The sequence below is a fragment of the Pinus tabuliformis genome, chromosome 3_2 (genome assembly GCF_031772625.1).
Source record: "Pinus tabuliformis cultivar Carrire ecotype Pingquan chromosome 3_2, CPIR1, whole genome shotgun sequence".
NCBI classification, from domain to species: domain Eukaryota; kingdom Viridiplantae; phylum Streptophyta; class Pinopsida; order Pinales; family Pinaceae; genus Pinus; species Pinus tabuliformis.
This window is the reverse complement of record NC_142302.1, coordinates 336,507,828-336,652,006: the sequence shown is the minus strand read 5'-3', so window position 1 is coordinate 336,652,006 and position 144,179 is coordinate 336,507,828. Positions and strand designations below refer to the sequence as shown.

At 39.0% G+C, this 144,179-nt stretch overlaps 1 protein-coding gene and 1 pseudogene across 1 annotated transcript; one reads left to right on the top strand and one right to left on the bottom strand.

Moving 5' to 3' along the window:
• Positions 1-55,435: 55,435 nt before the first annotated feature.
• Positions 55,436-142,042, bottom strand: LOC149180863 (extradiol ring-cleavage dioxygenase-like). Its single transcript, XM_089416340.1, has 3 exons — positions 141,417-142,042; positions 86,099-86,469; positions 55,436-55,931 (listed from the first exon to the last, which is right to left on the bottom strand). Exons 1-3 carry the CDS (start codon positions 141,738-141,740, stop codon positions 55,739-55,741), a joined length of 888 nt encoding a protein of 295 aa, XP_089272466.1. The 5' UTR covers positions 141,741-142,042; the 3' UTR covers positions 55,436-55,738.
• LOC149180864 (peroxisomal fatty acid beta-oxidation multifunctional protein MFP2 pseudogene) lies at positions 78,255-82,398 on the top strand (annotated as a pseudogene).
• Positions 142,043-144,179: the final 2,137 nt, after the last annotated feature.

The following is a 144,179-nucleotide window of genomic DNA, read 5'->3' as shown; positions in this document are numbered from 1 at the left end:
TATAGTCAAAAAATAATATTCACACCATCTCATATATATTAATTATTCATATTGTGCAATTGGTAAAATAAATATATATCATATGTTATGTATTTTCTTTTACAAATTAGATTTTCTACTGCAGACACAAAATTACAAAATTCTTGAAATGTTATTTGTCTCTAGTCTACCACTGGGGAAACTAGACCAGAAATAGAGTAATTGTTTGTCAAATAGCATCCAAAAATGAGTTGAGAGTAGAAACATCAAACTAAGAAGGATAATCATCATTCTGATAGTGGGAAAACCAACTGAGAACATGAAAGCTAGTCTAGAGTATGACAATAATGTAGCTAAAAGAAGATAGTTGTCCCAGATGTGGGGAAAACTAGCCAAGAAAGAAATAACTAGAGCTCTAAACATTATAGAGATAACAACAAATAAAAAAATCATTTAATTCATGATGATAATCAAGTTTCTAGGCCGATGGGATGGTTTGCATCCTTATAGTGGGGCATTGTTGTTGGGCTTTTGAGGTGATCAAGTCATCCCTCAACATCAAAACAACTTTAGTTCATCCAGCCTATACAATATAATGATTCTTAGCATCTAATATGTCGATCAACATTTTTCGAGGAGTAGCTTGACATGTCAATATAATTCCATAGTATACAAATAATGATTATATCTTCCACTGGTATTCCTCACATCAAGGATTCAAGTTGTGACACAATTAAACACCTCATAATCCAAAATACCCTCGCACTCATATTGAACGTTGTCCTCAATTACATGTATTTCTAATTGAATTTCAATTGGGTTTGGGCCTAATAATGATGTGTGGAAGCCTCAACAAGAACCGAGCTCATGAATCCCCCACATTATTGCATCCTCTACCACCTAAATAAATTTTGGCTCTTTGGTAGATATGGTGTCTAAAGGAAGAAATAAGAGGGTTGGACGGAGATTCTAATAGCTAGAGCATGAATGAAGTATCAACTAAAGAAGAGGTTGATGCTCTCTAGGGGAGCAAAGGTCGAGTTAGAGATCGATGTATTGTGCTAGTTTCCAAATTTAAACTTAGATGAGGGTGAGAGGAAATCCAAAGAAAGGAAACCAAAAAAGAACCAAATTAGGGAGGAATTGCATCCTAAATTCATGGTGAACACTTGAAACAACCAGAAGATGGTTGCCATAATGAAAAAGGAAAGAATAACAATTAGCCAAGAGATTGATATTTCCTCAAAAGTTATGGAGGTTCATTCCACATGAATGTAATGAATGCATGGTGGCAACTAGGTTGGTGGGAATCTCATCCAGGACTTGATTAATTATTGCAGCAAGCTAAGCAGTGCATTAGAGGGGGTTGTTTCCCAAAGCCAAGGCCTTTTGTTTGATGTCTATGTTGATCTCATCGATAGTCACCCTCATCATAGAATATATCATATAATATATTAATAAGTATATATTATTATTATATTTATATTATATACATTAATATATATAATATTTTCAAAAAATGTTCAGAAGATGTTCAGAAGATTAGAAGTTTCAAGATTAAAAAAAATTGAAATAACTTTTTTATTTCAATTTTTTTTCTTTTTTAGATTAAGGTTTATTACTTTTTAATTTTGATTTTTCCAACCTTTTTTTACATTGTTTTATCTTATTTTCAATTTCAATTTTGCAATAAGATTTCAATTCTTTTTATCAAAATACTACAAAAATAAAATTTTAATATATCACCCAAAAAAAAGTATTTATCTAATGTTACACATGAATAAATAGGTAAATATGTATAGTCATAATTGTGTCTTTTAGAAACAACTAATAACAATTTATAAAATATACTTTATTTTATATATCTATATATATATATATATATATATATATATATATATATATATATATATATATATATATATATATATATATATATATATATATATATAAGGATCCTTATCTTTATTTATAATTAATATACATATAAATATTATTTTTTATAATTAATAAAAAAAATATTTAAATTTCAAAAAAAACCAAAATTCCCACAGGGTGTAGAATAGACAGCGATGGGGTGTACTATTAAGTCACTCTGTGTTGTGAAGGTCACTAGTTTGAAACTCCATGGGAAAAAATCCAATCATGTTTAGGGTTGGTGTAGCCCATGTTGGGTGCGATCCCAGGGCGATTTTGATGACTTAGATGCCCTTGGGTCATGGTTTCTCAAGCCACAGGTCAAGCCTATTGTAATCTCTGATGAACTCAGGCCACTTGATAAAAAAATGAAAATAAAAGGAAATACATATATATTACCCCGGATCAGGGTGTAATACACCTGGCTACGGTGCCTAGGAAGGGTGCCCGCCACCTCGTCACCTTCCACTACAATTAAGAGGGGCCAACGTCTCCCATGCATGAAATGTGTGAGTCCTTATTATCTTTGGCATTATGGTGAAATTCTCTCAGACCCCTCAACTTACTATTCTCATGTGGAAAGGTTGGATTTTATCCCTAGTTGTGCTACGTTCCCACTGTTGGTGGGATTTTATATCCATCTATGTTGTATGTTTTGATTTAGATGCAGAGCATGTTGATTGGTTCAATGGATTGAGACCTATATTATTTTATTGCTAAGGTCACATGTCGAAGGGACTACTACAATTGTGACTCATAGAGGCCTCCCTTTATGTCTGCTTCTTGTGGCTACAACTAGTGGGTATCATATTGGGGGTGGAGGAGACGATGTTGCTCATGAGCTAAAAGGAGACACAACTCAATGAGGTGAGACTCTGAGAGGTTGGATTCATTGCATAGAAGAGGTTGTTGGCACCATTATTCAGTTTCAAAGGATGAGTTTTTGGATGGTCCTGGGACTCTTGGACTACATTTTCTAGCTAATTACTCATTATTTTTCAATGTATTATATCTTTTGGCTTGTGCCTGGTGTTTTCTTCATGTCAATGGTCTTCATGATTTTATATCGGTGTATTATGGTGTATGGAGCCGTAATGTCTTAGGGGATTTGGTGAATTTGGTGTCATTCTCTCCCACTGGTCTAGTCGTCTTACTATTGAGATTTTTATTCCTCAATCTCTCTAGTGCTTTGTTTGTTGGGTTGGCTCAGCCTTGCGCTCCTTGATCCTAGAATTCCCAAACATTTAATGGCCAGGATGGTTGGAGTTTTTGGGTTCTCGTTATATTTTGGTTGTTTTTTGTTTCAGGGGGGAGTTATTATTGGTTCTCCCTTCTGTTGTTGGCATGAAACTAAGGGGGCTCTGATTGGTAGGTTTCATCGGTGTCATAGGTGACTGGCATCTTGGCCCTGAATTGGGTTACTTTTCCATATGTCCTCAACGTTTCGAAAATGAATGCACATTTGTTGAGGGGCATGTGGTCGCAGCCAATAAGGTCGATCACGAGTCCAGAACCAAACCCAAGAAGTGATTATCATTTACCATTCTTCGACCTCTCCTAGCATTTAGAAGGAGATTCCTCAGTAGAGAATTATTCTACTCATTACTGTCAGGGCTACTTGGACTCAAAAATATTGGAAGGGGTTTCTCATTTGTTTTTGAACCCTAGTCATACAAGGGGAAGAAGGAATCAATGCATGCATTCCATCACTTAACACTAGCAGTTGATGACCTTACTAGGCCAAGTGCTAAAAGAGAAACCTGAAGAGAGAAATGAGACAGTATCCTTTTTTAATGACATCTAGAGGGTCCAGTGGCAACAAAATTCCTTTCTAGAGAGATTGGATGCTCACTTGAAGCACCTAAAAAGACACATTGAATGTGAGTTCAAGCCACCTGTGTCAGTTGGTACAAATGCATAGGACCCTGCTCTAGTGACATATTCATATTCATGAATATATTGTATGTCATTCTTCTACTTTATTGTGCAATCTCATTGTCATAGGGCATCACCATGATAAGTTGTTGTTTCTTATGGTTTTTTTGAAACTCCATATATCCTTATATTGGCCAAAAAATCTAGTTTCCCTTGTGGTGGATTGAGGTCGGTATATTTTTTTACAATTGGTCTGACAGTGATGTATCTTGATTTTTGAAAGTAATACAAATCTAACTTTTAAAAAATAATAATAAAAAATAAAAAATCTTTAAATATTATGTAATAAAAATGTTATATTTTATACTAATATTAAATATTATGTAATAAAAATGTTATATTTTATACTAATATTTAATATTATGTAATAAAAATGTTATATTTTATACTCAATATTATCATATACTTTGCAAACTTTTCATTAAGATATAATATCATTTTTTATTTCAATTGAAATAGTTAATTACAAATATAATCAATAAGGCTCATTTTCCCATCTATCTACTTAACATTATTCAAGATGTTCTCTTTGATATTATTTTTTATCATTAAAACTATAAAATTCGCGTAAAAAATATTTCATTTAAGGTTTTGGTTTTTATTTTGGGTATTGTGCGATTATTTATGTATTGGATTTAACAATATTTAAACATTTACTATATTTAATTTAGCGAACTTATTATATTTACTTTAGCAAATTTATTATAAGGGTGGATTATTTTTTATTTGGTTTTGGCACTTTTTTTTTCCTTTAAAAAAATCTATAATTTTTTTTTAATTTAGAAAGGAATAAAATTACATTTTGTAGATGTTAGAAGCATTCAATATGAGCAAGATTGTAGTATTGTGAGAGCATATTAACAGCCTCTCAGCTCTAAAATAAAAATAAAAATAAAAGAGAAATTAATTGTTATAATAGTCACTTAACTTATCTTTCTTTCATTTCTTTATTTGGACCTTTTTCCATCCCCCTAAAGGTGTATTAATAGGAAAAACTGCCAACTCGGCCACAGACACCATAGGAGAGTGTTCTTTATCGTAATATGAACTTTTCAAAACACGGACTTTCTTCGAACGCACCAACCCATCCTCTTTGCATGCCACAACTATTGAATGATTAGATTCAAGGATCGTTTCTATTTCCATATAAATTTGCATGGGTTTTGTAGGTTCATCAGGATTATGAGTGTTCATATCATCATGTTTGGAGGGTCCCCCTTCATTTCCTCTTCTTCATCCTCTAAAAAAGGGATCAAAATGTTTCCATCCTTTTGTTTTACGAACCTGCCCCTTTTTTTTGGGTGGGGAGGGACTTTTAGCATGTGGAAGATAATCCAATAAGTGACATGTTTGGAAACATGTATGGCATTTTAATTTCATGTTTTCATAATCCAAGGTTTGGATCCATTGATAGGATATATGTTTCAACAATATATGGTCAATTTGACCTTTGCTTAGGTCTTTTCTTTACACATATATAAGCAGGTAAATAAACCTTTCTTTGTTCTTTGAATATCCATTTTTTTAAACTGCCCAAGGTATTGCCAATGTCCTCTAGTACCTTGTGATACCAAAAAGGAAGAGGAAAATTTGGCACCCTTACCCAGATTAGCATATTTTTTACTACCATTGTTGAATAAACAACCTTCAAAAACCAAGGAGAGAAAGAGAGCCTTTCTCTTCCCAAAAACCAAGGATTTTCCTTCAAGACTTTCTCTATATATTCCTAGGAGTCAAATTGTACAATAAAAAATCCTTTTGAACAAAGATAAATTTCATAGTTTTTGGTCTAGTGTGTAAAAACCCACTAATGTAGTGCTTCAGATCTTGGCCATAATCCATTAAATATGAAAATGAAAACCTTTAAATGGAGAAAAAAGAAGAGATGATTAACCTCTTTATTATTGACATCCATAATTGGCATTTGATCCAATTTTTCAACAATATATGGTCCTAGAAGGGATTAAGGTTGATACATTTAAATAGGCCCCTTACCCTGTGTCGCATCATTATATAAAGTTGAAGAAGCTGGATTTTTGGGTCGTATTGCACCACCATGTAACCTTAGCAGCATGAAAATGGTGGAGTTCCTAGAATATTATGAAAATGTAACAAATCTTGCATCTGGTTCCATTAACAAATTAGGAATTTCATGATTACAGAAATTTCCGAGTGGTTCTCCGAGATTTAGAAATGCCACTTTATCAAATGCAGTGACCTAGATCTGGATCAAGTCCCCTATGAGTGTCTTAAAAAAAACCTAAAAATATTCCACAAGGTTCAGGTCTTCTAAACTACCCATCAACCCCATCAGATAAGAAAGAGGGGTTCTTTATTTCATATGTACTCCAATATAAGGGGAATGGTGCAAATTGATGAGGAAACGTATCATGGGGGGAAGCTAAAACATGAATATGAATAATGAAAAACTCCCTAGCAATGCTCGTCTTAGCTAATTCACTAAGGGATCCACCGCCCAACTCCATATATGCAACAAAAATAAGGAAACCCTCCCAAATCCAATGAAACCACAAATAAAACCGCATAAAAACCTTGGAAATCCAATAAAAAGCTGCCCCATTCTTCCAGTAAAGAGCATGATTGAACAAAGAGGGGAAAAGATGGCCCTCACCAAATCAAATATGTACAAAAACACTGCAATGAGCCCCCTCATCATGGCATGTAAGAATAAAGCATCCAATTATGCCCCACTAAGAAAAAAAATGAAAGTTTATCTCCCCTACTTTGTAGAAAAAACTTTTCAACAATAGTAGATCCTTAGTAGAGAGCCTCTACATGCACAAATCCAAATCCACAAACCTTCAATAACTGCATCTCTCCTCCACCCCTAGTTTTGGCACACTTATTATAAGATTAGAGTTTTTTAGTTGGTTTGATGAATGTGATTTTTTACTTTCTATTATATTAATTACTAATTTTAATAAATACACTAATATTCACAAATCTTAATTAGTAAATTAGTATTTCAAAATAAAATCTTAATAGTACTTTAGTATTCACAAATATTAATAGTAGATTAGTATTCCACTAAGAAAACAAGTATGAGTGAGGAATTGCATCTCACTCATTTATATCTGGTTTGACTTTTGAATTAATGGTTATAGACGTGGTGTTTAACTCAAATGAAAAAATGCAACAGTTCTAATGGTCAGAAAAGATAAAAGAAAATTTAGAAATGTTTCAATCAAAATTATTTTGTTCGTTAATTTTAAATCTATTAAAAATATGAGTCAACAATTAAAATTGACATTAAGATTATTTATGGAAACTAAAATGATGACTACTATCACTCTATGTTTCATTTTAAAGTTACAATTTCTACAAAATTCCATTATATGTTACAATGTATAATCACAATCTTAGTTAAGATATAAGTTGCAATAAAAAAATAACAATATAGTTGATGTAGGAGTATCTTTGGCCAAAATCAATCTACATTGATTAATTTTAGTTAGTAGTTTAGAGGATCAAATGAAATTGTTTCAACACTACCCTATTATTAGAAAATTGTGACATCGTTGCTATTATAGTTTTATGACTCCACCATTGTTGGAACATTGCCCTTTTGTTACAGTGTTATGATATCATTGTTGTTACAGTGCCGCGACTTCATTGTTGTTGTGACATTTCTCTATTGTTACAGTGCTACGACATTGTTCATTTTGCAATGCTACAACTTCATCATTGTTGCAAAACTACACTATGATTACATTGCTAAAGTTTGTTACAACACTATAGATCATGGCGTATAGTGATTCCATATGTCTCAAGGGACTTTGTGGTGAATTGGTGTGCCACTTGTGCGAGGAAATAATGATTAGTTGGGGAATCAAACAAGGAAATAATGACTAGTTGGGGAGTCAAACCAATGTGACTATTCAATATGCGAAGGAATCATGACTAGATTGTGAAATGGTTGAGGAAGTTGAATCATTGTGATTGTACAATGTCCCAATTGTCGTTGAAAAAAAAAAGCAGCTATAAAAAGGAAAGGTCTAAAGAAGTTGGAAGCTAAAGAAAAGGAGATCTCATGAAACTGGGAAAGGATGTTTGGAAGAGAAGAGGAACAAGTGGGTTGTATGGTAACAAAACAAACAATGTGTATGTATATGCATGGCGCAAAGTAGGACCATACATAGATTGTATAACAAATATGATGTGTATGTGTATAATAACTAATTATGTTGTTGTCTCTTACCTTGTTTTTCATAAATTTCTCAATTCCTCATTGTAAGTGTTAGTCTTTAATTTTTGTAATGCTAGCATACAAGTAGTTGTGTGCTTTGGGGGTAGAGACTAGTTTCCTATAGTGGTTGTGTCTAAGATTATATGGTTCCCTAAGTTAAGTGGTATAAGAGCACATTTAATCTCTTGATGTTGGTTCTTTGTTAGTGCTTTTGTAGTGTGTGTTTGTGGTTGGAACATGAGGGGTTATTTAGCACAATTTTTGGAGGGAAATTTATAAAAAGCCAAGCCCAAATAGGGCTTGTGCACATTAGTCATGTTGAGGGTCATTAGACAACTTGGAGGAATACCGCCATGTAGAGGTCATGAAGAGGTGCTACAAAATGGGAATTGGAGGAAATGAGAAGGAGAATAGAAGATATAAAAAACATAAGACTAGGAGGTGCCAAAGTATACTTGGAGTCAAAAAATGATATTGAAGAAGAGCGACATGTTAAGGAATTGTACCCAATAATATGTTTGATATCATTTATAAAATACAAGGTTAGTGCAGAGTTGGAGGTTTCATTCTATGATGGTAGTGTAATGGTTTAGACCCTCATTGATTGGATAGGGGAGGTCAAAATGTACTTTGAGTACGAGAATATTTAGGACTTCAATCCCATTCAATTCTCCATGACAAAGATAAAGGGACATAATACACTTTGGTGGGATATGTTACAAAATGATAGGGTAGACAAAGAATAGGAGAATATTAGAACCTAGAGGAAGATGGTGAGAAAAATCAAGGAGAAATCCCTACATGTTGATTACCAATTGCATTTTGTGTAAGAAATTACATAACTTAATGTAGAAAGAGTTGACTATTCGGGACTACATTGAAAAAAAAAATCAAATTGTCACTTAGTTCAAGGATTAAAGAACCAAAATATTAAAGAGTGGTGAGATATGTGAATGGGTTAAAATATCATATTCAAGATTAGATGAGCACACATTTCTTTCTGAATGTGGGTGAAGCCTATTAAGTCGCGTTGAAGGTGGAAGCCAATATTGGTAAAAAAGAACAATAGAAATTCAAGGAAAAGGACCTAGAGGTAGAGGTAGAGAAAGTACTGCTAGAGGTAATGAAAATGAAAATGAATCCACCAGTAGTAAATGAAATAGAGTAGGAAATGGAAATAGAAGAGGTAGAGGATTCAGAAGAGGAAAAGGTAAGTATGATATTACTTGACACATATGTGGAGTAGATGAACATAAGACATCTAAATGTCCAAAAAAGCATAATGCATGAAGAAGAGGTGAATCTTGAACACAAATATCATAGGTAGGTCAAGAAACCACTATTGGTGAAAATATAATGGTTTTTTAGTAGGAATAAGGTGATAATTTAATGTTTCAGAGGGTGTTTCTTAAACCTAAAAAGGAGATAGTAGAAGCACTTGAACAAAGGGGGAAAGTCTTTAAGACTAAATGTAAAATTCAAGGAAAATGTTGTAATCTGATCATAGATGATGGAAGTAGAAGAAAATTTGGTATCCATGAAATTCATAAAGAAACTAGCATTAACATGCATTCCCCATCCCAATCCATAACATATTTTGAAGTTATAAAATGGAGAGCAAGTGACCATGACAGATGATTGTTTGTTAAACTTTCATATTGGAAGCTTCAATGGACAAGTCTTATGTGACATTGTAGAGATGGATGAATGCCATTTATCGCTCGAAACACCATGGTTATTTAATAGGAATGTATTCCACAATGGCAGGAAGCATACTTATGAACTCACAAAGGCTTGACAACGATATAATTTGTAACCCATGCTAGAAAGAATCACGATAGCAACAAGAAGCAATAGCAACCAACATGTGAGTAGTAGTGCCAATAGAATTATGTTGTGTTAACCTAAGGAGTTTTTGAGGGAAGATAAAAAGGTTTGTTTTCGTTTGGCCATAATGTCGAAATGTGTCCAAGAAGGTGGGAATAGGAACTCTAAACCACTGAAGGTTCAACCTTTATCTACAGAATTTGAGGAGATTGTTGTAGATGATTTGATATTAGGATTACCCCCATGAGGCATATATGACATCATATTGACATGATAATAGGGTCAGTTTTGCATAATAAAGATCTGTATCAAATGAATCCAATGGAAACTAAAGAAGTTAATAGGCAGGTACAAGAATTGCTTGAAAAAAAGCTAATCAAAGAGAGTTTAAATCCCCATGTTGTGCCAACAATATTGACACCTAATAAGGGAGGTGAAGGGAAAATGTATATAAATTCACAAGCTATTAATAAGATCATTATCAAGTATAGATTTCGCTTACCTAGGATGGATTACCTCATGGATTGTTTAATTGGAGCAAGTACTTTTCAAATATTGATTTGAAGGGTGGATATCATCATATTTATATAAGGGAAGGTGATGAATGGAAGACAATGTTTAAGACTAAGGATGTATTTTTTGAATGGCTAGTCATATTGTTTGGGTTAATCAATGCTCCTATCACATTCATGAGACTAATGAATGAAGTGTTAAAACCATTTTTGGGAAATTTTGTTGTTTTGTACCTATATTACATTTTGATCTTCAATAAGACCAAGGAAGAAAACCTAGAGCATGGCAGAAAGGTGTTACAGTGGTTCAGGGAAGGGAAACTGTTGAAAATTTTGAAAAAATGTTTGTTCCTGAAGGACGAGTTAGTGTATTTGGGATTTATAATTTCCCATGAAGGATTGAAGATGGATTCTGAAAAGGTAAAGGCCATTTTGGATTGGCCAACACCTAATTTTACCTTTAATGTGAGAATATTTCATGGTTTAGCAAAATCAACAGGTAATTTATTTAAAACTTTAATGAGATTTGTGCAACACTTAGAAAATGAATGAAGAAAGGGATTTTTCAATGGATAATAGGATCCATGGAATCATTTGAAAAATTGAAGAAGAAGGTAATTGAATAACCAAACTTGGTGCTTCTAGATTTAAATTTGGTGTTTCAAGTGGACTGTGATGCTAGCGGTTTAATGGTTGGAGTAGTTTTGAGTCAAGAAGGAAGAACATTTGCATTCTTTAGCAAGGAACTAAATGATTCTGAGAAGAAATACTCTCTTTATGATCAAGAGTTATTTATAAGTGTAGAGCCTTTGAAGAAATGGTCACTTTACTTGCTACCAAAGGAGTTTTTGTTATTTACTGATTATAAGGTGCTACTAACATCGACAATCAAGGTAACCTTAATCAGAAGCATTCCAAATGGTTAGAATTTTACAAATTTACACATTTATTTTGAAACCACGTTTAGAAAATCGAATAAGGTAGTACATGCATTAATTCAAATGATAATTATGTTCAATAACTTGTCAATTAATGTTGTGAGTAGGAATGTATGAATGAGTTGTTTGAAGAGGATCCATATTTGCAAAATCCCAGAAGGCATGCAATGCACCTTGGAGTATTGATAAAAAAATTGTATTTGGATTTCCACACCCAAGAAGGAATCTTATGTAAGAATTGAAATTTGCGCATTCCTCAAAGCTTGTTGTAGATGAATCTTATTAAAGAGATTAATATTAGAGGTTTGGGTGGGCATTTCAGTATTGGAAAACCCACAATGTTAGTAGAGGAAAGATACTTTTAGCCTAGTATAAACAAGGATGTTAAATTTGTTGAGTGTTGTAGGATTTTCCAGTTAGTGAAAGGGAGTTAAGATATAGGGTTGTAGACACCACTACCAATAATTGAGAGGCCATGGGAAGAAGTAAGTATGTACTATATTTTGGTATTGCTTAAAATACGGAGAGGTCAAATTTCTGTGATGGTTGTAGTAGATAGGTTTTTGAACATGGCATAGTCCATACCATGCAAGAAAACTAATGGTTTTATTGAACTAGTTGTTTTATTCTTTCGGGAAATTATGATATTACATCAACTACCAAAGAGTATCACTTCCTATAGGGATACCACAGTCAGAATTTTTTGGAGGGTGCTTTGGAATAAAATTGGATCCAATTTGTTGTACAATTTGGCATACTAAGGTGTTCAACTAGAGACTTGAGAATTTGTTGAGAAGTATGAGTGGAGAAAAACCAAGACAATGGGGTTTGGTTTTGGCCTCGGTTGAATTCACTTAAAACTATCCAATCAATAGGTATGTTGGAAAGAGTCCATTTCAAATTGTTTATGGTAGTTCACTCAAGGAGGTTGTAGATTTGGTTAAGTTTAAAAATAAAGATAAAAGGAGTTTTAATGCAAGTGAGTTTGCAGAGGACATGCAGGAAATGCATGGGAAGGTCAATCTAAAGATACAATAAGGAAATTCCATATATAAGCAAGTGGGAATATCTAAGAAGAAGGTAAATGGATTATGAAGGTGACCTGTTGATGATGCATTTAAACAAAGAGAGATTTCCTATAGGTATATCTAGTAAACTCAAGTACAAGAAAATCAAACCATGTTGAGTCTTTAAGAAGATTTTTGATAACATATAATATTGGAGTTATCGAAGAATTTTGACATTTCCCTGGTATTGAATGTTGCTAACTTATACAAGTTTCACGAGGGAAAGGGGTGATGAAGAAGGTATCCTGGGTGAGTGAAAGAAACAATTTCTCATCAATTTAGTAAATGAAGAGGGTCAACATAAGTAGTTGAAATAAGGAGTATTATGAGTATTTTTTCAAGTGGAGAAATGCAGGTTTCAAGGATGCATCATGGGCTTCTGAAGGAGATTTAGAACACCTACAAGGGCCTTATTCCTTTATGATATCTACAATTTCAACTGCATGAGCTGGAAACTCATGCTTTTCTTACCAAGGATGTAATGCAAGAGCATCTCTGACCAAAAGAAATATGCATCAAACAGTTCAATTTTGTATCTTAGAGGATGAAATAAGAGTGTTGCGACACCATCCTGCATTACAATGTTACCACACCATTATTTTTATAGTGTTGCAACTTCACCATTTGTGTGAGACCGCCCTATTGTTATAGTTCTTTGACATTGGTGTTGTTACAATGTTGGAACATCATTGTTGTTACAATGTTGTGACTTCATCCTTATTTTATTGTGATGTGACTTCATGATTGTTGCGACATACCCTTGTTGTTATAATGTTGCAACACCATTGTTGTTACAATGTCACAACTTCATTGTTGTTGCAACACCTCCCTACCATTATAGTGCTACAAAATCATTATTGTTATGGTGTTGTGAATTCACCATTTCTAAGACACCACCTTATTTTTACAATGCTACAACTCCACTACAAGACTATAAACCATGAATTGCAACAACGTCACGTGTCTCCAAATTCAATTTTCCAATACCACCAATGAAGAAAACCAAAATAGTTGAATCACTTAAATTTGACAACCATAGAACAAAAACAAATACAAAGCTAATATTTGACAATAAAGAATGTTAGGTATGATGAAAAAATATATGTTTGATAGCTTTTTAGATAGTCTTGGATTAATAGAGGATGAATACATGCATGTTATCCAATGTACATTAAACTGCGCAACTATATTACTCCGAGTAGAACTAATTGACATGTAGACAAATAGCTTCACACAACACATTCTAGCAATTTGGATTGCAACCATTGACTGACAATTTGTACTAAACTCATATACAATTTGATGCAGGAGCATCCGGCACTCTTAATCAAATTCAGAATCCAAAGCAGAGCAAGGAGGACGCGGACCATTGGAGCAAAACAGGGGACAAATTCTGTTAAAATAGAGTTAGTTTGATGGAAGCGATAAGTCTCTAGAAGACTTAATTAAATGTTATCTGCCATATGTATGCATATAGAGAGATTAGTTGAGAGATTTGAGGAAAGGATATGATCGGATCCTTCACAACGATCTGATCCAATGTTTCCATATATATATATATATATATATATTATATATATATATATATATATATATATATATATATATATATATATGATGTATATATATGTATGTATATATGATGTATATATATATATATATATGATGATGATGAACCTACATGTTCAATAGGGAAAGACGAGACAGAGTGATAGGAAAAGATTTGTAAACCAGAGTGTTCAAAATGTAATCGAGAGGGAGCTTGTTTCTAAGGCTAAAATGCCTTAGCTTGTAATCGTTTTGTATAATAGAAAAGTGTGTGTTCAGTGTTGAATTATGTGTTTGTTTTTTACTGTATAGATAGCCTGTGTGTATTGCATATATAGAGTTAGCCCTGCGTTGTGAGATTGTAATCGACCATCGATCACTGTATGGATCGATGGCAATCTAAAATGTTAATTATATGAATGTCGTGTGTTTTCAGAGTGTGGCAGATCTGTGCTAAGTGCAGAGATCCATCAATATGCAGAGGATCAATGGCATAGGCAACAAAAACAAGAACCTTCAATCTCATAAATCAATGTTCATCGCATGGTGGAAGAGCGCGTAAGTTAATTTGTGAGAAGAGGTGGTTTCTTGAACCATAAGTGGATTTCGGGGGGAAGAAAGGCCATAAGCGGTATTTTCTGGTTGGCTCTGATTCCATACACATCGTAACACGTAGCAGCGAAGAGGAGAGAGGAAACTGCTTTTCGGGCGGGTAATCCTCGTGCTACTTGTCCAACCGAAATCATCGTGGACCGTTGGATCCACGAAGTGTAGATCAACGGCGGAGGATCTGTCGAGCAAGTTTGTTGATCGGTTGAATCAAAAATTGTCGGATCGAGATTCAGATCGATGGTCAAGATTTAGTCGCCAATCGCATTAGACAGAGGTCAAGGGACGGCGTGGTGGAATGCCAATATGCGATGGGCCGATGTGCCGATAGCAAGTAAGACCGATCGGAGATCGGTGAATGGAGAGCACAGCGAAAAGGTGATGGACCAGGAGAGCGAACTCGATGATTTATGAACGCGAATGTATAATTTTAAAGATCCAGCTAAGTGTTTGGGTCAAGGTTTTTCGTGTATTTCCCGTGTATCCTGTGTATCCCAATAGAGTTGAAGTCCACGGGTTTTTTAAGGCTAAGGCCATGAATAACGCTTCCAATAGGTTTGTGGTCCCTAACCCACAGGCCTTAGAATCAAAATTTATAAAGAAAGGGTAAATTGGTATACCCCAAAATCTCCTTTCATCACAATTGCAATGTATTGCAGTTGAGAAAAGAAGATAAGAAACTTGCATTGACATTTAAAAACATACAAAAAAATTATATAAAAACAAAATATGATATCATGAATACCATTAATAGTCTAAGAAAGGCTTATTGAACATGGAACAAATGTCTACACAACAGTTCATGCATATTGTGCTACCACTTCCCTTTAATGCTAGTTCATGAAAGTATATTTTCATTAATACATATCTTATGGACCAATGTGCATGTGTTCTTTAAAAAAGGAGGACTTGCAATGTGAAGCAGATGAATCTCAAGATATAATGTGCCCATCAATCATTGACTATTATATTTTGTGACTTGTAGCTGGTGATGCTATATGCTTAGTATATTTTGCATCTAATTATACAAAGAAGGGGTAAAAACACAAAAAAGTGAATAACATATATGTCATTTGATAAGTAAAGTATAAGATACACAACGACAATGAAAATTATTATAGAGAACAATTAATTTTATATTATCCATATCGAGTCAACAAGAATACATTCAAACAACTCTACCCAACTTAGGACGCAAAATGAAAAAATAAATAAATAAATAAATAAATAAAAAAAAATATATATATATATATATATATATATATATATATATATATTACATTTGCTACAACATTTACATGGGGTGACATTGATCATGCAATAAAAGTAGTGGAAACACAAACCAAACAATTATTTAACATATATAGCCTCGAAACAACTAGAACAAAGAGTATAAAAATTAATAAATCAATAGATGAGAAATACGAAAAATATGATTTTCAAATTGATTTACAACATTTTCAACATACAAATAATCTGACTCTATGATCTATGAGACCATATGAAGTTGCTCAGCAACCACATATATTAGAAAACATAATAAGATTTACATCTAAAGCAAATTTCCAATCCTTACTATGCATACACAATGATACAATGTCACATGACCCATCACAACTAAAAGTTCTAATCACTACATATACAAAACAAAACAAAAAAACATTAAATGCTTGTAGTGTCACATTGCACTTTGCATCCTATATGCCCTTTAACAAGATAGATCACCTTTAACCAAACAATGAAAATATAGATATGTTGTCAAAGCACTTCCGACAACTTCATGTAGTTCTTATTGATGAAGCATCACTTGTGGGTGAAACTCTTTATCAATTCTATAAAAAACTTTGTCAAATCCAACACGTTCCAACCTCATATTTTGGCAATGTCAATGTGATATTCTCCAGAGATTTATGCTAAGCACAACCTATTAGGGACTATTATATTTGAAAACCAAAGAATCAACAAAAACAAACTTCCATATGAATTTTGGAGGGAGAATATAAAATGCTATAAATTACATTCAACAATGCCAAAAAGGCCCATCCTAAGTTAATGTATTAAATAGGATGAGATTAAAATACCACATTGATAAATATATTGTCTACATAAATGACCATTTCCATAGAGCTCTACCTTTAAATCCACTTTTCGCATACACATTTGATTGAAACAAAAATGTCCATAATCGTAATGCAAAAATGATGTTTCAACACATGATCAATAAATAACAATAAGCATTATTGATGAATATGAAACTATTGGATCCAATTATTTCGCCTTTGAAAAGACAATAGCATTACCATCAACAATACTAGTCAAATAGAACATTTTAGTTGAGATATATGCAAGAAACTATAATATTGATAATGGATTAGTCAAGGGTGCTAAAGGCATCTTCAAAATGTATTCAAGTAATAATAATGGGTCTGAAATTGTTTGGATAGAATTCCTTACCCTATACATTAGAAAAAAACAAAGAAACAAATTCATGAAGCTATATGAAATAAATATCGTGCCAAGTTGGACACCAATTTTTAGAATTGGAAAACCATTAGCAATATCTCACAACAAGATGCAAGTCACAATATGAAAGAAATTCCCAATACAATTATCTTGTATACTAAAAATACATCTGACACAAAGACTAACATTATATGGACTCACATTTGATGCAATTGGTGTGACACAAAATGTGCTAGTCTATATTGCACTATCGCGTGTTAAAACTATTAAATCATTATACTTGATTTAAAAACTAATTAAAAAAAGATTTCATGTAAAGAAAAAGATATCAAATGATATGACACAACTAAAAACAATTGTTCCATATATATATATATATATATATATATAGTAACACAAATTTCTTATCAATTTCAACCATAAACAAACACATTCTACATGCACATATTAATGATATTCTGCATGATGCAAACTTTATGAACAATATGGTACTATGTTTCAAGAAAATCACTTGCATGTTCCACTAAAAAATAAACAATTCATGTTGTTCAAATTTTCCATAGCACTTTCCACATATAACATCCTTATTCGTAAAAAAAAATGCCAAAAGCAACAAAAACATTTTGCAATAGTAAATTGAACTAGCAAAGGTCATTGACGTGTACTTTCAACAACCAATTTGCTTAATCAACATTTATGTAGCACCATTTGAACAACTATCTCCAATAATAGAAATGATCAAAAAGGAAAAATCACAAACTACACTCATTGATTTTTGTTTTATTCCCTTTATCCAAGGGACCATCAATAGGATTGCTCAGATCCATAAGATGTTAAAAATATGAAACTACGTTCAAATTCCACTTTGGACTACTCATTTTATGTAGATGATGATGGCATTGAGTTCCTCTTTTCTAGAGGACCAAAATCGACCCAAAGATCACCTCGTTCGGACGAGCAAAAGTTGATTTTTTATTTTGTGCACCCACTCATCGATATTGGATCAGGTCGGGTTCACTCTCATGCACACTTGGACAGGTCGGCCTCAACATCAAATGGAAATTTTTGGACACCCCTAAAAGCCTATAAATACAAGTTACCTAGAAGCTCATTTGGACATCATCACATCAAAAATATTCTTCTCTTCTATCTAATTTTGTTTGACACATTGGCGAAGGAAAAGTTCGTACGGATGTCCAAAGTCTCAGATCTGAAGCTCGCAAAAAAATAGGGTTTATGTTCCGGATGTTGGCACAAAACTGGGAAATTTTGTCCCTAGACACACGCATTTTATGGTCAAGACAACTTCCAAGAAGCTACAGATGCATTCACGCTAACCTGAAGGGATAGTCCATGGGTTTTACTACAGTTGACCATCATCCAAAGTTTTTTGAAGTTGTCTGAACTCTGAATCAAGTTTTCTCTTATATATTTTGTCACTTTAAACTGGTTTATGAAGTTTTTGGGTTGTGTTACAGATCATATTGTATTGGGCTCATTATATTATCTGCTAAACATTTTATGACAATCGAATAAAAGAAGAATTTCTAAGGGTTTTCCCCCTAGTGGGGTTTTTCCCTAGTCTTTGACTTTATTGGTGTCTCTTGTTGATGTGCTGATTGTCTTCTTTGTCATTGCATATATTTTTCTATATTCAATTACTTTTGATGAATAGAAAGACTAATTATAATTAGAAATATTGCTAATTGAAGTTTGGAATTGGGTTAAAGTAATTGATACAGCATAGAAAAATCAGAAAAATTAACATAGTATCAGAGATAAGGTGAAGGATAAGCCTAAAAGGAGACAAGTCTTGAAGCACTCATCTTTGGAAAGTTGAAAGAACCGATCTATTCAAAGTCAAGCTAAGTTCCTACTTCAAGAGTGATGAGAAGATGGGTGTCTCATCTAATTTTGCTGCATGGAAAGTTAGGTTGGAGATCATAGTTGATAACAATTATTTTTTGGACTACATTCAAGGAAATGTACTTGAGCCTCTAGAGAATGCATCCGTTGCTGCCAAGAAAAAGAACAAGAAAGTTTAGTTGAAAGCAAAACAAATTATAATTTATGGTTTACAAGATAATCTACTTGCATATGTTGGGAACTTGAGAAGGTCTAAAGACATGTATGATAAGGTATTCGGCATGTATGAGGTCAACAATTTGAATGAAATCCTCATCTTGAAATATCAACTCAAAGACACCAAGATGAAAAAAGGAGAGTCCATAAAATCCTACATAATGAGGATCTCTCATATTAGAGATCAATTGCAAAGAGTTGGAGAAGTTGTGCCTGACAGGGAACTAGTGGTTGTGACTCTAAGAGGTTTCCCTCCTATTTGGGAAACATTAATCACTACTATAAGCAACACAAATGTCTTCCCTTCATTAGATGAAATTGTTGGAAATATCACTCAAGAATATTCAAGGATGATGACAAGAGGAAGGATTCAAAAGCACAAAGAAGGAGAACCCGTTGCATACATCGCTTATGACAAGAAGAAGAAGAAAGGGAAAGGAGGCCCATCAAATTCAAGAAAGCCTCCTCCTCGAAATTCTGGTGGAAGACAGGAATATGTGAACATTGAATGCTACAATTATCATAAGAAAGGGCACTATGCTCGATATTTCCCCGAGAAGAACAATGGACCACGTTATAATACTATAAGAAACAAAAATAGGTTCAATGATCAAAGAAGGAGATATAATTGAAGGAATGATCCAATGGAATAAATGTTGTAGGGGAGAAAAGATGCTCGAAGTGACCATGAAGAAGATCGTCATTCACAAAAGAAGTCAAAATTCTCCACGTATGAAAGTAATGTTGCGAATCAATCTGAATATGTTCTTATTTCCTCTCTTACTAATTCATCTCCTCCGGATTCGTGGGATAGTTGGTTGGTTGATAGTGGGGCCACTCATCACTTCTCTAGTTACAAATAAGTTCTCTCTAACTTGGTAGAGAGGCAGTCAAATTTGAAAATCATTCTTGGAGACAACTCCACTCATCCTGTTAAAGGTTTTGGATCCGTCAAATTTCATTTAAATTATGGGGAATGTATTGTACTACATGATGTAATGTATGTGACTGAGTTAAATAATAATTTAGTATCAATATCCACTTTGGAAGACAAAGGGATGAGGGTTGCTTTATGTTAGAACTTGAAATTTCACCTCAGGCTGAAAAGGCAAATCTCAAAGCTACATCAAACCATTCAGCCTCGTAGCTAGCCCTACGGGGCAGGAGAAGGCTCTCTCCGGTCAATCTCGGTAAATTTTCAATAGGAAGAGATGACCAATCAAGGTAACACTGATATTAGGCTAGTAAACTGATTTGAAGGTTGATTTGGGGGTTTTTTGGGTTTTTGGTGGCAATTTGAGGAACTGCAATTTAGGGTGCGGGGATTGGACACAGTTTATGCAGGGGGGTCTTTGGGGCAAGGTAGGAACCTGTATTGATGTCTTTAGCTGAAGTGGATGATTAGGAAGAAAGAAAAGAAGGCTAAAGAGAGCAAACAATGGATTTGAATTCTCTTTAGACAACAGAAAACATAGAAATTAAACAAATTTAAAAGTAGAGCATGCAAGCATGAATTCTGACTTTATCACTTCATTTGTTTAATATGCAGCAGTATAGAAAGGAAATGAATCACATAACAAAGCTTACAATAACATGAAGAAACACACCATCAACACCTGAGTCCACATGAATCCCAAAGATGACTGCAAAACCCTGGTCTTCCTTAGCCAAAAATTGCAGAGATGCAAGCAAAATATACAATGATAGTTCCTCCCTCAAGAGTCCAACCATGAAAATGAGCATGAAAATACATAATATAGATGATCTAACCTCTTTCCCTGCCTCCATGGGTCGAGCTCACTATCCTAGGAGCTGTTTGAACAACTTCTAAACTAAGCACTACAAAATAGGCAGTCAAAACAACTTGCCTCTATAAACTTGGAAACCAGTTCATACAGTCAATTTTACCCTTTTACATGAGAGAAACTTCTAGAAGAGTAAAACAAGAGTAAAAGCATCCAAAAAGTGCCACAAGTATAGTCAAAAGGACCACCATCGACCTCAGCAAGTCAAACTGGAGCTAAACTGCAAATTCTGGGCTGAACTGGTCAAATCTGGCACAAATTCCTCAACGGGTCGCGCACATCATCCTCAACGGGTCGCGCACTTTGGAGCCCTGTTTGGAGGCCTTCCCGATGTCAGAATGAGGTGCAGGATAGCTCGTTGGAAAGGTCTCTGAGTCTACTTTCCAACCCAACTAGAATTTTTGGATTTGGAGGTCATTTTCCCAATCAAAAGTTAATTCTCCCAAGACTACTTCTGCAGCTCAAAAAAGGGGCAGAAAGTCAAAATTTGGCTGTATTTTGACCTTTTGGAGGCCCAAAACTCCATGAAAACTCAAGGTAATGCATGGGCATATGTAACTTTGCATGAAAAATCCAAAAATGCTGAGTTTTTGCAAAACGGAGCTACGATGACAAAGGGTCTCACCGGGGGTGAGACCCGTTGAGAAGCCAAAACCTGTAAATTTCCCAAAAATGCCAAAAATGAGCCAAAACTTCCAAAAAATTTTGTGCTTGGTGCTGTGAAGAGGCTAGTGGGTGTCATGATGAATGAGAGAAGCCTCGGCCAAGATGCGGAGTGGGTTGGTCTTCTTCTTCCTCTTAAGAGCCTCGGTCAACCTTCTTTGGAACATTTTCATCTTTGCTTTACAAACGTGCATCCTAGCCCAATAGTGGTTTTTCATATTCCTCAGCAGCCTCTTGTCTTGGTTGACCTTCGCCAACAGCTTCTCCAAGTGTGCATTCACCCGGATGAGCAATGACTCCCGGTCAACAGGCAATGGGTCACCGGGCCTCCTACGGTTTAGGACTCGGTCACTACGAATCCTCCAAAGCTCATCAAGTTCCTTTTCCTCCTCTAATTGCTTGTTGCACTGCTCAAGATAGTTGATAGTCCATTGAGCCATGTCAAGCTTCTGCTGCAACAAGCGGTTCTCCGCCTCTCTCTGCCTGATAATCTCATGAAGATCTGAATGTATATATGCAGGGATATGGGAAATAAGGGAAATACATGTGTGGACAAAGGGAAAATCATGGGGATTGTTTTGGGAAGTTTGTCCACAATTTCCTTTGCAATTTCATCAACTTTTCTTGTTTACAATATGCTTATAGTGAGGCCAGCTAGGGTTTACAGTTTTGCTATTTTAGGAGGGGGTAGGGTTTTCGATTTTTTGGTGGCTAGGGACAAGGGATGGCCTGCACTTTTATTTTCAACATGGCATGGGAAAATAGGGGCAAATGAACATGTGAGTGATAAGGGAAGGGAAAAACAATGTGCAAAGGGAAATTTCTTGAAACCACATAAAACCCTAGCAAATTTCAAACATCAACAAGCAGCCACTGAATGATTTTTTCACTTGCATCTTTGGAGGCTTTAAAACAAGTATGGAGGTCAATCATTCATCATCAACCAACAAAACAATTTGTAGAGAGCCTACCTCAACCCAATTTTCAAATTTGAAGAAGATTTGAGTGAGTTTGAAGTGAATTTGTAGCTTACAGCTCAACGGGTCGCGCCAGTTCAAAATTTGAACTGCAGAAGGGTTCTCAACGGGTCGCGCACCTCTCAACGGGTCGCGCTTTTGCAGGAGGCTTTTGGAGGCCTTCCCGGTGTCAGAATCGGGCGCAAGATAGCTCGTTGGAAAGGTATTTGAGTCTAATTTCCAACCCAAGTGGAATTTTTCAATTTGGAGTTGATTTGACCTGTCAAAAATCAAATCTCCCAAGACTGGTCAAAAAGTGCCAAATGAGGCTGCCTGAAAGAAGAGTGTTGTTGCAGTCAACTTTTGAATGCCTTTCTCAACCCCAAATTGAGCTCATGATAGCTCATTGGAAAGATATTTGTGTCTAGTTATCATTTTACGTATCAAGAAAATCATTTGGCCAACCCAGCTAGGAGAAAACTTGATTTTCCCAAGGTCACTTCAGAGGTGTCTTTGATTCTCCTGAGGTAGCGATATTCTTGACATTTCTCTCAAACCATGACACCTGTGTAAAAAGTGAAGGAGGTTTTTCTTCCTTGGCATGTTTTGAGAAAAAAACTCTCTCAGTTTTCCAAAATTAATCTTTGATTTCTCTAGAACAGCTTTTGAGTGAAACTTATCCCGATGTGTGAAACAAGGAATTTTGTCGAAATGGAGCGAAATAAAGGGGATAGGGGGCTTCTAAATTCTTGGGGAAATTTGTGGGAGTGGGGAGGGATGTTAGGAAGCAGGGGAAAGTGGAATCTCAGTGATTGAGTGAGGGGAAGGGGTCCAAAAGGGCAAAACACAGGCCCAACCTAGAAAATTGCCAGGTTGTAGCTAGAAACTAGGGTTTGTGGAAAAATGAGGAATTTGGCGGATCTAAGGGATGGGAAGTGTTTTATAAGGTACTTTAAGGATAGGGGAAGGTGTATGAACATCAGGATATGAGTCTTGCTGATTATTTAGCCGCCCAAGAGAAATTGGCTTCAAAACCCTAGGAGAGGGAAATGAACTTGCCAAAGCACAACTGAAGCATGAACAAGATGTAAAATGACTCATTAGACACTAACATGATAATGACAACCCTCTGAATGATGATAGGCTCAGCTGAATGATGACATGGACTGACATTTGGGCAAAGCCTAGACCTAATGCCTAGTGACCAAATTTTTCTTGAAGACTCACTGAAATGACAAAATTTGACCTTGACACTTTGAGACCACTTTGTAAGAGCACATTTGATCACTGGAGGAAGGCTGGAAAGACTGACACTAACATTGGCTCCAATGGGGATGGTAGCTCCTTGGAGGTGCCAAGAACCTTAGACCTCTGGGAGAGCAGACCAGTGCTTTCAGCCATTGGGCAATGGAGTCAAAAACTCAAGCTGAATTGCATGACTGAAAAATGATGACTTGATAACACAAATTGACTCTCACTCAACTAAAAACTGACTCAACACTTAAACACAACCGACAAACTAAAAATGATGCTCAAAGGGGAGCTTATTCATCACAACCTACTCTAACAGTTTCATACATCACCGGGTCAAGTGAAATGAAACAACCAATGTAACCAAGTAAATATCTCATCTGCTGTTTGAAATCTCCGCAAGTTCTCACTTATGACCAATAAGAAAGAACTACTGAAAGGCAACTCCCATGACAACTTAGAAACAGATCCATTGAATGATATGGCTTCTCTATCCGCCTCCAAAAACACTGCATAAGGATCATGAAATTCAAGCACACTGGAACTTAGCTCATGCAATGGATTACTTCTCGTTTCCTCATACCATGAATGCAAACTTTGATTTGAGCCTTGTGATGAGACTTCTGCTGAAAATGACAAAGAAACTGACTGCCGGATCAAATTCATATCAGCACATGTTTCAAGCTCACATGTAGTCAATGGAGAAAGACTTTGACTGCAAACCTCATCCAAAACATCAGCTATTGGATCATGAAAAACTTGAAAAGACTGCTGCAATGTATCCATTGAAAATGTATGACATCCTTCTAGCTGTTCATCTTTTTCTTGAGAGATTTTACGAGAATTCTACCTTATAAACTGAAATGCTTCGAAACAAAAGGGTATAGAATCTTCCTGCATCATCAAATCATGTAATTCGGCTGCCATACCTTCATCTGTAATCTGCCCTTCAAGTTCATTTGGTGGCTGCAAATCTGATGCTACAGACTGCTCAAGAATTTTGTTATCTGTCTCATCCTCAACATTAAAACTGAAAAATTGTCGATTTGTTATAGGCTGTCCATTTAAAGATTTACTATACAACCTACCCTTCAAAAACTGAAATGATTCGAAACAAAAAGGTAGGGAACCTTCTTGTATCATTTGATCAAATATGTCAACTTCCATGCCTTCATCTGCAACTTGACAACCAATGGCATTTGGGGGCTGCAAATCTGAATATGAGAAGTCTTGAACAAGGTTTTTATTGCCTTCAAGATGGTCTAGATCAAGACTTGTTGACAGCTGATTTCTAATTTCATGGAAGTTGTCTTTAATGAACTGACATGAATCAAAACAAAGAGGCAAATATCCTTCACTTACTTCCCAATTTTCTGCACTTTCCTCATCGATGTCATAGCTGATATGTGATGGCTGAACATTGTATTCAAGCTGCTGAAAATGAACTTTTTCCTCCCACAAACTAGCTGCTGGTTCGTCTGCAAGATTAGCGTTTGTTTGGAGAACATAATCATCATCATACTCATCAAAATGAGGCAAATCATCATCAAACATACACATCATATCAACAGCTCTCTCTTCTTCACAATGATCTATAAAACAATCACTACGACAACTAGGGTAAGAAACAAAATGTTTTGGATCAGCAACTTGTTCTTCTTCAATCAGCGCGCCATGAACATCATAATCATTCCTTGAGTTGATCTTGTCCATCATCTTTTCCACGGCACTTACCAAAATGTCAAGCTTCACCTCTAGAGATGTTGATTCAGCCGGATCTATGTTTTTCACCTCTGCTTCCTTCATCCTTGCCCTTCGGATCAGCAGATGTGCCTCTACATTCACTGCACTGTTTTGCATCTCGTGGTGTTGCAATATCCCTTTCTCTCAACTGAAACTCCATCTCCGGATCAAAGGCACCCAGATAGTGCAAGAGAGCAGATCTAGGAGAAGGTCTTATATCAACTGGCATCGAATAATAAACTTGATTAAATCTGGCCGAAAACTGTTGTACTGTCTCACCTGGCAGTCTTTTCAGCTAGTTATACTCTTCTACAATCAATAGAAGGTTCTGTCCTATCATCCACCTGTTGAGAAAAACTTTGACAAACTGCTGGAAATCTGAGATGCTTGCATCAGGCAGGGCTTTGAACCAACTCTTCACTTTGGCTTGCAAAGAAAGAGCAAAAAGCCTTATACTAACATCTTCTTCATCAACTTCAAAAATATCTAGAAAATTCTCAACATTCTGCACATGTTGCTCGGCGTTGACATTCGTACTTTCACCATCGAACCTCGGCAAGTATAGATCATAGTTTTTGGGGAAAGCATGAAGAACAGAAGGTAAAACAAGAGGTTTATACCGATCTGGAATTTTACAAGGTATAGGGGTATGTACAGCAGGTATAGAATTAGTTTTGGTCACTTGAGGTTCATCAACTTGAAGATAGCCATCACAAAATTCGGAAAAAGGATCTTGATCAAGCTCAAAGGCATGCAAATCTTTGGTATTCACAATCTTCAAAGGGAAAGAATCAACTGCAGGCCGAGGATCTCTTCTCAAATACAATATACTTTGCAAAGCCTTCTTGACATTCTTGGGAAAAGAGAAGAAATAATTTATGACAAAGAACAAAATGTCTTGGATGAAATTCCAACTTGAGTACCTGATCTGTCCATGTTGTCCTTTCATGTTTTTGCTGGTCGGGATCATCCTCCAGTGGAGTCTTTGGATCTGATCTCAAAACTGATTTAGAGTCGCCAAGTGAATGATTTCAGCCTTTCAAGTGTCTGATCGTTGTCCACCATCAACAATCAGATCTGAACTTGATACATGTACTGGGGTGAAAAGCAAATGAAGTGTTATATTCACAAGCTCACGGAGATTGACTGAAGCAGCGTTTATCTACTAACGCTGATGTAAAACAAAAGCGTTTTCGAAGGCTACCTGGCGTAACTTCAGGCTCCGTCTAAGACTTATGAAACAAACACATCAACCCACAAACAAGTTTGTTCTCCCCAGTATGGTCGCCAGTATGTTAGCACTTGAAATTTCACCTCAGGCTGAAAAGGCAAATCTCAAAGCTACATCAAACCATTCAGCCTCGTAGCTAGCCCTACGGGGCAGGAGAAGGCTCTCTCCGGTCAATCTCGGTAAATTTTCAATAGGAAGAGATGACCAATCAAGGTAACACTGATATTAGGCTAGTAAACTGATTTGAAGGTTGATTTGGGGGTTTTTTGGGTTTTTGGTGGCAATTTGAGGAACTGCAATTTAGGGTGCGGGGATTGGACACAGTTTCTGCAAGGGGGTCTTTGGGGCAAGGTAGGAACCTGTATTGATGTCTTTAGCTGAAGTGGATGATTAGGAAGAAAGAAAAGAAGGCTAAAGAGAGCAAACAATGGATTTGAATTCTCTTTAGACAGCAGAAAACATAGAAATTAAACAAATTTAAAAGTAGAGCATGGCAAGCATGAATTCTGACTTTATCACTTCATTTGTTTAATATGCAGCAGTATAGAAAGGAAATGAATCACATAAAAAAGCTTACAATAACATGAAGAAACACACCATCAACACCTGAGTCCACATGAATCCCAAAGATGACTGCAAAACCCTGGTCTTCCTTAGCCAAAAATTGCAGAGATACAAGCAAAATATACAATGATAGTTCCTCCCTCAAGAGTCCAACCATGAAAATGAGCATGAAAGTACATAATATAGATGATCTAACCTCTTTCCCTGCCTCCATGGGTCGAGCTCACTATCCTAGGAGCTGTTTGAACAACTTCTAAACTAAGCACTACAAAATAGGCAGTCAAAACAACTTGCCTCTATAAACTTGGAAACCAGTTCATACAGTCAATTTTACCCTTTTACATGAGAGAAACTTCTAGAAGAGTAAAACAAGAGTAAAAGAATCCAAAAAGTGCCACAATTACAGTCAAAAGGACCACCATCGACCTCAGCAAGTCAAACTGGAGCTAAACTGCAAATTCTGGGCTGAACTGGTCAAATCTGGCACAAATTCCTCAACGGGTCGCGCACTTTGGAGCCCTGTTTGGAGGCCTTCCCGGTGTTAGAATGAGGTGCAGGATAGCTCGTTAGAAAGGTCTCTGAGTCTACTTTCCAACCCAACTGGAATTTTTGGATTTGGAGGTCATTTGCCCAGAAAAAAGTCAATTCTCCCAAGACTACTTCTGCAGCTCAAAAAAGGGGCAGAAAGTCAAAATTTGGCTGTATTTTGACCTTTTGGAGACCCAAAACTCCATGAAAACTCAAGGTAATGCATGGGCATATGTAACTTTGCATGAAAAATCCAAAAATACTGAGTTTTTGCAAAACGGAGCTACGATTGCAAAGGGTCTCACCGGGGGTGAGACCCGTTGAGAAGCCAAAACCTGTAAATTTCCCAAAAATGCCAAAAATGAGCCAAAACTTCCAAAAAAATTTGTGCTTGGTGCTGTGAAGAGGCTAGTGGGTGTCATGATGAATGAGAGAAGCCTCAGCCAAGATGCGGAGTGGGTTGGTCTTCTTCTTCCTCTTAAGAGCCTCGGTCAACCTTCTTTGGAACATTTTCATCTTTGCTTTACAAACGTGCATCCTAGCCCAATAGTGGTTTTTCATATTCCTCAGCAGCCTCTTATCTTGGTTGACCTTCGCCAACAGCTTCTCCAAGTGTGCATTCACCCGGATGAGCAATGACTCCTGGTCAACAGGCAATGGGTCACCGGGCCTCCTACGGTTTAGGACTCGGTCACTACGAATCCTCCAAAGCTCATCAAGTTCCTTTTCCTCCTCTAATTGCTTGTTGCGCTGCTCAAGATAGTTGATAGTCCATTGAGCCATGTCAAGCTTCTGCTGCAACAAGCAGTTCTCCGCCTCTCTCTGCCTGATAATCTCATGAAGATCTGAATGTATATATGCAGGGATATGGGAAATAAGGGAAATACATGTGTGGACAAAGGGAAAATCATGGGGATTGTTTTGGGAAGTTTGTCCACAATTTCCTTTGCAATTTCATCAACTTTTCTTGTTTACAATATGCTTATAGTGAGGCCAGCTAGGGTTTACAGTTTTGCTGTTTTAGGAGGGGGTAGGGTTTTTTATTTTTTGGTGGCTAGGGACAAGGGATGGCCTGCACTTTTATTTTCAACATGGCATGGGAAAATAGGGGCAAATGAACATGTGAGTGATAAGGGAAGGGAAAAAAAATGTGCAAAGGGAAATTTCTTGAAACCACATAAAACCCTAGCAAATTTCAAACATCAACAAGCAGCCACTGAATGATTTTTTCACTTGCATCTTTGGAGGCTTTAAAACAAGTATGGAGGTCAATCATTCATCATCAACCAACAAAACAATTTGTAGAGAGCCTACCTCAACCCAATTTGAAAATTTGAAGAAGATTTGAGTGAGTTTGAAGTGAATTTGTAGCTTACAGCTCAACGGGTCGCGCCCCTCCCAACGGGTCGCGCCAGTTCAAAATTTGAACTGCAGGAGGGTTCTCAACGGGTCGCGCACCTCTCAACGGGTCGCGCTTTTGCAGGAGGCTTTTGGAGGCCTTCCCGGTGTCGGAATCGGGCGCAAGATAGCTTGTTGGAAAGGTATTTGAGTCTACTTTCCAACCCAAGTGGAATTTTTCAATTTGGAGTTGATTTGACCTATTAAAAATCAAATCTCCCAAGACTGGTCAAAAAGTACCAAATGAGGCTGCCTGAAAGAAGAGTGTTGTTGCAGTCAACTTTTGAATGCCTTTCTCAACCCCAAATTGAGATCATGATAGCTCATTGGAAAGATATTTGTGTCTAGTTATCATTTTACCTATCAAGAAAATCATTTGGCCAACCCAGCTAGGAGCAAACTTGATTTTCCCAAGGTCACTTCAGAGGTGTCTTTGATTCTCCTGAGGCAGCGATATTCTTGACATTTCTCTCAAACCATGACACCTGTGTAAAAAGTGAAGGATTTTTTTCTTCCTTGGCATGTTGTGAGCAAAAACCTCTCTCAGTTTTCCAAAATTAATCTTTGATTGCTCTGGAACAGCTTTTGAGTGAAACTTATCCCGATGTGTGAAACAAGGAATTTTGTCGAAATGGAGCAAAATGAAGGGGATAGGGGGCTTCTAAATTCTTGGGGAAATTTGTGGGAGTGGGGAGGGATGTTAGGAAGCAGGGGAAAGTGGAATCTCAGTGATTGAGTGAGGGGAAGGGGTCCAAAAGGGCAAAACACAGGCCCAACCTAGAAAATTGCCAGGTTGTAGCTAGAAACTAGGGTTTGTGGAAAAATGAGGAATTTGGCGGATCTAAGGGATGGGAAGTGTTTTATAAGGTACTTTAAGGATAGGGGAAGGTGTATGAACATCAGGATATGAGTCTTGCTGATTATTTAGCCGCCCAAGAGAAATTGGCTTCAAAACCCTAGGAGAGGGAAATGAACTTGCCAAAGCACAACTGAAGCATGAACAAGATGTAAAATGACTCATTAGACACTGACATGATAATGAAAACCCTTTGAATAATGATAGGCTCAGCTGAATGATGACATGGACTGACATTTGGGCAAAGCCTAGACCTAATGCCTAGTGACCAAATTTTGCTTGAAGACTCACTGAAATGACAAAATTTGACCTTGACACTCTGAGACCACTTTGTAAGAGCACATTTGATCACTGGAGGAAGGCTGGAAAGACTGACACTAACACTTTAATCAAAGGAAATGTTATTAATTGGCCTGTTGGATCACTTATGAGAGATGCATTCACTTTGGGAACAAGATATGAAGGACTCTACAGGGTCATTATAAGACCACTACTATCATTGGTTCATAATACAAATCATCTAAGCGAATTATGGCATCGAAGGCTACCTCGTCTTCATTATGACGCTCTTCCGAAATTGGAGAACTTGGCCTCGAGGATTCCAAAGGTTCAAGCTCAACATGATGGAGTATGTATGGGATGTGCTAGTGGGAAAATGACAAGGGGACCATTCCCCTCTATTTAATACAAGACCACCGACATCCTCCATTTGATTCATTCTGACATGTGTAGACCAATGCTTGTGCACTCTATTAGTGGATATCTCAACTACATCACATTCATTGATGACTTTTCAAGGAAGACATTGATATACTATTTAAACCATAAGGATGAAGTCTTTGAAACATTTAAGAAGTTCTAATCATTAATTTAAAATCAAACAGGGAAGAAGATCAAAATATTCAAGTTTGATAATGGTGGAGAATACATGTCAAATGAATTCATTGACTTTTGAAAAAAGGAAGGTGTCAATAAGGAAAAAATTGTGCCATATACTCCCAAACAAAATTGTCTAGCTAAAAGGAAGAAAAGTTCTATAGTAGAATCCACTCCAGCGATGCTCCATGATCGAAATTTGCCTAAATTTATATGCGCCAAAGCTTCACATGTTTTCGTATATGTTCAAAACAGGGTGCCTCATCAAGCTTTAGAAAAAAAAAACTGTTGAAGAAGTATTTACAGGTGTGAAGCCCAACATTAGTCATCTCTACATATTTGGATGTCTCATATATTTCCATGTGCCAAAGGACAAAAGGAACAAATTGGAAGCTACAGGAAGAAAAGGTATGTTTGTTGGGTATTGTGAAAATTATAAAGCATTTATAATATATATTCTTGGTCAAAGGAAGGTTGAAATTAGCAGGGATGTTACATTCAATGAAGATGTCACTCTTGGAAAAGCAAGAGACCTTCCTCTGCCTCCTCCTCCCAAGAAGAATGGTGATATGGATATCTTAGATGGCCTGTTTGTGCCTAAATCTGAGACTGATATTGTTGATGATCCCATGGAGCCCATGGATCCCTTAGATTCTCCTCCTAGTAATCCTCCTACTAGGAAGAGACCACTTTGGCTCCGTGAAACTCTTCAGGATGTTGATAGTCATGTGCACGTCCGAAGATCGTTTAGAGAAAGGAAGAAGCCATGGAGGTACCAGGGATATGTTGTAGCCATGTGCATTATTATTCAAGTTGAACCTTCCACATTCAAAGAATTCATAAACGAACAAGTTTAGAAAGATGGTATGGTCGAGGAATATGAATCTATTATGAATAATTATGTATGGGATATTATGTCGAGACCGAAGGGGAAATCCATGGTAACTTCGAAGTGGATATTCAAGATCAAGCATGGAATTGATGGAAGCTTTGAAAAATACAAGGCAATGTTTGTGGCTCGAGGATTCTCCCAGAAAGAGGGAGAATATTATGATGATATATTTTCACATGTAGCTCAATATACAACCATTCGTTCGATAATTTCCCTTGCTATAAGTCAAGGATGGACCCTTCATCAGATGGACGTAAATACCACATTCCTCCATGGAATGTTACAAGAAGAAGTATACGTTGAGCAACCATAGGGATTTGAAGTAGAAGATCGAAAGACACACTTTTGTAGATTGAAGAAGGCATTGTATGGTTTGAATCAAGCACCAAGAGCATGGTATTCCCACATAGACAGTTATTTGGTGAAGTTGGGATTCACAAGAAGCAATGTCGATCCCAAACTCTACTTCAAGGTAGTCCAAGGTATGCCGTTCATTTTGGTTTTATATGTTAACGATCTATTCTTGAGAGGTAGTGAGCCTGTAATGATCAAGTGTAATAAGGAGTTATCCTTTGAATTCAAGATGAAGGACTTTGGACTCATGCACTATTTTCTAGGCCTTTAGGTGTGGCAAAGACCCGGCGAAATTTTCCTTTCACAAGGAAAATATGTTGTGAAGTTGTTGGAAAGATTTGGAATGATAGAATGCAAGTCCCTACCCACACCAATGGAAATTAACTTCAAGAAGTTATGCAAAGAAGTTGCAGGACCCGATTTGGTGAATCCATCTTAATATAGACAGTTGATTGGGGCTTTGATGTTCCTTGTGAAAATCCATCTGAGCATATGTTATGTAGTGAACACGTTGAGTCAATTCATGATCGGGACTCTCCATGAACATTAGACCGCTTCCAAACACATTTTGATATATTTATAGGGAATGATTACACTTGGTCTAAGATACTCTTCCGAAGATGTTCAACTTCATGGATACACTGATGTTGACTGGGCGGGAAATGTTATCGATTGGAAAAGTATGTCAGGATGTTGTTTTAGTCTTGTATCTTCCATGATATATTGGATGAGCAGGAAGTAGAAGTTCGTAGCATTAAGTACCGTCGAGGCAAAGTATTGCCGCTAGTGTTTGGCAATTTAACTGATCTTAAATTACTTGCATAAATTATTGACCAAGGCTAGTAAGATGATGAAGTGTAATCGTATTGTATGTACTAGAAGTCTTTGGTTTTTTCACACAAATTCTAAATTAAATTGAGTTATCAAAATATAAATTCTAAATTAAATTAAGTTATTGAAATGCACATGAGCAAAGTAGTTATTCCTAGAAAATGAAATGATCACACTCTTTTACTGAAAACTACTTATGGAAAATCTCACACTCTGCTTTGAAAGAAAATCTCACAACTCTACATATAAGTAAATCAATCCCACACTTGTTGTAAATGAAAATTAATTACACTCTTCACACCAATTATATACACACTCGATTTCAAAAGGAAAGGCTACTATTATTCTCAACGCACATCTGTAAAAATAGCATTCATAATTGTTTGAAATCAATCTCTTCATAAATGCATCCACACTTTCTTGAATAATAAATCACACATGCTTGAAATGTAACATCTAATTTTGCAAATAAATCCTTTGTTCTATAAGGAAAATAAATTTTTGTCTAAGTATAAAATCATATCGTTGCTATCACTGCTGCTAAGCTTAATTCATGTGCATCCAGAATCTATAAACAGAAGAAATGATTAGTAAAACAATCCTAATTCGAATCTGAAAGAAATTAAAAATGCAACTACTCAATCGAACAGGCAGAAAGCTTATGAAATTATATGGAAATTCTATCTACTGGAAAAACAAACAAGAATCCTTACTGCTCGAGGGGGCCTCCACAAGAAGCAGGTAATCATGCTATCGATCAAACAATCAACCATGCATGGAAATGAAAAGGTTCTTTCATAAACTAGATATTAAAAACGGAGTTTAAATCTTTACTGTCACGTACTTATTTTTCAACCTTTCATTTCTACCAAGAGATTTATTTATAAATCTCATAGAATTAATTGTTTAGAGCTCTACACCTAATCCTTGTCAAAAGAATACTAATTTTAACTTGAAAATATAATATAGCATAATTCACTCATGATTTTTTATTATCAAAGCAAATCATGAGGCATATATCTTGTTCTAGCTCACATGTTGTCGATTACAGGGGTTGACTCTATCTTTGATTGCATCACTGAGACCTGCTTCCATCGATCTGGTTCATGAGAATAGGAGGAAATCGTTGAGTGAATCAATTACCACCTATCCATGTATTTCGCTTCCCATATGGCACCTTGGAACCCATCAAACCACGAACTCGGCTGCAGAATCATATGTTAGTTGCAAGATCATTGCAATTCAGTAGTTGAAGCAAACATTAGACTAAATAATAAAGAAAATTGTGAAATTGTGAAATACAAGACAATTATATACCTACCATGTCATAATCCTCCATTTTGATGCCCATTGTGTGATTATGGAGGTCAAAAATAAATAAAGAGAGTGAAAAAGGGTGTCAAAAAGAAGCAATTTCCCCACAAAGAAGTCATTGTGTGTCCTCATGTAAAAATTTCAAAACTGATGAACCTTGCCTATTATTGAATCCCTTCAAAAACTTGAGCTAAAACATCCAGATTTGTCTTCTTTGCCTTTCTCTTAGTGACTGCCATCCTTTGTTTCTTCATTAGAATCTTATACTTTAGACTTATGACTTTTCTCTTAAAGGATTTGTTTTTTTCCTTTAGATTTTTATTATTATTTTACCACAAAGTCCTCTATATTTCATTCTGCACTTTCAATGTTTCATTTTCCTGTTTTAAGTGTTTGTTTAGTATCTCCAATTAAAAAAATTCTTGTTTGATAGTATTTACAATTGGAGGTTCTTGTGGACTATCAGACTCCTTTTTCTTGATTTGAGGAGGATGCAGTGGCCTTTTCTGTAGCTTTCTTCTCCAAAGACTCTATATAATCATATATCTCTTGTTGAACTGGGTCAATTTCAAGTGTTCTTCTTACTGTATTAGCAATTGGTGATGAAACTGGTGATGGAATTATAGGTGATGGAATCTTCAATTCTTCATCTTCCTCCATATTAACAAACTCTACAGATTGTTGAGATGATTCCTTTGTTGATTTGTTGAGTCTTGCACTTCTCCTGATAGTAGATGAGGCTTTAGTAAGAGGAGTTTGCTTTTGAAATTTTGTTTGTTCAGTCTTTGCCTGTTCTATTTCCTCTGATTTCTTTCTAGACATATTTTCTTCCTTATCACTGGTTTTTCTTCTTCTAATATTCTTTTTCTTAAGATTTTCTAATACATCAGCAAGAGGAGTTTCATCTTTTGAGGGTTGCTCTAATTGTAGAGGTAGGTCATATTTAGGGTTTAGATATAGCTTTCTTCTACTTTTTTTTATTTTGTTGCTAGGTTCTTCTTGTTCTATCTCTTTAAAATGATTTGTGACTATAAAAATTTCCCAATCATCTCATATGCTCTCGAGGTGGGCTTCAATTAACATTTTTATTAAACCATGATGATACATAGTATTCTTGATAGACTATATTTTCCTTTGAGTATTACCAGTCATTTTCTTTAGACTGTTGAGTAAGAAATAAGGCAAATTAATTTCATTACCCTCAAGAAAATGCATCATCAAATGTATATGATAGAAAAACATACAGCTGAACCTACCTTCACAAGTAATGAATTTTTGGATAACCAACAGTAAATTTCTCCATTTTCTTTTAAGAGTTTTACTTGAGATGCCTTTCTTAAAAATTGAAGTATCCATACTTGGGTTTTTAAGAGATGTATTACATTCATTTCTCTTAATTCCTCTATTTTTTAACCATCTCTCACCAACCCTAGGTAATCTAGTTACTTCTTCCATGAAAGATTTTGTCACCACTATTTTAATATCCCCAATTTCTGCTTCCACTCCATCAAACACTCGAGCAAAAGACTTGGTCACCTCTCTGTCATAGTCGTCGAATCTTTCTACAAATTCCAACCATTGTGCTTGTTGCAACATTTGTTTGACTTGTGGATATCCTTCCATGAATTTCTTCCCATTTGGATATGTCCTCACAATAGCCCCCATGTTGGCAAAATTTTAACCTGCAATTGCTTCCTTTAACGGGGTTATGGAGTGCAAATGGTTTCAGCAGTCTGAGTATGGATGAGACTGAAATCGTTTAATGGAAATGAGTGAAAAGGCCTTCGGAAAAATGGAATATGAATGAGAGTGGAATTATCAATGAAATAGGTTTTATGGAGTGGAGTATCTACGTAATGATGAATGATGAATGGGCTTACAACCAACTTTATTGATAAGATATAGTATTATAACTCAGTTCGAAGTTGGAATGGTAATGATTATTTTGAATGGTGGTAGCAACGTCTATCTTATTTCATAACCGATTTTTTTATCTTTATTATTTAATCTAATATTTACATGCATTTAAATTAATTCTTTGATTAACCTTTGTGAATTGTCCTTGGATGCCGTCAGTTGCAAGCTTGATCATTCTTTCTACTAAAATATTCAAGTATCCTAGTTGATGATCCTTGTCAATATCAACTACAAAATTTTGTTAAAGCTGCAGATTCTGAACAATTTTGTAGCTACTTATTTGAAAAAGAAAAAGAGGGTTTCAAAGAAAATGGGATTAGAATAGGGTTGAAGAAAATCTAGAGTGCCAAGAATACTTGGTTTTCATCCTAAATTTTCTGTATAAACATGCCAACATTTTTGGTTTTCATGTTTATACAATTTTATTTATTTATTTATTTTATTTTTAAAAAGAAAAAGAAAGCTTTTCAAATCAAGTTGGGGAGGAAGGGAAATTCTTCCTAACCATCTTCAAATCAATATTGTCTTACATATTTTTAACAAATTTCTCATTTTTCAATGGCTTGTGATAAATTCTCAATCGATGACCATTTACAAGGAAGGTCACTCTTTCTTCATCAATAGTTCTAATCCTAATTACACCATTATCAAAGACAGTTTCAATCTCATAAAGCCCAAGCCAATGAGTTTGAAATTTTCCTTGAAAATATTTAAAATTTGAATCGATAAGTAATGCCCAATCTCATGGCTGAAATTTCTTTTCTTTTATGTACTTGTCATGCCACCTGGATCTTTGTTGTTGAACTATGTTGGTTCTTTGAATAACATCCTATCTTATCTCATCTAGTTCATTCAGCTGCTTTATTCTTTGTTTCTATGCTTCAGATAGATCAAGACCTAATTTAATTGTTGTCTTGAAGGTCTTTACCTGGAACTCAATAGGAAATAAGACTTGCTTCCCATAAACAAGTTCATAGAGAGTATGTCATGTGGTATTTCTCCATGTGGTACGGTATGCCCATAAATTTTCTAGAAGCTTTTATTCCCAATCTCTTCTATGCAGACGCACAATTTTGGTAAGAATTGCTTCAATTGTTTTATTGGTGGATTCGACCTGTCCATTTGCCTGTGGATGATATGGAGTGGAATTTCGATGTTTGATTTTGTATCCCTCCATTATCTTCTGTACCAAATTGGATGTAAATTAAGTACCTTGATCTGTCACAATTTCCCTTGGAACACCAAAACGAGTAAAAATATCTTCAAAAAGAAATGAAACTACAACATTTTCAGTAGCAAAAGAAAGTGATTTAGCTTCCACCCATTTTGTAACATAATCAGTGCAAACATGAATGTACCTTTTTTGTCTTGATGGTGGATTCCATTTATCAAAAGGTTCAATGAGTACCTGAGGTTGTAGATACATTTCATTTGAAAGAACATGTTTCCCCATTCTTTGACAACTATCACATCTCTTAACATATTCTTTGGCATCCTTAAAAATGGAAGGCCAATAATATCCTAAGAGAATGAATTTTATCAGTGAAGTGTCCTCCACATGGTTCATATTGACAAGATTTTAATATCTTTGGTACTTCATCTTCTCTGACACATCTTAGAATGATCAGATCTAGCCTTGTTTCATATAATTCTCCATTTATCCATGAGTAAGATGCACTAATTTGAATTGCCTTTCTTTTCTCTCGAGGAGACAAATATAATGGTAATTTCCATGTAGACAAATGATCTGATTAAGAATATTAGTTGCGCTAAGATCCTCCTCATATTAGAAACAAAATTTTATTCATGTGCTTAAGGATTCATGAGTTTTTCAAGTGAAAAAATGAGTTTTATGTTAATTTTATGAGCAATTTTAACATAAATAAAAGACTGAACAATAACATAAAAATGTACATAACATCACCAAAAACACATCACAATAGGAACATGATGAAGGAGTTAACTCCTAGTCTATATCTTCTTGGTCCAACTTCCAATGGCTTGGGCCTCTCTATTATGCTCAAATGTGTAAAATGATGTGTTTACAATGCTCAAATGCTTCTAAAACTTGCTCCAATGAGTCTGAAATGTCGAAAAATGGCTACCTAGCCTCTTTCTTCCCCCAATTTGGTTGAAAACTGGAGAAGTTATGACCTCTCCTAGATTCCCCACTATTCGCTCCAAAATTTACACAATTTTCGGCACCAAATCACCAATTTGGCTTGAAAATCCGCTAACTAGCCCACAAATCCTCCGGAATCTGGCGGATTTTTCGGGTGGTTGAAAAGTCCACCAAGGCCCAAAAAGTGTGGAGAAAATGGTCATATGGGACCATATAGCCCGAGGCTAAGGCCTTAGGTCTGCCCCCGTGGGCTTGGCCATGTTATCCTCGGCGCGTGGTCACATTGGTCCAAGTGACCTGGGGCCAGTCCCCGATTCAAATCCCCATAGCTGAAACTGCTAGTGGTTATTCGAACAGTCACATGTCAATCTTTACGTGTTGCGGTTAGGCTGGCGGTTAGCTGGCCTAATCACTTACCTCTTAACTCCGGCAGTTAGTAAACTTTCAGCATGCGTTCACATGATTCAAACATGGTGGTTAACGTTCATCCAGTGGTTACATTTTATATGCACGTTTACATTTTCACATGAAATGGTTTTGGGGACCGTCGGGCAAAGGCCTGACGATTAGCCCCACCCGAGGTCCCAATGAACTATAACATTAACGCGTTCACCATATGGTTAAGACCCATGGTGTAGACGGTGTGGTAAGACGTTGTGTTGTGCGTTGGAAGGTTCTGGTTTTGAATCCTGTGACCTCCGCTCGGTCGTTGAACCAACTTTTAGTGGCCTCCCAGGCTGCCACGTGGTGGCCTCCAGTTGGGCCACGTGTTAGCCCGTGGTTGGCCACTATTCCAACCAATAAAAACCATAAATTTCTGACCAATCGGAGTGTGCCACTTGGCACGATCTAAATCGCCATCAATAAAATTAGTCAACACAACGTCATAATGCCCTATCAACGCCACTTAGATAGCTCAGTCAGCACCACGTCAATAGTATGGATTGCTCACTGGGTTGTCCTTTTTTTTTAATTTGTATGTTTGAGAAAGTGAACAAAACTCGTTTTTGGAGTCATACAGAGTCTGTTTCACATGAAATTAGTTGTGTCAGATTCAAGATGAAGAGCACTATGTTGGCGTTCAAGTTCCACACCATTCTGATGACTTTGACTTTTTAGCACAATTATGAGCACCTGATCATTCCTCCCCACTCAAAGCCTTTTGGACCACAAAAGATCACTTTCAGTTGTCCAGCAAGTGAGGGTATAGTTCCCTCACCTTTCCAATCTCTATCCATTTGAATTTTGAAGGATTTTCTCCCTTGAGCCCCACTCGAAGATAGTCGACACTTCCTCTTTTTGATGTCCTTATTCTTCTGTCGAGTATAGTGTCTTGTTGAATCTCATCAAGGAATCTTGGAGAAAAGTCTTCAATAGATGGAATTTGAACATTCTCTCCTTGATCTTCAACCAAAGGAAGCTCATACAACCTTAAGTTCTCAACATTAACAACAGCGTAAATTTGCATATATGAAGGTAAATCCAACCTGAAGGTATTGTTACCAATCTTTTCCAAAATTTTGATTGGACCATATATAATTGGTTTTAGCTTTTTACCTTCTCCTTGGAGCCTCTCCTTGCTAATGTGAAGCCAAACTTCATCACCAACTTGGAACTTGTGATCTACATGATGCTTGTCGTGCCTTGCTTTGTACTTGCCTTGGCTCTTTTCAAGTTTTTCTTGAACTCTTTGGTGTACCAATTGGATTTGTTCAATGAACTTTCTTGATTTGTCTATGTCGCTATGACCATCAATAGCAACATCTTTGCCAAAAATTAAATCCAAAGGAGATTTACACAAGTATCACAAAACACGCTTCAAATTGTGATGTTTGAGTTTAAGAGTGCATGGCCTAGTTGTAAGCATGTTGAAATAGTGCAAATGTTCATCCCACAACTTAGGATGCTTGCTGCAATACCCACGAAGAAGATGTATCATTGTTATGTTCACCACCTCTGTTTGACCATATGTTTATGGATGAAAAGGTATACTCTTTTTCAACTTGGTGTCCATGAATCCCCACAATATTGACCAAAAATTCCCAACAAAGCGAGAATCTCGATCACTAAAAATGGATGTGGGCAATCCAAAATTCACCCATACATTCTGAAAGAATAACTAAGCAGTTTGTTCAGCTGTAACTTTCTTTTTACATGGGATCAAAATACACATTTTGTTGAACCTATCCACAACTACATACAAATAATCATGACCTCTTTTTGACAATGGAAGACCTCCTACAAAATCGATAGAAACACTCTCCCTCATTCGTGAAGGAACCGGAAGTGGTGTGTACAATCCTAACTTCCTATTGCTAGGCTGACTGATTTCACATAATGAACATCCTTTAATAAAACGTGACACCCTTTCAAGCATATGAAGCCAATAGCAATACCTTTGTAGATGTGCCACCATCTTACTTACACCAAAATGACCAACAATAAGAGAAGTATGTGCCTCTCTTATGATGTTATCTCTTTCTCCGCGTGGAATACAAATCTTTCCAAGATGGAACAAAAAATTATCATGCAAATGATAATCCAATTCCTCTACTTGGTTACCTTGACTCAATCTTGCCAAATGTAATTATGCTCGAGTAAAGTAGATGCACTAACAATAGGCCTAAAATATCATATCAACAACTTTATTGTAGATACCTTTCTTATACTTGAATGTTGTCTTCCAAATGTCTCCTTCATCTATTCTAATTTGATGGTAGCCACTCCTTAAGTCCAACTTAGTAAAATATTTTTCATCTTTCAATTGATCAATTAAATCATCTATTCTAGGCAGTGGGTAGCGGTTCTTTACCGTAATTTTGTTCAATGCACGGAAGTCCACACACATGCGCCATGTTCCATCCTTATTTGACACCAAGACAATAGGTGAACCACATGGCGAGGAAGATGGCTTGATGATCCCTTTATCCAACAACTCTTGAATTTGCTTCTTAATTTCTGAACTTTCCATCACTGACATCCTGTACATGCCAATGCTAGGAAGAGGATAATCCTACTGCAACTGTATCTCATGTTGGATTCCTCTCTTGGAAGGTAATCCCTTTAGTTCCTGAAACATGTCATCATATTGGTTAACTACATCAACCAATTCAGATTTCAATTTTGAATCACAACCTTTAAAATCTTCATTGTCAACATCATTCTTGGGTTTGATCATTAGAAGCACCAAATTCTTTCTTGAATTCACTAGTCTTTTCATTTTCCCTGCATTAACAAGTGAAAGATTTAGTTTCTTGCTATGATCTCTCACAATATATTATACTTCGTCTTTGAACAAATGGTATTTGTTTTCATGTATATGGAAGATAGTTTTTATGTCATAGAAGTACGGGTTGCCCAAAACTATGCCACATATGTCTAATGGCACAACATCAAGCTCCCCTTCATCTATGAAATTTGCAGTAATGGCGAATTTCAGTTTACACTTTCTAGTAACCTGCAATTGTGCATTTTCACACACCCATCCAAGTGGATATGGTTTATGATGTGGAATGGTTTCCAAGTTTAAAATTTTGACAATGTTTTCAAAGATAAGATTGGCTTGAGAGCCACTGTCGAAAATTGTATCAATCTTGCTATGTTTTGAGATCACCATTAATTGAAAAAATTATATCCTCTTATTTTCATTTGGAGTTTCATTTTGTTAATTTGAACTACTAGTGCTAGCAATGGATTCTTTTCCTTTTATACCCATGGCTGTAATTTTAGTTTCATCACTCGAATCGAATCCCAAATCCTGTTGAGTGGTTGTAGTTGTCTTTTGTTTTCCCTTATTGTTGAATTTTTTTGGTTTCATTTCGAGATGAAGCTTCCAACAATGAGCTTCATTGTGGCCCTCTTTGGAACAATGTTTTCATGTTAATTTATCTCCTTCTTTCTTGATAGATGCATTTTTCTTTCCCTTCCCTTTGAAACCCTTTTCTTTTCCTTTCCTCTTAAATGGGTTTTGACTACCTTCTTTTGGAATGTTTTTCCCTCTTGCCTCAAGATGAGTGGTTTGCACACACACATCATCTAGATTATTGGGATTAAACATTAACATAGTATGCCTAAGGTAACTGTGTAATCACCCTATGTACTTCAGCAACGTGTCTTGTGATTGCAAATCTACACTTAACATTAGAGACTTTTTTCTGAATTCTTTGGTGTAATATTGCACGTTTTGACCTTTAAGTTGTCTAAAGTTCTGCCAATTCATGATGCCTTTCTGCATATAAGCTAGAGAGTATAATTGTCTTTTAATTGCAACAATGAAATCAAACCAAGAAATTGAGATCTTATCGTGTTTTTTTATCTCCTCTTGTGTCTTTGATTCCCACCATACTAGTGTTGGACCCTCCATTCTCAAGGAAGCTAATTGAATCTTTATGCCATCCTCTTGAAGGTTTTTAATTTTGCAATAGACCTCCAACTGATGAATCCAATTATCAAGCTTATCTACATTCAGTTCACCATTATACATGTGCAGCTCAAATTTAACATCAAGTTTTAGTAAGGGTGATTTATCAGTTCCTTTTGAGGTATGTTGATGAGTATGAGTAAGGGTTATGTTAGTGGAAGAGGGTGAAGATTCCTATGAAGAAGAAGATGAAGAAGATGGTGGAGAGAATGGAGGTTTATCTCCATTTCCATTACCTCCTCTTCACTCTGCAGCGTGATATTCCTTTCTTCATAGAGGACTTTCATCATCTCTGTCATATCAAAGAAATCCTTCTTGAAGACCTTCTCATCTTCTGTCATGTTTGTAGGTTCTCCTTCATGAGACATGCTCTCTGGAGTCTCAATTGCAACTTGAGGATGAAGTAATGTTGGATATTGTGGCAATATTTCCCTCCTTCCCCTTGCCCCAAATTTAGGGCTTCCAACCAACTTCCCTTCTCCTCTTTTGAGTTTTAACCTTCTAAGCATGACATAAACTTGCAAACAGTTAAATCCTTCTTGCACAAAGAAAACCTGGCTCTGATACCAAAATGATTTGATTAAGAATATTAGTTTTTTGTTCTAATATCCTCCTTAGATTAGAAACAAAATGTTATTCATGTGCTAAAGGATTCATGAGTTTTGCAAGTGAAAAAATGAGTTTTTATGTTAATTTTATGAGCAATTTTACATAAATAAGAGACTGAACAGCAGTATAAAAATGTACAGAACATCACCAAAAACACATCACAACATGAACATGATGAGGGAGTTCACCCCTCCTGGGTTACGTCTTCTTAGTCCAGCTTCCAATGGCTTGGGTCTCTCTATGATGCTCAAATGTGTAAAAATATGTGTTTACAATGCTCAAATGCTTCTGAAACTTGTTCTAATGATTCGAAGATGTTCAAAAATGGTTACCTAGCCTCTTTCTACCCCCAATTTGGTCGAAAACTAGAGAAGTTATGACCTCTCGTAGTTTCCCCACTATTTGCTCCACAATTTGCACAATTTTTGGGATCGAACCACCAATTTGGCCCGAAAATCCACTCACTGGCCCACAAATCCGTCGGAATCCTGGTGAATTTTTGGGGCAGTTGAAAAGTCCGCCAATGCCCAAAAAGCACGGAGAAACTGGTCATATGGGGCCATATGCCTAAGGGCTAAGGCCTTAGGCTTGCCCCCGCGGGCTTAGACCTTTCATCCTCAACGCACAGTCACATTGGTCCAAGTGACCTGGAGCTGGTCCCCAATTCAAATCCCCGCTGCCAAAACTGCTAGTGGTTAGCCCAGCGGTCACATGTCAATCTTTACGTGTTGCGATTAGGTTGGTAGTTAGCTGGCCTAACCACTTACCTCTTAACTTCGAGAGTTAGTAAACTTTCGATGCGCGTTCACATGCTTCAAACCTGGCGGTTAACGTTCATCAGGCAGTTACATTTTATATGCTCGTCTGCATGTTCACATGAAATTGTTTTGGGGACCGTCGGGTGAAGGCCTGGCAGTTAGCCCCACTCGTGGTCCCAATGAACTAGAAAATTAACTCGTTCACCATATGGTTAAGACCCATGGTGTAGGCAATGTGGTAAGACATTGTGTTGTGCGTTGGAAGGTTCCGTTTCAAACCCTGTGGCCTTCACTCGATCGTTGAACCAACTTTTAGTGGCCTCCCGGGCTGCCACGTGGTGGCCTCTAGCTAGGCCACATGTCAACCCGTGGTTGGCCACTATTTCAACCAATAAAAACCATAAATTTCCGACCAATCGGAGTGTGCCACTTGGCATGATCTAACTTGCCATCAATAAACCCAGTCAGCGCCACATCACAATGTCGTGTCAGAGCCACATAGGCAGTTCAATCAGCATCGCGTCAATAGTATGGACTGTTGACTGGGCTGTCTCTTTTTTTTTTTAATTTCCCTGTTTGAGAAAGTGAACAGAACTCGTTCTGGAGTCATACGGAGTTCGTTTCGCGCAAAACAAGTCGTGTCGGATTTAAGATGACAAACACTACGTAGCCATTCAGGTTCCACACCATTCTTATGACTTTGATTTTTGAGCATAATTCTAAGCACCTGATCACCAAATAATTAGCGATATCTGCAAACCAAAGAGATTTAACAGATATTGCAAAAAGATATTGGTGAGGAGAATTATCTTCTACAAGTACATCATTATTATCATTTTGAATCCTAGATAGAAAGTCAGCAACTGTATTTTGTTTTCCAGGTCAATCCAAAATAGTAATATTGAATTCTTCTAACAAAAATAACCATCTTGTAATTCTGCCATTAGTGATTGGTTTATTCATTAAGTACCTAATTGCATAATGATCTGTATGTACAAAGGTTTCATAACCAGTGATGTAATGTCTGAATTTATTAATGGCATGGACAATAGCGAAAAACTCATTTTCTGTTACAGTATAATTGAACTCTACAGGAGTCAAATTTTTTCTGGTATATTAAATGGCATAAGGAATTAAACGCTTTTGTCCTAATACAGCGCCTAATGTTCTATCTGAAGCATCGGTTGAAATGTGAAAAGGTAATTTCCAATTTGGTCCTCTTAGAATGGGTACTTCAGAAATCTTTTCTTTCAATGTTTCAAAACCTTTTTGGCAATTAGAATTCCAAATGAATTCACAATAGTTTATGAGCAATTTGAAAAGTGGATAACCAATTTTTGTAAAGTTTTCTATGAATCTTCTATAGTAACCAGTAAAACCAAGAAAACTTTTGACATCTCTTTGACAAGTTGGAATTGATAATTTAAAAATAACTTCTACTTTAGATGTATCCACTCTAATTCTATTTTCTGAAATATGGTGTCCTAAAACAATCCCCTCAGTAAACATCATAAAACATTTTTCATGGCTTAATGAGAGATTTTCTTCCTTACATCTAATGAGAAATTTTTCCAAATTTTTAAGAGCTTCTTCAAAGGAATTTCCATAGACAGTAAAAGCATACATATAAACTTCCACACTATCATGAATTAGATCAGAGAAAAATCCTAAAACTGCATTTTGGAATGTCTTAGATGCATTACATAACCCAAAAGGAAGTACTTGGTAGGCATAGTTTCCCCATGGATAGGTAAAAGTGGTTTTATCTTGATCTTCTAGAGCTACTTAGATCTAGCTATATCCACTAAAACGATCCAAGAATGGGAAATGTGTTTTTCCTGCCAATGTATCTAAAACTTGGTCTATGAAAGGAAGTGGAAATGATCTTTTAAAGTGGGTTTATTCAATTTCCTATAGTGAATGCATACTCTCCATTTTCCATTTTTTTAAGGAAAGATTACAAATGATGAAACCCACTGGCTATCTGATATTGAATAAATGAAATTCACATTTAACCATTTTTGTAATTCCTCTTTAACAATCTCTCTCAAATTTGGATTCATTCTTCTTTGAGGTTGTTGGAATTGGTTTAGCATTTTCTTCTAAGTAAATATGATGTATAAGAGTATTGGGATCAATTCCTTTCATGTCAGTGTATTCCCATGCATAAACAGAGGAATGTTCTTGTAACATTTTTAAGTTTTTCTTTTGAAATTCTTCCAGATTATTATTGATATTCAAGGTTTTCTATGGGAAGATTTATATTGGCGAATTTCCAAATTTTTCCATAGAATGTAAAGATAATTGATGAAATTACAAATATTCAATATTACATTGTTCTTCAAAACTTTGATTAGATTCACAATATGAATAAGACTCGTTATTTTCCATTAAATTCAAAATCTAATCTTTTTCATCTATTTGTGAAGTAACAAAGATTGGTTGTATATCAATATCAGCTTCTATCCATTCTTCACTTTCTACTTCTATTGTTGTTTTTGCAAGAAGAAATAATGTGAATTTCTTTGTTGAACTTCCATCAAAAATAAACATATCACCAGATCTACAACTTATAAAAGCATTAGTTGTAGCTAACAATGGTCTTCCTAGAATCAATGGATATCCTCCTAAATTACTCTTTGGTGTTAGAATAATAAAATCAACAAGATACTCCCAAGAATCTAAGGATACAAATATGTCTTCTAATACACCATCGAGTTTAATAACATATATGCTTGCTAAATGTAACAATGTAGGTGTATATTGAATATTAGAGAGTTTCAATTGATTCATAGTTTGTTTACTCATGATGTTTATAGCTTCTCCTAAATCAATCAATGTGTTTGGAATTTCAATACCATTGATATGTGTTTTCACAACGGGACTTCCTGAATCAAGATATTTCTGAATTGTTGTTTTTCCCATCATGATATCTGCAATTTTTTCAACTAACTGAATTCTTTTGATTTCTTTTCTCTTTCTCCCTAACCTTTTAATACTCAACTCCCTGATTGTCTTTACAAATATTGGTATTTCTTCGATAGCTTGTAACAAAGGAATTTTTATACAAATGTTCTTCAATTCATCTATCATATCATAATTAGACAATAAAATATGTTTTTCTACCCCTTTATCCATTTTAATCTCACGGGAAAAGGTGTCGTTTTGAAAAAGACTAGAGGTTGTTCTATGATGGGAGTTGAGTTTATTGGAATATTATCAAAATGTACAAGGGTGCTTTGTTTTTGAGATTTTTCTTCTTGATTAAAAGATTTTTCTTTTTCTGAGAGATTCTCTTTTTCAGATTGCTGAATAACAATTGATGGGGGCTTCTTTTCCAATACTGTACCAAATCTAAGTTAGACATTGTTTAGATCTAATGGAATTATCATGTAAGTTTGAAATTTTGTCCTTCCATATTGTAATCAAGTTGTGACTTTTTATTATTATTTGGATTTGGAAGTGGTTGAGCAGGCAATTGATTTGGTCTTTGAGGGAATGGTAATGAAAGTCGTGGATTTGGAATCTGAGGTTGAGTTGGTTGAACATGTTGAGGAAAATATTGTGGTGGAAAAATAAGGTATAGTTGTTGATATTGAAGATATTTTCCATAAGAATTTTGTCATCCTTGTGCCCAAGGTTGAGGCCAAAATTGTCAAGGCATGGGTGCAGTCCAATTGTTTTGTGATGGTTGTGCAAATGCTTGAGTTTTAAAACCCGAAGTCATATTTGGTTGTGAATTTTGACATGGTCTCTTAGCAATAAAAATAAGGTGATCTACTTGATTTGGTATTATTTCCTCTTGATAAACAGCTTTAAGACTAGGTATTGAAGGACATTCTTTTGTATCATGATTTTATGAACATATAACACAAATTTCTACACTTTTTAAGTCAAGAGAGCATTCTCTTAGAGCATGATTTTTTCTACATTTGGAATAAAAGATTGATAATGCAGCGTTTTCAACATTTTGCTTATTTTGTACTTTAAGGGTATCTATTTGCTCACTAAGACTTCCCAAAACGTTTGTTTTAAAGTTGTCAAGCAAATTTCCTAATTCAGCCCTACTTACTGTCCCAGCTGCAGATTTATTAATCCTAGACATGAGAGGATCTCTTGGAATTTTCTAAGTTCTTGCCTTACCTCTTAAAATGTGTATGCATAACTCACAAATTTCTCAAAATGATAACTAAGAAATATCTCCCTTACCCATCAAATTGAGAAGATCAATCCACTCATCTCTAATGGATTTTAATAAGAGATCTTTCAAAGTTTCTTCATCTAGTTCATGCATTTTAGCCCTTTTAACATTATAAGCAAATCTTTCAATGAAATCTTCAATATTTTCATCTTCTTTTTGCATCATTTTAAAGACTTCATCCTTAAGATTATGGGGCATACAGTTATCCTTATATTTCTCTAAGAATGTATTTTTCATTTCTTCCCATGTTCTTATAGAATGTACTCCTAAGCCCATGAACCATTTTAATGTTGCATCCTTAAGAGTTGTTGGAAACAATTTCAACTTTTGAGTGTCAAGCAAGTAATCATAAGATCTACACAAAACTTCAAACTCAAAGAGAAATGTTTCAAGATCCTCACTTAATCTATGAAAATTTGGAAGGATGAAGGGTGAGATATTTTTCATTGTAGTTATTGTATCTTCATCAAAGATAGGAAATCCAAAGGGTTTTGGATCTCTTCTACCTCCTCCTCTCCCTGTTCCTAGTCTTCCACCTCTTCCTCCTCTATTTCCTCCTCTTCCTCCTCCAATCCTAGGTTGTTCACCATTAACATTATGTGCCTCTCCTTCCCCTTCTCCATCCATTGTAGATTCTTCAAAACTAATATAGGGTTCCAAGTTTGGGTTTTCTAATTCCTCTTCTAGCTCTTCTGGTTCTGGTTCTTCTATCAATGCTAAGTTAAAATAAGTTTCTTCCTCTTCTTCTTCACTAGGGATCTCTAGTGCTTGTCCTAGAAGTCTTTCTCTAGTTGAAGATAGGAAAAATACTTCTTTTGTTGGGGATGTAGGATTTTCTTCTTCTATTACTACTTCAGTTGATGAGGTAGGTGAATCTCTATGTTGGATTTCGGATCTGAGTAACTCATGAAGTTTATGTTTGCCTGCAAATGATGGAATATGAGTTTGAGTGGGTGGTGTAGCACTACAAGGTCGTGGTGGGGTTAGCCCAAAACAACTAGCAACTCACAGTGGGTTAGCCCCTTCCAAACCACTGTACATTTAGCCCTCACACAATTTTCCTAACACTCCTTAGTAGGACAGACTTCAAAAACCACCTCAACAATTGATATCCAACAACAAAACAACCCTAACCATTGTCTAGCTGACCTTGTCAGACTGCCTGAAGATATCAGCTACCTCTATCCAATTCTGAGGCTAATTCGACCTCTTATAAGGTCGGCCTAAACCACAAAACCCAAGCGTATCTCCCTGGGGAACTCAGTCCTCCACAGCAAATGGAACCTAGGATTAATATGTCTCTTTCAGGGTCTCGACCCTCCTCCTTTAGCATAGAACAAAGCTCGGAAGTTAGATAGACTTGCAATGGCTTCTTCCTCCCAAACCTAGCCTGGAAAAAGTTCTTTTAGGGCATAGAATTACCACAGAACCTCGGCCTTCACACCTGAGCAGACTCAGCCTCCTTTAGACACCAAAATAGACCATAACTCACTCCTCCTTACTACGGCTTCTACTGAGGTTCACGAGTTCTTCTAGGCTTGATTTGCTACTTAAGATCACTCGCTATGTTGTTTTGAGACCTCACTAGGTCTCCTTTATTTATACTCTCTAATTGATTGACATAAGAGCCCTTAATCTCCATTCAAGGTGCCCTCTTACATCAATTAGAATAAACAATAATTTCTTTTGTGTCTTTAGCCCACCAATTGGGTACATTGCCCACAAAACTTGATTTTCGTGGGTCAACTCTACACAACCTAGTACCCCAAGGGTTGCGGGAGTACCTCCCAAGCTACAATTTCAACATTGAGCCCTATAAAATCTAAGTATCGATTTGTTTTTATTCTCTTATGAATCTCTCATTATCATCTTTGTAGTTGAGCACCTCCATTTTGAGGCTCATCATGGTTTCCTCTAGGTCTCTATCCTCTAGACTATCATTTCCATGCCCATTTGACTTTGTTCTGGCACTACCCATGCTAATTTTCATAGCCATGATCTCTTCCTCATGGTTGTAGGACCCTTGAGCATCCCCCATATTCACAGTCCTCATGTTGATCCTCCCTTATAGGCCACCTATAGCCTTCTTTTAAAATTTTTAGATGTTTTGCTACAATGAACCAAAATTATGGGGTGATAGACGTATTCGTCTTTTCAATAGTTTTCTAGTAACTATCTGTTTTTCCAAATCTGATTACTCCCTTGGACGAATTAGATCTTCTTGTAACTTTGCTCTGTAACTTTTTTCAGACATACAAACACTCTTTGTGTGCTCCCATTTCATTGGAAATAATTTCTTGTATATCTTTGGCTTTTAGTTCCCATTGCACATGAACTAGTCTGAATGGCCTTCCTTACACCTAGCATACATGCAGCCTTTTGAATGTTTGTTCCCACCTACGCCCCATTGTTGACGTGGGACCTTCCACATGGCAGTCAATAACTAGATACAACTACATGAAGGGTCCATTCTCCACTTCTCCACACAACAGGAGACTTTCCCTGTGATGGTTTTCAACCCATATGGCCTGAGTGTTGTAAACTTTGGCTCTGATACCACTTGTAACATTCCCCGTCCACCTATTAGTGCCTACAGCCATTCGCAGGGTATACACATATCCCTGTGACTTTGTGTCATGACCGTGCGTTGACTAACTTATCATATATCTAGTTCAAGTTCTTTCCTTGCTTGTTAGATCCTAATATGACAATGTACGAAGACTAAAGTCTCAAGACCCAAAGCTTTTAGGTGCTAACGTTTAGCACCTCACAATGGGGGTTGTGACTTGGAGATGGACCCTATTGGATATCAAAGCAACCATCACACTATTCAAGAACCCCAATAGCCCGCAATTCGATATGGCCCACATTGCCACATCACTTGCCATATCACCCGCCCAATCAAAACTACATCATGCGTGAGTTACACAAGGTCCCATGACTCTTTCTACTTGACACATATTTCCCCATTCCATATCCCTCTGCATACTCCTTTCTCCGCACATCCACACTTAACCATTCTCAAGGACGTGCAAAAGGTTTTGCATACCACATCCTCTGCATAATCCAATCCTCCACACAACTTCCATACATAACCATTCTTAAGGATGTATGGAAGGTTTTGCATATCACATCCTCTCCACGACCCAATTCTCTGCACAACATCCATACTTAACAATTCTTGAGGGTGTGTGGAAGGTTTTGCATATTACATCCTTTGCACTAACCTATTAACTCTTTTTAATACCATTAATGCCTACAACTGCCAATTGGGGCATATCTATGTGCCTGATAGCACTTGTAACCTACTTTTTGTGAAATTCCCTCTTATCATTTCATTCCCATATAGCATTATGCATGTCTAGATGTATGTTAAATGCAAAATCTCATGCATAGATGTATATTTGCACAATTTTCAACTTTAAATTATGATTCTTACGTAGTTCACAAGAGGACACGAATTATTGCAACAGAAAATGAATAATAACATAAAATAAACACTTATGTCTTATTTTCACCAATTGTCTGCATACCTCCAACATTCCTCCCAGTTGTAGACCACATTGTTCATTTTCTCTCAACAATGGGTCACCCTCAAGTTGGGGCTTCGACTCAATGGGGCAATAGTTCACCCAAATCTAGGTACATGTCCAGTAACAAAAATCAACCTGCCAAGGTACCAAACACCAACAACCTCCAATCTATAGGCTCATATCCCCTATCAACCCACACCCAAGTAGTGCACCCAATTCTCTACACTTGCAATCCCTCATGTTATGCCACTACCTCTAGGGAGTCTAACTCGGTCGGCTAGAGATATTCTCAGAGTCTTGCGGCTCCAAGAGTTCTTGTTGCTCTTCAAGGTCTCCAAGTACCCTCCAAGCCCTCATATCAAACCCTAGTGGCCGCCAACCTCCACACTCATATCCCCCATTAGCCCACACCCAAGTAATGCACACCCTTCTTTACACTTGCAGTCCCTCGAGCTATCCCACTACCTCCAGGGCACCTAACTCAGTCGGTCAGGGATGTCTAGAGCATAGTAGCTCCAGGAGTTCTTCATGCTCTCTAAGGTCTCTAGGAACCCTCCAAGACCTCATATCAAACCCTAGCAACCTCTAACCTCTAATCTCGCATCCCCCACCAACCCACAGTAGTGCACACCCTTCTCTACACTTGCAGTCCTTTGCAATGTGATGCTACCTCTAGGGTGCCTAACTCGGCTAAATAGGGATGTCCAAAGTACTATGGCTTCCTGGAGTTTTTACTGCTCTCTTCGGTCTCCAACTCTAACTCCCTCACTACCTAATAGTACCAACATCTTTCCCTTTATATGCATATTTTTCCCCGACACTTGGCATTCCATAAGTCACTTAATCGACTTTCGTTACAAGCACGTGCACTTTAATAATTATTAAATCATATGAGGCCTTTTTTATACCCATGGAGTCTTGGCCCCCCATACTTTTTTCATCTAACCCCGTCCGCCATTGTAATGTGTTTATTAAAATGCATGAGATATCATATTTACAACACCAGACTTTCTAGCCTCAAAACATATTAAAACATATGCATATCGGCATACCGGCCCAAAACATTAAAACACACATGCACACGAGCACACTGGCCTCAAAAGAAGTCCTCGACTCACCAGCCTAATTAATACTTTAGGGCTCATTAGCCTAAGTTTCGCATGTACATGTTATTTACAATCCACGGGTCAAGTGCGGGTGTTACATAACCAAAGCCATTGGTCTAAGAACATTTGTACAAAGGTCAAATTCAATTTGATATAGCTCCGATTGGAACTTGAACTTATGATGAAGCACTTGGGGACCAAGACGTTGTTGATTACAAGTAAGAAGATTCTCCTCCCGACACACAGTTGACTCATTCTACTAGTACAATTATTGGGTGTGCCCAATAACTATTTCACACTAATGATGGTCCAATACCTATTGTTTTTTCTATGGGGTTGTTTCCCTTTCAGAGCGAAGGATGCTATTCAAATAGTTATTTTCTCAGTCTCTTGGTTTTAGTTGGCTATGGAACATTCAAGGGAAATGGTCCTATTGGCAGTGAAAGGAATATAGTTGGCAATAAAAGCACTAGCAATGGTTTATATAAAGTGTTCAGTTAATTACAATGGATTATGGATAAACCGGCTGGTTCTTCGACTAAATGCGGAACAGATTTTCCAACTAGTTCAAATGGAGCAAGGTCAACTTCTGAATTTTGATCTTCTTGAATCAAATCTGTTTGAAATGTTGCTTACACCTGTGTTGCTGGATCATTTACTGGTTCTGATTATGGATCGGCCTCTCGAACAACCAGCTCTTCCATCTATCCTCACCTCTACCTATGTATTTGACCTATATATGGAAATGTTCAAAGAAGCTTTGTGCCTATATAAGCTCCAGATCAATAACTAGTTCAAATGGATATGCTGCTATTAGTTCTGTAACTCAAAAGGGATGCTAATTCTTTCATTGGGACTGGAAACAGAGCTATGGGCTCTGCCACTGATGCTGCTAGTGATCAGTCAATTGTGTCAATTGCTTAATCAACTGGTTAAAGCTCATTGACTCGGTCAATTCAGTCTCAATCTTGGCAATACTTTACAATCATAATCCCCATCATGAGCACAAAATGAAAGCTTTCGTAACCCAAGCATAGGTGGAAATGAAAGCTATGGTAATCCAAGCATAGGTGAAGAGCCAAGATTTGGTAATAGCCCAAGCATAGGTGGAAAGCAAAGATTTGGTAATCCAAGTGTTCGTTCCAAGCTTAGCTGTTTACAAACCCATGAATCTTGTTACTTCTACTCTACAATGTTGTGTATAACATAATACTAATTATCTGCCTGCATATCCACTGGTTCATCTTACCTAATTCTTCCAAATATATTGTCTAATTACAATCTATCCTAGTAGTGAGTGTTATGTATAATCCTACCTAACAACAATGATAAGATTTAAGCTCAAAAACTATGAGCCTATAAGCTATCAGCACATTGATTCACTTCATGAAAGGGACATGCTGCCCTGCAGCCCATCTTGTTTTAATATCAAATACCATTGATATATGATCTTTATTACTATCTTCAATTATTTGTGTTTATTTTTATTGTGTTGAAATCCTAATCTACAACTCAATTTAATAACATTTTATCTTGTCATTACTTTTCCATGTTTATTATGTGATAAAGCACATGTTCCATCATTTTCCCCACGTATAGTGAATACACTAGTAATTGAGCCTTCCGCAAAAAATGTGCACACCTTTATATTCAAGGTGCCAAAATGGCATCTCCCTTGTAATGGTTCTATCCAAGCTCCCCTTCATATGAAGTCACCCCACATGGTAACAAATGCTTTGGTGCTATTTGATGTTTTATATTCCATTCTCAAGATAAAAAAACACCCGCTTCAAAAAAAGATGATTTTCATGCAACTTTATAAGAATTAAAACTGTGAGGATTAATCTAGCTGAGACCCAACCTTGGGTATCACCAAAAAAATTTACTTCCTCGGAAAAGAGATGCAATGTAAACTGGCCCAGCTAATCACAAAAGGTAAAGGAAACCAGAGAGATGAACAAATCTCAAAATGATCAATATGGCATATTTCCTCTATATTTGCTTTTAAAGAAAAGGAAGAAGAAGAAGCAAAGTAACCAAGAAGAGAATAAGTTTGGATACAAATAATATATACACCCATTAAACAACTTCTTGTCTTGTAGCAGATTAGCACCAACAAACATTAAAAATTCACATGCATGAATCCCAGGAATCAACGTCATCTTTTTTTCTAATGTGAGTCCTTCTGATAGAACACAAATCGAAGCACTAGTAGGTGCATGTATAACCTGTCAAGACATTATTATAAGGCACCACTAGATGCAGAAATAGCAATGAACATAATGTAGCTAGATTGAAAACTGAGTTGGGAAGTTGGAACCAGGGCATGAATCAACATTATTCTGCATGAGCATCACACCATGAAAGACTCATTTGAACCTATTACTGAGTATACTTATAAGAATAAGAAGAATATGAAAGTGTGTCATAGCTACAACTAGTGTGGATCAGTTCTGCTTTGGTTCACTCCCCAGCTGCTTCAAGAGCAACATTGAATGGATGAAAATGCTCTGTATATGGATGAGCCATGTTTGCAGATGGAAGCACTAGTAGGTGCATGTATAACCTGTCAAGAAATTAATATAAGGCACCACGAGATGCAGAAATAGCAATGAACATAATGTAGCTAGATTGAAAACTGAGATTGGAAGTTGGAACTAGGGCACAAATCAACATTATTCTTTTTCTGCATGAGCATCACACCATGAAAGACTCATTTGAACCTATTACTGAGTAGACTTAAAAGAATAGGAAGAATATGAAAGTGTGCCAAAGCTCCAACTATTGTGGATCAGTTCTGCTTTGATTCCCTCCCCAGCGGCTCCAAGAGCAACATTCAATGGGTAAAAATGATCTGGATATGGATGAGCCATGTTTGGAGATGGAGCTTTCTCTTGAAAATTGTTTATCTCATCATGCCTGCAAGATGCCAACCAATGGAATTAAAATAAACAAAAAAAATGATTATTTGCCAACTAGAAGTACTTACACAGATTTCGTATATGCCCGATATTATAAGACTGATATAACAACAGATAGGGACTAGGGAACATATAAATAATTATGCTTTTCCAATTGCCAGGGGTAACTAACTATGGGAGAGGCTTCAAAAACTTGCAGACGCCTGTCTCATTTCCTTCCCTGATAAATTGGTGAAAGGATTTAGAATCTACAGTGTATGATGAAGAACAAAGACAAACAGGGAAAGACTTCTCCCTGCTTTGTCAGAGTTGTCAGCACGTGATAATAGAGAGCAGCATGGAAAAAAGGCTTTGTGATAATACTGAAACACTTGGATCTTGATGCCAGCATGGCAAAAAGGCTTTGTGATAATACTGAAACACCTGGAACTTGATGCAAAAGACCTATAGGTTGGAGTGTTCTAAAGTCTTTTTATGGTCCCTGTAAATTTACTTTGATGTGATCAGATCAAAATAGTGGTCACTGAACACAATCTATCTACAGAAACAAGTTTTTAACGAGTTTAGAGGACAGAACATGCATGGGCAAGCGGGTTGATGTTGTTTCTGTCAAAAAAGTTTGTGACAAGCTCAAATCTTAGCCTTGCTTGCGGTGGCTTTAGTGTCTAAGTTAGCTAGTTGCCTTGTATTCTTGGTGGTGTTTTCAATGTGCTCTGGCATATAAACACAAGATTTTTTATGAGGGCAAAATAAGCATCGGCAAAGGGAACATGACTTAGTTTCTGTCAATAAAACTTCTATAATATAAACATTCAGATCTCACTCTTGTAGTAGTGGCTTAGTGTCTGCCAACATGGGCTAGCTAGTTGACTCTACAGTAGTGGTGACATTTTTAGTGTGAAATAATATATGGGTGCTGAAGGCCTGCTGTGTAGGTGACTTCGTCATTCCTTGTAAATGTGTAATATCCTCTTCGAATTGATTGCCAAAGGAAGGATGTAGCAGCCTGTTAAACCCTGTAGGCTATAGTCATTTCAAAAGGAAGGGTTCTTATTTAATGTTACTTAGGTAACATTAGATAATAAAAATTAAATTGGGGCGAATGGAGGGAAACTTACAAGTCACTCAAATTTGAATTTACGAGGTGTTATCCCCTACAATGTCCTTGAGGAGGAGATCGAAAGAGGTAACCTCAAACCACTTGCAGTTCAGCAGCTAGCCCTGCTGAACCAGAGAGGGATCTCTCTAAGGATTTCTCAGTCAATGACTGGAAAAGAAATGGATTTTAGGCTAGATGTATAAGTTTTGTTTGAGTGTTTGAAAATTTAGGGGTTTTTAGGTTGCTGGACCAGGGATGAGAGCAAGCAATTAGGTCAAGGTATCAAAGTTTGCAGTAGCAGGCATAAAGAGGAGCAAGATAACAATGTCTTGTGATGGATTTAAGATTTTGGTCAATGTAGTGTAGGGTCTGAAAGCTTAAGAAATCATAATGAGCATGTATTACCATGAATTCATTAATCTAGAAGAAGAGATACACAAACATGATTTTCCACATAAACAAAGCTTTAAATCTAAAGAATTCTGCCTATATGACTGTAAGGAAAATCACTTGAGGAAAGAAAGCATGTTAAGAGAGATGAATTCATTCATAAAAAACTGATATAGAAGAGAAACAACACCACAAACTCACTGCACAAGTATTCCTGAAAAATAGTTGCAACTGCTCCTTGATTAATTGTATGAAAGCATAAGATACAAGTCCTCTCCTCTGAAGTCCAACCCTTCTCTCTGAATGAGAAATGATACATATAGACTAAGATAAACCACTTCCCCACCTTCAGGGGTCGAATCCCTAAGTGGTGGAACAGTTCCCAAGAATCTCTCAACCAACAAGAGAGAGTGAGAAGGTCAAAAACAAACTCTTCTCTTAGACTTTGATTTGAGTTTTGCTTCATTTATGAGGCCTAATTAAGCACAAAAACAACCTATCATGCTAATTTATTCCATAATTACATCATCAAGTCTTTAAAATATCAAAATTACATCATAAAACCAAGATCTGGTGAAAATGAACTGAAAAAGATTGCTACAGGTATAAACGCAGCACATTTAGCCATAAGCGCAGCGCACTCAGTTATAAGCGCAGCGTCATCTTGCAAGCAGATTTTGGAAGCCTTTCTAAAGTCAAATTTGAAATCTGAGAGAACGATCAACTAGCATTTCCTATCTAGTTTCCATAACAACTTGAATTTTTGAAAATGACCCATGGGAAGGCCTTCAAAAATTGATTCTCCCAAGGTGACTCTATAAGCGCAGCGTCCATCTGAAAAAGGAGGCAGAAAGGTGATTTCTTGAGGGTTTTTTGCCTTTTCTACCTGTCAGAAGCTCAAATTTTGGAGTGCCAATAGTCAAAATTGCATGTAGAGGTCATTCTGAATCCAAATATGCAAGCCATTTTCCATTTGGAGGTCTCCACACTAAGCGCAGCGTCTAGGTCGCTGCGTTTATAGCTTACACTGTGTTTTTTTAAATTTCTAGGTTTTCTGCAAAAATAGGGCTCAAAGATGAAGCTATATCACTCTAACCATAAGGCTTTTTGGAAAACTAAGAGAGGTTTTTGTAGATAAGGATGTTGTGAAGAAAAACCTCTCATTTTCTGGAAATTCATTTTTATTTGCTCGAAATCCGTGCCACAAAATCATGACTAAAACAGGGAATTAACTTGAAAAAAAATTATTTTCTGACATAGGTCTCCAAGAAAGTTTCATATCTCCCAATCTATGATACCTGTGTAAAAACTGAAGGAGGTTTTTGTCCTTTTGTATATTATTGACAAAAACCTCCTTCACTTTTGCCAAGTTCATCTCCATTTGGTCAGAAACATGCTTTAAAGCAAAACCGTCCCTATGTGCCACAAATGACCTCTTGAGGAGTTTGTGAGGCACTAATCTCTTTGATGTTAAATGGCTCAACCCTTGAGACATGTCCTCCATTATTGTACTTCTTCTTTTCAGTGTGTGGTCTCTGCTTCCAAGGTGAAACTCTAGCTCACTAGGAGGAAGAATTAGGGTTTAATTTTGGGAAAACATGGGATTTTGATAGCTGTGAGGAAATTTAGGGAAATGAAAGGGATAGGGAACTAGAAAAATTCTAAGAAAATTTGGGGGGATAGTGAGGGAGGTTAGGGAGCTAAGGAAAGTGGAATTCCTAGGAATGAGTGAGGGGAAGGGGTAGTAAAGTGAAAAACACAGCCCTAGCCTAGGAAAGTGTCAAAAGTATAGCAATAGGCTAGGGTTTGTGGGAAAGTGAGGGAAATGAGGGGAATGAGCATGGGAAAAGGTTAGGGGAGGTATATGGAGTATAGGTGAGGGTGTTTGAGCATAAAAAGTAGGGTTTTACCACAGTAATGTAGTAAAATGACTAGGAGACCAAAAGCACAGCAAAACCCTAGGAGAGGGTGTTTCACTGGCTCTTGCTCAGCAAATTGATGAAAGGAAGGATGAAGGAGGAGTGAATGAAATTCACTTACTTGTTGATGATGTGTTGGACCTGTAAATTGATGGAGAAAACTTCTGCAATGAATGATTTTTCTCCCTTTTCAAAAGCACAACAAGGATGCCAAAAACGCAGCGAGGGAGAAAGAATGATACTCTAGAGGCAAGAATTCGCTCTTCTGAGGGCTGGAATGCACTTTGGATATCATTACAGAACACTTTTCCCTATTACTACTCCCATAATGATGACCTAGATGATGTCATGACTCTTTTTTGACCTTTTTGATGACTTGACCTAATGATGACATCCAATGGAGTATGAAATTGATGATTTGGACCTTGAAACATGACTGACCATGAGATGATGACTGAGATGGTGATCAAGACACTTCACTGATGACTCATCACAATGAGTGATGGCATGACTCAGATGACAATTTGACCATGAAATGAAGGGAGTAGTAACATACCTAGACACACTAACCAGTGACCAAATTTTTATTTGAAATCCTATTGAAACCATCAAAATTTGACCTGAGACCCTAGCAAAAAACTTTGAAAGAGCACATTTGATCACTGGTGACTGGCAGGACTGACAGACACTAACACGAGGGAAAAACCCCAAAGAGAAACTATGAAAGGGAGGAGAGTCATTATGACCATCATGGGTTTTTAATATTTTTTATTTTGGGTTGAGGCTCTTGGAGGGTTTTAAGACCCCTTTTTTTCTGATTGGTTTCGGTGGTGGAAGATTCCCCCCTTGCCAATCTTCTACCTTTCTTTACTATAGGACCGGATTCTAGCTGGAGATTATCTTTCTGTGGCAGCATGGGGTCGGAGACTATTTTTCTGAGGCAACAAAGGGTTGGTATCTTCCTTTCTGAGGTAGTGAAGCGCTGAAGACTATTTTCTGACGCAGCGAATGGCAGGAGTCTACTTTCCTGAGGCAGCGAAGGGTTGAATCCACCTCGTTGAGACAACACAAGTATTAATTTTAGGTATGTTCTATGCTTAGAGCAATTTATTTAAATTTTCACAGGTAGCTCAATATCTTTTCCAGATTAGCAATCACATCAGCGTTAAAGTAAACTGCAGATAGAACATAAACATAAATCGCAAAAGCCAAGCCAAGACAAGAGGACACAAGATGTGGCGCTAGCCAAGGACAAACCCCAATGTAGGGAAACCCTTGATCAATTCTTCTTATATGTTTTTCAATAGTTCAGCAGAGAGAGAAAGATAGTACATTTACAACAGAAGACAACACTTTGACTTATCTAGATAAGAGCATAGATCATCTCTAAGAAGATGATACATGAGATCAGTTGAAGACATGTTGCTTCAAGGTGACTCCACCTATCATTGTGCTGCATCTCGTCACCATGCTGCACCACGCTACACCTATCATCATAATGTTGGACCTCATGACCATGTTGTACACATCATGTTGCTGCACCTTATGCTTGTTGAACCATGTTGTCATACAACATGTCTCATGTGCTAACAACACCATGCTTGCCACTGCTATCCATGTTGTCCATGCTTGCCATGCTATACCATGCTTGTTGCTGTCCCATGTCCCTTTGTTGCTATGTCACAGCTGATGTCCCACTTTGCCTTGCCATACCTTGCTCTTGTCCCATATGTCTTAGCATACCTTGTTGTTGTCCCATGTGTCTTAGCAACACCATGTAGCCTTGTCCCATGCATCTTAGCAGCACTATGTCGCCTTGTTGTCCCTTGTATCATGGCTCCACCAAGCTCCATTTACTAGCACTGTTGTCCACAACACTGTTGTTCCAATGTTGCCTTCATTGTTGCTTATATGGTGACTGGTTAGGGCATCTGGCAGCCCTTACACACCCAGCTATCAATCCACAAACAGCCCCTTAAGGACTACGGCCCACCTTGGCAAGCTTCTTCCCTAGCAACGTTGCCTCCTTAGGATGTGTGTCAACCCTTAACACCCCTAATGCACTCACAGTTGTGTGCTTAGGCCTGCGGTCAAGTACAACAACAATCTTGTGGCTACTGCCTCCATAGAATGATGCCCACATCAGTGTATTGCTCCTATTCTCCTCGGCCTGGCTGCTTGCCTTGTTTTAGCCCTTAAAACGGTCCCTGCTCTCCTCGTTGTCTTGGCCTCTCCTTGCTCTAGCTAGGACTGTGCTAGGGCTTGCTAAGGCCTCCCTTGGCCTCCTTAATCTCCTCCACATCACGCTATCCATATCTCCTTGGCCTTCTTTGGGGTAGCATCGGATGTGCTCTAACCACGAAATTTGGTGGAGGGGCTAAGGCACATGAGATCTCCAATACCCAAAAAGGGTTTGGGCAGATTCTAAACAATTTGGAAGATATTAAAATAATTAATATTTTTTAATGGAGTCCCTAAGTCTAAACTTAGGCAAATTAAAATATTAATGTGAATTAATATAAAACTATGTTAGAATGGTCCAAAAGTCATGGATCAAGTCAAATCTAATCTTAGTCGTTGATTAGGGACTTAATCTCGGTCGTTGATCTGTCAACGAGAAAAGTATAAGAGGAGGCTTGAGGGTCACTTGGAGAACACAGAAAGAGATCAAGATTTCGACTTTCTGGGGCTAGGTTTGCTGAAAAGGTTGAGAGAGTGATCGGAATTGTAGCTGAGGGGCAGTGAATACAGAAGCAAAGAGGCAGAGATAGTGTCGGGAGGATCAGCATAGCAGCCGGGAAACTGACTCAAAGGGCAGAAGCAGGAACTGTCAAGAAAAGCCGTAACTGCCGAGAACTGTCGAATCAGTCGTGAAAGCTGACGCAGAGGGCAGAAGACGAAACTGCCAGGAACTGTCGGGAATGCTAACACAGAGGGCAGAAACCAGAACTGTCGGGAACAGTCGGAACTGTGGGGAACTACCAGGAAAGCTGATGCAAAGGACAGAAGCCTAAACTACCGGGAACAGCTGGAACTACCTAGAACTGCCGGGAAAGTTGACGCAGTCCCTAGAGGCTGACGCTGGGGTTTTTCGTGGGGCAGATTGGAGCTGAGGAGCTACCGGAGTGTTTATCCGAGGTTTCAGCCGGGGCATCTGTCTCCGAAGGAGAGGTACTACTACCGAGAGTTTTCTTTGTTGGGTATGTCGGATTTGGCACCCAAATTGTATTCTGAAACAGCTTAATAAATCAAACCCTCAGATAGTTGCACCGGTTTTCCCGCATTGGGTTTTTCCGCGGACATTAGTCCAAAAACAACGGTGTCACTTGTGTACTTGTTTCTATTTCCTTCAATTGATGATCTGTAATGTGTTGAGCATGTACTTGTATTTATTTCCAGTATCTACATGGTAAATAACTTGTTAATTAACAGAACAAGTAGGTAGGAATAAATCAGTCAAGTGCATGAAGGGTTTCTAGCGTGTCAGAATTAGAAATTCCAACATAGGTTAGGGCTGGGCAGACCTACGGATAGGGCAGATTGAGCAGGGCCTCCTCCAACGTGATATTTCTCCATCCAAGGACTGCGACTAGACTCCTTTAGGCAGCGTATAGAACCCTTCCATAGCTTTGTTGGCCTGTCTTCTTTGTTACGGCTATGGCAGCCTCTTTTCCTCCAACATCTAGGGCTTCCACTCCTAGATTTCTCTTCCACTAAAACCCAAGACAAGTGGAGAGAAATCAAGATAGAAGTGTGTGTGAGAAATGACTCTCAAGTCATCTTCTTTTATACTAAAACGTTGAGCACATGTGGGGTTTATTTGGTTGTTGGCCTGTTAGTGTCAGTCTTTCCAGCCTTCCTCCAGTGATCAAATATGCTCTTACAAAGTGGTCTCAGAGTTTCCAAGTCAAATTTTGTCATTTCAAAGAGTTTTCAAGCAAAATTTGGTCACTAGGCATTAGATCTAGGGTTTGCTTTCACTCCTAAAGTTGCCCAAATGCCCATCTATGTCACTATTCAGCTGAGTCTATCATCATTCATAGGGTTGTCATTATCATCTCAGTGTCTAATGAGTCATTGTACCCCTTGTTCATGCTTCAGTTGCGCCTAGGCAAGGTCATTTCCCTCTCCTAGGGTTTTGAAGGCAATTTCTCTTGGATGGTCAAATCATCGGAAAAACTTGTATCCAGATGTTCATACACCTTCCCCTATCCTTCATGTACCTTATCAAATGCTTCCCATCACTGAGATCCCCCAAAATCCTCATTTTTGCACAAACCCTAGTTTCTAGCTACAACCTGGCAATTTTCTAGGTTTGGCCTGTGTTTTGCCCTTTTGGACCCCTTCCCCTCGCTCAATCTCTGAGATTCCACTTTCCCCTGCTTCCTAACATCCCTCCCCACTCCCAAAAATTTCCCCAAGAATTTAGAAGCCCCCTATCCCCTTCATTTCGCTCCATTTCGACAAAATTCCTTGTTTCACACATCGGGACAAGTCGCACTCAAATGATGTTCCAGAGCAATAAAAGATGAATTTTGGAAAACTGAGAGAGGTTTTTGTCCATAACATGCCAAAGAAGAAAAACCTCCTTCACTTTTTGCACAGGTGTCATGGTTTTAGAGAAATGTCAAAATTACAATCGCCGGATCCAAGGAGGTTGGCCAAGGCACAAAAAAGGAGAAAAAGGCCCGATCCCCTCCATATCTTGGCCGAGGCTTCACTGAAGGACCAAGGCACTAAATAGCCCAGCCACAGCACAAATCCCAAGAAATTTTGAAAATTTTGGGTCAATTTTGATTTTTCAGGCAATTTACAGGTTTTTGTCCATTAACGGGTCTCACCCCCCGCGCGACCCTTCATCCCGGCAACTCCATTTTGCAAAAACTCAGCATTTCCAGATTTGTCATGAGAAGTTACATATGCTCATCAATGGACTTGAGATTTTATGAAGTTTTGGGCCTCCAGAAAGTCAAAAAAAAAGCAAAAATTGACTTTCTGCCACATTTTTGAGTTGCAGAAAGCAGTCTTGGGAGATTGCAATTTTGGAGGGGCAAATGACCACCAAATTCAGAAATTCCAGTTGGGTTGGAAAGTAGACTCACAGACCTTTCCAACAAGCCTACTCTTGCTCAATTTGGCCACCTGGAAGTGCCCCAAATGTGGTCCCAAAGGCGCGCGACCCGTCAGGCAAACTTCTCCAGATTTCAGTGTACAGCTCAGAAAAACGCAGTTTGACCCTGTTTGACTTTTTGGGGTGGATTATTATCCTATTTGATGTAATTAATGTACTTTATTGACACTTTTACTCTTATGTACCTCTTCTAGAAGATTCATTCATGAAAAAGGTGAAAATTAAATGAATGAATTGGTTTCCTAGCTTATAGAGGCAAGTTGTTTTGACTGTCTAGTTTTCAGTGCTTAGTTTAGAAGTGGTTGAAACAGCTCCTAGGATAGTGAGCTCGACCCATGGAGGCAGGGAAAGAGGTTAGATGATCTATATTATGTACTTTCTTGCTCATTTTCATGGTTGGACTCTTGAGGGAGAAGCTATCATTGTATTATTCACTGTATCTCTGCAATTTTTGGCTAAGGAAGACCAGGGTTTTGTAGTCCTTTTTGGGATTCTTGTGGTTACATGTATTGATGGTGTGTTTCTCTATGTACTTGTAAGTGTGTTATGTGAATCATTTCCTTACTTTTCCTTCTGCACATTAAACAAATGAAGTGTTAAAGTAGAATTCATGACTGTCATGCTCTACTTTTAAGTTTGTTTAATTTCAATGTTTTCTGTTGTTTAAGGAGAATTCAAAGTTATTGTTTGCTCTCCTTAGCTCCTCACCTGTCTTTCTCATCCATTCACCTCAATCTAAGGCATCAATACTGTATCCTATCTCGCCCCAAAGAACCCCCTGCAGAAACTGTGTCCTATCCCCGCACCCAAAATTGCCACTCCTCAATTTGCCACCAAAAACCCTAAAAATTCCAAATCAACCCTTTTGATCAGTTTACTAGCCTAAAATCAGTGTTACCCTATTGGTTATCTCGCCCATTGAAGATATTTATCGAGATAGACCGGAGAGAGCCCTCTCCCGCCCCGTAGGGCTAGCTACGAGGCTAAGTGGTTTGATGTTGCCTTGAGGTTTACCTTTCTCAGCCTGAGGTGAAATTTCAAGCGCTAACATGGCCGACCTTGATGAATTGTCTTATAACACAAATAAATTCATAACTCCATGAATACTTATCGAAATCCAATGATCTTTAGATCAATCCTACACCTCTCGATGAGAGGGATCCAAGAAAAATATCAACAGCCATAAATAAGATGACCCACTTGGAGTTGGCCCTAGTTTCCAATTTAACAACAAGGCTGGTATATATCCTCCCGAGGCAGTGAAAGGTTGAGGTCGAATTATCCAAGGCAGCTGATTGTTGGATTACAATAGCGAGCTGAGTTCAGGACAGCAAAGGGCCACCAGTAGGGTTTAAAGGGCTGCAGCTAGTTGGAAGCTAAGACAACGAAGGATATTATAGGTGGAGTTTGTGGTCGTTGATTAAACCAAGGTGGATTGGGGTCTACGCAGCATGTAGAAGGACTATAGCAAATCAGCCAATCTGTGTGGCCTCAATTAACCTAAGGTTATAACAATTTGTGTGCCAACCATTAAATAACAATGGACAGCTTCAATCTGTAAACTTAGAACTAAGTTTGTGTTGTTATTCCTATTGGGGAACTGTGGGTCTTGTGTTGTATAGTAAGATTGCTAGTGGTTGGACAATTTGGCCCTAATTTACAATGGATGCTTGAGGAATCAACTGTTGTCTGAGTACTTTGTTATACTAATTGTGCATTCAATAAAGATCATCACTATTTAATAGACTAATGAGTGTTGCAACACTGTTATGAGATACAATTATCATTTGTTTATTTGAAAACCTAGCTTAGAATTTCACCCTAAGTGTAATCTCTCTAAGAGGGATATCACAGTGGTATCAAAGTTGTGCATCATGCCAACTTGTGAGCATATGATTTCTGGATGCTCTCAGAGGATATGGAAAACATTACAGTCGGGAAAAAGAAGGGTACCAACAATTCAGTCATGGCAGACAGGGAAGAGTAGCCACCAGAGATTAACCCCTTAGACATCTTGGGGAGCTAGCAAGAGGGCAGCAACAAATGGCTGAAAAAATGGCACAAGGGCAGCAGCAAATGGCTCAATTGATGGCACAAGGGAAGCAGCAAATGGCCCAATTTCTTACCCAAATTTTGGCAAATTTGAGTAATGCGGGTAACAATGATGCTAATGGATCTAATGGAGGCAATCAGAGTCTAGCAAAAGGAAGCAACAACCATAATCCTGGTTCTTTTAACATCTTTGCACAAACTAACATAGGGGCAACCAATAGGAGGACCCTGGACCTCTACTACCCTAATTTCTAGATGACCAGGGAGCAGTAAACCAAGGACCTATAGAACAGAATGGGGAATTTTCAGAATATTTCTCAAAGTATGCATCACTAGGAATATTTCGAGCAGCTATGACCTTTACGGAGTTCAGTAACATTAAGTATAGAAATAGATCCCTGGATCATAACAAGGGCACGCAGCAGAACTATGATCTACTGTAAAAGGTTAGGAAATTGTCCCCTTCTTCGATGGGTCACCCAAATACTCAGTAAGATCTTGGGTACAAAAGTTAGATACTTACTTCCAATTTAATCCAATGTTGGAAGCAGAGGCCATCAAACTCACCACCCTGTATTTGGAAGGAGAGACTCATGAATGGTGGTACCACGCATTGGTCAGCTTGGCACATTCCAACATTACTTCTTACATGGACTTCATACAAAGATTGATAGACTGGTTTGATAGGAAAGATCTGGAGATACACTTCAGGGAGCTAGCACAGCTCAAGCAGATCAAAACACCAGATGCCTACATTTCAAAATTTCAGTGAGTAGTTGTTATGGTGACAAACATATCTGAACAGAGGTTGATCATGCTCTTCACAAAAGGTTTAGCCGAACCACTGCGTGGTAGGGTCAAGGCCTTCAAACCCACCACTTTACAAGATGTCATCACTACAACATGAGACATGGAAGATGCAGTACCTAAAGCCAAATTTCCATCAAAACCACTCATCACTCAGAAGAACAAAGATAAGAAGCCATTTCAGAGAGAGTGAGCTAGGAAGGATAGGTTGGATGACAAGACTCGAAGCTAGCTAAGAAGGAAGAAACTCTACTTCAGTTGCAAGGCACTAGGGCACAGATGCTTGGGCAAGGGAAAGGTCCACTATATTGATGTGATGTCAAACAGTGACAATGAAGAAGATACAATGCCAGCACCAAGCAGTGAGCCTAGCAATTCAGAAGGGGAGTAGTCCCATGAGGAAGCTAAGGGGATGAGAGACCTTGTACAAGAATTAAGGATGGTACTATCGCCACTCCTTTTGGAGTCCCTAGATACTACACCTTCAAGATAAGAGGGATCACATAGGGACAACAAATCATAGCTTTGGTCAATGGTGAGGCAACTCACAACTTCATCGACGAAGCCTTGGTGGCAAAGAGAGGTATTCCCACAAAAGAGCATGATGGATACAACATCACATGCACACAGAGGATTCCACGCTTGAATGTGACACTGAGAAATTACACATTTACTGATCACTTCTATATAGTAGATCTTGCAGACACCAATGTTGTATTGGGGGTACAATGGTTATATTCGTTGAGGAAGTTCTCAATGAAATACCACGAAATGGAGATGGATTCAAGACCTCAAATGGAAATAAGGTAGTATTGTGGGGTATGTCCATGACTACAATGGCGCTCCTCGAACTATATCAACTAGAAGAATGGAGGCTATATTCAGGCATGGAGATATAGCTTGCATAACAGAATGTCTAACTACAAGTCAAAAGTCGTCAGATAGTAGCCAATAGTGTTAGGAAAATATTGAGTTATTGTTGAATTGTGTTGATGCAAAATAAACACCCGTTAGCCTTCAAAAGCCAAAAACTCAGAGATGCAAAGAAGCTTTATTCCATCCATGACCAAGAGATGCTCGTCATCATGCATGCTTTGACGAAGTTCAAACAGTACTTGGTAGGGGGCATGTTTGTGGTCAGAATATATCACATCTTACGACACTTCCTAGAACAAAAGGACCTGAATGAAAGACAATAGAAATGGGTAAGTAAGATTCAAGCCTATGATTTTGATATTGAGTACGTGAAGGGAAAGAAGAACGTTGTGGTTGATGCACTCTCCAGGAAACCAATCGCGTGTTCACTCATGGAGATCACAGGAGATTGGAAAGCCCACCTCTTGGTAGAATATTCCAAAAACAAGTTTGCTTGTGAGTTAATGGACGGTCTCATCCAAGATGATAGGTACAAAATAGTAGATGGGGTCATTATCTTTAAAGGCGGTTATATTTGGTCCCTAAATCCACACTCAAAGAGAAGATATTGAAGACTACACATGACACACCACTAGCAAGGCACCAAGGCTTCTTCAAAACTTATAGGAAGATCAAAGAAAGGTTTTTTTGGAAAGGCCTGAAGAATGATGTGTTGAGGCACATAAGGAAGTGCATGACTTGTTAGCAGAACAAGCTCTAGCATACTTCTCCTGCAGGATTGCCACAGCCCTTGCCAATTCCAAAGCAAAAATGGGAGAGCATATCGATGGACTTTATCACAGATCTACCCGAGGCACAGGCCAAGGATTACATCGATGTGGTAATTGACAGGATGACCAAGTTTGCACACTTCTTTGTGACTTCAGCAGATTATAAGGTAGCACAAGTGGTGAAATTGTTCTTCAAGGAGGTGTTTAGACTCCATGGGTTGCCTAACAATATAGATAGTGATTGGGATAGTAGGTTTATCAATGCATTTTGGCAGGAGTTGTTTGGATTGGTCGGCACAGAGTTGACCCCTATTATCAATTATCACCCGCAAATAGATGGCCAAACAGAATTTGTGAATAAATGGATTGACGAGTATTTGCGTAACTGTGTTAGGACAGCAAAAGGAATGGATCAAATGGTTACAACTCGGGGAGCACTGCTACAACACCACTTACCATCTATCCATTGGGATGACCCCATTTAGGGCACTGAATGGGTATGATGCCCTATCATTTGTTGCTTTGGCATTTGGGGATAGCATGGCAAAACCAAATATTGGATACAAAAGAGCTAGGAAATCCTTATGTTCCTTAAGGAGAATTTGCAGGCCATTGTAATGTTCCCGGTAAAATAATCACTCGAAAGACAAAGTAGCCTATCAATCCCTGTAGGCTATGGTCCATGATAAAGGGGAAAACCCCAAAATTCCCAGTAATGTTCTCAGTAAATTAATCACTTGAGAGACGAAGTAGCCTATCAATCCCCATAGGCTATAGTCCGCGATAAAGGGGAAAACCCCAAAATTCCTATTGTGAGGCAAGTTTTGGAGCAATTGGGCGAAGAAATCCAAAGTTGGGGTTTCGAATAAAGTTTACTCAATCAATTAGGAAGACGAGACCCTCTAGGAAATTTATAAATATGGGAGGATTGAATTCATTTGAAATCATCATTGAATTGGATCATTTATCTCTGTTTGTTTTTTACCCTGAGGCTCTGAGGGTTTTAAGACCCCTTGACTTCCTGACAATTTCGGTGGTGAAAAATTCCACCCTAGTTGTCACCTACCTTTCTTCTTTCTCTTTGTTTTGGGCGTAGGAATCCTATTAGGGCAGCGGAATTCTACTCAGATTTTTTGGTATTGGCATAAGGGTTCCTATTATTCTGTTTTTTGCACAGGGTATCTTGAGGAAGCAAAGTTCTATTTGGGCACAGAAAGGCTTGCGAAGAGAATAGTAAGGTCATGTGCTTGTTTGATTTGTGCACAGGGATTCATCCAAAGGACAGCAAGACCCTAAATATGGTTCTTGGTCCTGTTCTGGAGTTAGCTCGGTCAAAGGAAAGTTTAAGGCTACAGCGGACCAACCTCCTGAAGCAAACGGCCTTATGGGGTGTAGGAAGGGTAGTGGGCTTGCAGTTAACCCTAGCTAGAGGGTTTTCTAAAGCATTGTGGAGAGACCAAGCTCAATCCTTTGAAGTCGATTTCCTTAGGTGACCAGCAAAGAAGGAAGGGAGACCCAGTGACTTGATATTTACCTTGCTAGAGCATAAGGGGAAACTAGAACGTGGGAAGCGGTGATTTGTGGCTGGAAAGGGAGCCTCTCCAAGGTCAACAAATTTGCGGCCTGAACAAGTCAACAAAGGTCCTACAATAGAACAATAAGTGATTAAATAGTGGTTGTGTGTTCTAGCAATAGTAAGGAATCGAGTTACAGTAGTGTAAGCCTACAGTTGTTGTGAACCAAATTCGTTTCCAGTTTGTGAGCCCTAGTTAGGGCAGTTGAATAATTGTATGGATTCATAGTTAATCACTGTGGAAGTTGTAGTTGTTGTTTGGGATTGTGTGTTCATTCAATATTGGGTTTGAATACTGTTGAACAATACATTTTTGTCAAGAAAATATATTGCATGGTTATTTTACCCAAAAGGGGATTGAACTATTGAATGGCACTTTACTCTCCTTATCATTGAAGAAGGCAAGACAGATCGACAACTGCATTAAATTTAACTGTGGAACTAGGAAAAAGGGTTGTGGTTATAGGAAAACCCTAGGGAATAATTACTATATTTCATTGCAGTGGTATCAGCGCTGGTTCACCCTGCCAGCCTATGAGTAGTTGGGTTGATGTCATGATCCCTGGATTTTCACAAAGTTTTCAAAGGAAGATTGGCCGAAGCAGCTTTTGGCTACTCAATGGCACTAGAACCAACAGTTGTTAACTCAGTTTCTCGCCCAGTTTGGAAATAATGCAGGTGTTCCTGTTCAACTTATTCAACCTAATACCCCTAGACCAACTAGCTTTGGGACAACCAATCAAAAGATTCCCAGACCTGTTTTACCCCGTTCCTAGATGGGCAGTAAACAAGGAATTGTGGACCACCACAACATAACAACAATACTTCAGATTATTGGAAGGAGTAACCACAGTCTTGGAGAAAGTTGGAAGAGCAGAAAGCAGAAACTATGAAGAAATTACCATATTGGAACAAAAGAGCTCTTGAGGAATTAGAAAAAATTAACAAAAGGGTTGCTGTAGAAATTTCTCATTTCCCACCCCGGTTTTCAGTTTCTCCTTATTTCTCCCATATAGTTAAATGTCCTTTCCCATAAACATACATTTAACAAGCTGGAAAAAATAAATTTGTTGAAAACACAAATTCTGGAAATTTTACAGAATGCTGGAAATTGCAGAAATAAAAATCAGCAGTAATAAATAGCCATTAAAACACATTTAAACACTGAGATTTTTGGTCAATGTGACCCTGGAAAAACCCCCTACAACTCTTGGGGAAAACCAGTTTGAGAGCTCTTCTTTATTTCTGGAAAATGCCTTTTTACAGTAAGAGAAATATTCAGCAAAAATCAGCAAGCAAACTTTTACAACTTATCTCAGCCTTGTTGAAACTCAGCCTTGCTGAAACTCCGCCCTGCTGAAACTCCGCTGTACAGACTTGCTGAAACTCCGCCCTGCTGAAACTCCGCTGTACAGACTTGCTGAAACTCCGCCCTGCTGAAACTCCGCTGCTGAAACTCCACTCTGCTGAAACTCCGCTACTGAAACTCCGCTGCTGAAACTCCGCTCTGCTGAAACTCCGCAGCTCACTGTCCAGAAATCTCCCTTGCTCTCTTGCTCTCCTTCTCTCAATCTGCTCATGAAATAATGAATGACCTTTTCCTCCTTTTCCTCCTTTAATCTAACCCCAAGTGACTTTTGGGTGATCCAAGTAACTTTTGGGTGATCCCTAAATCCAATGGCTGAAATAGATTGAGATCTAAGGCTGAGATTAAATGCTCATTTAAATCTCACTTTTTATTTTTTAATTCACCCCACTTTAATAAAGACCCACTTAGTCATTTATTTCCAAAGTCACTTTTCCTTTCTAATTTTTCATTGACTTTATAAAAGTCACTTTAAAATTAGACTTAGTAACTTTATCACTTATTGTCACTTTTAAATTAGATTTAACTTTATAAAATTATAAAGTCACTTTAGGAGAAAAATTAAATTCTTTTGGACACTTTTCCCTAGGCCAAAGATCAAAGCCTAAGGGAACCACCTGTCCTCCGGTACCAAATTTCAACACTCCCTCTTACCGAGGAAGGTGTTCCTCACCACACCCATCTTGTCTCTGAAGTAGACATGCTTGCCCCGTGGTAAGGCTTTGGTAAGAATATCTGCAACCTGCTCATCAGTGGAAATATACTCAAGCTTCACAGCTCCCTTATGAACATAGTCTCTGATGAAATGATATCTGATCCCGATATGCTTTGACCTGTCATGAAATACTAGATTCTCCGTGAGTTTAATGCAACTCTGATTATCACAGTAAATCACTGAAGGTCTCAACGGCTGACCAAATAAGCCAAACAACGTCTTGCGAAGCCAGATAGCCTCACAACTAGCTAGACTGACAGCCATATACTCTGCTTCCGCTGAACTCAGTGCTACTGACTGCTGCTTCCAGCTGAACCATGACACTACTGCTGAACCCAACCCAAAACAGCACCCTGAAGTGCTCTTCCTATCAGAAGCACAACCTGCCCAATCAGAACCAGTGTATCCTGCCAATCTCACTCCATCTCCCTGCCTGTAGTCCAGACCATAATCCACTATCCCCTGCAAGTACCGCAAAATGTGTTTTGCAGCCACCCAGTGAACCTTCCTAGGCTCACACATAAACTGACTCATCGTGTTGACTGCAAAACAGATATCTTGTCTAGTGTTGACCAAATACATCAAGGAACCAATCAGCTGCCTGTACAATGTGGGATCCACCAACTCGGAATCTGAAGCATGAAGCTTCTTCCAGTTGGTGATCATCGGTGTCGACATGGGTCTACAATCCTCCATGTGGAATCTGCTAAGGATGTCCACAATATACTTCCCCTGCCCCAGGAAGAAATGCCCCTCCTCCTGCCACACCTCCAAGCCCAAAAAGTAATGCATCAAGCTGATGTCCTTCATCTCAAACTCCGTCGCAAGATCTCTCTTGCAGTGCTCTATGAGTCTCTCTGCACCTGTAATGACCAAGTCATCCACATACAGCACCAGAATGAGAAGCTCCTCACCAATCACAATAAAGTAAAGGTTCGGATCTGCCTCACTCTTTGTGAAACCCATCCCCTGCAAATATGTATCTATCCTGGAGTACCAAGCTCTAGGAGCTTGCTTCAGGCCATAAAGGGCCTTCTTCAGTCTGCACACATGGGACTCCTTCCCATGCACCTCAAAGCCTTGTGGATGCTCAATGTACACCTCCTCCTGTATGAAGCCATTGAGAAATGCAGTCTTCACATCCATTTAGTGGATCTTCCAACCCATCTCTGCTGCTATCGATATAATGGAGCGGATCGAAGTATATCGAGCCACGGGAGCGAAGGTCTCCTCATAATCAACTCCCTCTACCTGGGAGAACCCTCTAGCCACAAACCTTGCTTTGAATTTCTCAATGCTGCCATCTGCAGCATGCTTTACCTTGTAAAGCCATCTGGAAGTAACCACGGATTTGCCCTCAGGCCTCGACACCACCTCCCAAACATCATTCTTCATGATAGAAGAATACTCCTCTTGCATGGCCTCTCTCCAGACCTGCTGGCTAGTTGCCTCCTCATAGCTAGAAGGCTCAAAGTCAAGGATGCTGTTAACCATCGCCATATAGCTACAAACCTCTCAGATGGTCTACTCTCTCTGACCGGCCTCTTCGGCTCAGCAACAGATGAGGCATCTCTCAAGGTGTCCTGAAGCCACTTGGGCTTCCTCTTCCCTGAGCGCACTTCTCCCACCAGAGAATGAAACTCCTCCTCCTCATCATCATCAGGAGCCTGAACTCCTGACTGTCTGTCTGCTGTCCTCCTGCCTGCACCTGAACCTGTAGAAGCTGAGGTATCGTGTGAACTGTCCATCAGTGGACTCCCTAGTGAACTGCTCTGTGAACTGCTCTGCATGCTGCCCGGAGCACCACCCCTCTGGCTCGGTGAGCCACTGCTCACTGACAGACCTGACATCCTCATAGATGTACCTCCTGATCCTCCTGATCCCTGCCCACTGGATCCCTGCGACTGACTCAACTGCTGCTGAGGGTCTGGCTGATCCAGATACTCTAACTCCCGTGACCTCCTAAAGGCCCTGTCCTCCTCGAACTTCACATCCCGTCTGACAACAACTCTCCTCTGTGCAGGAATGTAAATCCGAAAGGCCTTTGAGGTCTCACTGTAGCCCACAAAGATACCCTTCTCTGCGGTGGGCTCTAGTTTGGTCCTCTTCTCCTTGGGTATATAGGAGTATGTAATGCATCCAAAGATATGAAGATGACCAATATCAGGCTTCTTCCCAGAGAAAGCCTCCTCCGACGTCATGTGCCCCAAGGCACGATGCGGACACCTGTTTTGCAAGTAAACAGCTGTGTTGCAGGCCTCTGCCCACAAGAACAATGGCAACCCCTGATCATGTAACATGGCTTTGGCAGCCCCTATGATGGATCTGTTCTTCCTCTCTGCAACCCCGTTCTGCTGGGGGTTGTAAGGAACAGTGAACTCCCTCCTAATGCCTGCCTTCGCACAAGGGTGTACTCTCTCCAAGGGTGTACTCTCCTCCATTGTCCGACCTCAGGGACTTGATCTTTCGACCTGTCTGTGTCTCCATAAGGGCTCGAAACTCCTGAAACCGCTTGAAGACCTCACTCTTGGTCTTCATAAAATAAATCCAGGTCCTCCTGGAGTGATCATCAATGAATAAAACATAGTACTCATATCCACTCAAGGAAACATGAGACATTCGACCGCTCACATCGAAATGAATCAAATCAAGTATCCCAGTCGCTCTGTTGTCACTGCTGGGAAAAGGGGATTTGGCAAACTTGCCCATCGCACAACCTCTGCAAGTATCAAAGTGATCAGTACTGAAATCTGGCACACCTGTAGTGATCTCCCGCAATGTCCTTAAGGCTCCATGATACATATGTCCCATCCTGCGGTGCCAAATCTCACACAGCTCAGAACTGCTAGCTCTGCTGTCGGTACTACTGCTCAATGCCAAAAGGGGCTGGAATGCAAACTTGTACACCTTTGCATGGCGTACACCTATCGCTCTAGCTGAATCAACTGGAGTGCCCTTGGGATACATCAACACCTGTCCTCCCCTAAACAGTACCTCATATCCTCTGTCCTCCAAAGCTGAGACGGATATGAGGTTCTTCCTCATCCCTGGCACATAAAAAACATCTAACACTTTCAAGGGAGGTTTGGACTCCCTCTGAAATGTCAATGTCCCCACCCCGACTGCTCTAACAACTCTGTCATCACCGAGTACTACCTCTATATCAGTGCCACTCTCTGAAAGCTCTAAGAAGTACTCACGGACCCCTGTCATGTGACGTGAAGCCCCACTGTCCACATACCAGATACCTGAAGATGCTCCGCTAATCGAGGGAAAAGCATGCTCCCTCTGAACCTGTGTGGCAGGTGATCCTGCACTAGAGGACTCACACGTAGTGAACGCAAACTCCCAGTCAAAACGACCTGCAAAGTCCTCAATCTCTGCTGAAGCTGCCACGTCATGGTTCTTCCCCTTCTTCTTCTTCCCCGGAGACACAACTGCATAGTGTCCCATCTTTTGACAATCCAACACTTCACCTTGGAATAGTCCTTCTGTGTGTTCCCCTGTTTACCTTTACCTTTGCCTTTGCCCCCACCACTACTTGTGGAAGCCTGCTTCTTCCCTTTGTCTTTCTTGCCTCCTGCCACCAGTGCTACATCCTCATCCTGCTCAACTGGCTTGGCTGCCCCAAGCTGACCTTTCCTGATCTCTGTCTGAATGCAATCATCCCAAAACCTCTCCCATGTGAGAAGGGTCTCACGTGCACAAACCCCATCAGCAAAGTTCAACCATGAACGGGGGAGGCCATTCACTGCAATCCGCACCAACTCAGTGGGTGGAATGGCCTCTCCAATCGCTGCCAACTCATCTCTCACATTAGTAATCTTTGTGAGATATCTAGCTGCACTATCATTACCCATCTTAATGTTCTTCAGCTTCTCCTTCAGGACCACCTTCCGGTTCTCATTGGTACTCTGGTAGAGATTGGACAATGTTGTCCACATCTCATGGGCATTGCTCTTTCCTCTCACACGAGGAATGCAATGGTCTTTGATTCCGTCTAGAATCAGCCTCTTACCCTTGTTGTTCTTTTTATTATAAGCTGTCAACTGAGTAGCATCAGTAGGCACAACAACAGAGTTGTGTGTGGTATGCACCATGATATCCCAGACTTCTGCCTCCTCAAAGATACTCTGCATTCTCTCCTTCCAAACGCTGTAATTTGAATGCCCATTCAGCCTATCCTCCACCCTCAATCCCAATGACATCCTGCTGTCCTAAAACTGAAAAAATAGCACTGTTGTAGTAAAGATAAAACTGCTATTTATGAAAAAAATCAGCTTGCTGGAATTTTCTGAGTGAAAAATCAGCAGCTGTAATTTTTCCTTTTGTTGTCCCAAACTGTTCTTCAGCACTCAAGCTCCGATACCATGTAGAAATTTCTCATTTCCCACCCCGGTTTTTAGTTTCTCCTTATTTCTCCCATATATTTAAATGCCCTTTCCCATAACCATACATTTAACAAGCTGGAAAAAATAAATTTGTTGAAAACACAAATTCTGGAAATTTTACAGAACGCTGGAAATTGCAGAAATAAAAATCAGCAGTAATAAACAGCCATTAATACACATTTAAACACTGAGATTTTTGGTCAATGTGACCCTGGAAAAACCCCCTACAACTCTCGGGGAAAACCAATTTGAAAGCTCTTCTTTATTTTTGGAAAATGCCTTTTTACAGTAAGAGAAATATTCAGCAAAAATCAGCAAGCAAACTTTTACAACTTATCTCAGCCTTGCTGAAACTCTGCCTTGCTGAAACTCTGCCTTGCTGAAACTCCGCCCTGCTGAAACTCCGCTATACAGACTTGCTGAAACTCCGCCCTGCTGAAACTCCGCTGCGCTGAAACTCCGCTCTGCTGAAACTCCGCTGCTGAAACTCCGCTCTGCTGAAACTCCGCTGCTGAAACTCCGCAGCTCACTGTCTAGAAATCTCCCTTGCTCTCTTGCTCTCCTTCTCTCAATCTGCTCATGAAAGAATGAATGACCTTTTCCTCTGTTTCCTCCTTTAATCCAACCCCAAGTGACTTTTGGGTGATCCCTAAATCCAATGGCTGAAATAAATTGAGATCTAAGGCTGAGATTAAATGCTCATTTAAATCTCACTTTTTATTTTTTAATTCACCCCACTTTAATAAAGACCCACTTAGTCATTTATTTCCAAAGTCACTTTTCCTTTCTAATTTTTCATTGACTTTTTAAAAGTCACTTTAAAATTAGACTTAGTAACTTTATCACTTAAAGTCACTTTTAAATTAGATTTAACTTTATAAAATTATAAAGTCACTTTAGGAGAAAAATTAAATTCTTTTGGACACTTTTCCCTAGGCCAAAGATCAAAGCCTAAGGGAACCACCTGTCCTCCGGTACCAAATTTCAACAGTTGCAACATCCAAGTAAAATGAAGAGGGTCAATCCCTTGAAATTGATGATAAGAACACACAACAGAAGGCAGATATAAGGAAATGGAACAACTTTTGGACTAGTTGCAAGAGAGGCAAATCAAATGATACGAATGATAAGCACAAGACTGAAAATCAAGTACAAAAGAAACTGAAGCAAAGGCAAAAGCATGGACATGGTTGTATCCCCCTAAAAAGGAGGAGAATCCTAAAGAAGACACCATGGCTCGTGGTAACAGTGCTAAAGGTAAAAGAAGTCGGCTTCTCAAGGAAGGGAATACCCATTCTGATGGTAGCATTCTTCAAATTTCAGATATGCATGGTAAAGATAGTAGTGACAGCAAGGACTTTCTGGACACCTCTTGCAATGAGTTGTCATTACACAGCGCAATCTCAGTGGTAGCAAGCACAAAAACATTAATTTGGGATACTAACAACTCTACAACAAGATCCACTATGAAGATATCAAAGGATGTAGTACCATGTTGCCAACTGGACCACAGCAGTGGACAAGAAGCATTTATTTTAGGGCTTTCAAATTTAGATGACAAGAAGAGTCCTAATTCTCTTAAAATGAATACAGAAGCCAAATGGAATGGGATCGGACATCCCACTAATGAGTGCAGCAACTGTGCACTATCTCAGAAAAATGGAGACATGTTGATGTATTCCACAAATACATTTCAATCACAGAAAAGTCATCAGGCTAAGCCAGAGTGCACTCCAGCACCATTAGAAAGCCAACTTGCATCGAGTACAGGTTCAGTCGCTGATCATGTTGTTTCTGCTCATGTCTCAGAAGTTACTAGTTCTCTGAATAAAGTTGGAATGACTTTGAATACATTAGCGGATAATATTTCCATCAGCCCTTCCTCTCATCAGAGAGTTCCATCTGAGCCTACAACAAAATCTAAAGTTGATGTCTTGCAAGGCTTGAAAGAGAAATATGATGAAGCTTTGCAAAGACATGATATGAAAGCAATAGTTATTACAAGTTATAGTGGAAAATTCTGTGGGGGTTTTGATATAGGAAACTTAGGGGGATTACAAGGTGGGGTTGTACGAAATGGAGGAGAACATTTTGAACTGACAGATGTTTCAGTCATAATCATAACTGAATTGTTTGAAGATGCAAAGAAACTGTCAGTTGTTGCTATTGATGGTCTTGCGCTTGATGGTGGACTTGAGATTGCAATGGATTTCCATGGATGTAGAGTTGCACCACAGGCTCAACTTGGGTTTCCTGAACTCCAACTTGGAGTTATCCCTGGTTTTGGTGGTACACAGCGGCTTCCACGCCTAGTGGGCCTTTCAAAGGCACTTGAAATGATACTTTTATCGAAACCGATCAAATCTGAAGAGGTGAGTGAGTTGGGGCTTGTGGATGTTGTAGTTCCACCTGTGGAATTGCTAAACACAGCTCGTCATTGAGCATTTGACACTAAGTTTCGAAGGTCTTGGATAAGAAGTCTTTAAAGTTTACCGCATTGACAAGTTAGAACCTTTGGGAGAGGCACGTGAAATCCTAAAATTTGCACGAATTGAAGCACAAAAGAGGGCAGCTAATCTCAAACATCCACTTATTTGTCTTGAGGTCATTGAGGAGGGAATTGTATTTGGAACAATGCCCGACTTGCTAACGGAACGTTCAACATTAAAGGTTCCTATAGTCAGAGATGTAGGCTTAAAGCCAAGAAGAGTCAGAAAGGTAGTTGTTCTTGATGGGGATTTGATGGGTTCTGGCATAACCACAGCCCTAATTGTAAGTGGCTATCCTGTGATCCTTAAAAGGATAAATGATAAATTCCTTAAGTTTGGTCTTGAACAAATTAAAGCAAATTTGCATAGCTGTGTGAATAAAGGAAAAATGAGTCAAGAAAAGTTTGAGAAAGTATTCTCCCTAGCACAGGGTGCAGTTGACTATGAAAACTTTAGGAATGTGGATATGGTAATCGAAGATGTCATTGAAAATGTAGCCCTAAAACAACAAATATTTAGTGAACTCAAGAAACACTGTCCATCCCATTGTGTTCTAGCAATGAGTATTTCTACAATAGACTTAAACCTGATTGGCCAAGAAACCAATTCGCGGGATTGGATTGTTGGTGCACATTTTTTCAGTCTTGCACGTATAATGCCTCTCCTGGAAATAGCGCGCACTGAAAAAACATTCCCCAAAGATATAGTTGATTTCATGGATGTTGGAAAAGAGATTAAGAAGACACCTATAGTGGTTGGGAACTGCACTGGATTTGCAGTTAATCACATGTTTTCTCCATACACTCAATCATCTCTACTCTTGACAGACCTTGGATTAGATGTATATCGAATTGATAAACGATTACCATCTTTGGAATGCCTATGGGTCCATTTAGATCAGTGTTGTGAAAATCGCGATTAAATCGCGATTTTTTCAGCTTGCCGATCAAATCGCGATTTTTATACGAAAAAATCGCCTACTTTTTTTTTTGCCGATTTTTACTGGAGAAATCGCGCTTTTTTCCAAAAATCGCGATTTTTTCCAAAAAATCGCGATTTTTACTGAAAAAATCGTGCGGGGTCGGGGCAGCACGATTTTATAAACTTTTTTTTGGTTTTTCAGTTGCTCATTTGGACAGTGGCGCGCGTGGAGGGATCAAGTCTGGGCCCTAGTATGGATATGCTATTCATGGTAATGTTAAATTCTTAAATTCTCAAAGTAAAAGTGACATTCTCCTTAATCTTCATTTTCATCCTTTTACTTAAATTACATTACCATGAAATGACTCAGGATGTTTGAGAGTGGTTCCAGCCTCATTGGATTTCATATGGAAAGAGTAGAATTTTAGATTTCATTTAAAATCCAGCAGACTTATCAGTTTTTCAGGATTTCAGGATTGGGAGATTGTAATGTTTCCAGGTGACACCACCTGCCCAGGCTACCCCTGCCACCAGTAGAGGACGTGGTCTACCTCCTATAGCTCCTACTTCTAGTTCTTCAGCTTTTAGAGCACATCAGACTCCACTGCCTTCTCCACCAGCACAAGCACCAGCGTCTACATCTAGAGGGAAAGGGAAAGTTGTGGCATTTTCTCGCAAGAGGGGCAGAGAAAATCAATAGGATTAGACTTTCATTTTATTGTATATGACATTATGACATGATGAGATACATTATCATATTTTTTGTTGATATTTTGAGGCTGATTTGGGACTCAGGAGTCGGGACTTACTATTCAGGACATGATTCAATGTTATGTGTGATTTTAGTGCTAGAAATGATATTAAACATCTTATATATTAGTTTTTTTATCATATTTATGTGTCAATGTATTTATTTTATGTTGTAGATGGTTTAGATATTAAAAAAAATGAAAAAAAAAAAAATGAATATTTTTGTACCAAACGATTTTTTCCCGATTTTTTCCGATTTTTTCCCGATCTTTCCGATTTTTTCCAATTCGTTCCCGGCGCCGATTTAATCCCGATCGCGCTTTTCACAACACTGATTTAGATTAGCTGATCTTGTTGGGTTTGAGGTTGGAGTATCAACAGGCATGCAGTATCTAGAACATTTTCTAGAACGTGTTTACAAGTCACTTTTGATACCAATTATGCTTGAAGAAAAGCGAGCTGGTAAGAAAACACGTAAAAGTTTCTATTTGTATGATGATAGATGGAAGGCGCATACAAACCCTGAAATCAAGTAATATATTAAGAAATCGAGGAGCATGGTTGGTTTGATTGCTGATAGACGGATATAGATATAGTTGAGATGGTATTCTTTCCAGTTGTCAATGAAGCTTGCCAGGTTCTAGGTGAGGGAATCACGGTTCAAGTTTTAGACCTTGATATTGCCTTTGTAATGGGCATAGGATTCCCACCCTACAGGGGCGGTGTTATGTTCTGGGCAGATTCTCTTGGACCAAATTACATTTATTCCAAATTGAAGATTGGGGCTGCATATGATAATGATGATGATGGAATTTACTTTGTCAAAAATCAATCAAAGGTCAGAATGAATCTTCGGTGCAGTATTTTAATGGGGAATACTATGAAGAAGTTGATGGGAATAAATTTGGAAAGTGAACATGACGCTCAAAAACTGACCAGTGTACATTTCATGAGCAAGAATCTTTGGAATTTCCTCTCTAAAAGCAAGCCTCAAATGTTATACTACAATCCCAAAATGATTGGTGTTGACCTGTGTCAAAGGGAAATTATACTGCAGATCCCTTTCTATCCTCCTCTGCAGCATTTTTATGCACATCGACCTGATCTGATTTCAAATATCAAGGAAGGAGAACAACGTGGGCAGCAGCAAAGCTTGCCATTGCTTGAGGACAAGCAATGCCGGGAATGGGGGACTGTAATGTTCCTGGTAAATTAATCACTCTAACGATAAAGTAGCCTATCAATCCCTGTAGGCTATAGTCCGTGATAAAGGGGAAAACCCCAAAATTCCCACTATGGGGCGAGTTTTCGGGCATCTGGGCGAAGAAACCCAAAGTTGGGGCTTGGATTAAAGTCTACTCAATCAATTAGGAAGAAGAGACCCTTCTAGGAAATCTATACATATGGGAAGATTGAATCCATTTAAAATCATCATTGAATTGGATCATTTATCTCTACTTGTTTTTGAGCCTGAGGCTTCGAGGGTTTTAAGACCCCTTGACTTCTTGACAATTTCAGTGGTGAAAGATTCCACCCTAGTTGTCACCTACCTTTCTTCTTTCTCTCTGTTTTGGGCGTAGGAATCCTATTGGGGCAGCAGAACTCTACTCAGATTTTTTTGGTATTGGCATAAGGGTTCTCCTATTATTCTGTTTTGGCACAGGGTATCTTAAGGAGAAGGCGAAGTTCTATTTGGGCACAGAAACGCTTGCGAAGAGAATAGTGAGGTCTTGTTCTTGTTTGATCTTTGCACAGGGATTCATCCGAATGACAGCAAGACCCTAAATATGGTTCCTGGTCCCATTCTGGAGTTAGCTTGGTAAAAGGAAAGTTTAAAGCTACATCGGACCAACCTCCTGAAGAAAACGACCTTGTGTAGTGCAGGAAGGCTAGTGGGCTTGCAGCTAACCCTAGCCAGAGGGTCTTCTAAAGCATTCTGGACAGACCAAACTCAATCCTTTGAAGTCGATTGCCTTAGTTGACCAACGAAGAAGGAAAGGAGACCCAGTGACTTGATATTTACCTTGTTGGACAAGCATAAGGAGAAACCAGAACGTGGGAAGTGGTGATCTGTGGCTAGAAAGGGAGCCTCTCCAAGGTCAAAAAATTTGAGGTCTGAACAGGTCAACGAAGGTCCTGCGATAGAACAGGGAGCAATTAAACAGTGATTGTGTGGTCTAGCAATAGTAAGGAATCATAGGAACAGTGATTGTGAACCAAATTCATTTCCAGTTTGTGAGCCCTAGATAAGGCATTTGAATAATTGTATGGATTCGTAGCTAATCAATGTGGAAGTTGTAGTTTGAAACTGTTGGTTTGAATACTGTTGAAAAATACATTTGTGTCAGGAAAATATATTGTATGCTTATTTTACCCAAAAGGGGATTGAACTGATGGCACTTTACTCTCTGTATCATTGGAAAAGTCAATACAGATCGACAATTGCATCAAATTTAACTGTGAAACTAGGAAAAAGGGTTGTGGTTATAGGAAAACCCTAGGGCATAATGACTCTATTTCATTACAGTTGCCCAGAACCAGTAGAAAATGTATGCGGACAAGCATAGAGTAGAGTGTAGCTTTGAGGTAGGAGATTTATATTTCCTAACATTGCAACCATATAGACAGTCTTCTCTCAAGAAAAGTGGTGCAAAGAAACTAAAATCAAGATTTTATGGGCCTTACAAAATAATCAAATGAATAGGTGAAGCAGCTTATGAGCTAGAGTTGCCATAGGGGAGCAAAATCCACAATGACTTCCATGTATAATGCCTCAAGAAGACAGTAGGACAACAGGTTACTACTTCAGCTGAGCTACCCCCTTTGGACGAAGATGGGTAGTTAGTATTGATTCCAGAAGCTATCATGGCTATCCGAGAGAGGAGATTGAGGGGCAAGATGCTTTCATGATACCTTAATAGGTGGAAGGATTTGCCTAAGGGCGATGCCATGTGGGAAGGGGAACAGATCTTGCAGCACCGGAATCTGCAATTGCTTGACGACAAGCAATGTCAGGAACGGGGTACTGTAATGTCCTCTTCGAATTGGTTACCAAAGAAAGGACAGAGTAGCCTATTTAACCCCATAGACTATAGTCATTTCAAAGGGGGGATTATTATTTAATTTTACTTAGGTAACATTAGATAATAAAAATTAAATTGGAGCAAATGAAGGGAAACTTGCAAGTCACTCAAATTTGAATTTAGACGAAAAAGCCCCAAAGAGAAACTGTAAAAGGAAGGGAGGAGAGTCATTACAATCATCATGAATTGTTATTCTTTTATATTTTGGGCTGAGGCTCTTGGAGGGTTTTATACCCCTTTTTTCTGATTAGTTTCGGTGGTGAAAGATTCCACCCCTTTCTTTGCTACAGGACCGAATTTTGGCTGGAAATTATCTTTCTGTGGCAGCATAGAGCTGGAGACTATTTTCTGAGGCAGTGAAAGGTTGGAGACTATCACTCTAAGGCAGTGAAGGGCTGGTATCTGCCTTTCTGAGGCAGCAAAGGGATGAACACTATTTTTTGAGGCACCGAAGGGCAGGAGTCTACCTCCTTGAGGCAGTGAAGAGTTGAATCCACCTCACTGAGGCATTGCAAGGCCGGTATATATCCTCCTGAGGCAGTGAAGGGTTGAATCCACTTCGCTGAGGCAGTGCAAGGCTGGTATATATCCTCCTGAGGTAGCGAAAGGTTGAGGTCTGATTGTCTGAGGCAACGGAAGGCTGGATTCTAATAGCAGGCTGAGTTCAGGACAGCAAAGGGCCACCAGTAGGATTTAAAGGGGCATGGCTGGCAGGAAGCTAAGACAGCAAGAGATATTACAGGTGGAGTTCATGGTAGCTGATTAAACCAAGGTGGATCAGGGTCTATGCAGCACACAGGACTCTAGCAAATCATCAAATTTGTGTGCCTTCAATTAACCTAAAGGTTAGAACAATCTGTGTGCCCAACCGTTGAATAACAGTGGACAGGTTCAGTCTGTAAACTTAGAACTAAGTTTCTGTTGTTATCCCTATTGGGGAACTGTGGATTTTGAGCTATATAGCAAGATTGCTAGTGGCTGGTCAATTCGGTCCTAATTTACAATGGAATCATGGATGCTTGAGGAATCAACTGTTGTTTGAGTACTTTGCTATACTAATTATGCATTCAATAAAGATCATCACTGTTTAATAGACTAATCAGTGCTGCAACACTGTTATGAGATACAATTCTGTCATGTGTTTATTTGAAACCCTAACTCAGAATTGCACCCTAAGGGTAATCTCTCTAAGAGGGATATTACAAAATGCCTTATAGACTAGCAATGTCTCTATGATTTGATAGTGAACTCTTGTTGCACTTGGCATTTGTCATTTACTTACAGTTACTGTATGCAGTCTGAAGTCTCCAACCAGCAGCAATTAGGGCTTTCAAAGACTCGCAAGGTTAAAAAATGTTCAATGTTCACATTAGCATATTTGAAAGGGTAAGGTTTTCCAACGGTACAGTGGAATTGATATATCATATATGTGTCAACCATGTGACTGTAACCGGAGCAATTACAAATGGAAGAAAGAGTTTTTTTGGTGTCAGGCTTTGCAGGTTATAGTTCACCCTAAGCCTTGGCTTGGCCTTCCCGAGGAGCTTTTATTTTATGGTTTCTCCTCATTTTTTGCCATACCTAAGGAAGTTTTCCAGTACAAGGAAAGCATAAGGTACAATAGAAAAATAGATGTCAAGTAACAGATACACACACTTTTATATCTAGAAAATCAATAGCTCGAACTAGAAAGTTATCTCTGCCCCACAACAGAGCTTGCAACTGAGAAAATGACAGAAGGGTTTGTTCAAGATTCAATCAACAAAAAATAAATTAAGTTTTTAGCAACTAAGGGCATAAATGTGGAAAATGTATGAAATTATCTATACTTACCTGCCATTAATCAGAGCCTCCGTCAGCCAGTTGTCAAAGGCTTGAGCCCATGGGACAGGGGAAGAAGCATCAAAATTAAAAACTCTGAGATTGTGAGTGGCACTACCTGATCCAATAATCAGAACACCCTCTGATTTCAACGGTGCCAAGGCCCTACCCATTTTGTAGTGATACTCACCATTTTGATTTGACTGGATAGACAACTGACAAACTGGTATATCTGCTTTGGGGTACATTAGGGATAGGGGTACCCAGGCACCATGGTCTAGTCCTCTTCTTGTGTCCTCTCTTACCGTCTTGAAGCCTGATTTTATCAACAACTCCTGAACTCTTTTTGCCAAATCTGGAGCTCCAGGAGCATTATATTGAAGCTGACAAAAAAGAACGATACATGAAGAAAACACAAAACAGCTTTCCTCTTAACATTCCAAACACCGCATATAATGAGGGTAGCTTTGCAATCCTAACTTTTGGCAAAAGAAATCCGTGTATTCGTTAACAAAAATTGCATCACTCCATTCTTCCAGATTTAACTAAATTAAACAACCCAACAATAAAATCACTCTACACTATAGATATCAAGGTGTTAATTGATATGCATAGATGCATTTAAAGCAATCAGGCAAAATACAAGACATCAACATCAAATCCATCAACAAGAAAAGCACAGCTTCTATCTCTGCATTCCAAATATTGATCCAATTATATGTTCTCTTATCGTATAGGTTCCTAGAATATCTCCTTGGCTAACATATCAACAATATTTATAGAGTTTGGCTCCAGAGTCCACAACTATTTTCATTTAAGCAATGTCTCAAATATAACTTAACTTCATGGACTTTGTTCAGGGAAGTTAACCTCCTGAAACTTATTTCCTAGTTCTTTAGCTTGGAGATGTTGTCCAAGTATACAAGAGAGAATTTTCACTGTTCTTTCCCTCAGAATTTCCACATGGATTCCAAAACCAGTTTCCAGATTGCCAAAATAGAACCAGCTTAGATCCATTTTAACTCTGGAACTACCAAACGCCAAGAGGGATCAAATCTCTTTTCATTCTAAAAGAGGTTTGCATCTCAAGCGATTTGATCCCTCTCAGCGCTTGGTGGATCCGGAGTTAAGATGAATCTAGCTTGGTTAAGCCTGGTTTAATTATTAATTATAATTATTATTATTATTATTATTATTTTAATTTAATTTAATTTTTATTTTATATTGACTGAGTCAAAATACTAAACACTACATTACAATTTCTTTACCATTTATATTTTTTATTTATTTTAGTTTAATTTTGTTTTATTTTATTTTTATTTTATTTTGACCAAGTCAAAATGTCAAACAGGGCATTACAACATCTATACCATACTGAGTGAGGAGCGCCAATGATTTTATTTTTTTTATGGTTTTTGTTTTTGACAATGTAATATGTATTATGAAGTGTTCTCATGTCTTTTCTTTTTCCAAGAAGAAAAAACGCTTCCATTGATTGAATGAGAGTACATGTGCAAATATAGAGCCATGGAGCACATATACATTTAGATCAGAGGACTGCAAGCATCCTGTCCATATCCAAAAAGTCTAAACAAAAACATGATCCAGAAAAGACATAGCGAAACAAAAGAGTGTTGCAACCAGGGAAAGCAGAGTTCAAAAAGTAACAAAGAAACAGAGCCTTCAGATCAAAATCTGTCCAGATCGCAGCGAAGAAGCAGAGACAAATTCCTGGAAATGTAACGAAACCTGAGCCACACAGCATCCTTGCTTGGACAAATCATCTGCCTCACCATTCTGTTCACGGAAGATGTCTATCATGAATTGATGTTTACAGCGGTGGAAAAAGTCGTGATAAAATCAGCAAAACCGGATTTTTTGACCTGGCCGGATGTTATTGGCCGTTTTTTTGAAGATCGAAAATATTGATTTTATCGTAAAACTCGCGATAAAATTGGGAGTTGATGCAAAAAATCATGGAGACTGACCAGGCCGCCGATAAGTAAGGAAAAAGGCAAAATTTTCAATCTAACTTCTGTGATTCGTCCCTGTGGAAAGAGGAGGTGTTTGCCATTGCCCAAGAGAAGAAGCTTTACCAGTTTTGTGGCGTGGATTTGGAGATTTGTCCACTGCTCAATGTGAGAGACTCAGGGTGCCGATTTGTTACTGCCAGGTACGTATTTTAATTTCTCTCTCAGTCGTTGTAACACAAATGGATTTTTAAATCCCTCTATTAGTTTGTTTTTAGCTGCTTGATGCTTAGAAATTTGAATCAAAACATGTTTAGATTGAATCAAGATTCAAAACATTTACATTGTTTACATGTTTCAAAAATTCAAACCCTTGTTTAGTGAATCTGAGAGTGTTCATTGTTAACTTCAGTGAGTGAGAAGAGGCATTTAAAATTTAAAATTAACAATTACAATAATGTTTGCATCTTATGTGATGGGCAATTTTTTTTTTGTGCCCTAGGGGCAAATGCAAGTTCAAAGTTTCAAGCAAAATGCTGAGGCATTTGGACGCTATGTGGGAATATGGCGAACCCGATCCTTTACCTGAGAGGGGAGGGGTCAATAGACAATATTTGACTTGCAAGTTGTGCAGCAAGCATATGTCAGAGGGGTGTCAACAGATTAAAATTCCATCTGGTGCAAATTTCGGGGCAAAATATAGAACTTTGCTCAGATGTAACTCCAGAAATCATCCAGCAGGCCCTTAAATTATTGCATGATAAAGATGATGCCAAAGACAACAAGGCAGCAGTAAAATGTCAACTTGTAGGGGCCTTAGGAGTAGGCGGAAGTAAGAGTGGTTCTTCAGCATCACATTCCACACCCACATGCCCCAACCCCTCAGCTTTCTCATCTTTTTTTCTTCCTAGAACCACACCTGGTGCACAACTTGGGATCAAATCGACACTTAAAAAAAAGGAAAAGGAGGAAGTTGACAAGTTGGTCAGTAAGTGTCTTTTGTGGAATGATGTTCCTTTCAAACAAGACTAACCCATTCTACCAACCTATGTTGGATGTTGATGTTGTTGTTGGCCCGAGGTACAAAGCCCCTATATTTGCGGAGTTGAGAGAGCCTCTTCTTCAAAACGAAAAGGTCAATTGCATTGCCAGATTGGAGGAGTTTAGGGCATCATGGGAACACACTGGATTCTGAATCATGTCAGATGGTTGGACTGACCAGAAGAATAGAAACCTTCTTAAATTCTTGGTTAGTTGTCCGAAGGGGACAATGTTTATGAAATTTGTTAATGCGTTTGCACAGATTAAAGATGCACGTTTATTATGTGAGTTGTTGGACACCTTCATTCAGGAAGTAGGTCCACAAAATGTTGTCCAAGTCATAATGGACAACGCTGCAAATTATGTTGTTGTTGGCAGGTTGCTTATGGAGAGGTATCCTAACTTGTTTTGGACACCTTGTGTTGCACATTATATTGACTTAATGCTGGAGGATATAGGGAAGATTCCTTTTGTGAGGGATATTGTTGAATCATCCAAGAGCATAACAAAATGTATATATAATCATGCATTTGTACTTAGCTTGATGAGAAGATTCACTAACAACAAAGAGTTGGTGCGTCCTGCCATTACACCATTTGCCACTAGTTTCATATCTCTTGTGTCTCTGTTGAATTATGTGTGGGATCTGAAGACCGTGTTTCTTTCACAAGATTGGCATGCTTTATTTATTAGCCGCAAGTTGGAGGGAGAGGGCATATGCAAACTAGTTTCATATGAAACAGAGCTTTTGGGCAAGAGTGGAGGAGGTGTGTGCCATTTAAGAACCTTTGGTAAGGGTTCTTCAGTTGGTTGATGGATACAAGCCCACAATGGGTTACTTGTATGAGGCCATGGATAGGGCCAAAGAAGCCATTCGTGCTTATTATGAACATAAGGGGGACAAGGGGTTTGAAAAACAACAACTGGTATGGAGAGTGATTGATGAGCGATGGAACAATACCCTCCATCGCCCCATTCATGCTACAGGTATCTACCTCAACCCTGCATTTTCTTACTCCTGTGGTTTCAGATTTGATGTCGAGGTGATGGATGGATTCCTCACTTGTGTTGAGAGGATGGTGGCATCTGAGCAAGAACGTGAAGAAATTTCTAAAGAAATGGAGATATATAGGATGGCAGGTGGCACATTTGGTTTTACCATGGCTATTAAGAATAGGACGACCAAAATGCTAGGTAAGCTTCAGTTTGTTTCAACTTTCAAATTTCATAATTCATTGTCTCTTCATAATTTGCTTCAAGTTTAGAATTTCAATGTTTTAACTTTTTTTTATGTTTCTCTTTTTTCTTTTAACTTGTAGATGCTTGGTGGACAAGCTATGGTGGCAGAGTACCCCATCTCCAAAAGCTTGTCATTTGAGTGCTTAGCCAAACATGCAGTTCCTCTGGTTGTGAGAGCAATTGGAGTGTATTTGAAAAAATACACAGCAAAAAGCACAACAGGTAAAAAAAATTGAATTAAATTTTTGAATTCATTATAAATTATAATTTAATATTTTTAATATTTAAATTTTCTAAGTACTAATTTACAATCTATGACCCTAATACAGGTTGGAGTCCCAACGCCTCAATGACACGGTCTACGTCTACTACAATCTTCGATTGTGGGTGAGACAACTTCATAAAACCCCTGACATGGAAGCCATCTCATTGGACCATATTAACGCCACTGTTGCATGGAGGGTTGAGACTGAGAGGCCTATCATGGAGTTGGTCCCAGATAGGTTAAAGGTGGATCCGAAGGAACTAGAGGCAGAAGAGAAACAATTGCAGGGGGGGAGAGGTAGTAGAGAAGGAGGCGCAGGGACAGGGGGTAGAGCAAGAGGAGGAGGTTACACCTTCTAGGATGGGCAACAACAAAGGACAAAGGCCACCTCCTATTTTTGCTTCTAGAGGACGACAGAATCCATTTGTAGCCCCAGGGGCAAGGTCTACGTCCTCTAGAGGAAAAGGCAAAGCCATTCCCTATTCCTGTAAAAGGGGCAAAGGATCTCAGTGGCTGATTACTTTATGACATGTAGATGACTCATGATGATGAATCATGATATACATTTATTATAATTTTTGTTGATATTTTGACTCTTGAGAGTTGAGACTGAGTCAGGACTCAGGATTCAAGACTTCATTCACTATTTTTATATGTGATGTAGCCCTAGACTTCTTATACATCCTATATATTAACTTTCTTTTCATATGTAGGTGGCAATGCATTTATCTAATGTTGTGGATACTTTAGATGCTAAAAAAAAATCAAAAGAATGAGTATTATTGTATTTTTTAAATTTTGTCGAGTTTTTGCCGATTTTTTCAAAAACCTTTCGACTTAAACGCCTTTTTCAATTTCCAAACCCTTGCCAATTTATTCCCAAGGTCGAATTTTCCACATTGGTTTATAGACCCATTACCACTACCAGTGGGTGACCCCTATAGAAGAAATTTTCTCCTAGAATTGTCTTCAGTCTACAGCCAGCAACCACCAGATAGCTCAATGTGCCAAAATCCTTAGCCACCTGAGCCAGCCACTATATGCCCTCACCCATCTGTTATGATTATATGTTTGAAGGTGAGCCTTCCAACCTCAAAGGTATGACTTTTCATCATGTAATTGGGTGTTTATGCTTGCTTTTCTTGGGCACATTTGGGCATGGATTAGTGGGGGGATTCAGTGGAAAGAATGGGCTCGGATTGTATTATTGTTCCCTTGTCCCAACCTGAGGGTTAATTTTGTATCCTAGTTCTGTGGGATCTCCTCTATTGGCTACTAACTTTAGAAGTGGCACTATATGGGAAACCCTGATTTTAGTTGCGTGGTCCTGCTTCTCGACACCATATATCTCACTCCCCTCCGCTCATTATAACCACTTTTCACACTCTTCCCATCCAGGTCCACATTTTTCCATTGGGTCCACAAGGTGTTAGCCTCCCCTTCCCTTTGTCCACACTGGGTCGAGCCTAGAACAATGCCCCAGAGATTGATGCAGCTAAAAAGAAAGTTAAAAGCATAATTTGGCCACTTACAACAGGAAATGTACCACAAAATGCAAAAAATGGTCAGGACATGAAAATATAGTACGTGGGCAAAAGCCAAACATGAACTCTACCCCTTATCACTATGGCCATCACCCTAGTTACCAGGGCATTTGAGCCCCCTTGCATCATTAAGGAGCCCATGATTGTCCAAACCCCTAGTGGGCGATGAATTGCCCAACCTTAAGGGGGTAATAACTGCTACATCATATGCATCATGATCTCATCCCCTGGGGCCCCAAATAGTAAAAGAAAGAAAAATCAATAAAAGACAAAAGGCATATGAAGAAGTGTGGAAAAACAAAGGTCGGGTAACTCATGTACCACGATTTCTCCCTCCAACATCCACATACCCAATGTGTGGGCTTCCTTCATCATAGCTACCCTTGTGCCATGGCATGTAGCTTAGAGGCTTCCCTTTGCCCCCACTTCATTCCATCATTATTTCACATGACCCCTGCCATTTGATGGGTGTACCATGGACTTGTCACTGCCTTAGAGGTTGAAACCAGCTAATAAGATCCTTTATTAACCTCTCTTGTCGAGCTTGGTAACACCTATACAATCTAAAGCCCATTTGGAAGGTCATGCCACTATGAAGTGTCCACTTTTTCCCATGATTAGCAAGCTTATTTACTGTTAAAATTGGTAACTAGGGCCAAACTCCATGTGGGTCATCTTATTAATGGAAGTTGATATTTTTCTTGGATCCCTCTCATCGAGAGGTGTAGGATTGATCTAAAGGTCATCCGATTCCGATAAGTATTCATGGAGATATGAATTTATTTGTGTTATGGGACAATTCGTCAAGGTCGGTCAACAACCAAATAAACCCCACTTGTGCTAAACGTTTTAGCATAAATAGAGGTGGCCTTCAAGTCATTTCAACACACTTGGGATCTCTTCCTCCCTACTTGTCTTTGGGTTTTAGGAGGAGGAGAGATCCTAAGGGATAACGCTGCCCTAATCCAGAAGGCAGAAGCCGGAACTGTCGGAAACTGCCAGAACTACCAAGAAACGTCAGAACTGCCGGGAATAGCCGGAACCGCCAAAACTGCCGGGAATAGCCTGAATTGCCGGAACTGCCGGGAATAGCCGAAACTGCCGGGAATAGCCGGAAATTGCCGGAATTGCCGGAACTGTCAGGAATTGTCGGAATTGCCGAAACTGCCAAAACTGCCAGGAAAAGTCGGAACTGCCAGGAAAAGCCGGAACTGCCGAAACTGTCAGGAATAGCCGGAATTGCCGGAACTGCTGAAACTGCCGGGAACTACCAGGAACTGTCGGAACTGTCGAGAATAGCCGGAACTGTCGGTAGTAGTTGGAACTGCCGGAATAGCCGAAAAGCTGACGCAGAGGGCAGAAGCTGGAACTGTCGAAACTATCGGGAAAAGCCGGAACTGCTGGAACTGCCAGGACTAGCCGGAATCACCGAAACTGCCAGAACAGCCAAAGCATTTGTCTCCGAAGGCCAACAGCATGCAAGGGACAACTAACTAACATTGGAACAGTTGTGTGGTACTTAGCAGCAAATACACCAAGCATGCAATGTTACAGCTAGCATGCAAGGGACAGCTAGCATGCAAAGGACAACAAGCAAGCTACGGACAACAAGCAAGCAAGATGCAACCAGCACATAGGTCAGTATGGCGACATGGTGTAGCAATGGCACATAATGCAGTACAATGATGGGTACAGTCATGATTAATGAAGCATGATGAGATGCAACATAGTCATGATGGGTGCAGCATGATGACGAAATGCAACACAACGACAGGTGAAGGAGTCACCTTGAAGAATCAGTGGAAGCAGCATGTCTTCAAATGATCTCATGTATCATCTTCTTAGAGATGATCTATGCTCTTATCTAGATAAGTCAAAGTGTTGACTTCTGTTGTAAACATACTATCTCTCTCTCTCTGCTGAACTATTGGAGAACATATAAGAAGAATTGATCAAGGGTTCCCCACATTGGGTTTTGTCCCTGGCTAGCGCCACATCTTGTGTCCTCTTGTCTTGGCTTGTCTTCTGCGATTTATTTTTATGTTCTATCTGCATTTATGTTTATGTTCTATCTATAGTTTACTTTAATGTTGATGTGATTGCTAATCTGGAAAAGATATTGAGCTAACTGTGAAAATTGAAATAAATTGCTCTAAGCATAGAACATACATAAAATTAACATGGTAACAGAGCTGAGGTGAAGACAATGCCCAAGAAAGAGTGAAAGAGCAATCACTGAAGACAGTTGGGAAAGGACAAAAGGATCAGTGGATTCCTCATCCCTCTTCAAATTCACCAAGGGTGAAGTCGAAGCAGAGAATATTATCAGAATGGCGCAGCAGAAGTTTCTGATGGCCTACCTAAAGATCACTTCAATGGGAAGTCCAGATCTAAGGGTGGACAGAAAGGCAAATGCCTTGGTTGTAATAAGTTCGGCCATTATGCGAAGGAGTGTCTGAATGGCAGAGACACATCTCTTGATGAAGATAACAATCATTCCAGGAGCATCTTCAATGATCAAAGGAATGACAGGTAATTCAAGTCATCAAGGATATAGCCGACTCTTCAAAGAAAGCAAGGAACCCCAGGTATGAAGAATCAAATGTTGTTTTTGATAAGATAAAGAAGTGTTATCTTGTATTGGCCCTCTCCTTCAGATTCTATGGGAATCTGGCTTATTGATTGTAGTGCTTCAAGGCACTTCATCGGATAGAAGGGTGCACTCTCTAATTTGGTAGAGATGGAAACAATCGTGGGATTATACTTGGAGCTGATACCACCTATCTTAGAAAGGGTGTAGGGAATGTTACCCCTCAATTGAATGCGGGTAACTCGATTCATTTACAAAATCTCTTTTATGTACCTGATTGCAAGAAGAACTTGGTGTCGATTTCAGCAATTGAAGTCAAAGGTTACGAGGTGGCACTCATCGATGGAAAGGTATGTGTTTGAAAATAGAATTTTCAAAGATGTTTTTGAGTTCAGGGTTGTATCAAGTTGCAGGAAGTCCATTGACATATAGCACCGGAGGTCTGTGAGTTAGATGGTGACAGGGATCCCTGAATTCAAAAAGAGCATGAAAGTACATGTTTGGGATGTACCGAAGGAAAATCTTACAAGGGGACCATTCCCCTCATGTAGCAAGTCCACAAGTTTTGAACAACCCAAGGGGTTTGAGATTGATGATCAGGAATCTCACATATGCAGGTGGAAGAAAGCCCTCTATGACTTGAAGCAAAACTCCCCGGGTGTAGTATGAGAGGATTGATAGCTGTCAGATGAAGCTGAGATTCACTAAGAGTGAAGCCGATCCAAACCATTGTTTGAAGGTTGTGGATGATAGACCTCTCATACCAGCACCTTATGAGGACGACCTATTTCTGACAGGTGCAGACACTCTCATTTGCAGAAGTAAGAGGGAGTTGGATTCCAGAAGTGGAATGATAAACTGCAAGCCCATGACTACCTCGAGGATCTTAACTTTCAGAAGTTATATGGTAGTGATGTCAGACTAGATTTGGGAAATGCCTCTGCGTTACATAAACTCATTCGCATTGATGTTCTTGGTGAACTTCTGTCTGGACATATGTTTTGCAGTTAGCATGGTGAGCTCAGATTTGGTTGAGCCTCACTGGATTGGTGCCAAGACTTTTCTGAGATATCTTCGGGGCACAATCTCTCATGGATTGAGATACACTGCCAGAAATATGAAACTGCATGATTATTCGAATGTTGACTAGGCAGGCAGTGTGGAGGATCACTAGAGCACTTCTCAATGCTGGTTCTCTTTGGATTCTACTTCGATATCATGGATGAGCAGGAAGCAGAAGTCGGTTGCTATAAGCACCGCCGAGACTGAATACATAGCTACGAGTATGATCTCATGTGAAGCTGCATGGTTGCGTGAGTTGTTTGTACACATGATGAATACCACTGTGATTCTCTATGACAACTAGAGGGGGGATTCGATTATTGAGGAATCCCGTATTTGGTGATTGCTCCAGCAGATAGACATCAGATACTGCCTTATCTGGGATATGGTAAGTCGATGAGTGAGGAGGCTTCATCGCATTGAGACTTATGTACAGGTTGCAGACATTTTGTCAAAGCCCCCAGGAAAAGTCAAATCTGACTTTCCCGAATGACTTGGAGTCGTTGAGAGACCTTCTTATAAGGGTCCTACATGTTGCATGCATTGAGCTCTGGAAGCTCTGGGTGGGGTTGGGGTACTTACTGGTAGTGTTGCACTAATCGGCAAAAAATCGTGATAAAATCGTTTTATCGCGATTTTTTTTTATTTTTTTTATGAGGAGGAGGAGGTGACACAACCTATCCAAGCTACCCCTGTCACCAGTAGAGGACGTGGTCTACCTCCTGTAGCTCCTAGTTCTTCAGCTTCTAGAGCACAACAAAGTCCACTACCAACTCCACTAACATCTACATCTAGAGGGGCAAAGGAAATCAGTAGTATTAGACTTTAGTTATTTGGTTCATTTCATTGTATATGACATTATGACTCATGATATGAGATACATTATTATATTTTTTGTTGATATTTTGAGGCTGAGTTGGGAGTCATGAGTCAGAACTTACTATTCAGGACATAATTCATTGTTATGTGTGATGTGGCACTAGAAATGATATTAAACATCTTGTATATTAGTTCTTTTATCATATTTATGTGTCAATGTATTTATTTTATGTTGTATATGCTTTAGATATTAAAAAAAAATTGAAAAAAAAAAGAATATTTTTGTATGTTACGATTTTTCCCCGATTTTTACTGATTTTTTCCCAATTTTTACGATTTTTTCCACGCACCAATAATATCCCGATAACGATTAGTGCAACATTGCTTACTGGAGCAACATACAACCACAGGGCGACTCACCCCCCCTGGTGGTGCGCTATGTACAAGATGACAAGTTCAAACTTCTCCTGTGATACCCCGTGGCAACTGTGGAACAGGATGATTAGTTCTCCTGTGGACCGGAATGATTAGTTCTCCCGTGGCAACTGTGGAACAGGATGATTAGTTCTCCTGTGGGCCAGGATGATTAGTTCTCCCATGACAACTGTGGAACAATATGATTAGTTCTCCTGTGGGCCAGGGTGATTAGTTCTCCCGTGGCAACAGTGGAACAGGATGATTAGTTCTCCTGTGGGCCGGGATTATTAGTTCTCCCGTGGCAACTATGGAACACAATGATTAGTTCTCCTGTGGGCTGGGATGATTAGTTCTCTCGTGGCAACTATGGAACAGGATGATTAGTTCTCCTGTGGGTCGGGATGATTAGTTCTCCTGTGGCGACTGTGGGGCAGGATGATTCGTTCTCCTGTGGACAGGATGATTCGTTCTCCTATCGAGGCATCCTACCCATGCAGTGTGGGACTCATGGGAAGTACCTCTCATCTGATCAATGAGCAGGGAAATGGGGTTAGGGACCATAGTAGTACTATCGATGGACGCATCGATGTATCTACCTAACTCCCTATGCTAGGATGACCTCCATTGATCTGGGATCAATGAAACTGATCTGGGATCAGTATGAGTGGTTTGAGACACTCTCTTGTGATATTGATCTTGGATCAATAAAACTGACTTCGGGCCAGTAAAAGTGATGTGACACACTCTCTTCAAATGATACTGACTTCGGGTTAGTAGAGAATGGTATGAGACATTCTCGATCAATTCTTCTTCATGGTTCAACAAAGCAAAGCAAAGCAGAGCAGAGCAAAGCAAAGCAGAGCTCAGCAGAACAGAGCAATGCAGGGCACTGATGGCAGAGATAGTACAGTCGAACATATGGATCAGCGGATGGAGTTCTCCCTAGTTGAGAGGGAGTGTTAAAATTGGCAACTAGGGCCAAACTCCATGTGGGTCATCTTATTAATGAAAGCTGATATTTTTCTTAGATCCCTCTCATCGAGAGGTGTAGGATTGATCTAAAGATCATCTGATTCCGATAAGTATTCATGGAGATATGATTTTATTTGTGTTATGGGAGAATTCGTCAAGGTCGGCCAGCAACCAAATAAACCCCACTTGTGCTAAACGTTTTAGCATAAATAGAGGTGGCCTTCAAGTCATTTCAACACATTTGGGATCTCTTCCTATCTACTTGTCTTTGGGTTTTAGTAGGAGGAGAGATCCTAAGGGATAACGCTGCCCTAATCCAGAGGGCAGAAGCCGGAACTGCCAGGAATAGTCGGAACTGTCGGGAAAAGCCGGCACTGTCGGCAATAGCCGGAATTGCCGAAATTGCCGGGAATAGCCGAAATTGAGGGAATTGTCGGAACTGCCAAGAATAGCTGGAATTGTCGGAATTGTCAAGACTGCCGGGAATAGCCGGAATTGCCGAAACTGTCGGGAAAAGCCGGAAAAGCCAGAACTGTCGGAACTGCAAGGAATAGCTGGAATTGTCGGAACTGTCAGAACTGTCGGGAATAGCCGGAACTACAGGAAATAGCTGGAACTGCAAGAACAGTCAGGAAAGCTGACACAGAGGGCAGAAGCCGGAACTGCCGGGAAAAGCCGGAACTGCCAGAATTGCCGACAATAGCCGGAATTGCCGAAATTGCAAGAACAGCCAGAGCATCTGTCTCCAAAGGACAGCAGCATGCAAGGGACAACTAACTAACATTGGGACAGTTGTATGGTACTTAGCAACGAATACACCAAGCATGTAATGTTACAGCTAGCATGCAAGGGACAGCTAGCATGCAACAACAAGCATGCAAAGGACAACAAGCATGCTAGGGACAACAAGCAAGCAAGATGCAGCCAGCACATAGGTCAGTATGGAAACATGGTGCAGCAATGGCACATAATGCAGTGCAGTGATGGGTACAGTCATGATTAATGAAGCATGATGAGATGCAGCATAGTGATGATGGGTGCATCATGGTGCAGCACAATGAGGTGCATCATGATGACGAAATGCAGCACAACGATAGGTGAAAGAGTCACCTTGGAGAATCAGTTGAAGCAGCATGTCTTCAATTGATCTCATGTATCATCTTCTTAGAGATGATCTATGCTCTTATCTTGATAATTCAAAGTGTTGACTTCTGTTGTAAACGTAGTATCTCTCTCTCTGCTGAACTATTGAAGAACATATAAGAAGAAATGATCAAGGGTTTCCCCACATTGGGGTTTGTCCCTGGCTAGCGCCACATCTTGTGTCCTCTTGTCTTGGCTTGTCTTCTGCGATTTATGTTTATGTTCTATCTGCAGTTTACTTTAATGTTGATGTGATTGCTAATCTGGAAAAGATATTGAGCTAACTATGAAAATTGAAATAAATTGCTCTAAGCATAGAACATACCTAAAATTAACATTTACTCAATTACACTAATGGATTGTTGTACTGGAAGGTGAGGAGACTCATTGGATCTTATACAAGATTGCAAGTGGGTCTCCATTTTGGACTTGGTCTCCCTATACAGGGTCTAAGCCCTCAATGGGGTCATAATGGCATTTGTAGGGTGAGCGTTGAGAGCCATGGGCTGCCACCATAGCAGAGCATTGATTGTCACGCCATGGCTTGCTTTTGCGTCACACATTGCTTGTTTGTGCCTCAGTCATACAAAGACGATGATGCACTTGGACCACGTTGCCTAGCCGGCCACACATGTGCATCTGACACTTGGCAATTGATTCAAGGCCCAAATGGGTTTTGTCTCATTTGGAGAGACATGGGAGGGCATGTATCATCTTCTAGCCCCCATTGATGGAGCATCAACTTGTTATTGAGCCACTAGAGACCCATCAGACCACTGTTTGTGCCTCATAGCCACTTGGGAGCACCACATGATGTTTTGCTTGGAAATCAAGGGGCCACCCCCTTGATCATCATTCATGGAGCCCTCTTCTTTATCATGGCACTATAAGGACACATTCAGGCCTTCCAACTGTTGATTTTTGGTAGCATCGGATGTGCTCTAAGTCTCAAATTTTGCAAGAAGGCTTGGGCACATGTATTCCATAGAACCCAGAAAGCGTTTTGGGAAATTCCACCTAGAGACAGTTACATTAAAATAATTAATTATTTTTAATGGGTCCCTAAGTTTAAACTTAGTAAATTAAAATAATTAATGGGTATTAATCTAAACTGTGGGTGTAACTTCTAAAAGAAGACGAGGATCAGGCAGAAATGATCTTAGCCATTGATTAGCTTCTAATCTGGGTTGTTGAATGTCAATGAGAAGATTGTTTAAGGAGGCTTGAGGGTCATTTGGAAGAAATGTCAAGAGTTGACCAGTCAGATCGAATTGCTAAGCTAGAGAGCAACACAGTGATTTTGTGGTGATCACGCAAATAGGAACAAAGATAGTTTTGGCTTGAGAATCTTCTTCGGAGCCAAGAATACGTCGCAGAGAGGCAGAGAAAGACGCAAAGGAGGCAGTGCAGTGCCCAGTGAGAGTGACGCAGAGCCAAGAAGGGCTCACACAAAGCAGCGCAGTGCCTTCCAAGCAGAAGTTTGAGATTTTGCTGGGGGTTTGACGTTCTGAGCCGGGAGGGTTGAAGTTGAAGCTCCTGAGAGAATATTGATCCAGCAGAGAGGTGACGCAGTGCCTCAAAGGCAGTGACGTAGGCCCACGCAATGACTATGTAGGGGCAGTGCAGAGGTAGCCGGGGACTTGTTGATTCAACTGTCGAAACAGCCGGGACTTGCAGTGTAGAGTGAGGTAATCTCACTAACTTCTTCCATCGAGTGATTCTCTATACTAGATAGCCAACAAGGCATCCAGAGTTTGTATTCATAAATAGATTCTGCTTAATAATAAAAACCCTTAGAATTGTTGCACCAGTTTTCCCACGCTGGGTTTTTCCGAGGACATTTGTCCAAAAACAACAATGTCATGTGTGATGTTTTTCTCATTTACTCAGTTTTCTTCTTTCAGCATACTATTTTGTGAATGTTGCAGTTGTATTTACTTTGATATTTACCGTCGAACAGTAAATAACTTGTATGGATTAAAAAGTAGGAGAAGTCACATCAGTTTGATGCAGTAGGGATTCCAGTTTAAGAATTTTCACATGGTATCAGAGCTGCAAGTAAAACAAGAAGAGCAGTGCCAGAGAACCCAGCACTGAGCAAAGAAGGAGGTCGAATAGCTGCAGGAGGCAGCAGTTCGAATCCCTAGAGGGATTGCACAGTCCAAGCCAGGAGGGTTGAATTTTCGAGGAAAGTCTCTCTCTGAGTGAGTCGATAGAGAGGAAGGGCTTCCAGACCGAAATTTTGTCGTGCTAGAGGGAGCAGCACAAAGCCTCAACGTTGAGGAAAGAGCTGGTGGGACGCAGTTTTCTGCAAGTAGTTTGTTGGGCAGAAAATCATCAGAAGAGAGAGAAGAAGCACAGTGAGGGAATTTTTTCCTCAGTAGACTTCCCGCCAAGAAGTTTATTTTCTTATTGGCTGAGCAGCAGCAGTAAGAAACAGAGAGGAGTAGTTCGACATTTTCGTGGCAGAGATGGCAGCCAGTGGACTGAGAGATTAAGACAGGTTGGATGGGGCATCCAACTATGTGATCTGGAAGGCAAGGATGTTGTGCCTTCTAGATGAGCATTTTCTCAAGGCCTATGTCGACAGCGTGGTGGTTGAGCCTGCAGATCCAGATCCACTAAAGAAGTACAGGGGAGAAATGGCGAAGGCCAAGAGGATGATCCTTGATGGAGTAAAGGATCACGTGGTATGTCACATCGCTAGCAGAGGGATTGCTAAGGAGATGTGGGATGCCTTGGCAATGTTGTATCAAGGATCTTCCGAGCAGTGGAAGATGTACTTAGAGCAAAAATTGAGATCTTCACAGATGCAGAAGGGGGAGTGCATTGATCTGTTCCTCACGAAGCTTCAGGAGACCCGAGACGAGTTAGCAATTGTGGGGTGTACACCTCAAAGTTTTGAGATGGTGAGATTGGCCCTAAACTCAAACTCAGAAGAGTGGCAAGTCTTTGTCCAGAGCATCCTAGGCAGGGCAGCTTTGCCAGACTGGGATAGTATGTGGGCAGCTCTCAAGCAGGAAGAGCTGAGGAGAGATCTAGTCAAGTGTAAGCTTGATGGAAGCAGCAGCAATGGGTCGAAGCCCAAGGAGGAGGAAGAGAATGCAACCCTTGCATCCAAGGGGCAGCAGGAGCAGCAGAGGCGGAAGAAGGATGTCTCGAAGATCAAATGCTTCAGGTGTGGTGAAATGGGTCACTACGCAACACAATGTCCTCTCAGGAAGAAGGACAAAGATGAGAAGCACAATCTAAAGGTTGCACCCGTGAAGATCACGGAGGAGTTTGCCATGACAGCCGAGATACCTCCAGGAGGGAGGTGGGTTGATTTAGAGTTGTAGTTTGAAAGAGCTACATATGGATAGGATCCTTGAGGAGCCCACCTCTCGGATCAATTCCTTGCTACAGGAGCCCAGATTAGAAGTAACGGGATGGACCAGTGTCAATTGGGGCAGAGGAGTGTTGGAGCAACAGATACAGTGGCTAGAACACCAAGTCTGAGCAGCGTAGTGCAGAGTTGCAGCAGTGGAGGGAGGCACAGTGCAATAGCAGCAGCAATGCAAGGAGGCACAGTGCAGTAGCAACAACAGCGCAGCATATTTAGCATCGAGACGCATCTATGTTGAAAACTTTTTCAAATTTTGGGATGTTTTTCAGTTGCAGTACATATGAAGTGTTAGCAGTGGCAGTGCTAGCAGCGGCACAGATGCAGCACTTGAGAGGGGGTTGTAGTACGGATGCAGTGTTGACAGTGGCAGTGTTAGCAGCAGTACAATTGCAACAGTAGTGTAGTAGTTGGTGGACAAAAAGTCAAACATCAGCAACACAAAGGACAATGTTATGAAGTCAGGGTGATGCTTCAGTGGGAGGCATTGCTAGAGCACATTCCTCGCTAAGAGGGAGTGTTGATTTCTGGTAGCATCGAATGTGCTCTAACTCTCAAATTTTGCAAGAAGGCTTGGGCACATGTATTCCAAAGAACCCAGAAAGTGTTTTGGGAAAGTCCACACAGAAATAGTTTTATTAAAATAATTAATTATTTATAATGGGTCCCTAAGTTTAAACTTAAGAAATTAAGATAATAATGGGTATTAATCTAAACTGTGGGTGTAACTTCTAGAAGAAGATGAGGATCAAGCAGAAATGATCTTATCCATTGATTAGCTTCTATTATGGGTCATTGAATGTCAACAAGAAGATTATTTAAGGAGACTTCAAGGTCATTTCGGAGACACACCGAGAGTTGATCAGTCAGATCGAATCGTTGAGCTAGAGAGCAGCGTAGTGATTTCGTGGTAATCACCCAGAGGGGCAGAGATAGATTTGGCTGGAGAATCTTCTCTAGAGCCAAGAATATGCAGCAAAGAGGTAGAGAAAGACGCAGAGGAAGCAGCACAGTGCCCAATGAGTGACACAGAGCCAGGAAGGGCTCATGCAAAGTAGCGTAATGCCTTCCAAGCATAAGTCTGAGATTTTGTTGGGGGTTTGACACTCTGAGCCGGGAGGGCTAAAGTCGAAGCTCCTGAGAGCAAATCGATCCAGCAAAGAGATGACACAGTGCCTCAAAGGCAGTGACGCAAGCCCAAGTGGTGACTACATAGGGGCAACGTAGAGGTAGCCGAGAACTCGTTGGTTCAAGTGTCGGATCAACCAGGACTTGCAGTGTAGAGTGAAGTAATCTCACTAATTTCTTTTGCCGAGTGATATTCTCTGTACTGGATAGCCAGCAACTTGCAAGGCATCCAAAGTTTGTATTCAGAAATAACTTCTGCTTAATAATAAAAACCCTCATATTTGCTGCACCAGTTTTCCCACACTGGGTTTTTCCGGGGATATTTGTCCAAAAACAACGGTGTCATGTATGATGTTTTTCTCTTTTACTCAATTTTCTTGTTTCAGCATATTATTTTGTGAATGCTGCAATTGTATTTACTTCGATATTTACCGTAGAACACAGTAAATAACTTGGATGGATTAACAAGAAGGAGAAGTAACATCAGTTTGTTGTAGTAGGGATTCCGATTCAGGGATTTTCACACCAACAGCCCTTTGCATCATTATTTTATCATTTCAGCAAGCCTTTGATGGTTTATCTTTCACTTTAGAAGCTATTCGGTGGGCTTGTCACCAAAGACATGTTATTTTTGCACATCAAAATAATATTAGAGGCATCTTTAGGCTAATTCGAATTAGAGAAGGTTCATATAAATAGAGCTAGTGCTCATTCATTTGTATCATCATCGTATCATCATCACTTCTTGGATTAGCTCTCTCTTGAAGAGAATTCCGCACTTTTTCTCTTGGTTGTCTATTGGAGATCTCTTGATGCATTTTGATATCTTTGGAACTGAAAATTGTGTTCTCTCTTGGAGCCATCTTCTTGATCTTGGATTTGGATATATCTCTTGTTGTCTTGTAAGTCATTAAAGGAAATTTCAGCCTAAAAGTGGCCTCCTAAGAAAAAATAATAAAAATAAGAGTTATGATTTTTTTAGGGAAAAGAAAAAGACAACTTTTTTAAATTGTATTTTTGGCTCATATCCTTATAGGTTTTCTCAAATTTTAAGGGTAGACACTCGTTGGATGCAGTATTAAATTCCACATCCAACAAGCACCCATTATGCATACTTTTGAAAAGACCTGCATTGATAAAAAATGAAGATACATTAAAAAAGTGTGTTCCAACGAGTACTCATTATGCATACTTTTGAGAAGACCCGTATTGATAAAAATTGAAAATACATTAAAAAAGTGTGATCAACATGCTTTTTAATGTATCTTCAACTTTTATCAAAGTGGGTCTTCTCAAAAGTATGCATAATGGGTACCTTTTGCAAGTGGAATTTAATTCCACATCCAACAAGTGTTTACACTTAATATTTGAGTAAACCTATAAGGAGATAAGTCAAAAATACAATTAAAAAAATGTAGTTTTTCCTTCTTTTCCCTCCAAAATATTTACATGTACCTCTTTTTAAATTTAAAGCATTTTGATTGGTTTACATATTATGACATGGAAATTACATGAAAATTTCATGGGCACTTTTAGGCTGAAATTTCCTTTAATGAATCTTGTGGAAGATTTTTGCATGAAAAATGTCTAATATGTGGAAAATTTGTAACTAGCTCTTTCTTTTTCTACCCTAATTGTTGGATATCATTGTAAAGTATTGTTAGATTGCAAATTTGTGCATGTTACTCATTGATAACAAGTAGATAAATGTTCCTAGTGGAATAAAACTTGCTTTTATTCCATGAAAGTTCATTGATTTTGCGTGGGTAATGTTAAAGAGTGCTTGCTAGGGCATCACTTTATAGCGTCCTTGAAGACAATTTCGACCAAATTTCGAATCACACAGACTCCATAGCCCAAGGGCAAGGCACTAATCCGAGTAAATTTGGTGATCACCCGTTCTTCCCACTTCTTTTTCTAAAAAAATTTTGGCCTTCAAACCTAGACGGCATGGCTAGGGCTTCCTGCGAAATTCATTCGAGGAGGAATTTTTCAAATCTGATTGGTTAGGCTACTGCTTTGGTCTCTCTTCTAATGATCCTCCAAGTTTCATGCAATTCCCATGATTCATTCTTGAGAAATCTCAAGCCCTAGCCCCATCTTTAAAGCCCATCTTGAACGTTTAGGTGTGTTGGCTTTCTTGAGGGTTTTGGCACATAGTATTTGGAGGAATAAATCATTCAAACCCTTTCTCCCATCTCACCTTGACCTAGGGAGTACTTTGAAGAGTCTTCTCCCAAGATTATACATAAACCTTAGGTCTCGTGTGGTCCCACTCTAGGCTTCTCAAGATAGCGAAAGCCTACTTAAAGGCATAAGTATCGTTCAAAGCTTCTTGAGAGGTTCTAATCATCTAGGAACCTTGGCCTCAAGAATTCTAATCATCATTAAATATCATTAACCCTAAGTATAGGTCTCCTCATAGGCTCTTGGAGAGCCAGTAGCTTCTTCTTGAAAAACTTAGCTATTATTTGAGCCTGAATGGACCTTGGAAATCACATCATACCTTGCCATTAAGCCTATCATTCAAGTGATTTTGTTAAAATTGGCAACTAGGGCCAAACTCCATGTGGGTCATCTTATTTATGGCAGCTGATATTTTTCTTGGATCCCTCTCATCGAGAGGTGTAGGATTGATCTAAAGATCATCCGATTCCGATAAGTATTCATGGAGTTATGAATTTATTTGTGTTATAAGACAATTCGTCAAGGTCGGCCAGCAACCAAATAAACCCCACATGTGCTCAACGTTTTAGTATAAAAGGAGATGACTTGAGAGTCATTTCTCACACACACTTCTATCTTGATTTCTCTCCACTTGTCTTGGGTTTTAGTGGAAGAGAAATCTAGGAGTGGAAGCCCTAGACGATAGAGGAAAAGAGGTTGCCTAGAAGGCAGCCCTAACCTACGCTATCTCAAGGGTAACCTAGACGCAGTCAAGATAAGGATATACGTTGCCCTAATAGGTCCTAGCCGCAGCAAAGTCATGGGTCTTTTGGAGGACTGAGCTACTGTTAGGAGGGCCTAGGAGCTAGGCTAGAAGGCAACAATCCAAGGCCTACTTCAGCGAAGGAGAAGGGACGTTAAGGTCACCCTTGTGACCACTTGAAGAGGCAGCAAAGTCCGTGTGAAAGCCGCAGCCCTGTAAGTATTGTTTTGATGGTCAAAACAACCCTCTACATGGAATTGTAGGTGTCTCCTCAACCAGGGAGGTCACCTACCTTGTAAAGAAAGGGGGGCCGCATAATTCAAGGTGAGTTATGGGTTGATCGTTGGACTGCTATAGGTTACAGTAGGGTGCCCTAACCAGTGATCGAATTCTGTCATGAACGGAAATACAGAGATGTTGGATACTATCACATAAGACTTGCAATGTCACTAACAAATAGGACAATGGGACAGCAACATGTTGGGACGACAACTTTGATGGGACAGCCCAATGACATAGGACAGCTATGACAATTGTGCAGTAGTAAGTGGGACAGCTGCTAGCTAGTGCAGCTAAGTAAATAGGACAACAAGGTACATAGTGTTGTATAGATGCATGGGACAACAAGGCACATAGTGTTGTATAGATGCATGGGACAGCAAGGTACATAGTGTTGTATAGATACATGGGACAGTTGTGACATGGCAGCAAAGGTACATGGGACAGCAACAAGCATGGTGCAGCATGGCAAGCATGGACAGTAGCAAGCATGGTGAAGCATGGACAGCATGGCAAGCATGGTGCAGCATGGTAAGCATGGCTAGCATGGACAGCATGGATAGCAGTGGCAAGCATGGTGCTGCAAGCACATGAGACATGCTATATGACAACATGGTTATGACACATGGGACAACAGTGCAGCATAAGGTGTAGCAGTATGATGTGTACAGCATGGTCATGAGGTCCAGCATTGTGATGATGCGTGCAGCATGGTGCAACACGGTGAGGTGCAGCATGATGACGGGATGCAGCAAAATGATAGGTGAAGGAGTCATCTCGGAGAATCAGTTGAAGCAGCATGTTTTCAACTGATCTCATGTATCATCTTCTTAGAGATGATCTATGCTCTTATCTAGATAAGTCAAAGTGTTGACTTCTGTTGTAAATGTACTATCTCTCTCTCTCTCTCTCTCTCTCTCTCTGTTGAACTATTGAAGAACATAAAAGAAGAATTGATGAAGGGTTTCCCCACATTGGGTTTTGTCCCTGGCTAGCGCCACATCTTATGTCCTCTTGTCTTGGCTTGTCTTTTGCGATTTATGTTTATGTTCTATCTGCAATTTACTTTAATGCTGATGTGATTGCTAATTTGGAAAAGATATTGAGCTAACTGTGAAAATTGAAATAAATTTCTCTAAGCATAGAACATACCTAAAATTAACAGATTTCCTTCACATCACGACTCCTCCCATCAGTGAAAGTCTGTAAAAAGAAGGGGACACTGACTAAGGTGACAATGGGTCATTGTCCCATTGTTGTCATTTGGTCTAGTAGCTGTCCCTTAGGTACCCCTACTAGATTGTGTGGCAACATTTTTGGCGTCGTTGCCGGGGACACAAGACGTGCGTCTTGTTCCTATACGACATCATTGATATATCATTTATGGCGACTCCATTGGAAGAATGAAGCCCTAGATCTTCATTGAATTTTAAGGTCAATGCTTGCAGGGTGAAGCAAGCATCTCTCTAGGCATTTCAAGTTCACCCTAGTGACTCCATATCTAAAACTTATGAAATTTGCATGACAATAAATGGATCATTGGAGAGGCTTATTTTATATGTTTCAAGATGATAATCCTCGATCCAATGATCATGATGTCATTAGTAGCCAAGAAGAGTTTGACACCCCTCTTAATGAATCTCTTGGGAGCCATGAAATTAAGGAGCCTTCCCAATGCCCTAAAAGGGGGTTGTGGTTCTTCCCAAGATATGATGATCATAGTCCACCTTGTTCCTTCCTCGATAATCGGGATAATGTGATTATGGATGTGTGTGAGCAATTTATCTCTTTATGCCATGAGGAGGATATGCCCGAGCTTGCTATTCATCAAAAGTTTATGAGCTTGATCGTTGATTTCTCCAAATTCTCATTGCAAGAAAGGTTGTGTTACCCACCATTTTGTGGGTTATATCCCTAGGAGAATTTTTTCTCCAAGATGGTCCTCAACCAAAAGCCACTAGCTAGCTCATTGTGACAGTTTCTCCGCCACTTAATCTAACCATGTGGTCCCTCGCCCATCTGCCATTGTCGTATGTTTGAAGGTGGCCTTCCCGAATCTAAAAGTATGCCTTGTCATTTGGAAATTAAGTATTGTAGTTTGCTTATCATAGACACTTCTGGGCATGGATTAATGGGGGGATTCAGTGGAAAGAATGGACTAGGTCTATGTTTTTGTCCCCTAGATCCCTTTTAGGAATTAATGTTGGATTCTAGTCCTGTGGAATCTCTTTTACTGACCATTTGGTTCCAGGATGATATTTCACAAGAAACCACGATTTTGGTTGTGTGGTCCCGCTCCCTTATGCGCTTATATTACCCTCTTTCTATTCATTATTACCCCATTCATCATTTTTCCACCCTAGGTCCACATAGGGTTAGCTTGCCCCTTCCCCTTGCCCACACCTTGGGTCATGGTCTGGAATGAAGCCCAAAGGTTGATGCAACTGAAAAGAAAGATAAAAGCATATATGGCCACATTCAATAGGAAAATGTACCACAAAATGCAAAAGATGGTCGGGACAAATACATTTAGCACGTGGGCAAAAGCTAATACATGAGCTCTACCCCATCATCATGGCCATCACCCTGGTTCCTACAGGTTCTATGAGCCTCCTTCATCATATAGGAACCCATGATTGTCCCAACCCCTGGTGGGCGATGAATCACCCCACCTTAAAGGGGGAATTTCATTGTTATATCTTATACATCATGCTCTAACCCTTTGAGCCCCAAGCTGTTAATCAAAGAAAAACATAAAAAGGAAAAAGGCATAAAAGAAGGGTGCAAAAATCAAGGCTAGGGCACCTCATGTACCACGATTTCTCCCTCCTATACATTATAAACCCAAGTGTGGGCTTCCTTCTTATTAGCTACCCTTGTACCCCAGCATGTGACCGAGGGTTGCCCCTTCTCATCCCCTAGTTCATTCACCTATCTGTCACATGCCACCACCTTTTGAAGGATGTAATTGACTATATTATCCCCTTTAAAAGTAGAAACCACCTAATAGGATTATTGGTTAACCCCATTTGGAGTTTAGGAGACATTAGCACATCCTGAAGCCCATTATGGAAGGGCAGGCCATTATGAAGTCCCCACCTGTGGTCCATGATTAAGTAAGCTCGTTTACTCAATTTATCTAATGAATTGTTGTATTGGAAGGCTACGGGACGCATTGGATCTTATGCAGGATTGCAGATGGTTTCTATCTTGAGTTTGGTCTCCCTATACAGGGTCCTAAGTCTCCAAAGGGCTAAATTGGCACATGTAGGGTGAGCGTTGAGAGTCATGGGCCTCCACAGCAATAGATTGCACTCCATGGATCCCCACAGTCGTTCAAAGATTGCTTATGGTTCACTTATTGGACGAGGAAGATGCACCTAATCCATCATGCCCAGTTGGCCCCAGATCTACACCATACACTTGGCAAATGATCCAAGACTTGCACGATGATGTGGCATCACCTACACAAACATCCTAGGCCTTGCAAGCAATCTACAAGCATCTTCAATTTGTTTGAAAACCCATGAAAATACTTGTGTTCCCCCACATGTCATTTGGAGCACCACAGGTTATTACAAGGGGCCACCCCCTTGTCCACTGCTTTTGAGTATCCTACTCTTCATTGTGGCACCCATGGACCTCATTAGGCCTCTTAGAGGGCCCTATGACATGCATAGATTATTATTTGACCTCTTGAGAGGCTTACATTTTCATTTATGAGCTAGTTTGGTGGGCTTGTCACCAAAAGTTGAATTATTAGAACATTATTTTATTTTTGGGGCTTATGTAGGCCAAGGAGGCTAATTCGAACTCCTCATTAGTGTATAAATACAAGTGAGATGAGTTCATTATCTCATCATCACTTTGGTTTTGGATCTCTTATCTTTCTCTCTTGAGATTTTCACACTTCTTCTAAAGGATGAATTGGAGCTTTATGGGTGAGTTTTGATGTGTGGATATTGGTCTATCTTCTCTTGGAGCTTCTCTATTGTCAATTGTGAATGGTTGGATATACTCTATTACATGTAAGTATGTGTTTTTGATGTTATTCTTGTTTATATATGTTGGACTGGGATTTTCGTTGTTCTAATTGTTGTATGCATTTGATGCTTAAATTTGTGGAATTTGTCTCTATTATAGCATCTATCAATGTATGGGCCATGTAATATGAGCAAAATCTCCTAAGGGTAATTCTATCAAAGAATTTGACCTTGAAAAGCCATTCCTTTTGCACATCGAAGTATTAAAACTGCAAGGTTGCTTCTTCTTGACCTAGAAGGCAAGCAAAGTGATCTTGAAGCCTCCTTGACTGGGAACCAAGAAATCCTACTCATATTCATCATAGACTCCATTCTCCCAAAGATTAAGGCATTGATCTACCAAGGGTGGTCACTAAAACTCATATTCTTTCACCTCCTTCCAGGTCTAGCCAAGTTGGGGTACCTAGGGCATCAATTTCCCAACAAGCTAGCCATAAAAAAAATTGATCTCCTAGGGTCTCCTGCATTGGCCTTTCCTCTAGCTCTCCTCCAATTTTGAAGCCATTTCGACAGTGGAGTTGGGAGAAAAGCCAAGCCCTAGCTCCGGGATCAAAACTTGCCTTGCCATCCCCAAGGCTAGTACCTCATAGGGTCAAAACAACATCTTCAAGTGAAATTCTTTCTTTGATCCTTTCCCCACCTTGTCTAGGGTAAGAATATCATTGGTTGCTACATACTTTCTTCATACCCTAGACCGGGTCCACTTGGCTCTGTGTGGTCCCGCTCTTTTGAAAGATCATTCTTCAAGAACCATCTGAATACCAATTCTAACAAGGATTTTAGGGATTGGGGAACTCCTTCACAAGTCTTATCCCATAAACCTAACCCTCAAATCCTCTCTTCCTTTCCCTAAAATACATATTACCTTGCTTAGAAAGCAAGCAAGCTTCATCCTTCAAACTCTTCTAGGAAAGGGCTTATTTGGGTCACTCATATCCGTTGACTTATCCTTCATTGGTGACTCCATACATACCAGGTCTCCTCCCATCGATGCAAGTCCGTAAATAGAAGGTAGCCTTAGTTGAGGTGACAGTGGGCTAGGTCTCCATTTGTTGCCCTTGGCGTGGCATTTGCCCTTTAGGGATCCCCCTTAGGTCCCCTGCTAGTTTGAGCAATAACAGGTTGCACAAGTTGGATTCTTCCTTTCCCTGCTCATCAATGACCCTTAATGCGTGGTCCTCAAAGATTTCCACCCCCCACCCTTACCATTGATCAAGTAAATCTTGCAATGGGAGAAGTGATATTTGGGACCCCTGCCGCATAATGGTTCATAAGAAAAAGTGCTTTTATATTTATCTAATGATATGTTGGTTGCATTTGTTGTATGACTATACTCAGCATTTGCGTATTGTAACCATGCATGTTAGAGTAGGATTCATTGCATATTGATTTTTGCATTAAAATTCAACGTCATATTATGTTATCATGCTAGATTAGGTGCATTTAGATTAGATTTGCATTTTAAAATAGATTTTATTTCTTGTTGATTTTACGAACTAACAAAAGCATAAGCAATCAAAGGACGCCATAAAAACATGATGCCCCATTTGCTTAATCTTTGATGTGCAGGTAACACGTTTGTGGTCCCAAGAGATTGTTGATGTTCTCATGACCTCCACATTCGAGTACATGGTTCGTGCATTCTACAGAGAGCTCATGTCCCAGTTGGAGCCAGAAGTTACCCACCACCAGTGGGTGACCCCTATAGGAAAAATTCTCTCCTAGATTTGTCTTCAACCGGCAACCACTTGTAGCGACCAGATAGTTCAGTGGGCCACCATTCTCGACCACTTGAGCCAGCCACTATGTGCCCTCGCCCATTTGTTATGATCGTATGTTTGAAGGTGGGCCTTCCAACCTCGAAGGTATGACTTTTCATCATGTAATTGGGTGTTTATGCTTGCTTTTCTTGGGCACGTTTGGACATGCGTTAGTGGGGGCATTCAGCGGAAATAATGGGTTTGGATTGTACTCTTGTTCCCTTGTCCCAACCTAGGGGTTAATCTTGCATCCTAGTCTCGTGGGATCTTCTCTATTGGCTACTAACTTTAGGAGTGGCACTACACATGGGAAACCCAGATTTTGGTTGCATGGTCCCACTTCCTGACACCATATATCTCACTCCCCTCTGCTCATTATAACCCCTTTTCACACTTTTCCCATATGGGTCCACATTTGTCCATTGGGTCCATAAGGTGTTAGCCTCCCCCTCCCCTTGTCCACACTTTGGGTCGGGCCTCGAACGATGCCCTGGAGGTTGATGAAGCTAAAAAGAAAGATAAAAAGCATAATTTGGCCACTTACAACAAGAAATGTACCACAAAATGCTAAAGATGGTCAAGTCATGAAAATTTAGCACGTGGGCAAAAGCCAAACATGAGCTCTACCCCTATGACTATGGCCATCACCCAGGTTCCTAGGGACTTTATGAGTCCCCCCTACATCATTAAAGAACCCATGATTGTCCCAACCCCTAGTGGGTGATGAACTACGCAACCTTAAGGGGGTAATCACTGCTACATCATATGCATCATGCTCTCATCCCCTAGAGTCCCAAGCAATGAAAAAAAGAAAAATCAATAAAAGGCAAAAGGCATATGAAGAAGGATGGAAAAACAAAGTCGAGGTAACTCATGTACCATGATTTCTCCCTCCTACATCCATATACCCAATGTGTGGGCTTCCTTCATCATAGATACCCTTGTACCATGGCATGTTGCTTGGAGCTTTTCCTTTGCCCCCACTTTGTTCCATCATTATTTCACAAGACACTACCATTTGATGGGTGTACCATGGACCTGTCCCTCCCTTAGAGGTTGAAACCACCTAATAGGATCATTTATTAGCCTCTCTTGTTGAACTTGGTAACACCTGTACATTCTAAAGCCCATGTGGAAAGAGAGGTTGAAACCACCTAATAGGATCATTTATTAGCCTCTCTTGTTGAGCTTGGTAACACTTGTACATTCTAAAGCCCATGTGGAAAGGCATGCCACTATGAAGTGTCCACTTTTGCCCCTAATTAGCAAGCATATTTACTCAATTGCACTAATGGATTGTTGTACTAGAAGGTGAGCAGACACATTGGATCTTATACAAGATTGCAGGTGGGTCTCCATTTTGGACTTGGTCTCCCTATACAAGGTCCAAGCCCTCCAAATGGTCATAATGGGACTTGTAGGGTGAGCAAATGGCCCTTGTAGGGTGAGCATTGAGAGCCATGGGCCTCCACCACAGTAGAGCATCGATTGCCACGCCATGGGCTTCTTCAACACCACACATTGCATGTTCCTGCCCCAGTCATACAGAGACGATGAAGCACTTGGGCCACGTTGGCCAGTCGGTCACACATGTGCATCTGACACTTGGCAACTGATCCAAGGCCCAGATGGGTTTTGTCTCATTCAGAGAGACATGGGAGAGCATGTGTCATCTTCTAGCCATGGAACATCAACTTGTTATTGAGCCACTGGAGACCCACGAGACCACTGCTTGTGCCCCATAGCCACTTGGGAGCACCACATGATGTTTTGCTTAGAAATCAAGGAGCTACCCCCTTGATTATCATTCATGGAGCCCTCTTCTTCATCATGGTACTTTGATGACTCACTCAGGCCTTCCAGCGGCCCTTTGCACCTCATTTCAACTAGCCTTGGATGGCTTATCTTTCACTTTAGAAGCTATTTGGTGGGCTTGTCACCAAAGACATGTTGTTTTTGCACATTAAAATAATATTAGGGGCATCTTTAGGCTAATTCGAATTAGAGGAGGCCCATATAAATAGAGCTAACCCTCATTCATTTGTATCTTGATCACTTCTTGGATTAGCTCTCTCTTGAAGAGGATTTCGCCCTTTTTCTCTTGGTTGTCTATTGGAGATCTCTTAATGCATTTCGATATCTTGGGAATTGAAATTTTCATTCTCTCTTGGAGCCATCTCCTTGATCTTGAATTTGGATATATCTCTTGTTGTCTTGTAAGTAATCTTGTGGAAGATTTTTGCATGAAAAATATCGAATGTGTGGAAATTTTGTAACTAGCTCTTTCTTTTTTTGCCCTAATTGTTGAATATCATTGTAAAAGATTGTTAGATTGCAAATTTGTGCATGTTACTCATTGATAACAAGTAGATGAATGTTCCTAGTGGAATAAAACTTTTTTTCTTCCATGAAAGTCCATTGATTTTGGGTGGGTAAATGTTAAAGAGTGCTTGCTAGGGCATCACTTTTTAGCCTCCTTGAAGACAATTTCAGCCAAATTTCGAATCACATAGACTCCATAGCCCAAGGACAAGGCATTAATCCGAGTAAATTTGGTGATCACCACTTCTTCCCACTTCTTTTTCTTTTCCAAAATTTTCGGCCTCCAAACCTAAACGACTTAGCTAGGGCTTCCTGCGAAATTCATTAGGGAAGGAATTTTTCAAATCTGATTGGATAAGCTATTGCTTTGGTGTCTCCTCTAGTGATGCTCCAAGTTTCATGCAATTCCCATGGTTCATTCTTGAGGAAATCTCAAGCCCTAGTCCCAACTTTAAGGCCCATCTTGAACGTTTAGGTGTGTTGGCTTCCTTGAGGGTTTTGGCACAAAGTATTCGGTGGAATAAATCTTTACTGTTAATATTTTCCATTTTATTTTATTTTGGATTCACAACATTCTTATTTGTCTTGCGAAAAAAATTATAATCTTTTTATGATTAAAAAATATTGTAGATATTTCATGCCACGTAGAGGACTTACTATTCTTCACACTATAGTGCATTGAATAGTTTTGGGTAAATCATATGCATGATGCCAATTTCAATGTTTTAACAACATTTTAACAACCTAATCAGGACCAAATAAAATTGATTAAGATTGCATTAATTTATTGGAGTGGCTACCGCTAGCCAAAATAATGTGCCCAACAATGAGGTCCCTTACGGTACTCTCATACCAAATACAAATACAATGAAGTTTCGTTAAATTTGGTGTTGTTTCACTTACAAGCAATGCTTCCATGTGTTACATGTGTATTAGAAGTTGTTAATTGTTGTGAGTTTCTAGGTTAGCTATTTTTAGTAAATCAAATCAGCGTTGATTGGATCTAGTTGGTGATCTATTCCCATATATGCAACCATTGTTTGATCAATAAAATATAGAGTGTGATTTGTGTTTGGTGTGTAACTATGTTTGCTCTCTCGTTTTCTAAGTTGGTATTAGAGTTGGTCCAATGTAACTCTCTTAAGAGAGGGGTTGTGATAATGTCAATTTTGCAAGTTTAAATCCTTGTATATAGGATAGGGTAGGAGAGTGGATTGTGTATTGTTCATATGTTAGATTTCAATGTGCATGCGTGTTGTTTTACAGTTGAATTGAAGAAGGAATTGTTGTCTTATTGTGACCTATTGTGGATAGTGTTAAAGCTGCTGCTAGTGACGAATCTGTGTGTGGAACAGTTGAATGCATTATTTTTGTTGTTGTCAGTATTGAGCAGATCACATCTGATAGCCAAAGAGAAGTAGGGCTAATCAGGTTGGTTATTTTGCAGCGCTGAGATCTTGCGTGTGGCTCTTGCTGTGCTAAAATTTGCGTAGATTTGTTCGTTAGAACATGTATATGAAGTTGCATGAAATCTTTAGCATAAAGGTGTGATAAATTTGATTTAACACAGATTTGATCTGATCTAATAAAACTTTGTGGTGTGGGTTGCAGTTTTCTTATGTTGTAGTATGTTATTATTATTATTATTATTGGAGTGCGCAAAAGACCAAATGAAAAACCACTTATTGAAAAGAGTAACATAATTTAAGTTAGTGGTTCTTGACGATCTTCGGTGCTGAGCGAACATATCACCGATTTGGTTATGTTCATACTCTATTATATGTTGGTGGTCTGGTTGTTCTTTGGTACTTCAAGATCAACAATTACAGGTTATCTTTGTGTGTATGCTATTAATATTATTATTGGAGTGTGCAAAAGATCAAATGAAAAACCATTTATTGAAAAGAGTAACATAATTTAAGTTAGTGGTTCTTGACGATCTTCGATGCCGAGAGAACATATCACTGATTTGGTTATGTTCATACTCTATTATATGTTGGTGGTCTGGTTGTTCTTCGGTACTTCAAGATCAACAATTACAGGTTATCTTTGTGTGTATATAAGTTTGTGTATATCAAAAAGGTCAAGTTGTATGGTTGACTTTTGAATACACTTAGTACATAGATCACTTACCTATATAACTGTTAAAATTGTAGTTCATTGCATTTTGATAGATGGAAGTAAGTCAATAGAGTGATTCAGTATCTAGGCTATTTTTCAGGATAGTCAAGAAGCGTCGGTCCTACAAATACGCCAATGATGGTCAAAAACAGTTATATTTTAAATGGGTCAAGTGATAGCTCGAAGTTGATGGTGAAGAAATAGTGTTGTCTACGAGATACTAGAGTGGGTGTAAGTGCTAATGAAGACCAGACAGACAAAGATCAATATTGTTATTGTAATTTGTAATTTTAATATTTGACATGTAAGCATTAAGAAAGGGACTTGAAAGTAATGCTTCCATGTGTGTTACATGTCTTTCCATGTGTGTTTCATGTGTATTACAGGCTGTTAATTGTTGTGAGTTTCTAGGTTAGCTATTTTTAGTAAATCAGATACACTTTTATTGAATCTAGTCAATGATTTATTCCTATATATGTAACAATTGTTTGATCAATAAAATATAGAGAGAAAACATAGTTACACACCAAACTCAAGAAAACAAGAGAGCAAATACACACCAAACACAAACCACACTCTATATTTTGTTGATCAAACAATAGTTACGTATATAGGAATAGATCACCAACTAGATCCAATAAAAGTAGATCTAATTTACTAAAAAAAGATAACATAAAAGCTCACAACAATTAACAACCTATAATATACATGTAACCCACATGAAAGCATTACTTCCAACTCTCTCCCTTAATGCTTACATGACAAATATTAAAATCACAAATGACAATAACAATACTGATCTTTGTCTAGTTGGTTTTCATTAGCACTTAAAACCACTCTAAAATATCATAGACAATGCTCTTTCTTCACCATCAACTTCGAGCTACCACATGACCTATTTAAAATATAATTGTTTTTTACCATCATTGACATACTTGTAGGACCGATGCTTCTAGACTAACCCAAAAAATAGCCTTGATACTGAATCACTCTATGGACTTACTTCCATCTATCAAAATGCAGTGAACTACAATTTTGACAGTTATATAGGTAAGTGGTCTAGGTATTGAATGTATTCAGAAAGCAATCATACAACTTGACCTTTTTTCACATACATAAATTTACATACACACATAGATAACCTATAATTATTGATCTTGAAGTACCGAAGAATGTCAAAAACCACTAACACAAACTATGTTACTTTATTCATTGAATGGTTCTTCATTTGACCTTTACACACTTGAATAATAATAATAGCATACTACAACATAAGAACGATGCAACCCACACCACAAAAAGTTTTATTAAATCAAATCAGATCTGTATAAAACTAGATCTATCACACCTTTACGCTAAGGATTTCATACAGCTTCATATACATACTCCAACAAACAAATCTATGTAGATCCCAACCACATGCAAGTTCTCAACAGCAAAATAACAAGCCTGATTTGCCCCACTTATCTCTGGCTATCAGATGTGATCTGTTCAACACTTACAACAACAAAAGAAATACACTTAATGGTTCCACGAACAGATTCATCACTAGCAGCAACTTCACGCTATCCACAATAGGTCAAAATAAGACAATGATTCCTTCTTCAATTCAACTGCAGAATAACACACATGAACAATATACAATCCACTCTCCTACCTTATCCTATATACAAGGACTTAAACATGCAGAATTGGCATGATCACAACCCCTCTCTTGAGAGAGTGAGGGTTGAACTAGCGCTGATACCAACTTAGAAAAGGAGAGAGCAAACATAGTTACAGACAAAACATAAATCACCTATATTTTATTGATCAAACAATGGTTACATATATAGGAATAGATCACCGACTAGATCCAATAAAAGTGGATATGATTTACAAAAAATAGCTAACCTAGAAACTCACAACAATTAAAAACCTGTAATACACATTTAACACACATAGAAGTAATATTTTCCATTTTATTTTATTTTGGATTCACAACATTCATATCTGTCTCGCGAATAAAAAAGAAATAAAAAATTATAATCTTGTTATAATTAGAAAATATTGTAGATATTTCACACCACATAGAGGACTCACTATTCTTCACATTGTAGTGCACGGAATAGTTTCAAGTAAATCATATGCATGATGCCAATTTCAATATTTTAACACCCATTCTGGACCAAATAAAATTGATTAAGATTGCTAGCCAAATTAATGTGCCCAGCAAACAGGTCCCTTATCTCAGCCTTCAAGGCTTAGGTACTCTCAGACCAGATATAAATACAATGAAATTTCGTTAAATTTGGTGTCGTTTCAGGATTTTCTGAGCGCATTGCATGTCTAGACATTGTTTTATGCTCGCATGGACTCTAGGCAATCTCAAAACACAGTTAGAATTAGAGGCAAAACTTTCGAGGTATAATATTTGCATAAATAGATAGGATGAAGACACTCGGTCTATAACATGACGCCAGAAATTAGACAAAATACATGATAACTAGCATGATTACAATGCAAATAGTGACTTTTAATATACTAAAAGCATACATATTTCTGTATATTCCACGCAAAATATTTATGTTAATTTTCCTTGAAAATCCTATAACTGCTATGATGAACAATCTGAAACTAAACATTCTTTCACCGAGACACAAATTTTCTTAACAATAGATAAGCAGCTAAATAATCATAGAAATACACAATCACATAATTCAACAACACAATTTTTCTAGGCAACCCAACAGGGAAAACCCTCTACTTGAATGAGAATCTTATTGATAGAATATTGAGCAATAGATCTCTTACAAGGAAATTTATCACACTGATAACTAACTTGTCCTCACTGCTACACTAGCTAGAAACACTCTACTACAACTTTGACCCAGCTCCTCCTTGTTTGCGAACTGCCTGGCCCTCTTTCCTTGCACAAGAGATTTCCTATTTCCTAGCGTAAATTTGGCTGCAAGAAGATCTCTCTATCATTGCATATTGGACCCTCCAAAATACGCTCTACCAACAAGGCTCTCACACACAAATTGGTGCAAACTCTCACAATCTAACGGTTGTGTCTTGTCACAGACCTTTGTGAGTAAAACAACTAATTACAATTGTGCCTTTCGACCATAGTTTTAAAAACCGAAACCGGTGACCAGACCAGTCCACCTAATAAACCAAGTTGCAAACCAGAACTCAAACCGGGACTAGTCAGATCTCAATGAACTGGTTTTTAAAAAAATACATTAAATAATTAATTTTTAATGAAAAACGATTTTTAAGATTTAAAATCATGATTCCAAACCAACAGAGACAAAACATGCAAAGTTTGTTCATCTATATACCATGTAAAGGTGAATACATCAAAATGGCACCAAGTGCAATACATATCATCAACAAAATACATAAGCAATGAGGCTCTAAATGGCCTATAAAGTCCAAAAACAATGCTACAAGCTATGAGGCCATTGGCCTACTACAATACTACAAGTCTACACATGATCAATCATCAAATTCATCACCACTACTAGACACGGCATCATCATCAGGGGCTACATAGACATCATCTGATTCAGAGTCTGAGGATGCCTCAGCCTCATCTGCAACCTGAGTAGCACTGCCACCAATAACAATAGAAGTGGACCTAATGGAAGCACGAGTTCGTCGAGCTGCACAACTAGTGCATTCCATTGGTTGTTTGCCTTTGCTCAATGCAGCTACTAATCCTGGTTCTGATGGCGCTACCAAATCTGCTTCATCCCCTGCTAATGCCATGTCAATATCAAAATCAGCATCAAACTCAAGATCTTGAGTCTCCTCCACCCATTCTGATGTTGGATCAATATCGTCCAACACAATGGAATCTAGATCAGGTGTTTTGTTCATCATTTGGTTTCGCTTTAGTCAAAGGTTGTATTGCACGAAGACAAGATCATTTAACCATTTTTGTTCCAAACCGTTTCTCTTCTTCGCCTGTATGCGCTCAAAAACAAACCAATTGCACTCACAACCTGAAGCACTGCAAGTTTAGCTGAGAACTCTAATTGCAAACTTTTGCAATTGAGGACATTGGCCGCCAAATGACTCCCACCAATGTGCTGCAAAGAAAAAGACATTAATTAGTAACTTAGTTCATTTCATTACTTATTTATAAATTACAAGTATTTACAGATAATTTGAATTGTAAATTTGTAAACAATTTAACTTGAAAAGAAAAACAAATTGGAATTGCCTACCTGGTTAATCCACATCTCTTGCCATCTTTGCCGAGTTTTTTCCGAAGGTACCAACTGCCATACCGAAAAGAGTAAGCTGTTTATGTATTTCCAACTGGTCTACATGGATAGGGACCATGCGCTCCAAGCAATCAATCAATCCAACTCTGACCTCCTCATCCTGCAGATCTCCTGGACGAGCTTTATAATGATACTTTGGGTTCAAAAAATACCCAGTTGCATGTATAGGACGATGGAGTTGATTGTTCCATCTGTTATCAATGATCTCCCATATACGACCATATTTAGCTAACCTATCCTTGTAAGCTTCCCATATCTGCTCCTTTGCCTGATCCATAGCCTCATAAATGTAACCCATGGCCAATTCTTCCCCATCCACCATCCTTAGCACCTTAACAAGGGGCTCGGTAATTTTCACAAACTTTGCAAACCTTTTCCAAAAATAATTGTCAAAAACTTTCTTTTTGGTGTCTTTGCCATCTTGTCTACGAGCCCACCGAGATTCAGTCCAATCATCAAAAGAAAACATTTTCTTCAAATTTTTCTATTGAGAATTGAGACATTGCAATGTGAGGAAGTGGGTTGCAAATCTCATAAGTGCAGGCCTAACAAGCTCTTTGCCCCCAGTGTTTTTCCACATTAGGCTCAATACCCATGAGTGGTTGTAAATGTGTTTTGTAATGTACTTGGCATGCTCTACAATGATTTTTACCCACTCCACTTTGCCTATGTCCTCAAGCATGAGGTCTATGCAATGTGCGGCACATGGAGTCCAAAATATGGTCTTACATTTGGACTCAAGCATATTTCCAGCAAGAACATAGTTTGAGGCATTATATGTGATGACCTGCACCACATTTTTCTCCCCCACTTCCTGAATAATCTCATCCAAAAGTTCAAATAGAAGGGTTGCATCATTCATCTTATCAGATGCGTCAACTGATCTCAAAAACATGGTTCCTTGAGGGCAAGAAACAAGGAAATTAATGATAGTAAGATTCTTTCCATCAATCCATCCATCTGAAATGACGAAACAACCTGTTTTGAGCCATGACTCTCTATACTCAGCCAAATACTCATCAATGGAAGAAATCTCTTTTTGCAAAAGAGCTCCCCTCAAGTCATGCATACTAGGGCCTTTGAAGCCCTTTCCTGCAGCTATAACAGAGTCCCACATAGCTTGGTAATAAGGTGAGCGAGCAACATTAAATGGGATATCTGCATCATACCACCATCTAGCAATGTATTGATAAGAAGTTTCTTTGCATTGTTTTTTCCAATGTTGATCCAAAGTGGGTTGACGACTTGGTTGGGAGGAAGTGGGATTAGCAGAGGCAATGGTGGCAGAGGATGAGAAATAACTCTGGATGTTTGTTCTCTTTGTTCCTTTAGATTGTTGGCCAAGAGCAAGAGGAACATAGTGAAAGGGGTCATTGGTGGAAGGGATAGAAAAGGAGTCTTGAATCTCATAATCATCATACCGACTCTCTTTCATGGCTTCTAATAATGCCCTCTTCCTTGAAATTTCATCTTGGATGGCCTTCTCCCTAGCCTTATTCTCCACAAACTTTTCAAACTAGGAAAGGTATTCTACCCTAACAGGACATTTGGTGCTTCACATGGCTTTACTTGGCCTCGTATCTCAGCCAAGTGTTGTTTCAATCTGAGAATACCCCCACCTCCAATAGGTTTATTGCAAAATTTGCATATCATTTTTCCGTCAATCACATCACAATGATCCCATGCATTGTCCTTGGATTTTGGAGCCATGTCAACTTGAAATAATTAAAATTTGCAAAGATATCTGCCATTTAAAAAAAAAAATGCAGCTAAGAAAAATGGAAATCCAAAGATAAATTTAGGGATAAAAATGCACATTGTAGCCTACAAATTTTGATAGCATAGAACTAGAGATTTGATATCATAAAACACATAGAAAAAATTAATACACTGACAGCAGTGAAATGAGGAATTTTTCAAGTGAAAATCCTTACCTGGAAATGCAAACTAGCTTCCTTAGCCTCCTCTTGAAGATGCCAACTCTACTGACAGCTCCAAACTATCTCCAAAATAGCTCCAACTCCAACTCCAAGCCTCCAATATAACCACTCCAGGAAAAACTCAACACTCTCCAAGCTCCCAATCAAACTCACAAAAACTCCAAATGAGATGTGTGATACAAATGAGAGGGGTAAGCTCCTTTTAAAGGCTTGGAGAGCATGTTTTTGGAGGGAAACAACCCTTATTTTCCCTCCAAAACACCTTGAAACCTTACTAAACCACGCTGTGTGGGTCCGTCGTAACCTTGGCAATGAACCGGTCGATTCCGTCCTAAATCAATCAATTAGGTGGTTTAATCATAAACCAGTTGGTTACGTCCTAAACCGGCCAGTTAGAGCCGGTTTTTCTGAAATTTGAACGAAATGGACCCATGAACCAGGTTTTTTGGCCAGTTTAATCGATTTTCGGTTCAAGCCGGCTGGTTTTTAAAACACTGCTTTCGACCTCCTTATAAGCAATTCGCATAGGCTAAATCTGGAAAGCTATATTTTTGGAACTAAAACTAGTGATTGATGATTTGACTGGATCTAACTGACTCATGCAACTCATCCATCCTCAATTTAGAACTTGAGACTCACTCGCTTGTCTTTTTCCAAAGATAACTCGCACTAGAAGACAACAAACTGAGCCTTCCACTTCTGCATATCAATCAAAATGCTTCATGAATTGTCGTAACTTAATAGGAATTCACCCTGATTTTTAGGAATCTGTCCTAAATTTCAGGAACTCGTCCCAACTTTTAAGACCTGTGCATGTTAAGGAAAACTACTTCTTGGTCTCTTTGACTAAGGCACAAGTCAAAGAAGGACCTTTCTCTCTACTATTTTCAACACTCCCTCTTAGCGAGGAAGGTGCTTAGGGAAGAACCTCGTCCACCTGGATCTGTCTCCAACACTACCATGTTCCCTGTTGCTCTAATTGCTCCCTCTAAACTAGAAGACTTCCCTACTTTCTTCTACGAAACCTGATCTGAAGACTTGTTCTTACCCAGCATGCTCTACGAGTCCATCACTTCAGTCATAAGTGCCATGTACCTTGTGTACCTTTGTGGTTGCTTCCTCTAGCTTGAAGCGATACTGGAAGAATCAACTCTCTTCTGATCTCCCTTACTCAAATCCTCTGCCCACTTGGCTCAGACTCTCCCTATTTTGGGAGTCTTTCACTGAGTGGCTACCTCGACTCGCCCTAGGCTATGCTCCTCATCATCCTGTTGGTCGGCTCAACTGCCAATTAGCTTAGACTCAAACTAAGATACTGGTTGAGGCTCCATCTTGAGAGCTCTACCCTGCCCTCGCTCAACCACCACATCTCTACTTTGAGCTATCCCTACCTTGTTGCTCAAGGATGCATCTGTCTCTACCTGCAACTTGTAGAGATTCTTCACCCTCACACCTATCTGCTTCTTACACACAAAAGCTAAGTGTTGGAGGCACACCTTACCTCTATTGAAGATGATATCATATCCCTTGTCCTCAAGGGTAGCTACTGAAACAAGATTCTACCTCAATCCTGAAACATAGAAAACATCTTTGAGATGAAGAGGATTACCTGACTCCCTCTAAAAACTAACAACACCAACTCCTCTAGCTGCATACACGCCATCATCTCCTAGCTCAATTTAAAAATGCATGTCCTTCTCTTTCAGGTGGCTGAAATACTTCTTGTTCCCAGTCACGTGGAAGGATGCTCCTTGAACACACATGGCAGATACTTTGCCTCCTCTTTTGCTAATCACTGCAACTTCTGCTACTTCAGAATGCTTGCATTTTCAATCGTCAAATCTGCCACTATCAATCTCTCTTGGCTCCTTCAAGATCATCAACTCTTAGGGACTTCCAAGTTGCCCACTAACAATGTCCTCTGATGCTCCAAATGATCACGTTCTTAGGGTCTTTGTCACACTGCCCTCTTATCAGTGAGATGCCTCCCTGCATTCACTAAACTAGGGCTTCACCAAACTACCTCTTGTTGTCTCTTGGTTGCTCCAAGAATGACAATCCTAGGGCTTGCAACCCTGCCCTTTCACTGTGACACATCAGCTGCTTTGTCACTCTTCTCAGGCCTCCAAAACTACCCACTAAAGCTGCGTTATTCCCCTCATACAAACCATCATCTCCTACTCTGATACCATGTTAATTTTCCTTCAAAATCCTGCAACTACTATGATGAACAATCTGAAACTAAACATTCTTTCACCAAGACATGGAATTTCTTAACAATAGATAAGCAGCGGAATAATCACAGAAATACACAATCACATAAGTCAACAACACAATTTTTTTAGGGAACCCAACTGGGAAAACCCTCTGCTTGATTGAGAATCTTATTGATAGAATATTGAGTAATAGATCTCTTACAAGGCAATTTATCACACTGATAACTAACTCGTTCTCACTACTACGCTAGCTAGAAACACCCTACAACAACTTTGACCCAACTCCTCCTTGCATGCGGTCTGTCTGGCCCTCTTTCCTTGCACAAGAGATCTCCTATTTCCTAGCACAAATCTCACTGCAAGAAGGTCTCTCTATCCCGCGTATTGGACCCTCCAAATACCCTCTACCAATAAGGTCTCACACAAACTGGTGCAAACTCTCAAAATCTAATGAGTTGTGTCTTGTCACAGTCCTTTGTGATCAAAACAACTGATTACAATTGTGCCTTTCGACCGCCTTATAAGCAATTCGCATTGGCTAAATCTGGCAAGTTATATTTTTGGAACTCAAACTAGTGATTGATGAGTTAAGTGTTGGAAATAATACTGAGAGGGGGGGTGAATCAGTATTATTAAATTCTTTTCAATATATCTTCCTTATTTATATTTTGAATAATTCTTCAAATATTGATCATTACTTTGTATGCCAGTATCATAAAATAATGAGCATGAACAAGAAAGACCGATAGTCACACCAAAGAACACCAGATATAAGGTGGAAACCCAATGTGGGTAAAAACCACCTGCTGCAATATGTCTCTATCTTCTTTCAATTAGAAACTCCTTTTACAATGATTTTGTACTGGTGCAGTCCTTTACTAGTACGCAGGCTACAACCTGTAGAGAGCTACAACTCTCTCTTGTTTTCCAGTCTCTCCTGGAAGGGAGCTACAACCCCCTACTTCTTTTCTTTCAAGGACCACTTTTCATAAATTTTCAAACTGGATCCAAGAATATCAAATAATCATCAAGTACATGCAAATTACCCAAACTCCTTATACAATCAACCAAGAATCACCCAACTTCTCAGAATGTTGTAAACAGAAAGATAGTACCAGAAATATAAACCCAGAACTCTGTAGCAATAGATAAAAGATAACCAACAAAAGTTTTAAGATAGATCCGCAGTTTTTCCTTATCTGGACTGCGTGACTCCGCACCCCGCCTTCTGTTTCCCTGCGTATCCACGCAGAGCGACTTCTGCTTCACTGCGTATCACCGTAAATCTCCTACTGCCTTTCTGCGTACATTTACTGTGCCAACGCACCTGTTCCTTCTATCGCGCCGCGTACTTCTATGTACCTCCGCAGGCTTTCCTTCTATCGCGCCGCGTACCTCTGATCTTGTTCCGCACTTCTTCTTCTGTCTCTCTGCGTGCGTCCGCGTTGTGCCCTTCTGTTACGCCGCGTACCTCTACTGTATCTACGCACTGCGATCCCCCGCACTGTGCCTTTCTGTTAACCGCGTACCACCGCACTGGACCTTTCACCGAGCTGCGGTCCTCCGCACCTGAACCGTGAAATACCTGCGGACCTTTGATTTGAACTGAATTAATAAACCTCCGAAGAGCCACTGACAGTCAGATGCCCAGATCTGATCATGCGCCCGAGAGATCACACTTCATAGATTCACTTTTAACTTCACTTTTATATAGATCAAGCCTTTTTAAACCGATAAACCAATATTTCAGATCTTAAGATATTCAATTTGCAAAGATACCATAGCCAAGTGATCTCCTTCCCTATTTATAGTCAAGTCCTTATTCACACCATGGGACAAAACCATCAATAACCAATACAAGGGATCCAAACCGGGGCTAAATTAGATCTTATACCACGGGCCAAAACCATAGGATCAAGAACGGCGGGCCGAATACCACGGGCCAAACATAAGAAACCCCACGTGAGCGCGCTTCTCTGCCTTGAAGTGAGTGAATTGGGGGACCGCACCTTCTGAACGGGTAACCTGCGGGTATGACCGCATTTCCTGCACGGCGTGCCTGCGGGTCTGCACCTTTTGAACCATTCACCTGCGAACCTCTTAATTTCCAACATTTTGAAAGCCTGAACAGAACATTTCCACTAGAGTGAGTTGCCATCAAGTACAACACCTGTAACATAGAGCCATACCAGAATCATAATGCCAACAATCTCCCCCTTTGGACTTGATGGCAATCTCAAGATCCTCAACGACATTCTCCCCCTTTGACATCAAGGGCAAAGGGTTATGCTCCCCCTAAGAACATGCTCCCCCTGACTATAAGCCAGATCTGTAAAGAAGAACCATAATCCACCAAACACCATAAATGACCATGAAAGAGATAGAGACATATTGCAGCAATATTCAGACCAGCATCCATGATCTCCTTCTGCACTTCCTCCATAATGCCAACAATGCATTATATGCTCCATTCAATCTTCGACCAATCTGCAACCCAGCACATGTACGCATATACCCCAGATGAACCTTGCGTACAACCAACCATCAGAAGAGATTCAACAACAAGATGATGCATCAACAACCCCCAGCTTTTGCCTGAGGTATTCAAAGGTCTCCCTAGGCAATGGTTTGGTGAGTATATCAGCAACCTGTTCCTTAGAAGGAACATATTCCAACTTGACCTTTTGTTCAAGCACTTGTTCCCGGAGAAAATGATACTTGATCGGTATGTGCTTGGTCTTTGAATGCATGACTGGGTTCTTTGAAATGCTGATTGCACTTGTATTATCACATAAGATGGAGATAGGTGGTGTATAAGTGATTTGAAAATCCTGCAAGGTCTGCATCATCCAAAGGAGTTGAGTGCAGCAAGATGCAGCAGCAACATATTCCGCTTCAGCTGTAGACAAGGCAATCGAACTCTGTTTCTTGCTGAACCAAGATACTAATCTAGAACCCATAAAGAATGCACCACCACTTGTGCTCTTCATGTCATCCACGCTTCCGGCCCAATCTGCATCTGTATAAGCATGAAGTGTGAGATCTGTATCTCTAGGATACCATAAGCCATAATTTTGAGTCCCTTGAAGATATTTGAAGATTCTCTTCACTGCCTGAAGATGAGTTTCCTTTGGATTTGCCTGAAATCTTCCAACTATTCCCACTGCATGCATGATGTCTAGTCGGGTACCTGTCCAATAAAGTAGACTTCCAATCATAGATCTGTAGGTTGGTTGATGTACTGCTGTTGATTCATCATTTGCACTGAGGCTACATCTTGTGACCATGGGTGTACATACTGGTTTTGCATCTTCCATGCCATATTTCTTCAAAATCTGCTTGAGATACTTGGTTTGCGACAAGAAGATCCCTCCTTCCTTTTGTTGGATTTGCAAGCCAAGAAAATATGTCAATTCTCCAAGCAAGGACATTTCGAATTTTTTCTGCATCACCAAGGCAAAGCTTTGACTCATAGATTCTTCATTGCTGCCAAAGATAATGTCATCTACATACACAACAAGTATTAGCAATTTGTCATTTTCAACTTTTATATAAAGATTGCTATCTGCTGATCCTTTTGAAAAACCTTGTTGATGAAGATATTTGTCCAAACGATAGTACCAAGCCCTTGGAGCTTGTTTAAGACCATAGAGAGCCTTTTTCAGTCTGCATACAAGATTTGGATCATTTCCAAGAATGAAACCATCTGGCTGCTCAATGTATACTTCTTCTTCTAAGTCTCCATTCAGAAAGGCTGATTTCACGTCCATTTGAAATACTTTTAACTTTTGAAAGCTTGAGAGAGCAAGGCCCATTCGGATGGCCTCAAGTCTTGCAACAGGAGCAAAAGTTTCTTCAAAATCTATTCCTTCTTGCTGCGCATACCCTTTACAAACAAGTCTGGCCTTGTTTCTAATTACTTCCCCATTTTCATTCAACTTATTTTTGAAGACCCATTTTGTCCCTATAACATTCTTATCCTTTGGTCTAGGAACCAACTCCCACGTGTTGTTCTTTTCAATCTGCTCAAGTTCTTCATCCATTGCTTTGACCCAACATTCATCTTTGCATGCTTCTTTCACATTTTGTGGTTCAATGGAAGAGAGTAATGCCAAATAGCTTGAAGCTTCTGCAATTGTTCTTCTTGTTTGTACACCTACTTCTTTCTGCCCCAAAATCTGAGATTCTGGATGATTCTTCTGAACATACCTGGATGGAGTCTTTTCTTCTATCCTTATCTGTTCCTCTGGTGCTTCTTGAGATTCTTCTTCTTCATCATTCTGTCTTTGAGGGTAGTCTTCATCTTCTTCGATATTTTCATGATTTACTTGCCTAGGAATGTATCCCTTTTCATCAACCACTACATCAATGCTGTCAACAATTCTTCCAAGTCTTTTATTGTAGCACTTATATGCTTTGCTGTGTGGAGAATAACCAAGAAGAATTCCTTCATCTGCTCTAGGTTCAAGTTTGCCAAGTTGCTCATCAGTATTCTTAATATAACATTTGCTCCCAAAGATTTTGAAGTGCTTTACCGAACGAGTCTCACCATACCAGAGCTCATGAGGAGTTTGAGTGCTTGTTCACTCGGACATTTGTTTTGTTGAGAATAACAACTGCAGCATATGCAGCTTCACCCCAGAAAGTTGCGGGAGTTCCAGACTCATCAAGCATAGCACGAGCCATTTGTTGGACTGTTCTGTTCATCCTTTCCACCACTCCATTTTCCTGAGGAGTTCTAGCTGTAGAGAATTCTCTTCTTATCCCATGTTCTTCACAGAAATCGAAAAATTCATTTGATGTAAACTCCCCACCTCTGTCGGACCTGAGGCACTTAATTTTGTAACCTGATTCATTTTCAACCAAGGCTTTGAAGGATTTGAATTTTTCGAATGCTTCGTCTTTGTGCTTCATAAGTCCTAACCAAACAAACCTGGAGAAATCATCAATGAATAATATCAAGTATTCTTCTCCTCGAGGTGTCATTTTCCTAAATGGACCACATACATCTGTATGGACTAGCTCAAGAGGCATGCTAGCTGATCCTTCCTTCTCTGGAAAGTTAGTTCTGGTTTGCTTTCCAAACTGACAAGATTTACATATGGTGTTGTCTGGAATTTTGATATCTGGAAGACCACGAACAGCCTGATATTTGCATGCTTTCCTTATTTGTGAAAAGCTTAGATGCCCCAACCTCCGGTGCCATAACCAATGTTCATCATCCTTGCTCAAATAGCATTGTTGTTGTCCTTCTTCAAATATGTATAGATTATTTGGAGTTCTTCTACCCTTGATCACTGTTTCACCTGTATTAAGATCACGAACACGACATCCATTTGATCTAAATATTACCTCGGTTCCTTGATCACACATCTGGCTGACACTCAGAAGGATTATGCTTCAATCCATCAACATACAAAACATTTCCAGCTTTGACCTTTTCCTTTAACTGAGTCGTCCCTTTTGCTTTTATAGCTGCAGGAGTATCATTTCCAAAAGAAACTTTCTTTCCCTTTTCTAAAGCAGAATATGATTCAAGTTTTTCTTTATCACCTGTCATATGCTTCGAACATCCACTGTCGATGTACCATAGATTTTCCTGTCCCTCTGCATAAAATGCTATCCCACATCTTTCTGTTTGTGGTTCCTTTATTCTCCATGTTCTGGTGCTTGAGGCTTGTTCCTTTGTCTGCTGAAATCTGCTCCTGCATTCAGAATCTTCATGACCAAAGTTATTGCAAATAGAACATTCAACTTCATTTTCAAGAGCCAAAAAGTTGTTATAGGTCCTTTTTGTAATCCCGGTCATACTTCTTTGTTTTTGAGCTTCTCTAGTCATGATTGTTTTATATGCAACACATTGAGCTGCTTTGTGACCAAAGTTATGGCAAGAGAAACATTGCCCATTGAAGAAACTTCTGCGATTATCAAATCTACCAGCCAAATGATTGTAATTTCTATTGTCATCCATTCTTGAAGCAAATTGAGAAGATTTTACCTGTGGCTGGTTGTAGCTTTTGTTCACCCTTAAGACAGATTGCCCCTGGTTTACCTGATAGTCTTTGTTCATTCTTGATGTAATTCGTCCCTGCTTTACCTGGTGATCTCCATTGTGCTTTTGCTCATTTCTTCTTGCTGCATCAAGATAACTCTTTGAGGTGGATGCTTGAGATGTTTCTCCATTATACCCCAGACCTGTCTTGTTTAGCGGAGAACGTTGTACATTGATGATCTCATCCAGAGTTTCAGATCCTTTGACAAACTTAAGATTAATAGCCTTTGTTTTCTCAATTTCTTTTCTAAGGCCAACAATTTCACCTTCTAACTTTTCAAGATATTTTTCTTTTTCATCAATTTGAAATTGTAGAGTATCAATGATCATATTCTTTTCTTCTATACATGTCTTGAGTCTAGAAATCTCTTCATAAAAACTATCCACATCTATAGCATCCATGTAATCATCATCTTCAAATGCCATTAAAAGTTTATAGTCATTACCTCGTTCATCTTCATCACTATTTGATAGACCATCACTGTCTTCATGAGTGTAGTAGCTTTTCTTATTTGCATTCTGTTTCTTGTTCCATCTAGCAGGTTCCTTTCCTTTGTCAATCTTATCCTTATGAGGACATTTCGCAGCATAATGACCTACTCTTCCACAAGCAAAACATTTAAAAGGTAACTTACCTCTGAACCTTCCAGTACCCCGTTGAAGATTTCTGACAAAATTTGAGTCTTCTTCTTCTGGCACGCGACTTGATTCATAGTAGTCTCCTTTGCCTGAAGCCTTAAAAGCAGCTTCTCTCCTGTCTGATGGTCCTCCTTTTCTCATTTCATAAGCAGTTAGAATTATGTGTAGTTGAGACATAGTAAGAGTTCATAGATTTTCCTTTTCTTCTATGGCAGACACTTGAGATTCAAACTTGGGGGACAATGATCTTAGAACTTTTTCAACCACAATAGCCTCTTTTATTTCTTCACCCAAGTTTTTCATGCAATTAACAATCTCGTCTACCCGAAGGAAATAGTTAGCCACACTTTCATCATTATACATTCTGAGATTCTCATACTGAATCCTGAGGGTTTGAAGTTTAGCACGCTTTACCTGTTCATCTCCTTCGTAGCTCAAGACAATCTTGTCCCATATTTCTTTTGCGGATTTATATTGCATAACCTTCACGAATTCTGTTTGAGATAAGCATCCCAGCAGAGTATTGACTGCTTTAGCATTTGTTTCATATTTCTTCTTCTCGGCCGGACCTGTAGGAGTAGATGAAGGAAAAGTGTAGCCTGTATCTATGATATCCCAAACTTCTGTACCAAGAGATTGAAGATAGGCAGTAACTCTTACCTTCCAATAATTGAAGTTTGTCCCATCAAAAATTGGTGGCCTGATTGATGCTTCCCTCTCGTAGTTGCTCATGATGAATGATCTTCCTTCAAGCGGTCAAGCTTCTCTGAAGGACCTGCTCTGATACCAATTGTTGGAAATAATACTGAGGGGGGGGTGAATCAGTATTATTAAATTCTTTTCAATATATCTTCCTTATTTATATTTTGAATAATTCTTCAAATATTGATCATTACTTTGTATGTCAGTATCATAAAATAATGAGCATGAACAAGAAAAACAGATAGTCACACCAAAGAACACCAGATATAAGGTGGAAACCCAATGTGGGTGAAAACCACCTGCTGCAATATGTCTCTATCTTCTTTCAATTAGAAACTCCTTTTACAATGATTTTGTACTGGTGCAGTCATTTACCAGTACACAGGCTACAACCTGCAGAGAGCTACAACTCTCTCTTGTTTTCCAGTCTCTCCTAGAAGGGAGCTGCAACCCCCTACTTCTTTTCTTTCAAGGACCACTTTTCATAAATTTTCAAACTGGACCCAAGAATATCAAATAATCATCAAGTACATGCAAATTACCCAAACTCCTTATACAATCAACCAAGAATCACCCAACTTCTCAGAATGTTGTAAACAGAAAGATAGTACCAGAAATATAAACCCAGAACTCTGTAGCAATAGATGAAAGATAACCAACAAAAGTTTTAAGATAGATCCGCAGTTTTTCCTTATCTGGACTGCGTGACTCCGCACCCCGCCTTCTGTTTCCCTGCGTATCCACGCAGAGCGACTTCTGCTTCACTGCGTATCACCGCAAATCACCTACTGCCTTTCTGCGTACATTTACTGTGCCAACGCACCTGTTCCTTCTATCGCGCCGCGTACTTCTATGTACCTCCGCAGGCTTTCCTTCTATCGCGCCGCGTACCTCTGATCTTGTTCCGCACTTCTTCTTCTGTCTCTCTGCGTGCGTCCGCGCTGTGCCCTTCTGTTACGCCACGTACCTCTACTGTATCTACGCACTGCGTCTTCGATCGCACTGCGATCCCCCGCACTGTGCCTTTCTGTTAACCGCGTACCACCGCACTGGACCTTTCACCGAGCTGCGGTCCTCCGCACCTAAACCGTGAAATACCTGCGGACCTTTGATTTGAACCGAATTAACAAACCTCCAAAGAGCCACTGACAGTCAGATGCCCAGATCTGATCATGCGCCCGATAGATCACACTTCATAGATTCACTTTTAACTTCACTTTTATATAGATCAAGCCTTTTTAAACCGATAAACCAATATTTCAAATCTTAAGATATTCAATTTGCAAAGATACCATAGCCAAGTGATCTCCTTCCCTATTTATAGTCAAGTCCTTATTCACACCATGGGACAAAACCATCAATAACCAATACAAGGGATCCAAACTGGGGCTAAATTAGATCCTATAACACGGGCCAAAACCATAGGATCAAGAACGGCGGGCCGAATACCACGGGCCAAACATAAGAAACCCCACGTGAGCGCGCTTCTCTGCCTTGAAGTGAGTGAATTGGGGGACCGCACCTTCTGAACGGGTAACCTGCGGGTATGACCGCATTTCCTGCACGGCGTGCCTGCGGGTCCGCACCTTTTGAACCATTCACCTGCGAACCTCTTAATTTCCAACATTTTGAGAGCCTAAACAGAACATTTCCACTAGAGTGAGTTGCCATCAAGTACAACACCTGTAACATAGAGCCATACCAGAATCATAATGCCAACATTAAGTGGGTCTAACTGACTCATGCAACTCGTCCATCCTCAATTTAAAACTTGAGACTCACTTGCTTGTCTTTTTCCAAAGATAACTTGCACTAGAAGACCTTCCACTTTTGCATATCAGTCAAACCGCTTCATGAACTGTCCTAACTTATCGGAATTCACCCTAATTTTTAGGAATTTGTCCTAAATTTTAGGAACACATCCTAACTTTTAGGAACTTGTGCATGCTAAGGAAAGTTGCTTCTCGGTCTCTTTGACTAAGGAACAATCAAAGAAGGACCTTTCTCGCTACTATTTTCAACAATTTAGATAGTATTGTCAGATCAACTTATTTAGCTCATATTGATGCAATTTGAACTATAAATCTAGGGTTAGAAAAAGTGTCATATAAGACTCTTATGATTCAAATTTACTATTTATATCGTAAGAGCGTACATTTTTTACAATTTATTAAGTTATTAGACTCAAAATCATAGATCTTATCGAATTTAGTTAAAAAGGAAAAAACAAAATTACTGAAGAAGTGTTGAAGAAGTGTTGGCTCATTCTAAGGTTCTAGGGCGTTCAGTTTCCAAATTAAAATTGCTTGATTTCTACTCTGTAAATCTAGGGTTGGAAAAAATGTGATATAAAGTTTTTTATGATATAGATAGTAATTTTGTAAACAAAATTACAGTACAGAGATACTAAAAGATAAACAACTTTTGTTTTAAACATTTTTGTCCTGTTTTGAATTGAATTTATTTCTATGCTACGATATTTGTCAAAATAATGGCTCGAGAAATATTACTCACAAATTTATGAACAGCACTGAATAACAACCTGCAGCACGTTTCCTTCGATCAAAGCTATCCTCCGTATCTAGTAAAAATTAGAAATGTATATATAATCATATTTTTATCTCAACGATATAAGAACATAGGGTTTCAAAGTACGTTACGTTGAAAATTACAATATGATCTCTAAGTCTTTCTTTAATATGTCCTATAAACAATTTTGTAAACCTCGAAATGGATCTATTAAATTTGATGGAACCATTAAATGGAATTTGGTGCTTGAATGTTTTAAATTGGCAATTGGTTCCAGTAAGTGTTTGCATGGTTTGATATAAATGTCTCCTCATTGGGACATAGAACGGGCGACGGAGAGGGTTGTACCGATGGCAAGCAAGGGATTCGATCCCTCGCCTTTCATCCGCAAGGTAAATCTGAGGCACAGGTTTCGATTCTTCACGCAATGGGGTCAGATCTCGATGGTTCGTGGGTCGGATCCGGCGCTGGGAGCGTGGGAAAAGAAGCAAAGAATGCAAACGAAGTCTTGTATGCAGGCAGCGGAGTTTCTTGGTCGGCATACAACCCTCATCAAGCCACACGACCAGCAAATCTGCCTTGATGAAGGCTCCGTTGAAATATACGAACTTTGGCAGGATAAAGAAGATGAAAAGGCCCCGAACGCGCGGATCAATGGCATGAGGGGAAGAATAGAAGGAACCTGGGTCGCGGCAGGGTTGGGGATTGCAGTTTTTCATAATGATTCGGTTGTTGCACTCAAAGAAGGGGGACTGCATGTTGCAGATCTGCTCCCTCTCACAATGGATTGGCACAAATACTGCAGATCAGGGTTGGATCCATCCGATCTGACCAGTATTCGAGAACACCCAAAACCTAGGCAGCAGATCGGTGGCAATTTGCATAGACCGAGCAGAAGGGATGCAGATCTTGACATGCAAATGGAAGATCGACCCAATAAGAGGTTAGATCTGGAAGACTGCCTACAGCCAGAGCACATGGCAATTAGCAGCGACACCGGCTTAGGCAGATCAGGAACTCAGTCAAAACCTAGACTTCAGGTAACAACAACTCGTTTTCAGATTTTTATTAAAACTCCTGAGGGGAAATCCTATATAGTATGGGTACATGCAGGAAGCACTATCATGCAGCTGAAACAGCAAATTTGGGCACTGACAGGATATCCTGTTCAGATCCAACATTTGGTCAGTGGTAGGTGGTCTCTCCAGGACAGTAGAACTTTGGAAAGCTACGAGATTAGTCCAGAAAAAACCATTGTTTTAAACCTCAGGCTGAGAGGAGGGGCTATGCCTCAGGGACAGCCAAGCTTCTCAGGAGGAGACAAGGGGAAAAAGACAGCATCTGAGCATCAACCCAAGGGAGGGTTATCCTACAAAAACATTCTTCAAGGTAACAGAGATTCAGGGTCCTCTCCAGATCAAGGCGGATACATACCTAGGCCATACATAGTAGATCAGCTAGGGCAAACTCCAACCCTTAACCTTGATTCTACAGGGCTTGATGATTTCGTTAAGTCTTATGAAACGCAGGCCCTAATCTGTCGCTTCAACAGTTTTTGGCCAAAACCATCGGATCTATTTCACTGGATTTTCACCAGTTGGACCATGGAATGTGATATACATTTATGCTCCAAGGGGTTTTTCATAGTTAGATTTGCATCCAGGGCAGTCAGAGACACAATCATCAGTACTGGACCTTGGTTCTGGGGAACGTCGGGGTTGTTCATGACTCCATGGTTTCCAGATTTCGATCCAAACAAAATGACTGTATCCAAAGTGACGATCTGGGTCCGTCTATACAACCTTCCCCTTCACTTCTGGAGTGAACGAGTTTTGGAAGGAATTGGGAACAGCATAGGGAAATACATCAAAACAGATCTGGAAAGGATTGATGAAAGTGTCTACACTTTTGCACGCATTTGTGTGGAAGTAGATCTAAGTAAAGGGCTGCTAGACAACATAAGGTTGATATACAAACAACAAAATTGGTTGCAAGCACTAGACTATGAAAATACAGCTTTCAGATGCAGGTTATGCAGGCAAACAGGACACCTGCAAAGCACATGTCCAGAAGCCAAGAAAGCAGAAAGGGAAGCAGAGGAAAGGATGGCAATTTTCGCCCCCTAACTCAGAAGACGAAGAATCAGAAGCAGAAGAGGAAGATACCCTCGCAAAGAATGCTGAGGTAGCCCAAGAAATGGAGACACAGAAGGAAACTACATCAGACAACAAGGTTTCACAACTTCATCCAAATCAAGCAGAGAAGGCAAACGAGAACCAAAGCATGGGAGGGATCAAACGGCACCACCACTCAGATACTTCAGATTCAGATAAGGAAGCAGGATCTCAAAAAGCAGAAACACAGTTAGTCATAGCTTCGATCGAGCCCGCCCAAGGAGAGTGGCGCAAGGTCGAAAAGAAAAAGGGAAGAAAAACGTAAAGTGTGAGTTTTTACTCACTACCGAATTCAGGTTTTCTTGCCTCCTCCATTTTTCTCTTCTCTCCCTTTCTTTTTCTTCATCTGCACGTTAGCTTTGTAACGTTGCGTGGGGTGCGAAAGCACTCGAGCCCAATGGGCGTCTTATGGAAATGCTTCAAGCATCTGCTAGTGTAACTTTTCATTTTTTAAATAAAAAGTTACCGATTTTTCCACTGGAGAAAAAAAATAAAAAAAAATAAAAAAAAAAGTGTTTGCATGGTTTATCAACAAAACTTCATATCTAACCCTAAATTGATCTAAAGCGAGCAAAAATAAATCATCGAAGGTTTTCAAAGGTTTGTACTTCAATTTGTTTGGTTGTGTGTAGTATTGGGGTCTTGCAACTGCTTCCACTTATTCATGTCAGGGGAAATCCAATAATTGAGTTATCGAAAGATTCATTGTATGGTTTATATTTATCTATAAATTTATTTTTGATGTTGAAGTCAACATTAAATTGTGTTATTCGAATTTAGTGTGATCTATGTTTTTTATTTGTGAGAAATTTTTCAGTGACAATCACATCAGAGCTCATTTGTCGAAGCGTTTCAAACCATCCAATGTGGTTCATCATCAGGACAAGATGGAGAATCAGATTAAATAGAAAGAGCGTGATGAAGAGAGTTCATTCCAAGAGTGGGGATGTATTATTTTTATTTTTTTAGTTAGTTATAATAGAGCTGACATTAAAAAATGTTGACATATAATCTTTCTTACATTATGCCTAATACCCATTGCTTACACATCCCCATACTAAATTGTAGAGCACTTTTTGGCACAATAATAATAGACTAAGTTAACACAAAAGATTAAATTTACAAAAAAAGATTTTCCTTCTCGAGAGGGCCACCAGTTTCCCCAACTCTCTACCTTATCTTTTAATTTGTTCAGCATTCCTTGCTAATCTTTTACTCAGAGTACATTCAAATACGAGGATATTTTAAGAGGGTGTGGAGCAATGAAATTAATGAACCTCAAAAAAATCATCTTAGGGCATTGTTTATTACATGAGTTAAACTTTAAAGCATAAGCATAGGCTTAGTACTTCTTATTAATTTCCCACCCGAAAGCATGAAGAACTTTTAGAAAGTTCTGACAGCAGAGCACATGCTTTCCCGTAAGCAGAGTTTCATGATTCATTTATTAATTGAGCATGGGCAGTAGCATATTTGAGGTAAGACGGCAGACTCGGCACCCGTTGGAATTTGATATTTTCCCTTTTTTTGTATTTATTCTGGAAAGTTAAAAATCTCTTACCAAGACCTCTGACAACAAGGCGTAAAGGCTGGGCAACAAAGGGCAGCCTTGTCTAAGTGCGGGGAGGTTTTGAAGAAACTGGTTTGGAAATTATTAATCAAAAACAATAAAATTGTAGAAGAATATCAGCCTTCAAGTAATCAACCATTTTTAACCCAAAAAAAATAATACCAAACTTTTTACAAATTTTCAGAATAAAATTTTATCAATTTTTATTTTCTTAATGTTTAAAGGATTCCGTAATTAGGTTGGGCTTGTACTTACATAAGACAGGGTCAATTGAGCATGGACAGTAGCATATTAGAGGTAAGACGGCAGACTCGGCATCCGTTGGAATTTGATATTTTCCCTTTTCTTGGTATTTATTTTGGAAAGTTAAAAATCTCTTACCAAGACCTCTGACAACAAGGCGTAAAGGCTGCGCAACAAAGGGCAGCCTTGTCTAAGTGCGGGGAGGTTTTGAAGAAACTGGTTTGGAAATTATTAATCAAAACCAATAAAATTGTAGAAGAATATCAGCCTTCCAGTAATCAACCATTTTTAACCCAAAAAAAATAAAATAAATAAATACCAAACTTTTTACGAATTTTCAGAATAAAATTTTATCAATTTTTATTTTTAATATTTAAAAAATTCTTTAATTAGGTTGGGCTCGTACTTACATAACACAGGGTCACTATCAATCACTATCATTATAATCTCTAAATAAACCCATATATACTTCACCCTATAAATCAAAAAAAAATTAAACCTCAATCCCCACACTTCACAAAAACAATACCATTACCATGGCCATCACCAATCCAGCTGCCCCTGGAAAAAGTCATATCTTTACTTCAACATAAGCCTTGAATGGGGACATGTCTCCATCCAAGGCTTATCTTTACTTTAACATAAGCCTTGGATGGCCATGTCTTAATCGATGAGCATGCTTGGGTTCTTTCCTTCTTGCTAGATAAAATACTGGGGTCTATGATGCATTTAATCAAAGAAATAGGAAAACCAGTCTAAGCCAGATTAACCATTAATCAAGGAGTTAATACGAAAACCAATCTAGGCCAGATTAATCAAGGAGTTAATACGAAAAGCAATCTAGATCAGGTTGACGAAGAGTTTTATCGGGAAATCAATCTAGATTAGATTGATCAAGGGGTTGGGTGGCCGAAATATGAAGTTGGACACACAAGCTACTCAACAGTATGCAATAAAGATGAATATTAACTGCTGTTCCAATGCCCCGTTGATACGAGTATGCCATCTAAATATGAAATAGCAGAAATCAACTTTCTTGAGCAACTGCCGAACACCAAAGGGAAAAAATTGCAACTGCTAAACAAACACAAAGACTAAACAATCAAGCAAAATAGCAAAGAAGAAAAAAATAGCAATTGCCAAATACAAAAGACTAAACTCGCAAATTAGCGAAAGAAAACGAAAAAGAATTAACAAATTATCAGGTCCTGTAGTTGCCAATTATAATAAGTTATTCATCTTTCTATATGTAGGTACGTATGACCACCAAAACATTTGGACATTAAACCAGATTAACTTGGTCAAATAAATGAAATAAACCAATAAGTAGAAACAACCAAATCCATCATATGTATATATATTTCAATGAAAACTTTGTATGTAAAGTTCTAAGCACTTCTTCATATTTCATAAATGGTACTCAGCTCAAACCTCTTAGCATTAATTACAGCCCTTGCCTAGTAAGAACATCAAATGAGGTAGACAACAAAGACAACTAGTCTGATATGTCTTGCAGGAAGCTCAAAGCACTTAATCAGTGGAATGGGCTATCTATATATATCTCGAAGGGTCAGCTCAAGTGTTCCACTCGCCATGCTGAAGCTAAAATGAACAAGGAGGTCATGGAATCGAATCAACCTGGATCCCTTGGGTTAGGGGCTTACATATATATAGGCAGTATTACTCTGGATAGCATTCAGAGACATGCCTAAACAGTTTCCCAGTGAAAATGTTCTTTGGGTTATCATCTTGTAGCCATAGTAAGACGTCAATCAACCTATTTCATGAAACACCATAAAGTTTCTCAGATACGGCAAACCAGACCCTAAAGAGGCTTATTCATTTCCATTCTTATGGAATTTTGATGTTTTGAAAACATCCTTGCCATACAAGCAGCCAAGCCCTTGAACACAGCTCTTGAAAGTCTAATTTGATTCATATTGAAAGAGCAAAAGAACTTACCTGATACATCTCTCGAGGGAAGCCATAGAAATCATAAATTACGCTGTTTTTGTTGACAACATTGACACAAGGCACTGAGGTATCCCAATGAGCAGAGATGACCAATATCGCCTTGGGCTTCTCTGCTAGTATTTTGCTCCAACCCAGTAAGAAATGCCTTGCGGGAAGGTCCTCTATGGCCAATGTTGGGGATCCATGGGAAATGAAGTAGGTGTCCATGCTGCGCATCTTTGTTTTCTCGATTTGAAAAAAGATTGAACAGAACAAGAAAGTCCAAATCACCCAAATATAACATTTTTGATTGTTAGAGGTTAGGCGGATCATATCTGTGTACAGTTGGAAGATGAATGAATCCGGATTACGCTCTTTCGAAGGCAATCCATTTTGACCAAATTCGGTGTGGCTTCATTCCTTGACGGGCAAGAGATGCCCTAAAGAAGGTTTCAGGGTGGACAGGCATGTTCAAGTTGAAGGCGGAGAAGAGCACGTTTGTCACCATTTGCGCAACCAACCCCAAAAACTGGCGCGAAATGTGCAATTCAGCAACGATTCAATGCCATAAGTTATGATTATGATGTATGATCTAACTATGGTTAGCAATGATGTATGATCTTCCGTCGTAGTGCAAGATTGAGGTGACGATAACGATCTCCTTTTTGCACCTGAAAATTTTAGTGTGGAAGAATCCTGATTTCCTTAAGTTTCTTTTTAATTTTTTTTTAAAGAAACATGAAAATTTTAGTGTTGAAGAATCCTGATTTCCTTAAGTTTCTTTTTAAACTTATTTTTTTTTAAAGAAACAATGAGCTTATTAGTCTCCTCAAACAATAAAGCCTTCCGTTTGTTGATGGATAATTACTTGTTCTATTTGTTCATGGATAATTATTTGTTTAGCATTTGTTTATTGATTATTATTTGTTTAAAGCCCTCCATTTGTTGATGGATAATTATTTGTTCTATTTGTTCATGCATAATTATTTGTTTAGTATTTGTTTATTGATTATTATTTGTTTAGCATTGATTAATACCACTGATAATGTTAAATTTAACAAATTGTATAGAAGTTTTTTGCAACAAGGTAAATCACAATAATTGTAGTCAAATCCTACATATATTATTGATTTTTTATCAAATTTTAACTTGGATTGAATAACCTTAACACTGAGTGGAAAGGAATCATGAAATTTTAACTTAGATTAAATATCTTGATAGTTCAAAGGAATCATTATGGAAAGCAATAATTTGTTTAGATAACAACCTTCATAAAATTGATTAGATTGTTTGATCAATAAACTGCCGTGGATATTGTATTGGATAATGTGTCACAATAAATTTTATAAAAATAGACTAAAAGCTATACTACGAGGGTTGATTTCCACAAATTCTATATTTATTAAATTATTGTTTTCTCCCTATGTTTGTAGTAGATAAAATATGGAAAATAGAGAATAGTAAAATACAATCACACACCACCCACAGGAACATAAAATAAGCTTTGTGAAACCCTTATGGAAGAAAACTCAAGTGGAAGGTGAGCTTAATTTGCACTTTATTTCTCTTAATGAAAATAATGCTAGTACAAAAAGAGAAGGCACTCCCTGTAGAGTTTCCTAAGACTTGTGGCCTAGTAGGCTGCTACAGACATTAAAACCCCTCTATTATGCTCTCTCACTCTCAGCCCCAAGCTATTTTGCTCTATTGTGTAACAAGATATAATCAAAATGAATGGAACCATTTACTTCCTAGTGCCCTAGTTTATAACATAGGTCGATAACCAGCTAGCAGTTAGGTTTGAATCCTTCAACTGCTAACTAGAGGAACAAATATCTCCCGTTTAGAGTGTCCGTCATAATCCCCACGTGGCTAACCCCTTTCGCATGAGTAATGGGTGTTGATGTGGCATCCTCTTCAACCATGGTGGTCAATGACAATAGGTAAACTTGCGAGAGGCATAACTTTTGCATCCAAACTTTGATCAACACAATTCTTTGCAATGTTGGAAAGGTCTCTAAGTGTAGAATAGTGTAGTAAGGTTTGATACTTTAGTGAGAAGTTGTACCCCCAAAAAAATGTCATTTAAGAACTCAAAATGGCCCTAGAAAGTTTCATACCTTAATTCTCCAAATTGGATCGCACTTGTTAAATTTTCTTAACCCTAACTAGTGGTTAATTATTACATGGAAAATTCCTTGTTGTAAAATGTAGATCTAGTTAATAGAAAACCCTACCATGATTTTAACATGTAAACAAAAGATAAGAACACAAGAAAATTAATACATTGATCTCATACATGTGCACACATAAATTTATGCCCTTTAAAACTGTTTCATATATAAATTTTCAGCATACAAGGGCTCTCATTTTCAGATAATGGCCCTTCAAAGAAAAATATAGATACGACAAAACCTAGAAATTATCTTGTTGATCAAATTTTTTGCAAAATTATCCTTCAATCTTGCTTGCCTGATTTATATAATTCTCACTTGTTGCCCTTTGCACTCTTCCTTGAAACCTGCATGCTTGGATGAAAGTCCTTCTTCACCCAATCACTAAGATTTCACTATCTCGTTGTGTCTTGTGCTCAAAAGAAGTGTCTTCTCCCTTAGCCTAGCCTTCCTTTTATAAGTTTGAGTTATTGATCGAATCCACTACTCTAATCTGCAAATTGATTGACGATTGAGATTAGATATCAACATTGAGATTAGGAGGCATAAGGGGGGGTTCTGTCAGCCTAATAAAGTTCTAATATGCTAAGGTAGGAAA

Bases quoted from the DNA above. Each gene is read 5' to 3' on its own strand.
- LOC149180863 (XM_089416340.1), bottom strand. From the start codon at position 141,740: ATGATCCGCCTAACCTCTAACAATCAAAAATGTTATATTTGGGTGATT. The intron at 86,470-141,416 runs GTAAGTTCTTTT...CTTTTTTGTCAG, and splicing joins TCCCTCGAGAGATGTATCAG to CTTCAATATAATGCTCCTGG. The intron at 55,932-86,098 runs GTAAGTATAGAT...GGCATCTTGCAG, and splicing joins GAGGCTCTGATTAATGGCAG to GCATGATGAGATAAACAATT.